At 35.4% G+C, this 144,179-nt stretch overlaps 1 protein-coding gene across 1 annotated transcript; it reads right to left on the reverse strand.

Annotated features, from left to right (window-relative positions):
• Positions 1 to 48,072: 48,072 nt before the first annotated feature.
• On the reverse strand, positions 48,073 to 89,097 carry LOC139849322 (uncharacterized). Its single transcript, XM_071838982.1, has 3 exons — positions 88,442 to 89,097; positions 82,313 to 82,407; positions 48,073 to 48,080 (listed from the first exon to the last, which is right to left on the reverse strand). The coding sequence occupies exons 1-3, from the start codon at positions 89,095 to 89,097 to the stop codon at positions 48,073 to 48,075; spliced, it is 759 nt and encodes a 252-aa protein (XP_071695083.1).
• Between the last annotated feature and the right edge of the window lie 55,082 nt (positions 89,098 to 144,179).

The raw sequence follows: 144,179 nt of genomic DNA on the forward strand, positions 1-144,179 counted from the left end.
CAAAAAGTATGTGCGGAAGCATGTATCACCTAAGTTCAAGGACCTGAGAAAAACATAGAGAATCTGTCAACGAAAATGTTGGTGAAATCATAGGTTTAAATAAGTAAATGAGTAATAGTAAGTTGAACCACAAGATTTGCAACATCGATAAAGCCATAGTACATTCTAAAAGTTAATATTCACGAGCACCCAATTATCAAAGCTTAACGTTCCGTCCGTTGAATACCCCATCAATTAGTGCTAGAACAACACTGTTCCCGAAAATATATTTCATTCGTAAACGGTAGCGAACCGTTTGAATGAGGGTTTGTCAAACCCATATGGCCATATAACATAAGTTCTCGCTTACACCATCTGATGTAACTAATGATAATCGGATTGGGGATTTTCGTTCTAAACTCGTATGTAGAATGTTTGTTTTCCCGTTCTTGTGTTCACTTAGTTCAAAAGTATCGTTTATGTTTTCTCATCCCAAAAGTATGTTAAAAGAGTAAAAGTGGGACTATGATCTCACCTTGTATGCACGAACCAAAAAGTACTTCGACAAGTAACGTGTGCAAAGAACAATGCTAGTCTTGACCTAAACAAATAGGTTGTATCAATAACGATAGTCACGAAGGGTCAAAGATGTTCAATTAGTCCTATGGCTCAATACGACTCGATTAATATAGCATGTGAATCAAATCATCAAGTTTTATGCAAGACACAAGTATAAAAGCATGTTAGAAAGATTGCATAATTAATTGATTAAGTTTGACAAAAAGTCAAACTTGGTCGGTCAAAGTCAACGAAAAAGTCAACACGTTCGGGTCGTGTCCCGAACTATTTTTCTGAGGTTTTTAATCATGTATGAGCATGTTAGGACAAGTTACATGTGAATCGGAGGTGCGTAGCATAGCAAACATTATTCAAAAATTGACCAAGTTGGACAGAATTCTGGCCAGGCCATTTGGCGCGCCGCGCGGGGTATGGTGCGCGCCGCGCGACCTGTAGCTCAGCTATTTTTCTGTTTTGTAAAACTATGCACGAGCCAAAATCAATTTTAACACAAAACTTGACCCGCAAACACTTATAACGCCTATCATACATCGTTGGAAAGGTATTTTGACGAGGAATGCAACTAAACACATATCATCAATCAAACTTGCACTTAAAACAACCAAAAAACCGCAATTAATGTTCCATAATCAATGCATACAAGTCAAAATTGCAATTTAATGATTTGGCAACCAAATTACATGAACGATATGCCGTTTCGAAGGTAATTAAGCATACAACACAACCTAACACTTACAATTAACATTATCAAGCATTTAATGCATCAAGATTCAATTTACTTCTATCAAACCCTAACTCAAAATCACGAATTCAACAATCATGATTATGAAACTAATCCATGTCAACCTACATACCAATTTGAAGCTAGTGATGTTAGGAACACAATTTAAACATGAACTTTCATCATCAAACAACATATGATCATCCAAAAATTTAAGAACAACACACCAAAATTCAAGTTCATGCTAGTTACACTAAAACAACGAGATCGAGCATATAAATCATATATTCATGTTAGACTTGAGCCATAGACACTAATTAACACTTCTATAAGTTAAAAACATCAAGAACACAAAATCTAGTGATTTTAGAAAGTTACCCAAATGAGATGAAGTTGGTATGGAATCGAAGAGGAGATCACGAGGAGTTCAAATATGTAATTTGTTTGGCAAGATGACCGCTAGCTCGATTTTGGATGATGAATCTTTGTATGGAAGTTGAGAGAAAAGTTGAAGTAGTAAGAGTGAAAGAGATGAGATTGAATGGATGAGAATGAGGGTTGACTCTTTGACCTAGTCAAAAGTTTCAACCCTTGGCAAGTTTGGTCCCTCAACTTTAAACCGGGTGCGGGAATTACCTAAACGAGATAATTCAACGCATATTAACGGGATGTGTTATAAACATATAACGGAACTTAAATAGTTAAACGGAAAAGTAAACGGAAAAAGGCGGGATGTTACATTACCTACACCTTAAAAGAAATTTCGTCCCGAAATTTAAGTAGGCGTAGTAGTCGTTGTTTCTTCCTCGAGATCTTGCGTTTCCGAATTCACGAATAGATGAGGATACTTCCTTTGCATTTGATCTTGTCTTTCCCAAGTAAACTCGGGTCCTCTTTTGGCATTCCAACGAACCTTGACAATCGGGATTCGGCTTTGTTTCAATGTCTTGACGGAGGTGTCCACAATTTCAACCGGTTCCTCCACAAAATGTAGTTTGTCATCAATAGTAAGTTCTTCGAGAGGGATGACGATATCGGGTTCGGCAAGACACTTTTTCAAGTTAGATACATGGAAGGTAGGATGAACGGAGTTCAATTGGGGCGGAAGATCTAAACGATAAGCAACGGTTCCAATACGCTCCAAGATTTCGAAAGGACCAATATACCGCGGATTTAGCTTCCCGCGTTTCCCAAAACGGATTACACCCTTCCAAGGTGCGACTTTTAACATTACACGGTCACCGACTTGAAATTCAAGATCGTTGCGTCGTTTGTCGGTATAGCTCTTTTGACGACTTCGGGCCGTCCTAAGCCTATCTCGGATTTGAAGAATCTTCTCGGTTGTTTCGTGAATGAGTTCGGGCCCGGAAATTTGCACGTCACCCACTTCGGCCCAACAAAGAGGAGAGCAACATTTTCGACCATACAACGCTTCAAAAGGTGCGGCCTTAATACTCGTGTGATAACTATTGTTGTAAGAGAATTCGGCGAGAGGTAAGTGATTGTCCCAAGCTTTTCCAAAATCAACAACGCAGGCTCGTAACATATCCTCTAAGGTTTGTATTGTACGTTCACTTTGCCCATCGGTTTGGGGATGATATGCGGTACTCATATCTAAACGCGTCCCCAACGCTTCTTGTAACGTACGCCAAAATCTAGAAACGAAACGACCATCTCGGTCGGAGATAATCGATAAAGGTACACCGTGTCGGGCTACAATCTCTTTAATGTATAGTCGTGCAAGTTTCTCCATTTTGTCGGTCTCTTTCATGGCGAGAAAGTGCGCGGATTTGGTGAGGCGATCGACAATGACCCAAATAGTATCATAACCGCCTGACGTTTTTGGTAGTTTGGTGATAAAATCCATCGTGATCCTTTCCCACTTCCATTGCGGGATCTCGGGTTGTTGAAGTAACCCGGACGGTCTTTGGTGTTCGGCTTTGACTTTAGCGCAAGTCAAACATTTGGCAACGTAAGTAGCTACTTCCTTTTTGATGTTCGGCCACCAATATCGTTCTTTAAGGTCGTGGTACATCTTATTGGCGCCGGGATGAATCGAGTATCGCGATTTGTGGGCTTCGTCTAGGATGAGGTTTCGTAAGTCGCCATATCTAGGCACCCAAATTCTTCCGGCGTAATATCGAAGTCCGGTCTCATTAACTTCGAATCGGGAGGCGAGAATGTTTAAAAGTTCGCGTGCGATGTTGTTGTCTTTAAGAGCCTCCTCTTGAGCTACCCGAATTTGGCTATTAAGGTTGGAGTGGATGGTGATGTTTAAAGCTCGGACACGAAGAGGCACCGCTCTTTCCTTTCGACTTAAGGCATCGGCCACTACATTTGCCTTTCCGGGGTGATAACGAAGCTCGCAATTATAATCGTTCAAGGTCTCAATCCACCTTCGTTGTCTCATGTTTAATTGCTTTTGATCGAAGATATGTTGGAGACTTTTGTGATCGGTAAAGATGGTACTTTTGGTACCAAGAAGATGATGTCTCCATAACTTAAGTGCAAAGATGACGGCACCGAGTTCAAGATCATGTGTCGTGTAGTTTCGTTCATGGACTTTGAGTTGTCGAGAGGCATAAGCAATGACTTTCTGTCGTTGCATTAATACGCATCCATAACCGTTTTTCGAGGCATCACAATATACAACAAAATCATCATTGCCTTCGGGAAGTGACAAGATAGGAGCGGTGGTTAGCTTAGTTTTCAAGATTTGAAAAGCAGTTTCTTGTTCGGATGTCCAAACGAATTTTCGTTCCTTGTGAGTTAACGCGGTTAGAGGGCGAGCGATTAAGGAGAAATCCTTGATGAATTTACGATAGTATCCGGCGAGACCCAAGAATTGACGAATTTGAGTAGGAGTAGTAGGAGTCTCCCATTTACTAATGGCTTCGATTTTTGCGGGATCGACTTTAATGCCTTGATCACTTACAACATGACCGAGGAATTGAACTTCCTTCAACCAAAATTCACACTTGGAGAACTTGGCATAGAGTTGTTCTTTTCTCAAGAGTTCAAGCACGAGTCGGAGATGTTCTTTGTGTTCCTCTTCGTTTTTAGAATAGATCAAAATATCATCGATGAACACGATAACGAATTTGTCGAGGTAAGGTTTGCACACGCGGTTCATGAGATCCATGAACACCGCCGGTGCGTTAGTGAGACCGAAAGGCATGACAAGGAATTCATAACTACCATAACGAGTCCGGAAAGCGATTTTGGAGACATCTTCCCCTTTAACCCTTAGTTGATGATAACCCGAACGGAGATCGATTTTTGAGTATACACGAGAACCTTGTAGTTGATCAAAAAGGTCATCAATGCGAGGAAGAGGATATCGGTTCTTAACCGTCAATTTGTTTAGTTCACGATAATCAATGCACATTCGTAGGGATCCATCTTTCTTCTTGACGAACAAAATCGGAGCGCCCCATGGTGAATGGCTAGGTTGAATGAAACCACGGTCAAGTAACTCTTGGATTTGACTTTGTAATTCTTGTAATTCGGATGGAGCGAGTCTATACGGTGCACGCGCTACGGGTGCGGCTCCTGGAATAAGATCGATTTGAAATTCAACCGGTCGATGAGGTGGAAGACCCGGTAATTCGTCGGGAAATACATCGGAAAAGTCACTAACAATTGGCACATCTTCGATGAGCTTTTCCTCGGCCTCGACTTTCTTAACGTGAGCAAGAATCGCGAAACAACCCTTGCGAAGTAGCTTTCGAACTTTAAGGCACGAAACGAGATTGAGTCCGGTGCAATTTTTGTCACCATAGACAATCAATGGTTCACCATTCTCGATAGGAATTCGGATTGCGTGAAGATCGCAAAGAATGTGAGATTTATTTTTGACCATCCAATTCATACCGATTATTACATCAAAGCTCCCTAGTTCCATGGGTATCAAGTCAATTTCAAATTCATTACCCAAAATGTTTAAAGTACACCCCCGGTAATACGTGTCGGCACTTAAGAGTTTTCCGTCGGCCACTTCGATAGAATAAGTAGTATCTAAGGGGTGTGGTGGAGTGCAAAGAGTAGGAGCCAAAGTCTTAGACACAAAACATTTATCGGCACCCGAATCGAATAAGCAAGTAACATAAGTGTTGTTGAGAAGAAACGTACCCGTGACTAGTTCATTGTCATCTCGGGCTTCCTCGGTGTTGATGTTAAAGGCTCGGCCTCGGTTGTTGGGGTTGGCTTTCTTCTTCGGGCATTCGTTCTTATAATGGCCTGTTTGGCCACATTCATAACAAGTGACCGTTTTTGGAGGATTGGGCCCCTTTCGAGCGACGGGGGCGGTGCTTGTGCAATTGTTGGCCCTATGACCAACTCCTTGGCAACGGTGACAAATTAGCTTGTTACATTCGCCGTAATGATGTTTGTGGCACTTGTTGCACAAAGGTAAGTTTCCGACATAACCCTTCTTGCCGTCGTTGTTGAAGGGCTTTTTGGTGAAGGTGTTGTTGTTGTAGTTAGTTGATGGAGTGGCTTCCCATTTCCTTTTGTTGCCACCCGACTTGTCCTCGGCCTTAGGAGCCGGTACTACGATTTCGTCAACCGTTTCAATTAATTGGCGAGCCATGTTCATAGCGGCTTGATGAGTAGTGGGTTTGGATGACATCACCCCTTGTTTGATGCTTTTTGGAAGACCGAGCATGTAGAGCTCAATCCTTTGAGATTCGGGGTTAACAAGATTAGGACACATCAAGGATAGTTCGGCGAAGCGTTGATTATAAGCCTTAAGATCGTTTCCGACCGCTTTCAAAGCTCTTAGTTCTTCCTCGAGCTTTCGGGTTTCTTCGCGCGGAAAGTATTCGACAATCATCTTTTCCTTCAAATCGGCCCAAGAGAGGGCATGAGCTTCATCGGTACCCACCGATTGAACATAGGTGTTCCACCAAGTGAGAGCAACACCGGAGAACGTGTGGGTGGAGTATTTGACCTTGTCTTGATCCCGACAACCGCTTATGCTAAAGACGGCCTCGGTTTGTTCAAACCAACGAGTAAGCACAACCGGTCCACCGGTTCCATCATAAGTGTGAGGTTTGCACCCCATGAAAGCTTTGTAGGAGCATCCCTCGTTTGAGTTACCGGCCCCATTGTTGTTGTTGTTGTTGTGGTTGTTGTTATTGTTATTGTTGTTGGAAGAGTGACCGGCCATGGCCGCATCTACGGCGGTAGCTATCATCCGTTCGAGAGCTTGTTCGGGAGTTTCATTGCGGCGTACACGACGAGGAGCCATTGTTCCTTCAAAACAAAAGAATACCGTTGGTTAGTATTCTAAATAATACTAACCGTGATATGGGATAAAGATAGAGAGAAAATTATCCTTGACCCGCCTTAAATTCTTTATGTCATAATGTCGGTATGTTCATATGAGTCACCGTAATATAATTTCCGGGAATTACATTACCCTAATTCATATGTGCATTCGACATTACATCATATAGTCAAGGTGGCGTGTCAATTAAATTATACAACGCAAGATTTAGATAGGATAAGAGTAGATATGAGTAAGAGAGTTCGAGTATAAATGCACAAATAGTCAAGTAATTCCTACGTCAAGTCTATATGCCGGTTGTAGTCTAGACTCACCAATGTACCCTAAGACTCGGGGTTGACACCAATGAACTCTAAATCCCTACAACCAAAGCTCTGATACCACTTGTAGCGACCCCGACAAATCGTCAAGTGACGGCGTCGTCTACGTATGGTCCCATTACATGGTTATAAGTATTTATAACAAAATTTGACCGAAAATATGTCGCATACATTTCATAAAGGATGTTTCAATGTTTACAAAAGTAATTCCCAAGACAAGCACTTAACAAAAGTTATTATTCATACGAAACACGCGCGACATAGTTTAAAATAGCCAAAAAGACGCTCCACGTATGCAAGTATACTCGACATCCAATGCAAGTATCAAAAAGTATGTGCGGAAGCATGTATCACCTAAGTTCAAGGACCTGAGAAAAACATAGAGAATCTGTCAACGAAAACGTTGGTGAAATCATAGGTTTAAATAAGTAAATGAGTAATAGTAAGTTGAACCACAAGATTTGCAACATCGATAAAGCCATAGTACATTCTAAAAGTTAATATTCACGAGCACCCAATTATCAAAGCTTAATGTTCCGTCCGTTGAATACCCCATCAATTAGTGCTAGAACAACACTGTTCCCGAAAATATATTTCATTAGTAAACGGTAGCGAACCGTTTGAATGAGGGTTTGTTAAACCCATATGGCCATATAACATAAGTTCTCGCTTACACCATCTGATGTAACTAATGATAATCGGATTGGGGATTTTCGTTCTAAACTCGTATGTAGAATGTTTGTTTTCCCGTTCTTGTGTTCACTTAGTTCAAAAGTATCGTTTATGTTTTCTCATCCCAAAAGTAAGTTAAAAGAGTAAAAGTGGGACTATGATCTCACCTTGTATGCACGAACCAAAAAGTACTTCGACAAGTAACGTGTGCAAAGAACAATGCTAGTCTTGACCTAAACAAATAGGTTGTATCAATAACGATAGTCACGAAGGGTCAAAGATGTTCAATTAGTCCTATGGCTCAATACGACTCGATTAATATAGCATGTGAATCAAATCATCAAGTTTTATGCAAGACACAAGTATAAAAGCATGTTAGAAAGATTGCATAATTAATTGATTAAGTTTGACAAAAAGTCAAACTTGGTCGGTCAAAGTCAACGAAAAAGTCAACACGTTCGGGTCGTGTCCCGAACTATTTTTCTGAGGTTTTTAATCATGTATGAGCATGTTAGGACAAGTTACATGTGAATCGGAGGTGCGTAGCATAGCAAACATTATTCAAAAATTGACCAAGTTGGACAGAATTCTGGCCAGGCCATTTGGCGCGCCGCGCGGGGTATGGTGCGCGCCGCGCGACCTGTAGCTCAGCTATTTTTCTGTTTTGTAAAACTATGCACGAGCCAAAATCAATTTTAACACAAAACTTGACCCGCAAACACTTATAACGCCTATCATACATCGTTGGAAAGGTATTTTGACGAGGAATGCAACTAAACACATATCATCAATCAAACTTGCACTTAAAACAACCAAAAAACCGCAATTAATGTTCCATAATCAATGCATACAAGTCAAAATTGCAATTTAATGATTTGGCAACCAAATTACATGAACGATATGCCGTTTCGAAGGTAATTAAGCATACAACACAACCTAACACTTACAATTAACATTATCAAGCATTTAATGCATCAAGATTCAATTTACTTCTATCAAACCCTAACTCAAAATCACGAATTCAACAATCATGATTATGAAACTAATCCATGTCAACCTACATACCAATTTGAAGCTAGTGATGTTAGGAACACAATTTAAACATGAACTTTCATCATCAAACAACATATGATCATCCAAAAATTTAAGAACAACACACCAAAATTCAAGTTCATGCTAGTTACACTAAAACAACGAGATCGAGCATATAAATCATATATTCATGTTAGACTTGAGCCATAGACACTAATTAACACTTCTATAAGTTAAAAACATCAAGAACACAAAATCTAGTGATTTTAGAAAGTTACCCAAATGAGATGAAGTTGGTATGGAATCGAAGAGGAGATCACGAGGAGTTCAAATATGTAATTTGTTTGGCAAGATGACCGCTAGCTCGATTTTGGATGATGAATCTTTGTATGGAAGTTGAGAGAAAAGTTGAAGTAGTAAGAGTGAAAGAGATGAGATTGAATGGATGAGAATGAGGGTTGACTCTTTGACCTAGTCAAAAGTTTCAACCCTTGGCAAGTTTGGTCCCTCAACTTTAAACCGGGTGCGGGAATTACCTAAACGAGATAATTCAACGCATATTAACGGGATGTGTTATAAACATATAACGGAACTTAAATAGTTAAACGGAAAAGTAAACGGAAAAAGGCGGGATGTTACATTTATATATATTAATTGAGATTGATATTTACATGACTAAATGTTTCCAACGTGTTAAGCAATCAAACTTGTTAAGACTTGATTAAATGAAATAAGTTTCATATAGACAATTGATCACCCAAGTTGACCGGCGATTCACGAACGTTACAAAATTGTAAAAACAAAATGTTGTGGTATATATAGACATATATATATATGGTTGACATGAGATTATGATGAGTAAGTATCTCACTAAGTATATTAACAATGTGTGATATACATAAGAAATGAGATTACTAAGTTAAGAACTCGAAATGATATATATAACGATTATCGTTATGATAACGTCTACTAAATATATTTGTATCATATTAAGATATTGATACACTATATTTAACATGATAAAATGATATTTAAATATATCATTAAGTGTGTTAACAATGAACTACATATGTAAAAACAAGACTACTAACTCAAGAATTACGAAACGAGACTTATATGTAACGATTATCGTTGTAACGATATTTTAATGTATATATCATATTAAGAGGTATTCATACATCATAATATCATGATAATATAATAATTTAACATCTCATTTGATATAATAAACATTGGGTTAACAACATTAATTGAGATCGTTAACTTAAAGGTTTCAAAACAACACTTACATGTAACGACTAACGAAGACTTAACGACTCCGTTAGAATATATATACATGTTGTGTTTTGATATGTATTATTACACTTTTGAAAGACTTCAAGACACATATCAAAGTACTTCTACTTAACAAAAATGCTTACAATTACATCCTCGTTCAGTTTCATCAACAATTCTACTCGTATGCACCCGTATTCGTACTCGTACAATATACAGCTTTTAGATGTATGTACTATTGGTATATATACTCCAATGATCACCTCTTAGCAGCCCATTTAAGTCACCTAACACATGTGTGAACCATCATTTAGAAACTAGCATGAAATATCTCATAAAATTACAAAAACATTAAGTAATCATTCATGACTTATTTACATAAAAACAAAATTACATATCCTTTATATCTAATCCATATACCAATGACCAAAAACACCTAAAAACACTTTCATTCTTCAATTTTCTTCATCTAATTGATCTCTCTCAAGTTCCATCTTCAAGTTCTAAGTGTTCTTCATAAATTCCATAAGTATAGTTTCCTAAAAATCAAGAATACTACCAAGTTTGCAAGTTTACTTCCAAGCTTTCTAATCCATTCCAAGTAATCATATAAGATCAAGGAACCTTTGTTATTTATAGTAGGTTATCTTTCTAATTCAAGGTAATATTCATATTCAAACTTTGATTCAATTTCTACAACTATAACAATCTTATTTCGAGTGAAAATCTTACTTGAACTGTTTTCGTGTCATGATTCTGCTTCAAGAACTTTCAAGCCATCCAAGGATCCTTTGAAGCTAGATCCATTTTTCTCATTTCCAGTAGTTTTATCCAGAAAACTTGAGGTAGTAATAATGTTCATAACATCATTCGATTCATACATATAAAGCTATCTTATTCGAAGGTTTAAACTTGTAATCACTAGAACATAGTTTAGTTAATTCTAAACTTGTTCGCAAAAAAAAAAAGTTAATCCTTCTAACTTGACTTTTAAAATAAACTAAACACATGTTCTATATCTGTAGCGACCCGACCAAATCGTCATTGACGGCGCCGTCTACTTAGGTCCCGTTACGTGGTCATAAGTCTTTAAAACAACGTTTGACCAAAAGATATGTCGCATTCATTTCAAATGTAAAGGTTGTTCAAGTTTTACAAGAATAGTTCCACCACAAGTTACGATACCAAGTTTTAAGTACAAATGAAACTTATGCGACACAATTTAAAAGTATCCAAAAGACGCTCCATGTATGCATGTATACTCGACATCCAATGCAAGTATCAAAATAATGAGCGGAAGCATGTATCATGTATCGTTCAAGGACCTGAGAAAAACATAGAAATCTGTCAACGAAAACGTTGGTGAAATCATAGGTTTAAGTAAGTAAGTACAAGTGAACCACAAGATTTGCATCAATGAAATAATAGTAATACATTCCAAAAGTTTGTTTCACGAGCACCCAATTATCAATGCTTAACATTTCCTTCCATTGAACCCCATCACTTAGTGCTAGAACATACACTGTTTCTCGAAAATATATTTCATTCGTAAACGGTAGCGAACCGTTTGAATGAGGGTTTGTCAAACCCATATGGATCCATACAACATAAGTTCTCGCTTACACCCGGCAAGTGTAACTAATGATAATCGAATTGAGGATTTTGTTCTAAACTCGTATGTAGAATGTTTGTTTTTCCCGTACTTGTGTTCACTTAGTAAAGAAATGTTTATGTTTTCTCATCCCAAATGTAAGTTCAAAAAGAGTAAAAGTGGGACTATGATCTCACCTTGAGTGCACGAGTAGTAAAGTACTTCAACAAGTAAACGTGTGCAAAGAACAATGCTAGTCTTGACCTAAACAATAGGTTTGTATCAATAACGGTAAACACGATAGGTCAAAGATGTTCAATTAGTCCTATGGCTCGTTAAGACTCGATCCTAATAGCATGTGAATCAGATTGTCATGTTTCATGCAAGGTACAAGTATAAAAACATGTTAGAACGATTGCACAATTATTTGGTTAAGTTTGATTAAAAGTCAACTTGGTCGGGTCAAAGTCAACAGAAAAGTCAACGGGTCGGGTTGGATATCCGACAATTTTTCTAAGTTATATAATCATATATGAGCATGTTGGCCAAGTTTCATGTTAATCGGAGGTCCGTAGCATAGCAAACATTTTCATGTCAAATGACCAAAGCAAACAGCCAGTTTTAGCCAAATGGGACGGCGTCCCAAATGGCTAGACGGCGTCTCAATTAAAAGAGTGGGACGGCGTCCCCAATTCCTAGACGGCGTCTAGGTTAGAAAAGTGGGACGTCGTCCTGGGTATCTGGACGGCGTCCTGAGGTGTTTCCAGGCCCTGGTTGCTGAAACTCCTAAGTGCACGAATCAAAACTCAACCCAACACAATTTACAAACCGCAAACATTCAAGGCATGCATTTTATATCACCGGAAAGGTATTTTGACAAGGAACGCAACTATGCACTTTTTATCAATCAAACTTTCATTTACAACAACCAAAAACCGCAATCAATGCTCCTCATTCAATGCATACAAGTCATAAACGCCATTTAATGATTCGATAGCCAAATTACATGAACAATATGCCGTTTCGAAGGTAATTAAGCATACAACACAACCTAACACTTACAATTAACATTTCATGTCATTTAATGCATCAAAAATCCATTCCTAGTTCATGAAACCCTAACCAAAAATCACCAAATTTCATAATCAAGTTTAAGAGGTTTCTTAGATCAATCTTTACATCCAAATGAAGCTAATGATACTAGTAACACTTTTAAAACATGCACATTAACAATCTAATAACCTTTGATCATCCAAAATCAAGGATTTAGCAAGTAATTTTCATAATGAACTAGTTACACCAAAAACAACAAATCGAGCATACAAATTACTTACACGACATCACAATGAGCCATAGACACTAATTAACAACTTTATAACTCAAAAATCTCAAGAACACATAAAATTAGTGATTTTAGAAAGTTACCCAAATGAGATGAAGTTGGTATCAAATTGAAGAGGCTGAAGAGAGGATTCCAAATATGTAGTTTATTTTGTTGTAAGCCTCCTAGATCGAATTTAGATGATGATTGAATGAATTTGGAAATTGGGTGTGTTCTTGCTAGAGAGAAAGAGAGAGAGAGTGAGAGATGGTTGAATGGTGGTAATTGGGGTAGACTAGGTGACCTAGTCAACTAGTTTGCCCCGTGTCAATTTTAGTCCCTCGAGTTTGTAGTCGGGTGCGGAAAATACCTAAACGGAATATTTTAAAACGCGTATTAACGGGAGATGTTATAAACATATAACGGAGTTTAAATTAGTATAACGGAAAAGAAAACGGAAAAAGGTGGGATGTTACATTACCTACTCCTTAAAAGAAATTTCGTCCCGAAATTTAAGTAGGCGTAGTAGTCGTTGTTTCTTCCTCGAGATCTTGCATTTCCGAATTCACGAATAGATGAGGATACTTCCTTTGCATTTGATCTTGTCTTTCCCAAGTAAACTCGGGTCCTCTTTTGGCATCCCAACGAACCTTGACAATCGGGATTCGGCTTTGTTTCAATGTCTTGACGGAGGTGTCCACAATTTCAACCGGTTCCTCCACAAAATGAAGTTTGTCATCCATAGTAAGTTCTTCGAGAGGGATGACGATATCGGGTTCGGCAAGACACTTTTTCAAGTTAGATACATGGAAGGTAGGATGAACGGAGTTCAATTGAGGCGGAAGATCTAAACGATAAGCAACGGTTCCAATACGCTCCAAGATTTCGAAAGGACCAATATACCGCGGATTTAGCTTCCCGCGTTTCCCAAAACGGATTACACCCTTCCAAGGTGCGACTTTTAACATTACTCGGTCACCGACTTGAAATTCAAGATCGTTGCGTCGTTTGTCGGTATAGCTCTTTTGACGACTTCGGGCCGTCCTAAGCCTATCTCGGATTTGAACGATTTTCTCGGTGGTTTCGTGAATGAGTTCGGGTCCGGTGATTTGCACGTCGCCTACCTCGGCCCAACAAAGAGGTGAACGACATTTGCGGCCATATAGCGCTTCAAAGGGTGCGGCTTTAATACTCGCGTGATAACTATTGTTGTAAGAGAACTCGGCGAGAGGTAAGTGCTTGTCCCAAGCTTTTCCGAAATCAACCACGCAAGCTCGTAACATGTCCTCTAAGGTTTGAATTGTACGTTCGCTTTGTCCATCGGTTTGAGGATGATATGCGGTGCTCATGTCTAAACGTGTTCCCAACACTTCTTGCAATGTACGCCAAAATCTAGAAACAAAACGGCCATCTCGGTCGGAGATAATCGATAAAGGTACACCGTGTCGGGCTACGATCTCCTTAATGTAAAGTTGTGCAAGTTTCTCCATTTTGTCCGTTTCTTTCATGGCCAGGAAGTGTGCGGATTTGGTGAGACGGTCAACAATAACCCAAATGGTATCATAACCGCCCGTCGTTTTTGGTAGTTTGGTGATAAAATCCATCGTTATCCTTTCCCACTTCCATTGCGGGATCTCGGGTTGTCGAAGTAGTCCGGACGGTCTTTGGTGTTCGGCTTTGACTTTGGAACATGTCAAACACTTAGAAACATAAGTAGCTACGTCCCTTTTGATGTTCGGCCACCAATATAGCTGTTTAAGGTCGTGGTACATCTTATTGGCACCGGGGTGAATCGAGTATCGTGACTTATGGGCTTCATCTAAAATAAGGCTTCGTAGGTCCCCATAACTAGGCACCCAAATCCTTCCGGCGAAATATCGGAGTCCGGTTTCTTTAACTTCGAATCGAGAGGTGAGGACGTTCAAGTGTTCGAGAGAGATGTTTTCATCCTTGAGAGCCTCATCTTGGGCTACCCGAATTTGGCTATTAAGGTTTGTGTGGATGGTGATGTTTAAGGCTCGGACACGAAGAGGGACCACTCTTTCTTTTCGACTTAAGGCATCGGCTACTACATTTGCCTTCCCGGGATGGTAACGAAGCTCGCAATCGTAATCGTTTAAGGTTTCAATCCACCTTCGTTGTCTCATGTTTAGTTGCTTTTGATCGAAAATGTGTTGGAGACTTTTGTGGTCGGTAAAGATAGTACTCTTGGTTCCATAAAGATAGTGTCTCCACATTTTAAGTGCAAAGACAACGGCTCCGAGTTCGAGATCATGTGTCGTATAGTTTCGTTCATGAATTTTGAGTTGTCGAGAAGCATAAGCAATGACTTTCGTTCGTTGCATCAATACACACCCAAAACCATGTTTTGAGGCATCGCAATATACAACAAAGTCATCATTGCCTTCGGGAAGTGACAAGATAGGAGCGGTGGTTAGCTTCGTTTTCAAGATTTGGAATGCGGATTCATGTTCGGTCGCCCAAATGAATTTCTTTCCCTTGTGAGTCAATGCAGTTAGAGGACGTGCAACCAAAGAGAAATTTTCGATGAATCTACGATAGTACCCGGCGAGACCCAAAAATTGACGAATGTGAGTAGGAGTCTCCCATTTGCTAATGGCTTCGATTTTCGTTGGATCGACTTTAATACCTTGGTCACTTACAACATGACCAAGAAATTGAACTTCCTTTAACCAAAATTCACACTTGGAGAATTTGGCATAGAGTTGTTCTTGTCTTAAAAGTTCAAGCACAAGTCGGAGATGCTGTTCGTGCTCTTCTTCATTTTTAGAATAGATCAATATGTCATCGATGAACACAATAACGAATTTATCGAGATACGGTTTGCACACGCGGTTCATAAGATCCATGAACACCGCCGGTGCGTTAGTGAGACCAAATGGCATGACAAGGAATTCATAACTACCATAACGAGTTCGGAAAGCGGTTTTGGAGACATCTTCCCCCTTAACCCTCAATTGATGATAACCCGAGCGGAGATCGATTTTCGAATATACACAAGACCCTTGTAGTTGATCAAAGAGGTCATCGATGCGAGGAAGAGGATATCGGTTCTTAACCGTCAATTTATTTAGTTCACGATAATCAATGCACATTCGTAGGGATCCGTCTTTCTTTTTAACAAACAAAATCGGAGCGCCCCAAGGTGAATGGCTAGGTTGGATAAAACCTCGATCAAGTAGTTCTTGGATTTGACTTTGGAATTCTTGCATTTCAGATGGAGCGAGTCTATATGGTGCACGTGCTACGGGTGCGGCTCCCGGAATAAGATCGATTTGGAATTCAACCGGTCGATGAGGCGGAAGACCCGGCAATTCGTTGGGAAATACATCGGAATAGTCACTAACAATTGGCACATCATCGATGTGCTTCTCATCGGACTCGACTTTCTTAACGTGGGCAAGGATCGCAAAACAACCCTTACGGAGTAGTTTTCTAACTTTAAGGCACGAAACGAGGTTGAGTCTGGTGCAACTCTTATCGCCATAAACAATCAAAGGTTCACCATTCTCGATAGGAATTCGGATTGCGTTGAGATCACAAAGAATGTGAGATTTCGTTTTGACTAACCAATTCATACCGATTATTACATCAAAGCTTCCTAGTTCCATGGGTATCAAGTCAATTTCAAATTCCCTACCCAAAATGTTTAACGTACACCCCCGGTAATATGTGTCGGCACTTAATAGTTTTCCGTTAGCCACTTCAATGGTATAAGTGGTATCTAATGGAAGAGGTGGAGTGCTAAAAGAATGAGTCAAAGTCTTGGATACAAAGCATTTATCGGCACCCGAATCGAATAAGCAAGAGACATAAGAATTGTTGAGAAGAAACGTACCCGTGACTAGTTCAGTGTCATCCCGGGCTTCCTCGGTGTTTATGTTGAAAGCTCGGCCGCGCGTATTGGGGTTATCTTTCCTCTTCGGGCATGCATTTCTATAATGGCCCGTTTGGCCACATTCATAACAAGTGCCCGTCTTTGGTGCATTGGGCCATTTTCGAGCGACGGGAGTGGCACTTTTACAATCGTTGGCCTTATGACCAATTACTTGGCACCGGTGGCAAATTAACTTACTACATTCGCCAAAGTGATGTTTGTTGCATTTGTTGCAAAGAGGTAGGTTCCCGACATAACCTTTCTTGCCGTCGGAGGTGTAAGGCTTCTTAGCAAAGTTGTTGTTGCTTGATTGGGAGGGTTCCCACTTTCTTTTGTTGCCGCCCGATTTATCCTCGGCCTTAGGTGCCGGAACTACGATTTCGTCAACCGTTTTAATTAGTTGGCGAGCCATGTTCATAGCGGCTTGATGAGTAGTGGGTTTGGATGACATCACCCCTTGTTTGATGCTTTTTGGAAGACCGAGCATGTAGAGCTCAATCCTTTGAGATTCGGGGTTAACAAGATTAGGACACATCAAGGATAGTTCGGCGAAGCATTGATTATAAGCTTTAAGATCGTTTCCGACCGCTTTCAAAGCTCTTAGTTCTTCCTCAAGCTTTCGGGTTTCTTCGCGCGGAAAATATTCAACAATCATCTTTTCCTTTAGATCGGCCCAAGAGAGGGCATGAGCTTCATCGGTACCCACCGATTGAACATAGGTGTTCCACCATGTTAGAGCAATTCCGGAGAAAGTGTGAGTGGAGTATTTGACCTTGTCTTGGTCCCGACAACCGCTTATGCTAAAGACGGCTTCCGTTTGCTCAAACCATCGGGTGAGCACGACCGGTCCCCCGGTTCCATCAAAAGTGTGAGGTTTGCACCCCATGAAAGCTTTATAGGAGCATCCCTCGTTTGAGTTTTCGGCTCCATTGTTGTTGTTGTTGTTGTTGTTGTTGTGGTTGTTATTATTATTGTTGTTGGATGAGTGACCGGCCATGGCCGCATCTACGGCGGTAGCTATCATCCGTTCGAGAGCTTGTTCGGGAGTTTCATTGCGGCGTACACGACGAGGAGCCATTGTTCCTTCAAGACACAAGAATATCATTGATTAGTATTCTCAATAATACTAACCGTGATATAGAATAAGGATAAAGAGAAGTTTTTCCTCGACTCGCCTTAAATTCTTTATGCCATAATGTCGGAACATTCATATGAGTCACCGTAATATAATCCCGGAAATTATATTACCCTGATTCATATGTGCATTCGACATTATTCTATAAAGTCAAGGTGGCGTGTCAATCAAATTAAACAACGTGAGATTAAGATGAACTAAGAGTAGATATGAGTAGAAGCGTTCGAGTATAAATGCACAAGTAGTCAAGTAATTCCTACTTCAAGTCTATATGCCGGTTGTAGTCTAGACTCATCAATGTACCCTATGACTCGGGGTTGACACTAATGAACTCTAAATCCCTACAACCAACGCTCTGATACCATCTGTAGCGACCCGACCAAATCGTCATTGACGGCGCCGTCTACTTAGGTCCCGTTACGTGGTCATAAGTCTTTAAAACAACGTTTGACCAAAAGATATGTCGCATTCATTTCAAATGTAAAGGTTGTTCAAGTTTTACAAGAATAGTTCCACCACAAGTTACGATACCAAGTTTTAAGTACAAATGAAACTTATGCGACACAATTTAAAAGTATCCAAAAGACGCTCCATGTATGCATGTATACTCGACATCCAATGCAAGTATCAAAATAATGAGCGGAAGCATGTATCATGTATCGTTCAAGGACCTGAGAAAAACATAGAAATCTGTCAACGAAAACGTTGGTGAAATCATAGGTTTAAGTAAGTAAGTACAAGTGAACCACAAGATTTGCATCAATGAAATAATAGTAATACATTCCAAAAGTTTGTTTCACGAGCACCCAATTATCAATGCTTAACATTTCCTTCCATTGAACCCCATCACTTAGTGCTAGAACATACACTGTTTCTCGAAAATATATTTCATTCGTAAACGGTAGCGAACCGTTTGAATGAGGGTTTGTCAAACCCATATGGATCCATACAACATAAGTTCTCGCTTACACCCGGCAAGTGTAACTAATGATAATCGAATTGAGGATTTTGTTCTAAACTCGTATGTAGAATGTTTGTTTTTCCCGTACTTGTGTTCACTTAGTAAAGAAATGTTTATGTTTTCTCATCCCAAATGTAAGTTCAAAAAGAGTAAAAGTGGGACTATGATCTCACCTTGAGTGCACGAGTAGTAAAGTACTTCAACAAGTAAACGTGTGCAAAGAACAATGCTAGTCTTGACCTAAACAATAGGTTTGTATCAATAACGGTAAACACGATAGGTCAAAGATGTTCAATTAGTCCTATGGCTCGTTAAGACTCGATCCTAATAGCATGTGAATCAGATTGTCATGTTTCATGCAAGGTACAAGTATAAAAACATGTTAGAACGATTGCACAATTATTTGGTTAAGTTTGATTAAAAGTCAACTTGGTCGGGTCAAAGTCAACAGAAAAGTCAACGGGTCGGGTTGGATATCCGACAATTTTTCTAAGTTATATAATCATATATGAGCATGTTGGCCAAGTTTCATGTTAATCGGAGGTCCGTAGCATAGCAAACATTTTCATGTCAAATGACCAAAGCAAACAGCCAGTTTTAGCCAAATGGGACGGCGTCCCAAATGGCTAGACGGCGTCTCAATTAAAAGAGTGGGACGGCGTCCCCAATTCCTAGACGGCGTCTAGGTTAGAAAAGTGGGACGTCGTCCTGGGTATCTGGACGGCGTCCTGAGGTGTTTCCAGGCCCTGGTTGCTGAAACTCCTAAGTGCACGAATCAAAACTCAACCCAACACAATTTACAAACCGCAAACATTCAAGGCATGCATTTTATATCACCGGAAAGGTATTTTGACAAGGAACGCAACTATGCACTTTTTATCAATCAAACTTTCATTTACAACAACCAAAAACCGCAATCAATGCTCCTCATTCAATGCATACAAGTCATAAACGCCATTTAATGATTCGATAGCCAAATTACATGAACAATATGCCGTTACGAAGGTAATTAAGCATACAACACAACCTAACACTTACAATTAACATTTCATGTCATTTAATGCATCAAAAATCCATTCCTAGTTCATGAAACCCTAACCAAAAATCACCAAATTTCATAATCAAGTTTAAGAGGTTTCTTAGATCAATCTTTACATCCAAATGAAGCTAATGATACTAGTAACACTTTTAAAACATGCACATTAACAATCTAATAACCTTTGATCATCCAAAATCAAGGATTTAGCAAGTAATTTTCATAATGAACTAGTTACACCAAAAACAACAAATCGAGCATACAAATTACTTACACGACATCACAATGAGCCATTGACACTAATTAACAACTTTATAACTCAAAAATCTCAAGAACACATAAAATTAGTGATTTTAGAAAGTTACCCAAATGAGATGAAGTTGGTATCAAATTGAAGAGGCTGAAGAGAGGATTCCAAATATGTAGTTTATTTTGTTGTAAGCCTCCTAGATCGAATTTAGATGATGATTGAATGAATTTGGAAATTGGGTGTGTTCTTGCTAGAGAGAAAGAGAGAGAGAGTGAGAGATGGTTGAATGGTGGTAATTGGGGTAGACTAGGTGACCTAGTCAACTAGTTTGCCCCGTGTCAATTTTAGTCCCTCGAGTTTGTAGTCGGGTGCGGAAAATACCTAAACGGAATATTTTAAAACGCGTATTAACGGGAGATGTTATAAACATATAACGGAGTTTAAATTAGTATAACGGAAAAGAAAACGGAAAAAGGTGGGATGTTACAATATCTATGTGATATGCTAACTTAATGATTTAAAACCTGAAAACACGATGAACACCATAAAATCGGATATACGCCGTATTAGTGAAACCGGGGGCTGTTTTGGTTTGGATAATTAAAAACTATGATAAACTTTAATTTAAAAGTTGTTCTTCTGGAAAAATGATTTTTAATATTAACATGAAACTATATCCAAAAATCTTGGTTAAACTCAAAGTGAAAGTATGTTTTTCAAAATGGTCATCAAGATGTCGTTCTTTCGACGGAAATGACTACCTCTTTAGTAATTGACATATAACTTAAATTTCCGACTATAAACCTATACTTTTTCTATTTGGATTCCTAAATTAGAGTTCAATATGAAACCATAGCAATTTGATTCACTCAAAACAGATTTAAAATGAAGAAGTTATGGGTAAAACAAGATTGGATATTTTTGATCTTTTTAGCTACGGGAAATATTTAACAAATCTATACAAATCATATCCTAGCTAACTTATATTGTATTATACATGTATTCTAATATATTATGTAATCTTGGGATACCATAGACACGTATGCAAATGTTTTGACATATCATATCGACCCATGTATATATATTATTTGGAACAACCATAGACACTCTATTGAAGGTTCTTCGTATGCCCAAGAGACATATTAAATTAATGTGGCCAATGTGTTATGATCTAAGTCGGGTCATACCCAATAACAAGCTTACCGACACCTTATTCGTATTTGATCTTAGCGACTGGATCGTTGATTAAATACGCGACACTTGGATTTTAAGAAAATTGGTTTTCTAAAATCATATTACTTGATGTGTATATAAATTATGGAATAATTTATATAATTAAAACTTAATTATTTATAAGTTAAATAATTAATAATGTTATATTACATTTTATAAAAAATGGGTTTTATATAAAATGTACATGGAAGTTTATAAAAGGGTTTTATAAAAACTAATTCTTTTATAAATCATTTCATTTATAAAACTAATTATGGAAGTGGCATTGGATTCTTAACAAGCATGCACTTGACTAGCATTTTGTGTGGTCACTTCCATAGATTCCATGTGCATATGTACCAAGACCTCTTGGAGACACAAACACATGAAAACACATCAAAAATCTGCACAAAACACTCTCAAAAACCCTGCTGAATTCATGGCCTTTTGGGAGGAAGAAAGGGTTCTTCATTTGGTTTTTGCAAGCTCTATTCAAGTGTAATTAAATCCTAACCAAAGGCTAGGTGTTGGTGCAAAAGCTTGGGGTATTTCTCTTTGAGGTTTCATCATTTTGAAGCTCCATTCTTCATCATCATCATCATCATCTTTTGAATCAACCCTCAACTAGCTTGAGGAGGTATGAACTCTAAACCCACTCTTAGTTTGTAAGTATGTTTCACAACTTGATCCTATTTGGGATTTAACTTTAAATGGTTAAAGATTTACAAGTCTAAAATTGGTAATTAACATGCTTCCGCTTTCTTAATTCTTAAAATGGTTTAAGTATATTATAAACTTGTTAAATCCCAACAATGGTATCTAGAGCCGAAGTTGTTGAAATATGCTTCGAGATGGTTATTAAACCCACTATAATTTTGCATTCTATGAACATGCATGAAGTAGAATGTAAAATTTTCGGTTTTGGGTGGTTTGTCATTTTGACCAAAATCACTTGTGATTCTGCATTCTGTACTACCAATCACTTGTGATTCTGTGTTGCCGATCACTTGTGATTCTGTACTACCAATCACTTGTGATTCTGTGTTGCCGATCACTTATGATTTTGTGTTGCCGATCACTTGTGATTCTGTATTGCCAATCACTTGTGATTCTGTGTTGCAGATCACTTGTGATTCTGTGTTTCCAATCACTTGTGATTCTGTATTGCCTATCTCTTATGTTGATGATGTTCACAATCTAAGCCTTGACCTTGTGTTTGGTTGCATGCATGGTTGATTGATATTTATTCAATTGGTTTGTAATAATATTTATTCATTTGGCATGTAATAATTCATTTGGTTATGTAATTTATTTTATATTTGGTATGTAAAATAGATTAGGTTGTAATTTCATTTTTTAGACAAAATGTATTAGGATATATTTTGTAAAATGATGAAGAATGATGAAGACTTGAAGAACACATGAAGAAGCATTTAGATGCAAGGTTAAGTGGGAGATTTGAAATCTCCTACTTTGTGTAATTACCCCTTACCCGGTGGCATTTTGTTTTCGGCTAAACAAAATGCTTACCAAAAGGCTTGATTGTGAACATGTTGTTTTGCATGCTTGGTTGTTTTGTATGATTATGTGGATTGTATGTTTGTATGCTACAAGTTAATCACACAAGTCGACAACTAGAAAATGGCAATTTAATTGGTTAAATTATAACATTATTAACGACATGCAAAACGTCAATTTAAATGGTTAAATTAAAAATGGCTAAAAGGACATTAATAATCGGTTATTAAGAACATGATAAGGATCATATATATATATAATGGTTTATATCAAGTAATTGGCTAAAATTACAAGACTTGAAAATGGATTTCAAATGAACCATACACTAAATGCATGTTGGTGTATGGCATAAATGTTTTCTTAAACTAGAATTAACGAAAACTTAAAATCCCTTAATCGACAAGGTAAACAAGTTTAACGCCATCCTTTTGTGGGACACTTAAACATAGTAGGGAACTCATTAGTGGGATAAAGGTCACCTAACCGTTATGAGCTAACTAATATGGTTAAGGTAAAATTCGCATGCTTGTGGGATAAAGGTCACCTAACCACTTGTATGTTAATTTTACATGTTTACACAATTAGGACGACTTGATTTGGGAATCATGAACTTAGGGTCACCGAAGCATGAGAAATAAATAGGCGTTGATGGGATAAATATGACATGCAAAAGGATTGCATGATCCCATAATTTAGAAGTTGCAAAAGGATTGCAATTGTCATATAATGACTACCTAGCTAAATCAAATGACGGGATAAAGGTCACCTAACCGAAATTTGGTTTACCGTTGGATTCTAAAATTTAATATATATATCAATTGGATTTAAAGGGTATTGATTGTTAAATTTAAAATCGATACTTAAATGAACTTTGTTAAATTTTATAGATGGCCGCCAATAACAACAACATGCAAAACGCACCTATTAACTTGAACAACCTATCATTAAGGTCTCTCCTCGAGAAAGACAAACTCAACCATACGAACTTTATGGATTGGTTCCGCAATCTTAGGATTGTCCTCAAACTTGAGGATAAGGCGTATGTGTTGGAAGACCCCATTCCCGATCAACCCGACGAGGATGATACGGAAGGCATGGCTTATTGGGATAAGTATTGCGCCGATTCGGTGCAAGTTGCTTGCCTAATGCTTGGGACTATGATACCCGAATTCCAAAAGGATTTCGAGCATCACACTGCATACGACATGATCACGCAATTGAAGGAGATGTTCCTTCAACAAGCTCGTGTCGAGCGCTTTGAAACGGTCCGAGCGCTTCATGCATGTCGTATGGACGACTCCCAATCCGTTTCATCTTATGTCCTTAAGATGAAAAGCCTCATTGATCGCGCAAACCGTCTTAATCTAAACATATCTAATGAGCTTGCCACGGATCTTATCCTAAACTCCTTGTCAAAGAGGTTTGACCAATTTGTAATTAATTACAATATGAATGGGATGGATAAGACCATTGGCGAACTTCATGGCATGCTTAGAACGGCGGAAACTAGCATGGGTAAGAGGGCTTTACCCGTGCTAATGGTCAATGATGGTGGGTCCAAAGGTAATATCACCTCTAAGCCAAAGGCAGCTAAGAGGAAAGGACCCGCCCATCAAGGCAAGGGAAAGGGGAGGATGGTTACCCCAACCAAAAACAAGAACAAGAAGCAAAAGGTTGCCGGACAAGCAAACCCCAAGGAAGACCCGTGCTTCGGTTGCGGTGAAATGGGTCACTGGAAACGAAACTGCCCGGTCTACCTTAAGGAGTTGAAGGAAAAGAGGGATGCGGGGCAAACCTCAGGTAATATATATATGGTATATATAGAGCTTAGTATTACTTCTTCTAATACATGGGTATTAGACACTGGATGTGGAACTCACATTTGCAATTCTTTGCAGGGGTTCAAAAGAAGTAGCAAGCAAGCGGGAACATCAAGTCTCTTTATGGGTAATGGAGCCAAAGTGCAAGTGAAGGCTCAAGGAGACTTTGTATTAAAGCTTCCAAGTGGTTTGGAACTTATTTTGAACAATGATATATACTAGACCGGATGTGTCATGCGCTCTTAGCCTGACAAGCAGATATCAGAATAACCCAGGAAACAGTCATTGGATTGCTGTTAAAAGTATATTGAAATACCTTAGGAGGACTAAGGATATGTTTCTAATATATGGGTCTGGTGAGGAGGAACTCGCTGTAAAAGGTTACGTGGACGCGAGTTTCCAAACTGATCGAGATGATTCTCGATCACAATCTGGTTATGTCTTCACGTTAAATGGAGGTGCAGTCTCTTGGAAGAGTTCAAAACAGGATGTTGTTGCTTTATCCACTACAGAGTCGGAGTACATCGCCGCATCATTGGCAGCTCAGGAAGCTGCATGGATGAAGAAATTCATCGACGACTTAGGAGTAGTCCCTTCCATTCAGGACCCTCTTGAGATCTTTTGTCACAACGAGGGTGCGATTGCTCAAATCAAGGAACCTCGTGCTCACCAAAAGACCCGTCACATTGAGCGGAGATTCAACTACATAAGGGATGAAGTTGAAAAGGGAAAGATATGTATTCGCAAAGTTCACACAGATCTTAATATAGCGGATCCTCTCACGAAGCTCTTACATGGAGCAAAACATACTGGACATGTTTGTGCATTAGGGCTTCGATATTCTAGTGATTGGTCATGATCTGTTTAAGTATTGTAACGGAACGAAATTGTTCAAACTCATTAATATAATTATGGTATTAATTTATTTTGAGTCATGTTCCTATTTTGCATATTTTATCCATGAATAAGTAATTATTCTAAAATTCCGTAGTCGATCACATTCGTGGGAACAAATGTGAGGTTTAGACTATTATGAACTTGGATTGGTATACATTCACGGGATGAATGTGGGGCAAGGTTGCAACCAAGGTTCATAGATATTTGTGGGACACAAATATTGGAAGACCCGCTCTCAAGACTTACTAAATAGAGCCTTTGTGGTTGATCACTTGTAATCTTGAGTAAAGGCGGATATCATTGTATCCTCTGACCTGAGATACATATTGGGTTCGGATATTTACCAAGTATTGTGCCTTGATTCTTTCCTTCGCTATTCTGAAATATGGTAGCTCACAAGGAAGAGCTCAGGTATAATGCAAGGTACATATTTAGGACGTATGTATTTAAGATGGAATTTGTCCCTCTTATTCGTTGAGAGTCAGATGTCTAAGGCCTGATAAAGTTAAATCTAAAAGAGAGTGATCACTCTGTATCTCTTGGATTTAACATGACATCTAGGACGAAAGGAAATAATGAAAGATTCACCTATTCATATTCGAGGTGGGAACTCGAAAGGGATGATGTTATTGAATGGCACAAAGTCATAGCATATTGGGGTGATGGACGGTCGTTAGGTGGTATCCATCACTTGCATTAATATCTTATGTTTCTCGTGCAAGTGGGAGATTGAAGGTTCTTCGTATGCCCAAGAGACATATTAAATTAATGTGGCCAATGTGTTATGATCCAAGTCGGGTCATACCCAATAACAAGCTTACCGACACCTTATTCGTATTTGATCTTAGCGACTGGATCGTTGATTAAATACGCGACACTTGGATTTTAAGAAAATTGGTTTTCTAAAATCATATTACTTGATGTGTATATAAATTATGGAATAATTTATATAATTAAAGCTTAATTATTTATAAGTTAAATAATTAATAATGTTATATTACATTTTATAAAAAATGGGTTTTATATAAAATGTACATGGAAGTTTATAAAAGGGTTTTATAAAAACTAATTCTTTTATAAATCATTTCATTTATAAAACTAATTATGGAAGTGGCATTGGATTCTTAACAAGCATGCACTTGACTAGCATTTTGTGTGGTCACTTCCATAGATTCTATGTGCATATGTACCAAGACCTCTTGGAGACACAAACACATGAAAACACATCAAAAATCTGCACAAAACACTCTCAAAAACCCTGCTGAATTCATGGCCTTTTGGGAGGAAGAAAGGGTTCTTCATTTGGTTTTTGCAAGCTCTATTCAAGTGTAATTAAATCCTAACCAAAGGCTAGGTGTTGGTGCAAAAGCTTGGGGTATTTCTCCTTGAGGTTTCATCATTTTGAAGCTCCATTCTTCATCATCATCATCATCTTTTGAATCAACCCTCAACTAGCTTGAGGAGGTATGAACTCTAAACCCACTCTTAGTTTGTAAGTATGTTTCACAACTTGATCCTATTTGGGATTTAACTTTAAATGGTTAAAGATTTACAAGTCTAAAATTGGTAATTAACATGCTTCCGCTTTCTTAATTCTTAAAATGGTTTAAGTATATTATAAACTTGTTAAATCCCAACATCTATATGCAGTAATGTTGGAGTTAGCTATACAGGGTTGAGGTTGATTCCAAAAATATATATACTTTGAGTTGTGATCTAGCCTGAGACGTGTATACACTGGGTCGTGGATTGATTCAAGATAATATATATCGATTTATTTCTGTACATCTAACTGTGGACAACTAGTTGTAGGTTACTAACGAGGACAGCTGACTTAATACACTCAAATCTTTAAAGCATAATAAAAATGGTTGTAATTATATTTTGATCATACTTTGATATATATGTACATATTTGTATAGGTTCGTGAATCGATCCGTGGCCAAGTCTTATTTCCGAGGAAGGAAATATCTGTGAAAGTGAGTTATAGTCCCACTTTTAAAATCTAATATTTTTGGGATGAGAATACATGCAGGTTTTATAAATGATTTACAAAATAGACACAAGTACATGAAACTACATTCTATGGTTAAATTATCGAATTCGAATATGCCCCTTTTTATTAAGTCTGGTAATCTAAGAATTAGGGAACAGACACCCTAATTGACGCGAATCCTAAAGATAGATCTATTGGGCCTAACAAACCCCATCCAAAGTACCGGATGCTTTAGTACTTCGAAATTTATATCATATCCGAAGGGTGTCCCAGAATGATGGGGATATTCTTATATATGCATCTTGTTACTGTCGGTTACCAAGTGTTCACCATATGAATGATTTTTATCTCTATGTATGGGATGTGTATTGAAATATGAAATCTTGTGGTCTATTGTTACGATTTGATATATATAGGTTAAACCTATAACTCACTAACATTTTTGTTGACGTTTAAAGCATGTTTATTCTCAGGTGAATACTAAGAGCTTCCGCTGTTGCATACTAAAATAAGGACAAGATTTGGAGTCCATGTTTGTATGATATTGTGTAAAAACTTCATTGAAGAAACATATGTCGATATAATATATTTCTATTGTAAACCATTATGTAATGGTCGTATGTAAACAGTATATTTTATATTATCATTATTTGATAATCTACGTAATGTTTTTAAAACCTTTATTGATAAAATAAAGGTTATGGTTGTTTTAAAAATGAATGCAGTCTTTGAAAAATGTCTCATATAGAGGTCAAAACCTCGTAACGAAATCAATTAATATGGAACATTTATAATCAATATGAACGGGACATTTCACCAACCTTTTGGTTGACACTTGAAAGCATGTTTATTCTCAGGTATGAAAGAAATCTTCCGCTGTGCATTTGCTCATTTTAGAGATATTACTTGGAGTCATTCATGACATGTTTCAAAAGACATTGCATTCGAGTCATTGAGTTCATCAAGATTATTATTAAGTCAATTATAGTTGGATGTATTATGAAATGGTATGCATGCCGTCAACTTTCATTGAAATGAAAGTTTGTTTTTTAAAAATGAATGCAATGTTTGTAAAATGTATCATATAGAGGTCAAGTACCTCGCGATGTATTCAACTATTATGAATCATTTATAATCGATATGAACGGAGCATTTCAGTTGGTATCAGAGTGGTGGTCTTAGCGAACCAGGTCTTGCATTAGTGTGTCTAACTGATGGACGTTAGGATGCATTAGTGAGTCTGGATTTCGACCGTGTCTGCATGTCAAAAGTTTTGCTTATCATTCGTGTCGAAATTTACTTGCTTATCATTCTTAGTCTAGACACGTCTTACTACAGTTAGTGCATCGATAGTGTATAGACAAAATTCATATCTTAGCGTATCTGTTACTATAGACTTTGCTTGACAGCTTCCGTAGATTCATCCGTAACTTTTGCGATTTTAGTATTATATATGCATATGTAAATTATGTATTGCAGGATACTAATCTATGTCCTATAATCTATTTCTTATCAAAAAAAAAAATTCCTTCATTTGATCGTACGATATGGATCCCTCAACCAGTTCGAATTCCTTGAACTCCGACAGTTATTCTGACACGGATATTCACCTAAGCTCTGGAAGCAGCGTCACCAGAATGAATCAACCAATCAGCCATCATCAATTCTGAATGAATTGGGGATGGGTTCGTAGTCGACTTAATCAATGGAGAAGCGAAAAAGGCGATCCTTTCTACCAATTGAATTCACCTCTTGGCGATGAACCTGAAACACTTACCGGCGAACCTGTTCGAAACACCATTTTCTCTCTCATTTCCAGAGTATCTTGCCACAACTATATCATAACTCAGATTCTAAACCTTATTCATTCGCTCGTTCCGATCGACAATCATTCCGGAATAATGGAAGAAGTCAACAAGCTTCGCGCTCAAGTAATCAATTTGGAGAATATTGTGCAAAACTTACTAGCTTCAGCAGTATCACCGGCACCAACAGTAACACCAACATCAACACCAGTACCAACAACCCAAGTTTCAACACCACATGCCTCAACCTCACAATCTGTACCTCGAGCATAATCATCATTCTACATACCATTCTACATAAATTATCTTCGTTCTTCATAACAATTATGTAATCTCTAATGTTTTAGAGATTATGTACTCTAGTTCTAACGGTAAATCAAATGAGATTAATATTATATTAACTCATTAAATCCATGATTACATCTGAAGAAAATATATATGTAAGTATATTTTCATAAAGATTGTAATTAAAAATTCTTTCGTACAAACTGTTAATGGTGAAAATATTTTAACGGGTAGGTAATGCCCGAGGAATATTTAGATTTCACATTAATAAGTTAAACTGTACATTCTTCGAATCTAATTCAACAGTCATTTACTAACCTACTTACATCCACAGATATACGTATCCGTTCACCAAAGAATAACCATTTTCATTCAATTTCATATTTGGATTTTGATCTATCAGAATCCAACAAGTGGCATAATGAAGAAAACATTGGACAAAAATAAAATTTTTTAGAAACAAACAATTTAACTATGAGAAGAATTTTGATAAGAATTCACGCTAACTGTTCCTAGCTAACTGATTAATTCCGTATTACATTTTATTTATCGCAATTTATTTATCGCAATTTAAATTCTCGAAATTTTATTTATTGTCATTTAATTTCTGTTATTTATTTTACGTACTTTAAAATATCGGGACACGTATACAAGGTTTTGACATATCATACAAGGTATCTGTTATCTATATATATTATTTAGAATAACCATAGACACTCTATATGCGGTAATGATCGAGTTAGCTATACAGGGTTGAGGTTAATTCCAAAATAATATATATACTTTGAGTTGTGATCGAGTCTGAGACATGTATATAATGGGTCACGATACGTAGTAATTAATTCGAATATTATATATTAAACTATAAATGAATTATTGAATTGCTAACTGTGGACTACAAACTGTGGACTACCAACATTGGACAATTAAAATGAATTAAATTATTGATTATAACATATGAAACTAAATATTTCTTCAAGTTTGCCACTTGATTTCATCTTAAACCCCATTTGTATCTTGACAATTAGAATCTATGTCTAAACCTTTCATAATTCTTGAAAACACCACAATCGAGAGGATGAACCAACCGCACTTCATCTACGGAAGGAAAGAGTTATGCAAATAGTTATGCACCTGAAAAACTCTCAAAAACTGAGTAAAAGTTTAACACGTAGCTGTGCTAATTCCTTTAGCGTTATTATTACCGAAAATAACTTTCCAACTTTTGTTCGAGATAGCCAGTTTTGTCACAGCTCCAGCAAGTAAACTTCGACTTTTCATTTGAATTAGCCTTATTATAACCTCGATATATAAGTTTGCCTTTCGTCATCGTTATCGGGGAACCGTTTATATTCTACCACATTAGAAGTAAACTTACCAGTAACTTCATTACTCATTGTCTTAAGTTTCTCCGAGAAAAACCATTATACTTGTTCATTAAAACTCAGCATATACTCATCCGCATCTTGTAACGATAATTGCCATACCAATTACTGTAACATCCCGCCTTTTTCCGTTTACTTTTCGTTTACTCATTTTAAAGTCCGTTATATGTTTATAACATCTCCCGTTGATACGCGTTTTAAATTATCTCGTTTAGGTAATTCACACACCCGAATGAAACTTGAGGGACTAAACTTGCCAAAAAGGCCAAATTGGTGACTAGGTCGAAGGAGTCAAACTCCTCTCATCCATTCATTCACCTCCTTCTTCTTTGTTACTTCCTCCATTTTCTCTCAACACCCAATTACAAAGATTCATCATCTATTTTCGTTCTAGCAAGTGCCCATCAAAACAAATTGCATTTTTGGAATCCTTGCAACTTCCTCTTTGATTCCATACCAATTTCATTACATTTGGGTAACTTTCTAAAATCACTAAATTTTGTGTTCTTGATGTTTTTAACTTATAAACTTGTTAATTAGTGTCTATGGCTCAAGTCTAACATGAATATATGATTTATATGCTCGATTTCGTTGTTTTAGTGTAACTAGCATGAACATGAAAAGTATGTGTTTGATTTTGAGTTTTGGATGATTTAATGTTGTTGTTATGATAAAGTGCAAGTATTAAATGTGTTCCTAGTATCACTAGCTTCAATTTGATGTGTAGGTTGCTTTAGAAAACTTCATAAACTTGATTATTGATTTTGGTGGATTTAGGTTAGGGTTTGATGAACTTGAAATGAACCTTTGATGTTTTTAATGACTTGAGATGTTATTAGTAAGTGTTTGGTTGTGTTGTATGTTTAATTATCTTCAAAACGGCATATCATTCGTATAAATTGGTAGCCCGAATCATTGATTTGCATTTATGAACTTGAATACATTAAATGATGAGCATTGAATGTGATTTAGGTTGTTGCAAGTATTGAGTTATTTGTTGAAACATGTTTAGTTTTTTTCCTCGTCAAAATACCTTCCCGATGATATAAGATACATGTTTTGGTTATTTGCGGGTCATAAATTGGGAATGTTTGAAGTTTGGTTCGTGCATTTAATTGTTGCAACAGAAACAGGGTCTGCATACCAATCTGGACGCCGTCCAGATTATTGGACGCCGTCCAGGCCTTCAATGTTGGATGTCGTCCAGCAAATCTGGACGCCGTCCAGTTACACTGCTAGTTTCTGTTTTGTTTTACCATTTTACGAAAAAAAATTTGCTATGCTACGCACCTCCGATTCACATGTAACTTGTTCTAACATGATCATATATGATTAAAAACCTCAAAAAAATAGTTCGGGACCCGACCCGAATGTGTTGACTTTTCGTTGACTTTGACCCGACCAAAGTTGACTTTTAATCAAACTTAACCAAATACTTATGCGATCATTCTAACATGCTTTTATACTTGTACCTTGAATGAAACATGAAAATTTGATTCACATGCTATTATAATCGAGTCTTAACGAGCCATAGGACTAATTGAACACTTTGACCGACCGTGTTTACCGATTTTGATAAAACCTAATTGTTTAGGTCAAGACTAGCATTCGTTCTTGCACATGTTTACTTGTTGAAGTACTTTTACATACGTGCACTCAAGGTGAGATCATAGTCCCACTTTTACTCTTTTGAACTTACAATTGGGATGAGAAAACATAAACGTTTTTTTTTACTAAGTGAACACAAGTACAGGAAAACAAACATTCTACATACGAGTTTGAACAAAAATCCTCAATTCGATTATCATTAGTTACACTTGCCGGGTGTAAGCGAGAACTTATGTTATATGGCCATATGGGTTTGACAAACCCTCATTCAGGCGGTTCCCTACCGTCTACGAATGAAATATATTTTCGAGAAACAGTGTATGTTCTAACACTATTGTGATGGGGTTCTATGGAAGGAATGTTAAGCATTAATAATTGGTTGTTCGTGAAACAATTTTTGAAATGGTTTACTATTATATCAATGTTACAAATCTTGTGGTTTACTTGTACTTACTTACTTAAACCTATGATTTCACCAACGTTTTCGTTGACAGATTTCTATGTTTTTCTCAGGTCCTTGAACGTTTTGTGATACATGCTTCCGCTCATTACTTTTGATACTTGCTTGGATGTCGAGTATACATGCATACGTGGAGCGTCGTTTGGCTACTTTCAAATTGTGTCGCATATGTTTCAATTGTACTTTAAACCTTGTTATGTAACTAGTTGTCAAACTACTTTGTAAACTTTAAAACATCTTTACTTTTGAAATGAATGCGACATACTTTTGGTCAAACGTTGTTTTAAAGACTTATGACCACGTAACGGGACCTAAGTAGACGGCGCCGTCAATGACGATTTTGTCGGGTCGCTATAATTACCGAGAATCAGCAATCAGTATTTTGAATCTCGGGACATTTCTACATCAATAATTATACGGATACATATAACATTTATCTCTTAGAATTATGATCTTATATTCTGAAACTCTGAAAAGCACCCGATCTACGAATTAATACTCTGAATTTTGAAAAAGTTGAATGAAGCAACAAAAACTGTACACGACCTTAACAGTCAAAAGTTTGATGATAAAGAAGGATACATTGGAAAAGCTCAAAAGTAAATTTGGTACTGAAAAACAAATTGAGCAAATTATGAAGTAGACTGTGGACAAATCACAAAGACTAAACCTGCCTTCAAAGAATCCAAATGATTCAGTAGCTACTGAAGTCATTAACGAATACCTTGCTCCTGACTCTAAACCTTTACGAATAAATCTTCTTTATCATCCATCGATATTAGAAATTCTAAAAATATCATAGTATCTTTCAATATAAATATCCTCGATATTTCTAAAGATATTTTCATAACTATTCTTATCTGAAATCAATTACCTCTTCGCGATATCAGTGTTACATCAGAATGGAAACTATTTAGCTTCTAAATTCTGAAAATTCGAATTTAAATTATGAATGGTTATGAAGTAGTGTTGGGAACTGAAGCATGAGTTAGTATAATATAATGACACTTGATCAACGTGATTATATTACACTAATTCATGCTGAGTTTCTAAATGGAACGTGATGATTCACAGATCATAACGTCATCATGTGCTATGTTACACGACTCTTGTATTCTCTTTAACCTCTAAAATATCAAGAAAATATTTCTTGATGATTCGGCCTTTTTTGAGGTATTCTAGTAATTTGACAAGTCAAGATCGTGCCATTACAATTTCCTTCTTAGAACATTAACAATGTTCATTTCAAAATTCATATCTGTGAATTCTGGACCATTACAAGCGGTGCTTAATCGCAAGAAGAAGAAACGAAGGGACAAAACTCCGAAATAGAAATTGGGGTATAAATCGCAGCAAATATATGAGAACATTAACTATGAATGAAAATAATTATAAGAGATAGAAGCAGGGACTTTGAAACATAAGGAAGGATATAAAGCCCAACAAATTACAAACCGTGTATATCAATGTTTATCGTAACATAAAGACACGGGAGAATTAAAAGCACTATACCCCCAAGGGAAAAGTAGAAGTAAGCAGATTCCTCTGGTGGAAGTTGGAAAAGGAGAATGATTGTTGCGATAGTAAGGATGAGGACAAGGATCAGAATTGGATTAAGCATTTCCACAATCTTTTGAATTTGGGAATTGAGTATAGGAATGGTAAAAGTAATGGAACGGAATAAGTTATTTTATAGTGAAATATTTTATAAAGAAATCAAGGTAGATCTCTGGATTTAATTAGAGAATCCTAATTTCCTGATTCACCGAAGAATCAAATCTTTTAGATTTCGAAGATTTTCTTTAAATCCCTTGAATTCCGGAATTCAACCAAGACAACATCAAAAGTTAAGACGAAACTTTAATTTTCATTTCATTTTTTTATATAGCTTCACTCGTACTCCTCAAGTAACCGAATTGTTTTATCCATATTACTCAACGGCGATAAAACTCTATTTACCAACTCATATTTGTCATGAAAACATTCTTATTGTCAATCATGACCATCCCAATCAAATTTTGGGACGAAATTTCTTTAACGGGTAGGTACTGTGACGACCCGAAAATTTCCGAACAAATTTAAACTTTAATCTTTATATGTTTTTGACACGATAAGCAAAGTTTGTTAAGTTGAATCTCAAGAATTTTAAACTGTGTTCATACATTCATTTAACCTCGACCAAATTCCAATGATTCACGAACCATTATATGAACGGATATAATTATATATGTATATATATATTATAACCTGAAAACATTAACAAAGTATAAGACATAAACGTATTTGTTTCAAAATATATTCAAATGATTATCGATGGAATTAGAAGATGATATCAAATGATTGATTTATCAGATACATTGATTACGAGTCTCTGTTAAAAGGTCCACTTTAATTTAGAAAACCTTTCCTTTTTAACGATATTCGGAATAAATGATAAAGTGATCTTCGAGTAAGGACAAAGTGTCAAGTAGCGAGAGTTAGTCAGATTGGTGGAAATTCCTGTAAATTCCAATACATGCCTTACAATAATTACCTTGTGACTTTTGATAAGATAAATTAATTAACCTACATATTAGGTATAGTGAAAGTGAAATTAGGGAATATAGATAAATTAGGAAATAGATATTGACAAGTTAAATAGATCGATATTTCACATTAAGATGATTCCATACGTTTGATTTTTCCTTTAGACTTAATTTTACGAGCCATGATTAAACTGAAAGTTAAAACCTTGAAACCTAATATGATTCATATATGATTTTACTTTCATAAACAAAAACGTCTTGTCAATATAATAGACTTTTTAAGAACATCTTATAACATAACGACTTCTACTATTATAACCTTTGTAATAAAATGATTTTTTAAATATAAAATAATTTAGTTATTAAAATATTTTTATGAACGTTGTGTATAAATGAATCATGTCAATTTTAAACATTAAAAATACAAATGTTACGAAATAGTAATTCTTGATATTTAAACGATTCCTAAATACATAAATTTTAAATATCATTAGTTTTAAAAAACTATATATTAAGTAAAGAGTTCAAACTTATATTTTGAAATGAAAATATATATTTTAACTTAGTCATAAAACGTCCTATTTAAAATAATATATTTTGACAAACAAAGAGTCACTGATTTATAGAAGCAAATGACCACAACACTCAATTTTACAAGTTACATTTATCACAAAACAATTTATTGATGAGTAAGTCAAATTATTAATAAGGGTACACGCCGCGTAACGTAAAAGGCTAGTTTTCTAAACGTACGAAAATGCGTTCGAAAAACCGAAAGTGGTACATGAGTCGAGTGACAACGTCCATGTCATTTAAGTAAAAATTACATTTTTACCATGAACGAGAATATAATATAATAGTTAATTAATTCTAAAGATTTAATATATTATATATTAAATAATATATATTTATAACATATGTTACAAACGAGTGTCGGTAGCATATTTTGAGTGCTTATGAGCTGGACATTTTTGTCATGCAGTCGCATGAAATCAAAGTAGAAACTCCATGCAATCGCATGGGGTGTAAAGCCAGGATACATGCTATAAGGCTCGACGTCTGGTTTAATTCATTTATCTATCTTTCGATCTCTCTCACAAATACACATATACATTTATATTTATTATATAATTATTATTATTATTATTAAGAATGATATTATTATTATTAATCATATTATTAGGAGTATTAGTATTATTATTATTATTAGTTATGTACATAAAATATTACGACGAGGTCATGAGCGGGTTAGTTCAAGACGAGTTTTGCGAATAGGATAGGGCTAAGGAAATTATGGGTTATAGCTATGGAGGTGATGGGTATGGTTCATGGGTATGCTCGTAAGGTCAATCTAGTGTTTGTCATCTCCGTTGCGTTTACGTACCTTTCCTGCAATATTGAATCTCAATATTGATACGTAAGTACTCATAATTTAATTTTTGAATATTAATAGTGTATCCCTGACTAGTGCTCGAGGATATAGGATTATGCATGCTTGTACTTTTGAAATTGCCGTTAGATAGGTTATTTTGAATCCTGAATTAGTTACATATGCGGTTGAGATAAGGTATAAGATATGCATGTTGTTGGAAAGCTAGCTAAAAATTAAGAACTTTTCATTTAGATATCGAATGGTTTCGATGAACGGATTAGAAGTTATAGTCAATTGAATTTTTGTATTATCATTAAAAATGATTATTATTATCGTCGTTATTATCGTCGTTCTAGTTTTTATCTAATTATTATTATTATTATTATTATTATTATTATTATTATTATTATTATTATTATTATTATTATTATTATTATTATTATTATTATTATCATTAACAATAAAAAGTGTTATCATTAAAAATTGTTATTTTTATTATTATTACTATCGTTATTATCGTTAAAGTTATAATTAGTATTATCATTAATATTATCATAGTATTTATTATCATTAGTATTATTATAATTAAAAACTAATATTAGTAACACGTATATTATTATGATTACTATCATTAACATGAACGCGATATAAAAGACGATTAAAAGCTATTAAACGAATTGATTTAGATAAAATTATCGTTCTTATTATTTTTATCATTACTATTATTATTAAAAGTATCGTTAGTATTAAAACTATCATTTTAACAAAAATTATCATTTTAATAGAAATTTCATTGTTATTATAAAATATCATTATTATTATCATTTTAAATAGAGTTATTATTTTTAATATTAAAAAGTATCGTAAATATTAAAGTTATCATAATTAGAATTATCATTTTATCTTTTTAGTAAATATAAATATTGATATTTTTATTAATAGAATAATAATTATTATTATTACAAAATTATGCAACTTTTACTTATTATTATTATCAACGTTATTTTATCAAATAAATATGTAATGCAAATAATATAATTACCTTAATAAAACCTATCGTAATATTTTCATGATATTAAATGAACTTTATAAATTTTATTATTTAAGATATATAAAAGTATATTTTGTTATAAAATTTTATTTATTAATAAATGAATTATATTATTTACTCTAATAAAATATTTTAAAAATATTTAAAAATATAAACGACGATATTTAAACTAATCATGTATAAATTTTGGAAATCATTTTTGAGTCAAATTGACATTTATTGACTTTTGCATATTAGTCTTGAGCATTAGGATTGTGGTACACTATGACCTAACTTAAATTGTTTGACAAATATTAACCAACATACAAATATAAATATTTAATTTAGGTTCGTGAATCTGAGGCCAACTTTGCACTTGTTTAATGACGTTATATGTATTTTTACTACGAAATACTGTATGGTGAGTTTCATTTGCTCCCTTTTTAAATGCTTTTGCAATATATATTTTTGGGACTGAGAATACATGCGCTGCTTTTATAAATGTTTGACGAAATAGACACAAGTAATTGAAACTACATTCTATGGTTGAATGATCGAAGCCGAATATGCCCCTTTTGCTTGGTAGCCTAAGAATTAGTAAACCGATCTACTAATTGACGCGAATCCTAAAGATAGATCTATTGGGCCTAACAAACCCCATCCGTTGTAGCGGATTCTTTAGTACTTCGATGTTGTTTTATCATGTCCGATGGATGTCCCGGAATGATAAGAGATACTCTTATATGCATCTTGTTAATGTCGGTTAGCAGGTGTTCAATCCATATGAATGATTATTTTTGTCTCTATGCATGGGACGTATATTTATGAGAAATGGAAATGAAAATCTTGTGGTCTATTAAAATGATGAAAATGAATGATTATGATAAACTAATGAACTCACCTACCTTTTGGTTGACACTTGAAATCATGTTTATTCTCAGGTATGAAAGAAATCTTCTGCTGTGCATTTGCTCATTTTAGAGATATTACTTGGAGTCATTCATGACATATTTCAAAAGACGTTGCATTCGAGTCGTTGAGTTCATCAAGATTATTATTAAGTCAATTATAGTTGGATGTATTATGAAATGGTATGCATGCCATCAATTTTCATTGAAATGAAAGTTTGTCTTTTAAAAACGAATGCAATGTTTGTAAAATGTATCATATAGAGGACAAGTACCTCTCGATGTAATCAACTATTATGAATCGTTTATAATCAATATGAACGGGGCATTTCAGTAAGCCCTACATTAAATGAAATGCAAGCTTTGGTAGGCAAGAGATCTAAACGCACGGATGGTAAAAAGACCAATCAGCCCATCCAATCTAATCAGGATTTAAGAATAAATCCCACTGGCAAAGGTGCTTACCATCTCAAAAGGAAGTAATGTCTTCCTCTGCAGTAAAGTGTGCGCTGACTCAATCGATTGAGGAAACTTAGTCATTGAAGTCTAGAACGGCTGAAGGGGAGCCGAAATACCTTGAAAAGGCACCCTGCGTATCGGCCGAAAATCCTTTTGATACACTTCATCCTCGTGATGTTATATTGCATCAACGTCCAACGGAGCCTGGAGGTCCGGCTTATCTTGATGAGGGAGATCTATCGCGTCCCATGGAAACAAGTCAACATGAAATTCGTTCAGGAAATTTATCAGACTTCCAGCAGACTGTTCCTTTAGTTCAAGAAATTGATCCTTTGGTTCAAACCACTTCTCGTCCGGATCTTGAAAGTCAGGGTCTGGGTGATGAGTCCTTAACTGAAAGAGATGTGCCACCTCATGGTACATTGATGACTTCGGGAGTCGGGTATCTTAATGAGCCGGCGAGAACTTTAAAAACATGTAGTTCTTCTACTCTGTCAGAGGCCCATGAGACATATATCATGGAGGAGAGCGACCCGAAAGAGCCTTCGTCGGTTAAAACTTCGGTTGTTAACCAACCCCCATCAGAAGGGGATAATCTGACTAGTAGTACGTATCAACCTATATACAGGAATAATACCACACTCTTATCCTCACCTGCCCTCACAGAAACTTACACACTTCCACCGACATTACCGACATCATCTGCGGCGGCTCCACCTGGTTACACTATTGTTTCACCACTTGGGTCACCTTCTCGTTCATCACAAAATTATGGTTTTCAATATCATTCTGATAATGAGCTAGAGGCACTCTATCTTGCTGAATTTTCAAAACGAACCGATCTTGACGAAGTTCATGAGACGATGATGATTTATCTTGAACAAGTAAGAGTCGTGTATCCTCTTTCACCATGCAGATCACCTGGACCAATTCACGTGCCTGACCATGACGATTTCGATCCCGACAATCATCATGAGGGGGAGAATAGATATGGTTATTATGGGTCTGGTGCTTTTCAACGCTCAACTTATGAAGCTGGATCGTCTAGTCAACATTGGGGAAATGACGATGTAGTTGATATTTTCGATTCTAAAAGTGATAAGGTTGAGGAGATTCAACGTGATAATTTTCTAGATGAATCAGTTACTCAAAGAGAAGGTGACTCGGGGATTTTAATGATTTTGGATACGACAGAATAAACAGAGGATACGTCAGCACCCGTGGATAATCATAATTTTGATGACATCCAGGACATTCTGAAGGGGAAGAGTGTTGTAAATGAATTCAATGAACATCAATTTATCAACATTACAGCTTCAACCGAGGAATTTGGAATACATTTTGAGAAGGAGATTTTCTCGAATGGCCAAGTAGATACTACGACACCTCCTAATCTTGATGTTCCTTTTCAAATTTTAGAAATTGTTCTTGATCTTGATGCTGACTATCAACTAAGTGATGATGAAGAGAAGCTGATTCTTCGTTCACCGTTCGTGGAACAACAAGCTTACAAGATTTATGGTGAATCTGATCTCATCCTTGCATCTTCAATGTGTGTTCTTGGTACTTGGAAATATCATAAGAAACCAGAATACCTCAAAGCTTATCTGAAGGTTCGAAATAAGTTTAAGCTGAAAAATGAAGAGAAACTTCAAGATCAACGAAATTCTGAGGTCAAAAGCATTAATAAGATCTTGATGATCAACAAGGATGGAGTGAAGATGCCACATTTCTATGTGACAAGAATAGATGATGGAGACTATCAGTTCTCGGAGGCAGATTTTGAGAAGCTAAGGATGAACGACATTATCTTTATCTACAATTATTTGACAGATCTGAATGAATATGCGACAATCTATCATGTTATTGCATTAAAGGCGGTCTACAGGTTTATTCTTGATTCAATGAGATGGATGTATGTTCACGACTTTCAGATGGGGTTAGAATCTGGACATAAGAAGATTGCAATCAAAGCACCGAATCAAGTGATTGATCGATTACAATACATGTCCTTACTTCAAGTGAGTAACTGTCCATATGGATTCGTGTTTGTCAACTCTCACTACACGAAGATCTTCATCAGACTCTCAGATTTCAGGAGATACTCAGACGGAACGTTGGGGGTATGCTCTTAAATATTTAAAATGGAGACTAAACAGGAAATGCTATTCAACAGAAGATAGTGAGATAGTCAAATATATCATCATAAGGTTGAAGAGTCGTCTCAATACAAGAATGAATATAAGGAGATATGAGAGGCTCAGAGGTTTCAAAACAAAGATTCATTTCAGAGGAACAAAGTTCCTTTAGATGTTTCAAATAGGATTACATTGTAATTTTCACATTTAACACTAAGGGGGAGATTGTTAGTATCCCGAAAAGTGTATATTATTAATGTGAAACAAGCTTAATAGATGATTCCTTCGAAAATGGCTATATAAGGAACCTTAGTAGTCCTAATTAGATAGCCATTGCATTATAACTGAGTTTAATAAGTTGTGGAATGTAAATTTACCGAAACTCTCTAATACCGAATCTGTTCTTACTTAAACCAAATCTCATTCTATCAATCACATCTTCAATTCTCACTATGATCTGACCTATCACCAAGTTAGAGAAAAAGTTTGTAGACCCGTGAGTGTGGGTAACTTGTAATTGAAACTTTAAATGAAAGAGAGAGTGATCTTTCATTTAAGATTCGTTTTAATTACGTATTAATCCTCTAAAATAATGTTATTGTGGTCAACAAAGTCTCTTAATCGAAAAATGAAAGAAACAAGAAGGATACAAAAAATACACTTAAAAACAGAAATAGTAAACCGACCCTATCAGATGTGCTAAACGCTAACTAAAACGAATCTTAAAAGCATGGGTGATTCTAATGCATTAGCAATGGGGTCCAAGGACTCCACTAGGTGAAAAATTTTATCATACAAAATGTGTAGGACACCGTTAAATTTAACGAGAGGACGTTACATATTTGTTAAATTAATGATATTTTTTTAAGGAAAAATACTAATTTTTTAGACATTTTTTTATAAAGTACTACTCAAATTGTATATGAACTCGTGAATTTTTTATTCTAAAATTGTCATTGCTAAAAAAAAATTGTTATTGTGGCCCATGGTTGGCGTTGACAAAAAAAAGTATATATTTGAATATGTTCACCATTTGCCCATTCAAGTACAGATTTACGTACATGAATGATTGTTAATTTATTTGTTATACTATAATTATTATGAAAGGTTAAGTTTGACCCATCTATTATAATGTCACTGATGTATAAAATTCGTTTTTAAATAGGTTAAATAAAAAAAAAAAACTAATTTGACTAGAATCACGGAAAGGGTTGTGACTCTCCACCGAGAAAGTTTGTTCTTTTTAAAAAAAATACTCCCTCCGTCCCACTACAAGTGTCCACTTACTTTTTACACACAGTTTTAGAAAATCCCACTAACTTCATTCTCCACCAATCAGATTTTTTCTCTCTCCAGAATAACCTCTTCTCATTGGTTGAAATACAAAGTGGACACTTGTAATGGGACATCCCAAAATGAAAATGTGAACACTTCAAGTGGGACGGAGGGAGTAATAAATTAAAACGTCATCTCGCACTTAGCGGAACTTGAACCCGGATACAGATGGTGCGAATGTAAAAATTTAATAATTTTTTTCAAAGTCAGCAGAGGTAAACACTAAAAAAACAATAATTTTTAATAAATTTTTTTTAGGTAAATTTTTTTTTCCCGTTAAATTCAGGTAGGAAGGATACATCTTTTTTTTTTTAGAACGGCTCGTTAGTTGTTAGACACACTCACACATCCACAGAGGAGGAAACCGCGGACCCTTAACTGGCATCAATTGGCAGACAGCCAGGAATTCCACAGAAAACCCCCTGGTGAGGCTCGAACCTGAGACCTCCCACTGAGGCTCGGTCCTAGCACCCGGTACCGTTGAAGCAATGCTACGTTGGTAGGAAGGATACCTCTTTGATTTTGATCGTAAGACTTCTTGAATACACCTATGTTATAAGCCTTTAATTCTATCATGTAAGGCTTTATTTTCCAGTTTAATATAAGTTTGAAATATTTTATTGAATCTAATATAAAAAAATAATGTTACTATTCCACTTTTTGTTCAAAATTTTCACTATCTATCGATAACATCTTATTTATAATGACTACTATATGTATTAATAGTTTGATAAAGATTTATGTAAAACATAGTTTAATTTGAGTTTTGTTGTTTTAAATCAATATTTGATTATTATAATGTTATAATTATGATTGACAATTGACAATAAATCGGATATGGATCGGATGATGTTGTATCCACATCTGTATACATTTAGTTTTTGTTCATATATATTCATATTCATTTAATTTCAATTCATCATATTTATTTATTCGAGTAACACAATTAAAATCTATCTATAAGAACGTATAATCTTTATTGAAGATATAACACAATTTGTTAAATTTACTATTAAACATAAACTATGACAAATTAAATGTTTAATTTATATGTTTAGTTGATCAGATATATGTGCTTTATTGTAATATATCATAGTTAATTCATTATAAGATTGTAATTATGATTTATGTGTAATGGTAAATTGATGTGTGTTTTCTACACTTATTTAATTTTAAACTAAACCTAGTAATTAACACCACACAAATGAGTAACTAACTCAATCGTATATAGATAGCACATGTAACTTCAGGTTTGTCCACAGGGACCAGTGAAATTTAAGAATTTAAAACTAGTATATTCTAAGTAAAAAGTAATGGAGTTTGATCTTAAAACTAAATAAATTAATAAACGCAAATCAAACAAATACGAATTCAATGAGACAATGGTATTCACTTAGATTCAATTCCATGTGATCTGGATTGCTTTTGTTAAGATCAATTAATTAGTAAGATAAGCTGATATCCCTCACTTAGATACTAATTATCATGACAGTTTAAGTTAATAACGTTGGTTTCCCTCACGCTTCTTAAGAACACAATCAATCAAACTAATTACTCAAGTTGGTGATTCAAATGAAGGATAAATTTGGTTTCCCTTTTTACCTTCATAATTACCTACTCATTTGATGGTTTAGTCAATAAGTCTAATTACACTAGTTTCCTACATGCAATTCAACCAATCTAACCTATATTTCAATAACTAGACAAGTTTATCAATTTAATAACCTTCGTTTCTTCAATCAATGGACTAAAAACTAAGTGGATCAATCAATACGAGTAATTAAGAATCATGGATCAAGAACAATTAATTATATAAATATAAAGATTAGCAATCCTTCACCAAGGTTCAATCATCTAAGTGAATACAAGAAATTTAGCTAGACATGGTAGGAACAATCAAACACAAAGATAAACAAATAATAATCATAATGATAATTAAAGAATAAATAAATGTACCAATGATTACAAGAGATCAAAATTGAATTCAATATGTTAAGATCTGCAAATATGCATAGAAAACTGATAAAAACGTAACCCTAAACTCAGAATTCGTAACTGAGGCACAATACCCTAATTTGGGGTTTAAACAAAGTATTTACAATAAAAATTCGGGGTCAAAAACTGCTCCAGGTCGTGTTTTACGACATCTGCTCACGTTTCACGACACCCTGAAATGTGCAAAGGCTGCCAAAATGCAATACTTTGATCAAAACTTGAAAACTCTCCAGAACTGGCAATATCGCGTTTTGGCCATTCCTATCGCATTACGCGACAGCACCAAGTCTCGACATACCTTCATAAAATGCGACACCTTCAGCAAACAGTTGTAGAGCTCTTAGTTACGGACGTCTGGAATTTTGATTCACCTTGATCCGAGTTACAAGGAGTGAGATATGGCCGTTTTCGTGCAGGCGCGCGAACCAGATTCTAGACCTTCTTCAACAATCATCTTTTTAGCTTCAAAACCTCAGCTTTTCGACCAAATACCATCAACATTTCCTTGAACCATATATCTTCATTTTAATCTCATATGAACTCAAAACTTTTCAAAAGGCGTTAAGAATAATAAAAACAAGAACCGATAACGCATAAGTATATATGTATGATTTGGGTGTTATAAAATTCCCACACATTTGAACCTAGCTTGTCCTCAAGTAAGTTTGTAATCAGATAATATCAACCAATAAAAGAATAAACGTACCCAAAGCATGTCTTCAACAATAATAATAAAACCAAGATGCATCAATAATATCACCATGAACAAGTAAAACCCATATGTGTGATCTTCAACAAGCATTCGCAAGGTTCAAGTCTTCAAGTTCTTCAAATGTAATCATCAATGGGCACATGAGAAGAGAACCTGGTACTATTACAAACTACACTCTACTTGTATAACTAGAAGTGTTACCGTCAAATCCTGGGTGAAATACAGTTAAACCGGTGGGTGTGCCATGATGGCTGTTCCCGAGATCAGGACAACGGCACTCATCAAGTGCCGGAGTGTCGTGGAATTTAAGTCCCACGTGACCTTATTAAAAAAATTTTATCTTTTGAAAAGGATAACAAGCTAGCCTTTACACTAAACAAGTTTTTCGGAATTTTAGCTTATAAGGTCATGTGCACTCAAAGTCATTTTTGTGTTGAACAACCGCACAGACAATGTACTACCATCGTAGACAAACCTTCTTGGTAATAGAGTTAGCGATGGGGTAGCACTCGTCAATTGTGAGTGCTTAAGTGTCATCTACAACCAACCTGCTAATGATCAACGACATGGAACAAGTAACAAACCCTAACAAAATCACTCAGGTGTTGAAGGATTAAGATGGAAATGTTACATGATGGTTTTGAAAGTTCAAGACTTTCTCTTCCCACAATACTTTTACACATGAATAAGATGTTAGTATGAAATGGTATAGTTTAGGAAGATGCTATACCAAGTAGAACTAAACTTAAAAGACTTTACTTCCTTTTAACACACACACACACACACATGAAGAAAGAAAATACAAAAACACTAACATCACTGAGGTACCTGTACAATATTGATAACATCTACTCAATAAAATAGCTACACTTGGCTTTTGAAATCTTCAAAAATTTCAAAAATTTCAAAAACTCTCAAATTTTACAACAATTGACATATAAATAAGACAAAAAACCAAGTGTATTACATCCGCGAGAATTTATATCTCTCCCCCACACTTATGATCATGTAATGCCCTCATTTACATGAAATCGAATAATTAAAAATACATTCGAAAGGAAAATAGAGTGAATGAAAAAGACATAACCGGATGTAGAACATGATAATCACGAAACGGAGTGACAGACGGCTCTGCACTGACGGTCATTCCTTGATTTGTCATCACATATTGTAGTACCTGCAATGATTAACAAAAACACAAAACACAAAATGCAAACTGTTTTTTGATTTTTAAATTTTTTCAAATTTTTAGGATTTTTCAAATTTCAAAACACATTATACAAGATATACAAGGATACATGTGCATGTTTATTAACGAGTCATGCACTAGACTCGAACCCTATTTTATTTCCTATTGGGGTAATCCTCCCCCACACTTATCGAACGACATATGAAATAAGTGGAAAAAGTTTCTCGAATAAACAACATTAGCCCCTCATTAACACCTCTAGTGGTATATACTGTATCTAATATTCTCTTTTTCTTTTACATGAAAAAAAGTAGACCAACTCGAGAATCAATAACTGACTCTCCTTCAAACGTGTCCTGCAGCAAAAGGTTTGCCCTCGTAGGCAACTCAATCTAATACGGATCACCATTCATTGTCATCCGACTACTAATTACCGGAGGATAAGAAAATTCTAAATGAGGTACGGATTCCTCAAGTAGTATGTCAGTATCAAGCTCCTCTCCCTTGAAGGTCATCAGTCGGGACAATTCCTATCATCTCCCTCAGCTCAACCTAGGGATCAAAGTCATCACCTATGTCACCCAACTCAGTTATACCTAAAGTATCAACATCTAATAAAGCCCATAATTCATCTTTAAGAGATAACTTAACCCTCCGGATAATCGAAACAGAATTTTACAAAAAGGTAGACTGAGAAACCGAAACAAGCTCTTTCTAATCCACAATCAAATTTAGCTCGGCCACTTCCAAATAAGTAGTTACAAAATCCTCATTATCACCACTATACCTGAGCAGATCACTATTTACCAAAAAAATCTCTATTGTAGTACCCTCATCCTTATCACTATCAAACCCGAGAGTATAAATTGGACAAAACTCGGGCGTAACATCCTTAACCTCTTCGAATTTAGGAGTAAAATCCTCCCCATCCTTACTGTCCCAATAATTCTAATATGGTAGGTGGTGAAATAATGGCAAGCTCATAATCATCCTTCGATAGGTCCACAGGGATTTTCTGTAGTAAATACATAGGAATGTCCTCAGCATTCATAGTCAAATGATATCTCGCCATTAGGTTCATAGAAATATCATTAATATTCTCGATCAAACGGTACCCTTCACCGACATCTCTCGAATCAACCCTAGTGTTCAAAACTAATTGTGTCCCTGGATACTGACTCAAACCTTGGTTTAAGACTAAATTACTATGCGTTTGGTACATAGGAACATTATAGTCACAATATCCACGATAATGATAATTTTCACAAGCACCATGAATTAACGGGGGAGTCCACATCAGTATATCATTCGGGTCAACGGATGGGGTCCGCATAGGAAAATTATTCGGGTCAGTCATGTCTTCTTACCTAGCTGCAATCACAAAACCACAACCAAAAGCGTGTAAAACCAAACAAAATAACAAAAAGTAACTTTTACAGAAATAAATCCTCACGAAAGGATCGAATAACGAAAAGTCTAAAAAATCCTAAACAAAATCACTCCCCGGCAGCGGCGCCAAAAAGTTGATGTGTTTTTTCTAAACTTATTTTAATTCATACTAAACCTAGTAATTAACTCCATACAAATTAGCAACTAACTCAATCGTATATAGCCAGCACGGGTAAGTTCAGGTTTGTCCACATGAAGCAATTGAATTTAAGAATTTAAAACTAGTAATTATTCTAAGTAAAAAGTACGGGAGTTTGATTTTAAAACTAAATAAACTAAGAAACGCAAATTAAAAAATTACAAATTCAATGAGAAGGGTATTCACTTAGATTCAATTCCCTAGGATCTGGATTGCTTTTATTAAGATCAACTAATTAGTACAATAAGTAGGTGTCCCTCACTTAGATAATAATTATTATGAAAGTGTAAGTTAATAACACTGGTTTCCCTCACGTTTCTTAATAACACAATCAATCAAACTAATTACTCAAGATGGTGATTCAAATGAAGGATAAATTTGGTGTCCCATTTTACCTTCACAATTACCTACTCAATTGATGATTTGGTCAATAAGTCTAATTACACTAGTTTCATGCAGACAATTCAACCAATCTAGATTATCTTTCAAGAACTAGACAAGTTTATCAATTAAATAACCTTCGTCACTTCAATCAATAGACTTAATACTAAGTGGATCAATCAATATGAGTAATTAAGAATCATGGATCAAGAACAATTAAACATATAAACATAAATATTAGCAATCCTTCGCCTAGTTATATAATCTAAGTGAATACAAGGAATTTAGCTAGACATGGTAGGAACAATCAAACACAAAGATAAATAAATAATAATTATAATGATAATCAAAGAGTAAATAAATGTACCAATGATTACAAAAGATTAAAATTGAATCGAATGTGTTAAGAGCTCCAAAATATGCATAGAAAACTGATAAAAATGTAACTCTAAACTCAGAATTCGTAAATGAGGCTCAATACCCTAATTTGGGGTTTAAACAAAGTACTTATAGTAAAAATTCGGAGTCAAAAACCGATCCAGGTCGTGTATCGTGACATCTGTTAACTTTTTGTGACACCCTGATACGTGACAAAGGCTACCAAAATGCGACACTTTGATCAGAACTTGAAAACTCTCTGGAACTGGCAATATAGCGTTTTGGCCTTTGCTGTTGCGTTCCGCGACGGAAACAATTCGTGACATACTGTGACGACCCGGGAATTTCTGACTAAATTTAAACTTAATCTTTATATGATTTCGACACGATAAGAAAAGTCTATACTATTGAAATCTCAAAAACCTTGAACTGTGTTCATGTATACATTTGACCTTCGACTATTCCCAACGATTCACGAACCACTATCTGTAAATAAATACATATATGTTTAAATATATATATTAATTTGAAATAGAATCTTGTATGAGTTAGTTTATTTGTGTAATATAATAATACATGAAATTACTATAAATCTATCTATATATGAAAAGAACTTTGAATATATATAATTTAGAATTTATTTAATAAAAGCTCGTAGCACCCGGTTATCATTTTAATGGTTATTAATCAAGTTAAAAACAAACGTATATGATTTTAAAATAAAAGGTGATCCGAAAATGAGTTATATAAGTTATAGGCTTATTAAAAGTATATTTAGGATCTAACTATTTAATTTTAACACTTTTTATATTTTACCCATAAATGAGAGGGACAGTTGATGTAATTTTTATTTATTAAATTAATGATCGAATTTTATACCATAATGACCAAAATAAATAAATATACTTAATTTAAAAATATGGAATTTTTCTGAACACTTTTTATCCACCACTGATTCACAACGGGATACGAAATAGTAGTCCGTGAAAACTGTCGGTAACTAACATACAAATATTAGACGGCTCACTATTGCAGATTGAAAATTAATTGTGACTGATTTTGTTTCATTACCTCCCTTCTCTTCACATGTGAATTGACCTATTAGTATACAATTATTACTACTTTATCTATAGTTATATATCTAGACAGATGATATAGAGATATAGGAGATATACATATACAAACTAATACATATAAGCTCGATCAACCATGAAACATGAAACTTCACTTCTTCTTCATCCATACTCCATTCACAACCCATTTACACCACCCACAACCACACACCATCGAAGAACTACTATCTTGGTTCATTTCTGATATTGTTTAAGTTGAAACCTATTCCAATCTATTCGCTACTGTTTGTCTTTCGGGTTGCAGTTACTACTAATTTTCTCCGACAACAACCAACACCCTACAACCATAATCACCTTGAAAACACAACTACCAAACACCCATCACCTATATAGTTTATTGTTTTCTATTTCCATCTAAAGTCGAACGCCACCATCATCTCAACCATTAACCATCTACGGCCACCACTATCCACCAACTACCACCTTTGTGTTTCAATTTCCTCTTTATGTTTCAGATGATCAAACAGGTTTGAACACTCAAGCATCAAACTTGCACTCATGTTTTTGTTTCTATTATAAAACCGTCACCTCAACTTTCTTTAGGAACCCACAACCATCTCACCTTCACCAAAGCTCACGATCACCTCTTCTAACGGTAAATCAAATGAGATTAATATCATATTAACTCATTAAATCCATGATTACATTTGAAGAAAATATATATGTATATATATTTTCTTAAAGATTGTAATTGAAAATTCTTTTGTACAAACTGTTAATGATGAGAATATTTTAACGGGTAGGTAATACCCGAGGAATATTTAGATTTCACATTAAAAAGTTACACTATATATTTTTCGAATCTGATTTAACAGTCATTTACTATCCTACTCACATCCACAGCTATACGAATCCGTTCACCATAGAGTAATCATTTTCATTCAATTTCATAAATTAGATTTTGATTTATCAGAATCCAACAAGTGGCATAATGAAGAAAACATTTGACAAAATAAAATTTGTTAGAAACAAACAAATTAACTATGAAAAATTTTGTTAAGAATCCACGCTAACTGTTCCTAGCTAACTGTTCCTAGCTAACTGATTACATTTTATTTATCGCAATTTAATTATCACAATTTATATTCTCGCAATTTTATTTATCGTCATTTAATTTATTTTATTTAATTTACGCACTTTAAATATCGGGAAACGTATACAAGGTTTTGACATATCATATCGACTCATCTATATATGTTATTTGAAATAACCATAGACACTCTATATGTAGTAATGATCGAGTTAGCTATACAGGGTTGAGGTTGATTCTATAATAATGTATATACTTTGAGTTGTGATCGAGTCTGAGACATGTACACGGGTCACGATACGTATTAATCAATTCGAATATTATATATTAAACTATATATAAATTATTGGACTGTTAGCTGTGGACTATCGACCGTGGACTACCAATATTGGACAATTAAAATGAATTAAAATGTTGATTATAACATATGAAACTAAACAATTCTTCAAGTTTGCCACTTAATTTCATCTTGAACCTCATTTGTATCTTGACGATTATAATCTGCGTTCAAACCTTTCATGATTATTGAAAACACCTCAATCGAGAGGATGAACCAACCGCATTTAATCTACGGAAGAAAAGATTGATGCATATAGTTACGCACCTGAAAACACTCAGAACTTGAGTAAACGTTAACACGTACTTGTGCTAGCTCCTTTGGCGTTATTATTACCGAAAATAACTTTACAATCCCTCTTCAAATTAGCCAATTTTGTCACAGCTTCAACAAATCAATTTCAACTTTTCATTCGAATAAACTCTATTATAACCTTGATATATACGTTGTCTCTTCGCCTTCGTTACCGGGAAACCGTTTATATTACACCACATTAACAGTAAACTTACCAACAACTTCATTAATCTTTGACTTTCTGAAGAATTATTATGTTCATAGAAACCCTAACATCTACTCATCTGTATATGATAACGAGAATTGCCGTACTAAATACCTAGAATCAGCAATCAGTATTTTGAAATCTCACCGCATGTCTACATCAACAGTTATATGTATACATATAACATGTATCTCTTAGAATTATGATCTTCCATTCTGAAAAGCACCCAGCCTAAGAATCAATACATTGAACTTTAAAAAAAAAATGATGAAGCAGTGAAAATTGAAGACTGCCTTAACAGTTAAAAGTTTAATGATAAAGAATGGAGTGTTGGAAACACTCAATGGGAAATTTGTACTGAAAAACGGATTGAGCAAACCATGAAGGAGGCTGTGGACAAATCACAAAGAATAAATCTATCTTCAAAGAATCTAAATGATTCAGTATCTGCTGAAGTCATTAACGAATACCTTGCTCATGGCTTTATATCTTTACGGACAAATCTTCTTCATTATTAATCGATATTAGAAATTCTAAGATATCATCGTATCTTTCTTTATTAATATCCTCAATATTTCTGAAGATATCTTCATAAATATTATTGTTCGATATTAATTATCTCTCCGCTCTATCTGTATTATATCATAAAAGAAACTATTTTAGTTTCTAAATTCTGAAACCTTCGAATTTATAATATGAATGTTTTTGAAGTAGTGTTGGGAGCTGAAGCATGAGTTAGTATAATATAATGACACTTGATCAACGTGATTATATTACAGTAAGTCATGCTGAGTTTCTAATGGGACGTGATGATTTACAGATCATAACGTCATCATGTGCCATGTTACACAACCTCTTTCATTCTACTTAACTTCTGAACTTATCAAGGAAGTATATTCTTGATAGTTCTATTCTCAGTAATTCTGGTAATTTGACAAATCAAGATCGTACCATTACAATTTCCTTCTTAGAACATTCACCATGTTCATTCGAAACTCCATATCTACAAATTCTGGACCATTATTCGCTTGACTTAAAGTCGAGAAGAGAAAACAAAAGTATGAAACTCTGAAATATAAGAGAGAATATAAAGCCCAATAACAACACATAAATTACAAACTGTGCATATTAATGTTTATCACAACATAAAGACACGGGAGAATTAAAAATACTATAATCCCAAGGGAGAAGTAGAAGTAAGCAGATTCCTCTAGTGAAAGTTGGAAAATGAGAATGATTGTTGCGATAGTAAGGATAAGGACAAGGATCAGAACTGGATTAAGCATTTTCATAATCTTTTGGATGTATGAATTAAGAAAGAAAATATATGAATGGTGAGAATAATGGAACGAAAGAGTTTAATTTATAATGGAAATATCAGATAGAGTAAATGTAACACCCGTTTTTTAGTTACAGGTTATTTTGGACGTCATTCGAATTACGAGGCTTGTAAGCGTATATTTGGATCCTAAATAAAGTTGAAGTTGATGTTCTAAACCCTTACCATTGGATAGTAAATCTCATTACGTTTCCAACGATATTTGATTCATCAAAAACGGAGCTACGGTTTGAAAGTTACGACCAAAACAAGTTCAGTTTCAGACTCAGTTCAGTGGGACTCCGTCCAGATTTTGGGACGCCGTCCACCAGTGAAAGGTTGGACGCCGTCCTGCCATTTTGGACGCCGTCCAAATGGCCTGACAGGCCAACTGTTGGAATTTTAATGAATTTAAAAGGGGTATTTGTGTCTTATCACTTGGGGGTCAGTTTAGAGCCTCTAAAACTGATCCAATCTCATTTGTGAATCACATTTCACCCACCAACACTCTCATCTTCAAATCCTAGAGAGAGGAAGTATTTTTAGTGAGAGAGAGCTCCATTTGAGGAAGAAGAAGGGTGAAACGGGTCAAGTCGCGAGAGTAAAGTTGTTCATCTGATCCTTAGCTACGTTGTGATGGTGTTGGTAAGTTCTAACTCTGAAATCCATTATTTGATTTTGATATTCATATTAGGGTTTGAGTTTAATTTTATTTGGAACCCTTTAATGGTTGCGAAATGGGTTTGTTGTGGTTAGTAGATGGGTTTTGACCCGTTATTGGTGGTTTAGGGTTTGATGACGAATTTGGTCATGGTTTGGGTGTTTAACCACTAGATTGTAAATGTGTTAGTGTTTAGATGTTCATATAAATGTCAAACTAAGTTATGAGGTGAAGATTTAATGAATCAATTATATAAATGTTTGATTCATGTGTTAAATGGTATTTTGAAAAGTTAATCACTAGCCGTTAGTGATTAAAGATGTTTTTGGGACTTATGTCAAAATGGGTTGACTTAGATGGGTCAAATTTGGTAATGACTTTAATTTTGGATTAATTGGATGATAAGCAATTTTGTTAAGACCTAGATTGGTTTAAATGGCGTCAAGTATAATTTAGGTTAAATTGTACTTGGTGAATGGGTCGGAATTACCACCCGTAGTGGTAATTGATGAAGTCCACTTTAGGTGTCTGAATGGGCGGATTGTGGATGTAGGTATAAACCCTCGGTTAAGGGTGTTGAAGTCGAATTCTCTCGTAGAGAATGTATGTTGATTGTGTGTATATCTATATGCGTATTATAGGTAAAAGCTTGCTCGGTTGCGTTTGGAGACGACTTACATGTATGACTTATGCCGGCATCCCAAGGTGAGTGGAATGATTATATATGTGTGTATATAATATATTTACTTGTACGAGATTCGATGTGGGTTTATGTTTGTTCGGTCGATACCACATCGGGTCAATATATGATATGGATTTAAGTTCGGGCGTATGATGCCATGTTATGTATGTGTGTGGGCGTGTAGCGTGGGTTTAAAGTTCGTTCGTTCGATACCACATTACACGTGACGGGTGGGTTTAAAGTTCGGGCGATCGATACCACTCCGGGGTTAGTGTTATAATTCGTTGTACGCTAACGGTTGTTGGGAACACCGATGGGAAATTCGAAGTACCATTCCTTTGTACTATTGGTTAACCATGGTTGTGTGTTGCAGTGTAGCATATTATATTATTCGAGTTATATATGCTATTGTTGTGCTAGCACGTGGTCTTGAAGACTTAGCGTTATACTTTGCATTGGTGTGCTATATATATATTGCTAGCGTGTATGCGGTAATTGAGTAAGTGTTTGCAAATAGGTATATTATATATGTATATGTATAATTATTGCATTCACTAAGCCTAGGCTTACCCCTCTCGTTGTTTACCTTTTTACAGGTATTGTGGTTTCAAGCTAGCTAGTTTGTTAAGCTAGATGCTTAGGAGCGCTTGGGCTCAATGGGGTAGCTTTTGGATGTTTGAACGCGAATTGGGGATTTGGTAGTCCCCGGGATTATGCTCTTGGTATTGGGTTGGGTTATAGAGTCCTAATCCGTCTAAAGAGTTAAATGGGTCGAAATCGCCATATTATTTGTAAAACGGGTCATTGTGGGCTCGGTGTTGTAAAACTTATTTTTATTGTGGAAATCTCTTAGTTTTACTTAATATGATGTGCTGTGAAAGCCGTTTCGTTTTAAAAGTGTCGGGAAGCGGGTTTTCTGCTTGCGTGAAATTGAAATACTGATCAGTCCACTTTAGTTCATTTGGACACCGTCCAAATGACTGGGATGCCGTCCGGGTCTTCGATACTGGACGCCGTCCAAATACGTGGGACGCCGTCCAGATGCACTGTACTACAATTTTTTTAGGGCGTATTTTTGGTAAAACTATGTCGGGTTGTTACAAGTGGTATCAGAGCATAGTCTAAGTTAATTAGGTGACCTTGGAATAGGTGCTTAGTCTTAGACTTATTGGCGGTTATATATTATTTGCGGGACTTGTAGGAATACGGGTCGGATTAAGATTTGTTAGTGCCTTAGAGTAGGTAACTAAGTAGGACTAGTGCTTGTCCAATGTGGGATTATGTGGGGCCTTATTTCGTGAGTAAATTAGTGCCTTAGATTGCTAGTGCCTAATGTAAGTAGTTGAACTTGGACGTTGTTTTAGTGATAGTCACCTAGGTTGTAGGTTGACTTGTTGTTGCGGTGTACTTGTGTACATTTAGTATTTATATTGTATATAGGTATATATATACAAGTATCTATTTCGTGCGGTGTCCTAGGGATGAATCTATTGGGGAGATTCGAATACTTGGCGGTTTGAGTGATCAAGTTCGCGGTAAGGACTTCGGTCATTCGGGTACTAGGAAATATCGCGTGTTATTTTGTGTGAATGTTGCGTCAGTCTGGATAAAGTACCTTGCGTGACCATGTGAAAATGGTAAGGTACACATTTATAATAGTGACCGATCACCATTGTTACGAAATTGTATCATGACACCAAGCATGACATGACGAGTACCGAACGGAGGAAACATGGCATGGTTGGGGTAGATTCGGGATAAATGAGAAATCTTTATTGGTTCCTAGGTGATAGTTGTCTCGGGTGATGTGCTTGTAGTCACATCGGGTTCGTTGTGAGTCGAGAAGTGTTATGGTGGATTCGCTTAGTTAAGTGAGTGAGCAAACTCACGAGTTTGGTGCGTACTTAGTCACCCTATGTAGTGGGAGCACTATTAAGATTGTCATTGGTTGTAGTTATATATCGTAACTTGGATGACCGAGTTATGTGCGTGCGTGTGTGCGTCGAGGACTTGAATTCCGTAAAGGAATGCGACGAGTCTAATGATTGTAGTTGGGTTACACTCGGGAGAGTGTGTATGGTTAGAGAATCGTGTTAAGATTCTAATTGTGAGTCGCCTTGGAATTGGCGAATCGAGGAGTCTTCGGGTCATTAAACTCATGGGAGTGGGACCCATATGACGATGTTTACGATAGTGTGTTAGTGTGTTGTGGATTATAGGGTAACATTCCTGACGGAATACCCCTGTTGTTGTGATTGTGCCGATATGTGGAAGGGTGTAAGACTTGGTGTACTCAATCATCTCCTTAGTGTTAGATGAAGGGTTTCGTTAGGCTATATCGTTTGGCCTTGTGGAAATTGCGCGTAGCGTGTGATCGCTTGGGACTTTCGATAAGACAATAGGCCATAAGGTTTGTCTGGTAGGTATGACTTCGGGTCATTATTGTGGAGTGGGTGACATCGGGTGTATGGAACCTAAAGATCGAGTTCTAAAATTCAATAGGTTGTGGCGGGAGTCTGCATGACACTGCGTCAGGTGCCTTTTTATACTTGCTAGTGTGATGTTCAACTCCGATGATGGTGTGATCACTTTGTGCTTAGGGTGCCGGTGAGATACCCTTGGAAGCAGCGGAGATTATAATAGTGATCGACGGGTGATAGTAAATCGACGGTTGCGAAAGTCGAAGTTTAAGAGCATTGTGATGAATACTTCTTATGAAGTGACGGGTGAGCGAATCTTGTTGCTCTTAAGTGATAGACGGGTAAAGATGACCGGTGATCCGGTGACGGACTTAATGGTCGTTTGGTCCAAAAGGTTGTGATGAAGTGTTGATATTGCAGCCGATATAATTATTGTGTCGGATTGGTCATTCTTCTCCATGAGAGTGAGCAAGTGTTGATAAAGGTTCGTTGAGTGGAAGGTCGGGTGATCTTGACTGAGATGCGCAACTGATTAAGCGGAGTGGCATATGCCTAGTCGTAGAGGCGCGTGTGAGACCTTGGTGGAGTTCGCTTTGCGAACGGTGAAGGACTGTTATTTGTAATTGTGGTAGGAGGGTGCGATGTTGTCGCATGTACGACGTCTCAAGTAAAGGTGTATGTCAGCTCTGAGAGCCTAAAGTGAATTCGTGGTGACTTGGAGTATATGAACAACGATGAGAATGGTCATTGTGTTTCATGGAATGATAATTCCGCAGGATGTTATCATCTTGGCGGTAAGAATGTGGAGCCAAATTCTAAGTGGGGGAGTTTTTACTGCCGCCCGAGGAAGCTCCGGTGATATTATATATAGCGAAATGTCGGAGTGTATCGTACTAAGCCTTAATAGGTATTCGGAGTTCCTAACGAGGAAGAGTGACGGGTTGTTGATGTCGACTCGAGGTCGTTCATTACGGTTGTGGGTTACAATTCCGGAGTGTTATGCATGAAGATTGTGATAATGGGATCGAAGGAAGTGAAATTCTTCTTATGAAAGGTGGTCGTGTAGTACCATTGTGCAGTGTGAGACCAAATGTGAAGTTTGAGATCTCGGGGTCAGGAAAGGAAACTGTCGCTGCAAGTGCTTTCGTGATGTAAATTTGGGCTGGTGTGAAACACGGATAGTACTGTTAAGGGAGTACGAGTATGATATAGTGGTGAATACTATATTTTTCCTTATCGGGAAACGTGGTCGTGGGAATTGTGAGTGGATTATTCCACTTTATGGACGATTATGAGGCGGAGAGTGTCGGTTCTGACTATCTCCCGTAGAGATACACGGATGTTGTTTGTTTGCGAGAGTGTGTACCCTAGTGATGTGACCCGTAGGTTGCATTAAAATGTCGAGACCATCCTTAGCGGACGGTCTAGGTAGGAAGGTTCACCCGGATTTGGTTACTATTTTTATGAGTCGTGTGGCGAATTGCGGAAATTTTGTGATGATGATTCGCCGTTGATGGGATCTTAGTATACAAGTAGCTTCTATGCTAGTACTAGGAAGCCGTATTGTATGGTTCAGAGGAGAAATCCTATGACGATGTGTTGATGTTTCGTCTAACTCGTGGTGTATTATTGTCGTCCTGGATTAATCCAGTGATGGATAGTCATGTGCGGATCGGTCGATGGGAAAGTGTTACTTCTAAGGTGTTTATTTTGAGGTTACCACAATTTCTTCGTTGAAGGATGACCCGGATATGGAGTCGGGGGAAGTTTGGTTCTTGGTCTAGAGACATGTGGTGTTTTCGAATTTTTCCTCAGCAGGAATTCTGGACTTCGAGTGTATGAGATATCGCTTGTTGCGGTAGTGCACGCTAGTGATTATTAATGTGTGATGAGATCTTCGGATTCGCAGAAGATGTATGGATGTCGGGCTTGGTTGTATTATGTTGCGTTAGTGTACGAAGCGAGAAATTCGAATGCGTGATTACTACTTGTGTGACTTCGCGTAGGAAGCGGAAACGTTCGAGGGAGAAGTATTTGACTTCTAGCGTAGGTGCGGATCACGAGGACGTGATCCAATTTAAGTGGGGGAGAGTTGTAACACCCGTTTTTCAGTTACACGTTATTTTGGACGTCATTCGAATTACGAGGCTTGTAAGCGTATATTTGGATCCCAAATAAAGTTGAAGTTGATGTCCTAAACCCTTACCATTGGATAGTAAATCTCATTACGTTTCCAACGATATTTAATTCATCAAAAACGGAGTTACGGTTTGAAAGTTACGACCAAAACAAGTTCAGTTTCAGACTCAGTTCAGTGGGACTCCGTCCAGATTTTGGGGCGCCGTCCACCAGTGAAAGGTTGGACGCCGTCCAACCATTTTGGACGCCGTCCAAATGGCCTGACAGGCCAACTGTTGAAATTTTAATAAATTTAAAAGGGGTATTTGTGTCTTATCACTTGGGGGTTGGTTTGGATCCTCTAAAACTGATCCAATCTCATTTGTGAATCACATTTCACCCACCAACACTCTCATCTTCAAACCCTAGAGAGAGGAAGTGTTTTTAGTGAGAGAGAGCTCCATTTGAGGAAGAAGAAGGGTGAAACGGGTCAAGTCGCGAGAGTAAAGTTGTTCATCTCATCCTTAGCTACGTTGTGATGGTGTTGGTAAGTTCTAACTCCGAAATCCATTATTTGATTTTGATTTTCATATTAGGGTTTGAGTTTGATTTTATTAGGAACCCTTTAATGGTTGCGAAATGGGTTTGTTGTGGTTAGTAGATGGGTTTTGACCCGTTATTGGTGGTTTAGGGTTTGATGACGAATTTGGTCATGGTTTGGGTGTTTAACCACTAGATTGTAAATGTGTTAGTGTTTAGATGTTCATAAGAATATGTTTGTATGACAAAATGGGTGTTAACCTTTATTTAGTGTCAAACTAAGTTATGAGGTGAAGATTTAATGAATCAAGTATATAAATGTTTGATTCATGTGTTAAATGGTATTTTGAAAAGTTAATCACTAGCCGTTAGTGATTAAAGATGTTTTTGGGACTTATGTCAAAATGGGTTGACTTAGATGGGTCAAATTTGGTAATGACTTTAATTTTGGATTAATTGGATGATAAGCAATTTTGTTAAGACCTAGATTGGTTTAAATGGCGTCAAGTATAATTTAGGTTAAATTGTACTTGTTGAATGGGTCGGAATTACCACCCGTAGTGGTAATTGATGAAGTCCACTTTAGGTGTCTGAATGGGGGGATTGTAGATGTAGGTATAAACCCTCGGTTAAGGGTGTTGAAGTCGAATTCTCTCGTAGAGAATGTATGTTGATTATGTATATATCTATATGCGTATTATAGGTAAAAGCTTGCTCGGTTGCGTTTGGAGACGACTTACACGTGTGACTTATGCGGGCATCCCAAGGTGAGTGGAATGATTATATATGTGTGTATATAATGTATTTACTTGTACGAGATTCGATGTGGGTTTAAGTTCGGGCGGTCGATACCACATCGGGTCAATATATGATATGGATTTAAGTTCGGGCGTTCGATGCCATGTCATGTATGTGTGTCGGCGTGTAGCGTGGGTTTAAAGTTCAGGCGTTCGATACCACATTACACGTGATGGGTGGGTTTAAATTTCAGGCAATCGATACCACTCCGGGGTTAGTGTTATAATTCGTTGTACTCTAACGGTTGTTGGAAACACCGATGGGAAATTCGAAGTACCATTCCTTTGTACTATTGGTTAACCATGGTTGTGTGTTGTAGTGTAGCATATTATATTATTCGAGTTATATATGCTATTGTTGTGCTAGCTCGTGGTCTTGAAGACTTAGCGTTATACTTTGCATTGGTGTGCTATATATATATCGCTAGCGTGTATGCGGTAATTGAGTAAGTGTTTGCAAGTAGGTATATTATATATGTATATGTATAATTAATGCATTCACTAAGCCTAGGCTTACCCCTCTCATTGTTTACCTTTTTACAGGTATTGTGGTTTAAAGCTAGCTAGTTTGTTAAGCTAGATGCTTAGGAGCGCTTGGGCTCGATGGGGTAGCTTTTGGATGTTTGGACGCGAATTGGGGATTTGGTAGTCCCTGGGATTATGCTCTTGGTATTGGGTTGGGTTATAGAGTCCTAATCCGTCTAAAGAGTTAAATGGGTCGAAATCGCCATATTATTTGTAAAACGGGTCATTGTGGGCCCGGTGTTGTAAAACTTATTTTTATTGTGGAAATCTCTTAGTTTTACTTAATATGATGTGCTGTGAAAGTCGTTTCGTTTTAAAAGTGTCGGGAAGTGGGTTTTCCCCTTGCATGAAATTGAAATACTGATCAGTTCACTTTAGTTCATTTGGATGCCGTCCAAATGACTGGGACGCCATCCTGGTCTTCGATACTGGACGCCGTCCAAATACGTGGGACGCCGTCCAGATGCACTGTACTACAATTTTTTTTAGGGCGTATTTTTGGTAAAACGATGTCGGGTTGTTACAGTAAATCAAGGCAGATCTCCGCATTTAATTAGAGAGATCCTAATTTCTTGATTTACAGAAGAATCAAATCTTATATAGATTCGAATATTTTCTTTAAATCCCTTGAATTCTGGAATTCAACCATGACAATGTCAAAAGTTAAGACGAACCTTATTTTCTGAATTCAACCCTGGCTACGTCAAAAGCTAAGACGAATCTCTATTTCTTCATTTCAATCTTTTGTGATAGCTTCACTCATACGCTTCAAGTAACCGAATTGTTTAATCTATACTACTCGGTAATGATAAAACTCTTTTTATCACTTATATTCTCCAGGAAAACATTTTTATTGTTAGCCATGACGACGTCACTCAAATTTCGGGACGAAATTTCTTTACCGAGTAGGTACTGTGACGACCCGGGAATTTCCGACTAAATTTAAACTTAATCTTTATATGATTTCGACATAATAAGCAAAGTCTATACTATTAAAATCTCAAAAACCTTGAACTGTGTTCATGTATACATTTGACCTTCGACTATTCCCAACGATTCACGAACCACTATCTGTAAATAAATACATATATGTTTAAATATATATATTAATTTGAAATAGAAACTTATATGAGTTAGTTTATTTGTGTAAATATAATAATACATGAAATTACTATAAATCTATCTATATATGAAAAGTACATTGAATATATATAATTTAGAATTTATTTAATAAAAGCTCATAGCACCCGGTTATCATCTTAATGGTTATTAATCAAGTTAAAAACAAACTTATATGATCTTAAAATAAAAGGTGATCCGAAAATGAGTTATATAAGTTATAGGCTTATTAAAAGTATATTTAGGATCTAACTATTTAATTTTAGCACTTTTTATATTTTACCCATAAATGAGAGGGATAGTTGATGTAATTTTTATTTATTAAATTAATGATCGAATTTTATACCATAATGACCAAAATAAATAAATAAACTTAATTTAAAAATATGAAATTTTTCTGAACACTTTTTATCCGCCACTGATTAACAACGGGATACGAAATAATAGTCCGTGAAAACTGTCGGTAACTAACATACAAATATTAGACGGCTCACTATTGCAGATTGAAAATTAATTGTGACTGATTTTATTTCATTACCTCCTTTCTCTTCACATGTGAATTAACCTATTAGTATACAATTATTACTACTTTATCTATTGTTATATATCTAGACAGATGATATAGAGATATAGGAGATATACATATACAAACTAATACATATAAGCTCGATCAACCATGAAACATGAAACTTCACTTCTTCTTCATCCATACTCCATTCACAACCCATTTACACCACCCACAGCCACTCACCATCGAAGAACTACTGTCTTGGTTCATTTCTAATATTGTTTAAGTTAAAACCCATCCCAATCTATTCACTACTATTTGTCTTTCGGGTTGCAGTTACTACTATTTTTCTCCGACAACAACCAACACCCTACAACCATAATCACCTTGAAAACACAACTACCAAACACCCATCACCTATATAGTTTATTGTTTTTTGTTTCCATCTAAAGTCGAACGCCACCATCATCTCAACCATTAACCATCTACGGCCACCAGTATCCACCAACTACCACCTTTGTGTTTCAATTTCCTCTTTATGTTTCAGATGATCAAACAGGTTTGAACACTCAAGCAACAAACTTGCACTCCTGTTTTTGTTTCTATTGTAAAACCGTCACCTCAACTTTCTTTAGAAACCCACAACCATCTCACCTTCACCAAAGCTGTGACGCCCCGTACAAAACCATCGTGTACGGATCATCAACAACAGGATCATTACAAGGTCAAACACTATATGCTGTTTGATAACCAGTTTTGCATTCATAAAAGATAGCGTTTACAAAAGATAACGTGACACAAAGGTCGTTACAAAGTCATTATTTGAAAATAACATAAATTACGAATGCAAGATAAAAGTTCCATGATTGAGACATCTCTAAGTAATGCAACGGAATTCTAGCATAGCAGGTCCTTAACAGTAAGTTTAAACACCAAGACAGCAAGTCTAAACAGCGGAAGCAACAAACCTCTAATCACCTGAGAAAACATGCTTAAAAATGTCAACAATAATGTTGGTGAGCTATAGTTTAAGTTGTAACAGTAATGTAAGGTAGGCCACGAGATTTCAGTGTTTCAAAACAGTACGAAAAGTATATGTTTAACCGTGGGCACTTGGTAACTAACTTAACGTTTATAACCCCCTAAAGGTACACTTGGAGAGTGCGTATGTTTACGAAGTATTAAACACCCGTTAAATACTAGCGCGACTAGCCCAAGTGGGGATGTCAAACCATATGGATCCATATCTAAGATTCGCGTTCACCGATTCAAAAACCAATGACTAAACGTTACCGAGCTAAGGGGAAAGTTTATGTCGTTGTATAACCCACACATATATAAAGTTTAAGTACTCGTTCCTAGTATGTAAAACGTAAAAATCACATGTATTCTCAGTCCCAAATTATTTAAAGTAAAAAGGGATGCTATAACTCACAGCGATAAGAGCGGTAAAGTCGATAATGAAAGTATGCAAGTAGTAAGTCGGTCCGAAAGGTCGTCAACCTAAGTCAAAGGTTACTAGGTCAGTATGTTATCCTCATAAGTTATAATAGTGCATAAAATAAGTTTAAGTGTCATCATCATCATCATTCATCATCATAAAAGCTAAGTAAGTTTGACAAGAATAGAGATTGAAACAATAAGCTGACTTCGGTCAGCTGCTACGACCTCTATACAAAACGAAAAGATGCGTAGTCAGTGGCTATGGCTCCGTATATGAGTCCCCTAACTGCTGACAAATTTTCAGAACCTAACTCGTCTTCGTTTGACCGTGGCGACGGTTTAAGTTCGAGTAGGTCAGAAATTTCAGCACAACGTTACAACGGCGTAGTGACTTTCGGAGGGCTATAAATCCTAAACCATATATCGGATTAAGATGAGGCCTAAACGGAAAATCATCTACTTGAACCGAAATAACTGAAAATTAACTTTACAGTAGCCCAGGTGGTATGATAAGACCCCGAAAACAGTAAGAAAAGTGCTCCAGTGGGGTTCTTAGTGCTTGATGCTCATCACGGTTCTCATCCTTTATGCTTGTAGCTTCAAGTGTACAACTCGTTGATGGGTTAGCATCACCTTGACAAAGATTCTACCATCAACACACAATATGTTAAGACCAAGTAAGAACACAACTCATTTAAGAGTCTTAGATGGATGATGAACCAAGGTTACATCATATCCTTAGTCTTAACACAATTACAAGTTACATTTACAACTAAAGCTACAAACTTTACTTCAATCAAGAAAGTATGAACATAATGTAAGTCAAATAAAGTGATGGAACCCTAAGCTAGAGAGCTTGGATCCTTTTCACACAAGTTATAAGGTCACAAAGATAGAAAGCTTGAACCTTTAGTGTTCTTGAAGACCTTGAAGCATAAAGCTTAGATCTTTAAGTTATATGAAGACCATAAACACAAGTTTTGATCTTTATAACAAAATAATGAGATCATAAGTTAGGAAACTTAGATCCAACAAAAGATATAAAGATTCAAGCTAGAAAGCTTGCATCTTGGTTATTCTTGAAGATCTTGAAGCATAAAGCTTAGATCTTTAAGTTACATGAAGATTACAAACACAAGTTTGAATCTTTGTAACAAAATAATAAGATTAAAGTTAAAAGATATATATCTACAAAGTAGGTGAAGATTCAAAGCTAGAAAGCTTGAATCTTCCATGTTCTTGAAGGATTCAAATCCAAGTTTGAATCTACAAGATGTAATCAAGATCAAAACTAAAAAGCTTGATCCTTTATTGATGATGATGAACACGAAAATGATAAGAGAAGAAGAAGAAGAAATTCAAAAACTTACAAGTTTTAGAGTGAGAAAGACTAGAAAGGAAATAAGAGAATAAGTGTGTGTGAAATATAAATGAGAGCAAGTGTAAAATGGATTGAATAAGGCTTGTATTTATAGGTGAATGAGGGTGTGGGAGGGGGTGTTTGGCCGTGGACTTGGGAGGGGGACAAGGGAGACCAACTTTTGCTTTTTGGTTAATGGTTGTCTAAAGTTGGTGCTTATGTTCGGATCTCATGCAACATTAAGGATAATACTTGACAAAAATGCTAGCATGTTTCCTCTAATAAATGGGCGTTTGTCTTACATATTAATGGGTCACTAGCTATTAATAATTGGGCTAATTAAATAGTTCACTAACTAGTGTAGGGTGGGCTAAGGCCCAACAAGGTAGAAAGTCAAACAAGACTAACTAGTAAGCATAAGTAAATTACTACGCGTAATTAAGCATCCAAAAACCCAAGTAATTATTATTATGAAATAATAATTAAGATTTCGTAGTCATAATATTCTGATTACGACAAAAGTTAAATGTGTACGCAGTACGCAGTTTGTTCGTAACGTTAAGTGACACTAACGGTCATAAAGGCTTCCGGTGATCAAGTTAAGTATCCTACTTACTTAAAGGCATGTTTTAACACATAAATGAAAGTAAGCCATGTGTATAAAGATTCCAGAGTATAAAGTAACACAGTACGCACAAATACGCAGTTTCGCAAAAATCACAAGGCACAAAACAAGTCAAAAAAGTCGGGTCGTTATAAAAGCTCACGATCACCTCTTCTATTTTTCTGTTTTAGCAATGGAACGAGAACAACTCAAGAATGCTACAATCTTCACAACCACCCTACTACCGCCATCATACACCTCCAACTATCTACCACCACTTTCGGAACACCCAAACCCAATATCAAATATTACTTCCCCACTACTTTTATATTTTTGTTTTGTTTCAATTACAAACGGAAACTAAGTGCAACAATTTACTATCACTGTTTCTGTTTTGTGATTCTATCAAACAACCTCGTTCTTTTCTTTCTTTTCCTTGGTAATCGTTATTTTTGCTTATATTACCAAAAACCAAATAACTAATAAACAACTGTTAGTGTTGCTTGCATATTTCCTTTTGTGGCCGACATCACCTAACTCGAAACCCCACATGGAGTATAAAATGAATTTGTGGCATACATAAGGCTTTTTTGTTTAAAATAAATCAAACAATCAAGCATGTACACCCATCTTTTATTACGGGATTTCCTTATTAGGCCACCACGTTTTTATTGTTACCTGGGCCAATGATTATATTTTCAAGATTGGGCCGACAAAAATTATTCTTAAACATCTATTAAACAGTTGGGCTAGTAGTGTTTATTTGGGCTAGCTATCATTGGCCTGTGAAAAACTGATTGATCGATATAAATTTTGGACAGCTAGGTGACGGGTAGTTAAGGAAATGAATTAGGATTTGAAGTTAATGATATAATGAAGGTAGTAACGAGCTTATGTATTGTTGATAATATATAAGTTGGAAATGATGCGTGAGTTATGATTATGAAAATGGTTAGGATTCACGATCCATGATTAATGAGGATGATGATAATGGGCATGATAACGATGATCATGAAGAAGAATGAGAATGATGATGATTAAGACGATTAGTAAATGACATGATTATGATGTTAAGACGAAATAACGAGAATGATGATGGTATATGGCGACGGTTATGTTGATGATGATGAAGGTAACACCGTATGATGATGAGGATAGATAGTGGTAACGTTAGATAGAGATGATAGAATGATCATGATGATAACCGAAAGACGATGAAGATGAATGATTATGTTTGTTGTTTCTTTGATCAATTTATATATGAAGAAGGAAAAGAAACAGTTGAGACGGTTTATTTATATATAGATTAGAGATAAAATCAGGAAAACACAATTGGAGTAGTAGTTAATGATGTTATTGGGTTAGCGGGACGTCGTGGGTTCAAACCCGGACTTGGGCATTTTTTTAAGGACTACTGCTTTGAGGTAGTATTACGATTTCCATTATTATCATTGTTGTTATTATTACTATATATTTATTATTATTATTATTAATATTATTATTATTATTATTATTATTATTATTATTATTATTATTATTATTTTCAAATCTAAATATTATTATTATTATCTTATTATTATTATAATTATAATTATAATTTTTACAAACAAAAGATATCTATATAAAAATATATATTGATTAGATAAATCACAAGTATACTAATATTAAATTTTTAATATATTAACTGATATAATATTATTTATATAAATCTCACATTTATTAAAGTATATATATATATATATATATATATATATATATATATATATATATATATATATATCATATAAGTATTATAACAAATAATAAGGATTAATATAATAATATATAAGGATATTAATCTATATATATTATAAAATATATATACACTTAGTTGATTAATATTACAATGTGTTAATATATATACTTGATACAGGTTCGTGAATCCGAGGCCAACCCTATACTTGTTCAATGTCGTCCTATGTATTTTTACTACAAAATACAGTATGGTGAGTTCATTTGATTCCCTTTTACTCTTTACATTTTTGGGACTGAGAATACATGCACTACTCTTACAACTGCTTTATTAAATGCTTTTGAAATACATTTTGAACTGCGAATACATGAAATGATTTTATAAATGTTTGACGAGATAGTCACAAGCAAAACATTCCTCGAATGAATTATGTGGACGTGATAATTGCCACCATTGAATTATGTGGACGTGATAATTTCCACAATTGATATGAATATTTTTCCCCTGATTATTATTGCTTGGTAACCTAAGAATTAGGGAACATCACTAATTTTGCGAATTAGTGCACGCCTAATTGACGCGAATCCTAAAGGTAGCTACCGGATTTAACACCCCCACCCAGAATGTTCACTAGACGGAAGGGCTAGTGGGCGTGGTGTTTAGTACTTCGAAGTTTATATGATTATTATATAGACGAGATGTTCTGTTTTGGGGATATTATTATACGCATTATATGTTAAGGTCGGTTACCAAGCCAAGCTATGAAAGTAATGAAAAGTGAATGTTATGTATCGAGAGAATGATTTTATACACAGGTTATGTGTATGTTATTTTTGTGCACAAGATATGTGTACGGTTACCAAGATTTATGAAAGATGATTTCGTACACGAGGAAGGTGTACTGTATTTAAAAGATATCGCATGTACATTACAGTGGGTATAGGATTCGGGCCCATTTATACCATGCAGGATTTAAATCTTGTGGTCTATCAAAATGATGAATTTTATTGTTTTATCATAAACCTATGAACTTGATGTGCGTAGAGGTGTATACGAAATAGTTATATTTTTGTTACGAAATACTATTAAATACGATACAATTTTACACAAGTTATTTATTTATTTATAGAGTGGATATACCTAAACCTTGCTACAACACTTATAGGTAGTGTACCTAATCGTAGAGTAGTGTAGTTTTTAGTAAGTCTGGTTCGTCCACAGGGAACTAGCCAAGTTTAACGCTATATTTTTAAACAATTATATTTGTATATATATATATATATATATATATATATATATATATATATATATATATATATATATATATAAGTCGTATTATTATTATTATAAAAAGGGGGTTTTTACCGTTTAATGACCGGTTTGTTGATTTTAAATAAAGTGTAAAGATAAATGACGATAATATAAATGACAGAATTTAAATTGCGATAAAGTAAATTGCAGTAATTAAAATGACAGTAATTAAAGGTACGATGAAATATGAAATAAAAGTATTATGCTTATTTAAACTTCCATAATCATGATGTTTGACGTTTTGATTTTAATTAATTGTTACCCAGGTTAATTGTCCTTTGTCCTGGTTTATTTGATACCTATCTGGTTTTTGTCCATAACAGTCCATCAGTCATAAATATAAAGTGCGAGTGTCCTCGTCAAATTATTCTTATATCCGAAGTTAAATATTCCAACTAATTGGGGACTTAAACTATAATTACACCAATTTTCCTTGTATATAATTCACCCCTGTTTTAATAAGTCCATTGACTATTAATCCATTCCCGTGTCTGGTTAAATGGATTATTAGTACTTATAAATATCCCGCCCATCGTGTCCGATCGAGTGTATATGGTTATTTATAGGTACGTCAAATTGTAAATCTTTATATTAAATTAACAAACTATCATTTAATTAAACAAATATAAAGTCCATTAATAGCCCATAGTCTAATTTCCACAAGTGTCGTTCTTTTTTCCAAACCCCAATTATGGTACAAAATCCAATAACCTAATCTTAATTTTTAGTCCAACATCACGATTACTTCGGCTCAAATAAGCATAATAATAACTTAGTTACAAGACATTAATTTAAAAAGGAAGAACATAGCTTACAGTGATTATTTATCGCGTAGCGTTACCCGGACAGAGTTTCGACTTACAAACTTGCAACATTCGCTACCATAACCTTATTATTATTATTATTAATTTAAACTAAAATTATAATTAAATATAAATATAAATATAAATTGAGAGATAAGAGAAAGAAAATAGAAAAAGATGTCCTCAAACTCACAGAAAACTGGCGAATTTATAGGATGTGGCCTGCTACATTAACTCACGCGATCGCATGAGATTTTAGTGCAAATTTCATGCACTCGCATGGGTTTTATGCCTATTTCCCATGCGATCGCATGGCCGTCAGATCCAGCTCACATATTTTTTTTTGCTAGTTTGTCGACGTTTTTAATATAATATATAATATATAAATAATATATATAATTATTTAAATATTATATTATATTCTTGTGCATAGTTGACTTGTAATTTTAGCTCCGTTGCATCCCGCGTTGATAGTTGGCTCAGGTCCCGGTTCCGGTTTTTCGAACTTCCTTTCGTATAATTTAATATCTTGTACTTTGCGTTTTGTGACTCGTACTCTTGTAATTTTGAGACGTTTCTCATCAATAAATTGAACCACTTGGATTGTACTTTGTACTTTTTAGCTTTTTGGTCATTTGCATCTTCAAATCGTCATTTTCTTCTTTTGTCTTCACACTTATTTATTTAAATGAATATTACATAAAAATAGAACAATTACAACTAAAAGCTTTACATATTGGAAGGATATTGTGCCTAAATATATGTTCATTTGGAGCACTATCAAATATCCCCACACTTGAGCGTTGCTTGTCCTCAAGCAATACATAACTTTGAAATAAAATCACACTTCACTCGAATCATTTTTTTTATTCTCACACTTTATACATAAGTGATTTTGATACAACGGTATATACAATGATAGTAACGATGTGGTTTACAGTTCCACATGACTATTAAAAATTTAGATCCTTTAAGAAAATTGGATCTTTATGAAAACATTTGATCTTTTGAAAATTCATTCTAGCTTTTACCCTAGATAAGTTTTTCGGAATAACCCTTCACCGGTGTTAGCAAAATGTTTTTGTGGGTTTTGTGGGTTTCAGATTTGAAAATTTTAGCTCAAAACTTGCGGTTTTGTGTCACCCACTTGCTAACCTTGTATTAGGAAAGCAACACGTCCAGTATACTTGCTCCGTATATTACCTTTCGGTAAACTACCGTCCGGTTGTAAAGGAAAGCGTTGAACAAGCAACTGTTAAGGCAATGTCCCGTGACATGCTTTTAATTATGGTCTATAACATGTTGGATGCAATTACTATCCTTATAGGAGCAATAGTAAAGATCACCCTATAGTTTTTCGGTCTGGCACAAGGTCCTGTCTTCGACCATGCTATGCAACCACAGTTCTTACGGTTGACACCTGATTTGGTTCAGGTGACCTAATGAATTCTAGATGAATTCCTAGGATTTTACGTTCAATGGTAACGGACGCATTGAAAATAGGTTTTCAGAAAACAAATTTTTAATTTGATCAAAATATTTTCCCGTTCAAGCTTGAGTTTAGATATTATCGAATTCCATGAGTTTGAATTCTCAATCTTTAAAGTCAATCTTAAGGATTGAGTAATATCAGGCTTAAAAGCTGATTTTTAATCTTTAAGGAGATTATCCTTTCTGGGGGTCTGATTCATTAGTATTATCAACCTAATTTGCACGGCACCCTCCCCATTTTACGAGACAGATCCTCTCATGGTTAGGATAAGTCTGACCACTTGGTTACCCTATTTGATGCTGAGGTCCGTGGATTTCCTGCTGATTTTAGAGATGACTTTTCTATATTTTTCGTCAACCTACAGCTGGTCTGGACAATAACTTCCTGACCTAAATTAAGAAGCGCGTGTCTTTTTCGGAAGACTTTACTTCCTTTTAATGATGGAATTGATTCATCGTGCAGATCCATCTTTCTTTCAAATATATATTACAGTAAATTAGGTAAAACTGATTAAAATCGTCCAAAACAAAAGTACCTGCAATAATCTGTACCAAATATATGTGATATGTGTTTTAGAGAACTTGGTAAATTCTTCCCACATTTAGCTTTTATTTATTTTTTTCTTTGCCTTTTTATTCTCCTCTATTCCATTTTAAATGAATTCTAACGTTTTGAGTTGTTTCTCCATTTATGTTCTCTCCGAGGTAACAATAATTTCGGTATTATCACCTAGTTTTATCGTTCATAAATATGTATAAACATGATTTTGAATTCATTTAGTTGAAATTTTTTTCAAATTTTCACAAAATTTGGCAATTATACTAAGTGTAAACCCGAGAGAATTTATAACCCTTCCCCACACTTGAGATCATGCAATGCCCTCATTTACATGAAATCAGACTGTAATTATAAATTCATGAGGGTTATTAGTGTAGAAAAGTGATTAAAAATACCGAGTTTGCAACATATTATTTTATATCACATTTGATATTTTGCGTCTTGTCGTCAAAATTAGTAGCTTTTGCTGAACTTAATGTCAGTCTTTGAAAGTGCGCTGTTTTACCATGTTTTGTACATAATATAAACTACAAACAAATATATACATAATATTTTTTTTATAAAACCTTTATTTATTAAAATAATTTAAATGAATAATTTTTTTAAAGTTTTGTTTCCTTTTATTTTAGGTAGTTTCGGTATGTTTACCTAGTCCGTCCCTCGACAAAATTTAAAATTTGTCATTTTTAAAGCGATTGTTTTAAAAGCAAAGATTTTTGGGTTTTTTAATTTTTGTTTGGTATACTTTAGATCAATAATATTAAAAATAATGATAACAAACTTTTTCGCCCCGCCCTCGGGTAAAGCAATTTCGGTTCCATGACCTATTCTTCAACTTACGATGAATTTTAGAAATCATTTTTTTAAACTTAATGAAATAAAGTAAATTTTGTTTTAAAATTCACACAAAACTTAAATTTAAAAAGAATATTAATTTCAAACAAAACCTACAAAACAAAAATTCAGAATGGGGGAAGAAAACTAGTTCTTTAGTGTCTGCTAGTGGAAAAGACCAATCAGATTCCATTCTCGGAACTACCCGACTACAGAACAACTAACTCTAGACAGCATTTTCTTTTTAGAACATTTGAATCTCTCCACACTTAGGTAGCTGTGGTGTCGAAATTGTGATTAACTTCATCGTCAATTTCTCTTGGACCATAATCAACTTGCATATCTGTGACTTTTGCTTTAAGCCATTGGTCGGATTCCTGTGTAATATCCACAAATTCAACTAGTTGCGCCTTTTCTTTAGGCGATAGATTGGATACTAACCGGTTACATAAATTAAAGTTCCCATTAATTCTAGCATCGCGAATCCGTTTAATAAGTTTCTTCATTGAACTATTAATAATGGAGTCATTTAATTTCGTATCAACAACGGGGTTCTTTGTTATCAGGTCATCATTAGGTGTTACTTCATTTTCCCACACTTAGGCATTTTATTACTGTTAAGCACTACCGTTGGAGTTGGTAAAACAATATGGTTCTTACCAATTATTTTTGTTGGTTCAACGGTTTTGGTTGGTGGAGATTTAGCCTTTCGACTCACAAAGGTGATCGATTTTTCATCATTACTAAGTGTCATTCTACCCTCTCTTACATCAAATAACGCCCCGGTGGATGCTAAGAATGGTCGACCTAAAATTAGAGGAATGTTTGAGTCCTCTTCTATGTCAATGACAATGAATTCGACTAAAAAGGTTAAATTACCCACTTGAACGGGTAGGTTGTCAGTAATTCCAACTGGGTGCCTAATGGTTTGATCAAAGAGTCGAACACTCATTTCTGTTGGGCTTAACTCACCTACTCCTAATCTCTTATATAATGAAAGAGGCATAACACTCACACTCGCACCTAAATCGGCTAGTGCATCATACATGACACAATCACTAAGTAGACAAGGAACAATAAATTCACCCGGATCACCCATCCTGGGTGGAGGTTTTGGTGGAACTGTCTTCACCGGGTTTATCTTTACAGTTTTTGTTTCTTGTACTTTCTTATTCTTCTTCTTCTTTCCAGAGGTATCACAAACTTTATTACCAATTACTTGCTCATACTCAACTTCTTTTCTTGGAAGTGGGATGGGTGGTCTGTATGGTGCCACCACTGGCTTTACATACTCGGTTAGTGGTGGTGGTGTTGTAACTTCTTCATTGTTACTCACATCAAAAACCTTCCCATTTTCTGATGTTGGTTTTTTAAAATTTGTTGACACCATATTAACATTCTCATTCTGAGGATTTACTTCAGTATTACTCGGTAGCTTTCCTTGTTCCCTCTCACTCATCATGCTAGCAAGAGTACCTACGTGTTTTTCTAGATTCAAAATGAAAGCTTGTTGAGTTCTTAATGACTGATCAAACCTCTCATTTGTTTGGGTTTGAGTTGCAATAAATTGTGTTTGAGATTCCATTAGCTTTGCCATCATTTCTTCCAGATTTGGCTTTTTCTCTTCGGTTTGTTGTGGTGGTTTATACAAGCTAGGTCTTTGTTGATTGAAAGTGTTGTTTTGAGTTGGTTGGTTATTCGGACCTTGTTGGTTGTACGAATTATTGTTTGGCCCATTTGGATTGTAAAGAATGTTTTGATTTCGATTGAAGTTTGGCCTTGGAGGTTGATAATTATTTTGAAAATTATTTCCCAGCCTTTGGTTCATGTAGGAAACATTCTCACGTTGTTCCATCGTTTGCTCAATGTGACAATCTTTCGTTAAGTGTGGTCTACCGCATTGCTCACAACTGATTCGTATTGCGTGAATATCTTTAGTCATCTTTTCCATTCGTCTTTCGAAAGCATCTATTTTTGCGGAAACAGAATCAAATTCATGGCTAGAATCGGCTCTAGCCGCTTTAGATGATCGAAAGATATCTTTTTCCTGGTGCCACTCATGCGAGTGGGAGGCTGTATTATCAATTATCTTGTGAGCTTCAGTTGCGGTTTTCTTCATAATGAAACCACCAGCTGCTATGTCGATGTCTTTTCGTGTAGTAATATCGACACCTTGGTAGAATATTTATACTATTTGATAAGTATCTAAACCGTGCTGAGGACATCCTCTCAACAACTTTCCAAATCTTGTCCACGCCTCATATAGAGTTTCATTTGGCTTCTGTGTGAATGTAACAATTTCTTCCTGAAGTCTCACAGCTTTAGATGTCGAAAAGAATTGTTTAAGAAAATTTTCAACTAAAACATCCCATGTATCAATCGCCCCTTCAGGTAACGATTCTAACCAATCTTTGGCTTCTCCCTTTAAAGTCCAGGGAAACAGCATGAGATAGATCTGTTCATCCTCAACTTCTCTGATTTTAAATAGAGTACAAATCCTATTAAAGGTTCGAAGATGTTCGTTTGGATCTTCTTTTGGCGTACCACTATATTGGCATTGATTAGTTACCATGTGTAGGATTTGTCCCTTGATTTCATAATCTGGTGCATTAATATCTGGCTTAATAATGGAGTGACCTTGGCCAGTGCGTGTGGCTCTCATTCGGTCTTCCATACTTAGAGGTTCAGTTACTTCCATAATTGAATTTGTTGAATACGAATCACTAGAGAATTCTGATTTAACGGTTTGTGGTTCAAGAGGAATGATTAGTGGTTCAGGATCTTGGAATTGTCCTTGAATATCCTCCGGGTTCTCGGTAGTGAAGTCGGGTTCAAAAAATGGATTATCGAAAAGTTGAGTTGGAGTACTTGGTCGACTAGATGATGATTCTAAATAAAAATCAACGGCGACAATATTGGCTAGATGTCTTGATCGGGTTACAGGTGGTGAACGTATGAAAGGTGGTGAACATTTTGCTCGGTAAATTCACATAATATCCTATTAGTTATAAAAGATAAAAATTATATAAGTTATCAAATTAATAGACTTTTCTGATGTTGCCCACGTTTCAAATAGCCAATAGATGCAGCAGGTAGCCAGGACCCTTTAAATCGGAAGCCCACAACTCGCCACTAACAAATCCAACTATTACTACGAACCAGAAAATTTTGGATGTCTATCAATTTAACCGCTTAAAATAATTTTTCGTTTTGAAATTTTAAAGAAAATAAAGAAAATTCTATGTCCTAAAGACTAGAGCGTCGAAAAATAAGAAAGAAAAAAAGCGCGTCAAAAAATGTCGAAAAATAAAAGGTCGAAAAATAATAAAAAGAACGTAGCGCGTCGAAACTTAAAAGTCTAAAAACTAAGAATTAAAAGATGCGTCTAAAGGTATTAAAGCTTAAAGGAATTCTATATCCAAAACGGCAATTACTAAAACAAATACTAAAATTTTAAATACTAAAGCAATAAGCGACGTCGTAAAATTCTAAAGCACCTAAATCTTAGTCTAAAGAAAAAGCACTTAAGGGATTTTAAAGCAAAGCCTAAAAATATAGAAATAAAAATAAACTATGGCTTTTACTATATCTTAAAACTAGTTACGAGCGATAAATACAAATTACAAATTAAACTAATAAAAAGATATAAAAATAAAAATAAGCTTAAAGTTATAAAAATACAATTTTTATATAAATATTATTTTTATATTATTTATTGTATAAAAGTATCAATTTATAATTAATAAAACTACTTTAAACTAAATATTACAAATTAAATAAAACTAAAACTAATTATTATTAAATTAAAAACCCTAATTATAATTAATTAATAATAATAATAATTAAACTTTAACCCTAATTTCGTACGTACTATGATCAGACCTGTCTTTCCAGGTCATGCGACCGCATGAGATATACGTTAACATTCCATTCGATCAATGAAGTAGGGTTCTAGGCTAGAAGATTGGGCTTCAACAGTGATTGGCCCGTTTAAGTTTTTAAATTTTTTTTATATAAAATATTTATATAAACAAATAAAAACTTATATTTTAAAAACTAAAATAAAAATAAAAAAAACTTTATAATTTTATATATATATTTAATAAACTCTTAAAAATATATATATTTTATTTTTTTATTTTTTTTTATTTTAGTATTTTTAATATTTAAAAAGTATTTTTACAAAAGCGTATTTTTACAAAAGTAAACTAAGACTTAATAAAAATCTTTTTATTTTATTTTATATATAGCGTTTCGCTTCTGGCGTTTAGGCAGTCCCCGGCAGCGGCGCCAAAAATACTTGATGTGCGTAGAGGTGTATACGAAATAGTTATATTTTTGTTACGAAATACTATTAAATACGATACAATTTTACACAAGTTATTTATTTATTTATAGAGTGGATATACCTAAACCTTGCTACAATACTTATAGACAGTGTACCTAATCGTAGAGTAGTGTAGTTTTTAGTAAGTCCGGTTCGTCCACAGGGAACTAGCCAAGTTTAACGCTATATTTTTAAACAATTATATTTGTGTATATATATATATATATATATATATATATATATATATATATATATATATATATATATATATATATATATAAGTCGTATTATTATTATTATTATTATTATAAAAAGGGGTTTTTTTTACCGTTTAATGACCGGTTTGTCGATTTTAAATAAAGCGTAAAGATAAATGTAGATAATATAAATGACAGAATTTAAATTGCGATAAAGTAAGTTGCAGTAATTAAAATGACAGTAAATAAAGGTACGATGAAATATGAAATAAAAGTATTATGCTTATTTAAACTTCCGTAATCATGATGTTTGACGTTTTGATTTTAATTAATTGTTACCCGGGTTAATTGTCCTTTGTCCTGGTTTATTTGATACCTATCTGGTTTTTGTTCATAACAGTCCATCAGTCATAAATATAAAGTGCGAGTGTCCTCGTCAAATTATTCTTATATCCGAAGTCAAATATTCCAACTAATTGGGGACTTAAACTATAATTACACCAATTTTCCGTGTATATAATTCACCCCTGTTTTAATAAGTCCATTGACTATTAATCCATTCCCGTGTCCGATTAAATGAACGATTATTAGTACTTATAAATATCCCGCCCATCGTGTCCGATCGAGTGTATATGGTTATTTATAGGTACGTCAAATTGTAAATCTTTATATTAAATTAATAAACTATCATTTAATTAAACAAATATAAAACCCATTAATAGCCCATAGTCTAATTTCCACAAGTGTCGTTCTTTTGTCCAAACCCCAATTATAGTACAAAATCCAATAACCCAATCTTAATTTTTAGTCCAACATCACGATTACTTCGGCCTAAATAAGCATAATAATAACTTAGTTACAAGACATTAATTTAAAAAGGAAGAACATAGCTTACTGTGATTATTTATCGCGTAGCGTTACCCGGACAGAGTTTCGACTTACAAACTTACAACATTCGCTACCATAACCTTATTATTATTAATTTAAATTAAAATTATAATTAAAATATAAATATAAATATAAATTGAGAGATAAGAGAAAGAAAATATAAAAAGATGTCCTCAAACTCACAGAAAACTGGCGAATTTATAGGATGTGGCCTGCTACAGTAACTCATGCGATCGCATGAGATTTTAGTGCAAATCTCATGCACTCGCATGGGCTCATGCACTAGTGTAACAACCCAAACCAAACCACGAACAAACCCGCTTAAAATGTCACAAAAAAAATTTCTCTGTTCAGCTAATGGCGAGGCGCGCAGGACGATGCAAATAATTTCGACTGTTTCCGATAATTCATGAACAAATAATTAAAAATAAATATGTATATATACATATAATAATTTGAAATATAAATTCAAATATGATTTAATTAAATATGTAAAATATACAAGATAATATAGCTGTTATATTATTACTTTTATTATTATTATTATTAATATTAATATTAATATTAATATTAGTATTAATATTAATATTAATATCAGTATTAGTAATATTATTATTATAAGAAAACTTTTATTATTATTATTATTATTAATATTAATATTAATATTAATATCAGTATTATTAATATTATTATTATTAGTAATATTCACTAGTAATGTTAAATATTATTACTAATATCACAAATATAATTAACATAATAATATTATCATGATTGTTAGTGTTATTAATATCATTATTATTATTATTATTATTATTATTATTATTATTATTATTATTATTATTATTATTATTATTATTATTATTATTATTATTATTATTATTATTATTATTATTATTATTATTATTATTATTATTATTATTATCATTATTATTAGTATTATTATCATTGTTATATTAATACAACTTAATTCAAATAATAATATTATTATTATTAATATTATTATTAACATAATTATTATTATTATGAGTATTACTATTAATATCTTTATCTATTATTATTAATTAATATTATAAATATAATTATTATTATTATTAATAAATTAATTAAATTAATATAAATTAAACATATACCTAATTTAACCTAAAAACTATATCTGCTTTTAATTTTTTTAAGTGATCTGCATATATGCCTTTTTATTTTTTAATTGATCGTGAATCAGCATATATTTTTTATATATTTTTTATTTCCCACGACCCAACTTTTTGTATTTTGCTGATTATTTTTATTTTTTTATGCTTCTGCTGGTAGTGATTTTGTATTTAGTCGACCCATTATCAATAAACAATGAAAAATCTCTACTTTACATGTTAAGTTAACAACTTCATTACAGTTATATAATGGTTGTAGTTGCTGCTAATTGAAAATCAAACAGAAAACTGTGAACTTCATTGACACCCCTGTTCTTACTTCAATTATCAAAAGCTCGATTTACTATCAATTTTTAAAAACTAAAAATGCAGTTAGATTAGGATTCGTCTAGTCAAACTTTCTGCAAAATTTCATATTCCAATTTCCATTATCGAGTTCAAATTTGAGAGTCAAATTTTAAATTTAAAAAGTCAAACGTATTGTTCATCGCGAAATTCGAATTCCTTTTGATGTTTCTGATTCAATTGAGGATTTAGGAAGTTTATAAGAATGATTTTAAACATAATTCATGTCGTAACATTTGTCTAAAACGGTCCAAATTTTAAAATCAAGCTTTGAGTTTTTGATGTTCATCGCGAGCTATACAGCATCCTTTTTTTATTTTATTTTTTCTTTCTTTATCTGATTGAACAAAAATCTTTTATTTATAGACCAATCCCGTGTCAATTTCAATTAGTACATCAAACAATAAATTTATAATTTACACTAGTCGATTAAGTTATTTGATGAAGAAGGAGAAGAAAATAACAGAAAAATAATAAGGGTTATAAGAAATTAAAACTGGTATCATATCAGAAATGCAGAAGCAGAGGGACAATTAAGGGTGTTAGCGTGTTAATGAGGGGTCGCGGGTTCGAGCTTGATTTGGGGCATTTTTTTAAAGGGCTTATTTTGAGGTAGTTTTCATTTCCTAAATTTTTTAATATTATTAAGATTATTATTATTATTATTATTATTATTATTATTATTATTATTATTATTATTATTATTATTATTATTATTATTATTATTATTATTATTACTATTATTATAAGTTTATGAAAATGATTTAAATTAAAATTAATTTATGATTTAAATGAATTAGTATTATTAAAATTAATATTATAGTTATTATTATTAATTAGTATTATTAACATAAGTATTACTATTAATATTATTAATAAGATTATAATTATTAGTATTAAAATTACTATCATTATCACCATTATTACTAAAAGTAACCGTACTTTAAATTCTATCAAAATTTCTTGTAAAATTAGTATTATTATTGAAATTAATATTTTTAATAAAATTATCATTTTTATAATTATCTTTATTAAAAAGTGTCATTATTAAAATTAACTTATTAACAATACTATTATTATTATTACATATCACTATATTCTTATTATTAAAAGGATATTAATTAAACTATATATAAAAGATATCAATTAATATATTTTATATATTCTTTATCATAAATAAACTTTAATATATTAAAATGTCATAACGAATGATAAATATTAGTATATATAAAATATATAAATTAAATATATTAAATTTATCTAATATAACACATAAAAATAACAAATAAAGTTATTAATAATATATATACTTGATATAGGTTCGTGAATCCGAGGTCAACTCTGTACTTGTTCAGTGCCATCCTATGCATATTTACTACAAACTATCGTATCGTATCGTGAGTTCATCTGCTCCCTTTTTATATATTTTTGGGCTGAGAATAAATGCAATATTTTTATAACGGATAGACACAAGTGCAAACTATTATGCGAACAACATGAGTACTTTTATTGTGTTGATATGTAACATATTATTGTGTTCATATGTAACATATTATTGTGTTCATATGAAAGTGCAAACTATGATTTCTGAAATTCTCGAGATTCCTTTGTCATCTATCATGGTTTTGTGTATTACATATGTATTACATGAAATGTTATCCATGATTTTTGAAATCTCTACTATTCATATTCATTACTTTCAAAATCTTTGCATTCTCGTTATTTTTGATCATTGAATTTTCTTGACGGATGGCGTATAAGAAACTCTAGAATGGAAGGGTTTGGATTGTCCGATTTAAAGGGGCCTATAGCTCAAGCCCCCAGACCTGAATAGGCCATTACGAATTGAAAGTCTTTAATCGAAAGTATATCTATCAATCCTTGTTGGAAATCATTTGCTTAATAATTAAAGTCTCGACACGTCATACTGCGATTATTGCATAGATGATGTACATACAAATTCATATCTTATCATATCTATCCCAGTAAACTTTGTCTAACACTTTTCCTAAAATTCCTCCGTAAATTACAGAAATCTTTTTGCTATATATACGTATTCAAGGAGACGAATATATCATTCAGTATCCAACACCCATTTCATATCAAACCCTATTCCAAACACATAATATGGATTCCTCGAACTCCTCGAGCTCCAATGGCAGGGTAACCGGAACAAACGAACCAATTAGCCATCATCTATTTTGGATGAATTGGAGATGGGTTCGTAGTCGACTTAATCAATGGAGACAAGAAGAAGGTGATCCCTTCCACCAATCGAATTCACCTCTTGGTGAAGAACCTGAAGTGCTTACCGGTGAACCAATCCGAAACACCATTTTCTCTCTTCTTTCCAGGGTATCCCATCACGATTATATAATATCAAAGATTTTAGATCTTATTCACCCCCTTGTTCCAACCGCCAATCATCCCGGAATAGTAGAAGAAGTCAACGAGCTTCGCGCTCGAGTAGTGGCTCTGGAGAATATGGTGCGAATTCTACAAGCATCAGCACCACCAGCAGCATAACCAGCACCACCAGTACCAGCAATACTACCAACATCACCAAAACCGCAAACACTGAAAGCACCATCAGTATCACAAGCTCTGCAATCTCCGAAACTACTGAAGACAGCAACACCATAGATATCAAGGAATATTAGTAATAATGAGTTAAGATGTATTGACTCATTCTTCCTGAAGTATTATATATGTATACTTTATATATATATATATATATATGGTTTGGAACAAATTAATCTTTTCGTACTAAGCTATTACGTGTGAATCTTAACTAGTATGTACTACTTGGTTAATTCATATCACTAATATGCTATGATGTACATCCTTCATTAATGACTTAGCAATCGTTAATCACTGCTTTAACACAATAAACTCCATTTCATAATAAATTAAGTGTAACGACGAATGTATTGATTCATAACTTCATTAGCGAAATATTTTACGACAATTATGAAATCTCTAAGGTTTTGGAGATTATTCATTCTCGTTTCATCCGTAATTCAAATGAGTTTAATATTATATTAACTCATTAAATCCATGATTACATCTGAAGGAAAATATATATGTACGTATATTTTCATAAAGATTGTAATTAAAAATTCTTTTGTACAAACTGTTAATTGTGAAAATATTTTTAAAGGGTAGGTAATACCCAAGAAATATTTAGATTTCACATTAATATGTTACACCGTACATTCTTCAGTTTTGATTCAACCAGTCTTTAACTATACCACTTACATCAACAGATATATGTAGTCGTTCACCAAAGAACAACCATTTTTCATACAAATTCGATTACATATTCTAATTTTGACAGAACAGAATACAAGTCAAGATTTAATAGGACATCACTCTTAGATTCCTACGTCTTTCAAAGCTATACTTTGACTTTAAAACTATGCTAGAACATCACTTCTATTCATAAAACTCAGAAAAATATTAGTTCAAAATTCTCGAACATTATATGTATCTTGACGATTACCATCTGCGTTCAAACTCTTCAAAATTCTTGAAAACACCTCGGACTGATAATCATTGATTCAGATTCGTTAACCTTGAGAATGCTGACAAAGCAGCAAAAGATATAGATGGTCTTAATGGCCAAAAGTTTGATGATAAAGAATGACGTATTGAAAAAGCTCAGATTTGGAACTGAAAAACGGATTGAGCTAACCATGAAGGAGACCAAGGAAAAATACAAAGACCAAACCCTTTATTTAAAGAATCCAGGTAATTCAGGATCCGATGAAATCTTTAGAGAATATCTTGCTCCGAAGTCATGTTAAAAGCTTGCGGAAAATTTTTCTTCATCAACTTTCGAACTTAGAAATTCCAAAATATCATCATAAATATCTTCGATATTTTTGAAGATATTTCCATAAATATTCTCGTCTGAAATTATATACCTCTTCGTGCTATCTGTATTACATTATATCGGAAACTTCTGTAAAACCTAAGTATAAATTATGAATGATTTGAAGTAGTGTTGGGAATTGAAGCATGAGTTAGTATAATATAATGACGTCAGGCCAACGTGATTATATTACAGTAAGTCATGCTAAATTTTTAATGGAAGATGATGATTCATAGACTTTATAATCATCATTTGCCATGTTACATAACTCTTTCATTCTATTTAACCTCTAAACATATCAAGAAAATATTTTTCTTGATGATTCGGTCTTTTTCGGATATCCTGGTAATTTGACAAATCAAATCGTGCTATTATCTTTCCTTTCTGCTTTGTATATTATGATCATTCGAAACTCCATACCTACGAATTCTGGACCATTACTTGCTTTACAAAAGCATGACTCTTCGACATATAAGGGAACAGACAAAGCCCGATAATGACACCGAAATTACAAACCGTGTATATCAATGCGTATAGCAATATAAAGACACGGGAGAACTAAAAACACAATAAATCTAAGAGCATAGTAGAAGTAAACACACTCCTCTGGTGGGAGTTGTAAAAGAAGGATGATTGTGGCGATAACCAATATAAGGTTAAGAACAAGAACTGGATTAAGCATATTAACAAATCTTTTGGAAGTATGAATTGAGGAAGAAAGTATAGAAGTGGTGAAGATAATGAAACGAAAGAAGCTAATTTATAGCGCAATTCCAGACACGACAATCAAGACAATTCACCGCATTTAATCAAAGAAAATCCTAATTTCCTTAATTACCGGAGAATCAAATATTATAAAGATTTTTTTTAATTCCTTGAATTCCGGAAATCAATCGTGACTATGTCAAAAGTTAAGACGAACATTTAATTTCCACATTTCACTCTTTTGTAATAGCTTCGTTTATACTCTTCCTGTAATCGAATCGTTTCATCCATATTACACTATTTTTCAACTCATATCCATCATTCTTGTTTTAAACAACCACGATCTCTATCCAATTTCATGACTGTAATTTTCATGAACTCTTCTCTATTTTGTCTACTCTAATATTGTGGCATAAACGATCAAGGTTTAAATAAGCTCACTATTATTCATAACCCATTTCATGTGTATTGAAATGCTTGTATAGCGTCATCATCTTTTTCTGAGAAAACCTAATCAATGACACTCTTGTTAAATCCTTTAGATAACCTCCGCATTAATAATGAAATGCCCTTCGTAGAATTTATGGATCGTAAGATTTAAACTCTTGAAACAAAACAATATTCTATCCGTTGGAATTCACGCAAGGCCCCGAGCATACCTGGGAACGTGAAAACCAAATAAAATGAAAATATCCTCACCTGTTTACAAACAACGCCGACTGGTGGCAACAACTAAATTTCAGGACGAAATTTCTATTAACAGGGGGATACTGTGATAACCCGGAAATTTCCGACTAAAATTTAACTTAATCTTTATATGATTTCGACTGTTTCCGACGATTCACGAACAAATATTTAAAAATAAATATGTATATATACATATAATAATTTGAAATATAAATTCAAATATGATTTAATTAAATATGTAAAATATACAAGATAATATAGCTGTTATATTATTACTTTTATTATTATTATTAATATTAATATTAATATTAATATCAGTATTAGTAATATTATTATTATAAGAAAACTTGATAAATATAATTTGTTATAATACTATTATATAAAATATTATTTTCACTAGTAATGTTAAATATTATTACTAATATCTCAAATATAATTAACATAATAATATTATCATGACTGTTAGTGTTATTAATATTAATATTATTAATATTATTATTATTATTATCTTTATTATTAGTATTATTATCATTGTTATATTAATACAACTTAATTCTAATAATAATATTATTTTTATTAATATTATTATTAACATAATTATTATTATTATGAGAATTACTATTAATATCTTTATCTATTATTTTTAATTAATATTATAAATATAATTATTATTATAATTAAATTAATTAAATTAATATAAATTAAACATATACTTAATTTAACCTAAAAACTATATCTGCTTTTAATTTTTTTAAGTGATCTGCATATCTGCCTTTTTATTTTTTAATTGATCGTGAATCAGCATATATATTTTATATATTTTTTATTTCACACGACCCAACTTTATTTATTTTGCTGATTTTTTTATTTTTTTTATGCTTCTGCTGGTAGTGATTTTGTATTTAGTCGATCCATTATTAATAAACAATGAAAAATCTCTACTTTACACGTTAGGTTAACAACATCATTACAGTTATATAATGGTTGTAGTTGCTGCTAATTGAAAAGCAAACAGAAAACTGTGAACTTCATCGACACCCCTGTTCTTACTTCAATTATCAAAAGCTCGATTTACTATCAATTTTTAAAAACTAAAAATGCAGTTAGATTAGGATTCGTCTAGTCAAACTTTCTGCAAAATTTCATATTCCAATTTCCATTATTGAGTTCAAATTTGAGAGTCAAAGTTTAAATTTAAAAAGTCAAACGTATTGTTCATTGCAAAATTTGAATTCCTTTTGATGTTTCTGATTCAATTGAGGATTTAGGAAGTTTATAAGAATGATTTTAAACATAATTCATGTTGTAACATTTGTCTAAAACGGTCCAAATTTTAAAATCAAGCTTTGAGTTTTTGATGTTCATCGCGAGCTACATAGCAGCCTTTTTTTATTTTTTTTCTTTCTTTTTCTGATTGAACAAAAATCTTTTATTTATAGACCAATCCCATTTCAATTTCAATTAGTACATCAAACAATAAATTTATAATTTACACTAGTCAACTAAGTTATTTGATGAAGAAGGAGAAGAAAATAACAGAAAAATAATAAGGGTTATAAGAAATTAAAACTGGTATCATAGCAGAAAGGCAGAAGCAGAGGGACGGTTAAGGGTGTTAGCGTGTTAATGACGAGGCGCGGGTTCGAGCTCAGTTTGGGGCATTTTTTTTAAAGGGCTTATTTTGAGGTAGTTTTCATTTCCTAAAATTTTTAATATTATTAATATTATTAATATTATTATTATTATTATTATTATTATTATTATTATTATTATTATTATTATTATTATTATTACTATTACTATTATTACTATTGTTATAAGTTTATGAAAATGATTTAAATTAAAATTAATTTATGATTTAAATGAATTAGTATTATGAAAATTAGTATTATAGTTATTATTATTAATTAGTATTATTAACATAAGTATTACTATTAATATTATTAATAAGATTATAATTATTAGTATTAAAATTACTTTCATTATCACCATTATTACTAAAAGTAACCGTACTTTAAATTCTATCAAAATTTCTTGTAAAATTAGTATTATTATTGAAATTAATATTTTTAATAAAATTATCATTTTTATAATTATCTTTATTAAAAAGTGTCATTATTAAAATTAACTTATTAACAATACTATTATTATTATTATTATTATTATTATTATTATTATTATTATTATTATTATTATTATTATTATTATTATTATTATTATTATTATTATTATTATTATTATTATTATTATTATTATTATTATTATTATTATTATTATTATTATTATTATTATCACTATATTCTTATTATTAAAAGGATATTAATTAAACTATATATAAAAGATATCAATTAATATATTTTATATATTCTTTATCATAAATAAACTTTAATATATTAAAATGTCATGACGAATGATAAATATTAGTATATATAAAATATATAAATTAAATATATTAAATTTATCTAATATAACACATAAAAATAACAAATAAAGTCATTAATAATATATAAACTTGTTCAATTACCATTATACATGTTAAAATATATACTTGATATATGTTCATGAATCCGAGGTCAACTCTGTACTTGTTCAGTGCCATCCTATGCATATTTAATACAAAATATCGTATCGTATCGTGAGTTCATCTGCTCCATTTTTATATATTTTTGGGCTGAGAATAAATGCAATATTTTTATAACAGATAGACACAAGTGCAAACTATTATGCGACCAACATGAATACTTTTATTGTGTTGATATGTAACATGTTATTGTGTTCATATGAAACATGCAAAACCCTACTTTGTAATATCATTAATTGCTAGATAATGAAGAGGCAAACGGAATTATTATAAATAGCGCTATTGGGAGTAACGTCCCGCACTGTTGACCTCAGGTCAATTGGTGGTATAATAATGATCTCGACAATTACATATCTATTGTCTCGGGGTAAAATTGTTTAGTTTTGATATTATACACTCATGGCATACTTTTGATATACATGATATATCGACTTTTATTATATTAAATCTTGTGATCTATTACTGAAATCATTATTTATGTTAAACCTATGAACTCACTTAACCCCGTGTTGACTTTTTAAAGCATGTTTATTCTCAGGTACTTAAATATTGCTTCCGCTGTATATCTGCTGCTTTGATGATGATTGCTTGCTATGCTTGGAGTCTTCATTACATATCATATCAATTAAGAACATCTAATGCTCTAAATAAAATGTAATCTATTTATCTTCCGCTGTAAAACTCAATAAAATGTCTCATATAGAGTCGTTCTCGTTTATACATCTGTGATTTGATATAATTAGTCATAAATACCCCAGACCCTATTTGAGGGTGTGACACATGGCGAATTAACAGGAATCATATCATGCCTTGACATCTGATTCTGCGGAGCATGCCTTTGGCAGCCTTTACAACGCTTAACAATCTTTGCAACATCGCGATATAGGGATGGCCAAAAGTAACCCATCCGCATAATTTTTGCCGCAATTATTTTATAGCCTGAATGCAGTGCACAAGAGCCGTTATTCACTTCATCAACTATCATTTCTCCTTCAATTGGGCCAACACATCGCATCATTGGACCGCAGTATGATTTGCGATATAAAATATCATTTTGAATGATGTACATTGGTGCTCGCTCTCTAACTAACCGAGCTTCGCGCTTATCATCTGGCAAAACATCATTGCAAATATATTGCAAGATTGGTTCCATCCAATTTGGCTGTTCTTCTACAACAGACGCAACCATCAAGTCGTTATCTATTGACTTGCTTAGCAATTCCTCAACCCAAACTTGTTTTTGAAAGTGCGAAAACGTTAAAGCAGCCAGCTTACTCAAAGTATCCGCCTTCTTATTTTGACCCCTTGGCACTTGCGTAAGTTCAAAATGCTCAAAGCGCACTGCCAATTCTTTCAACAACTGCAAATATTTCTGCATTGAGGAATCATGTGCCTCAAAAGAGCCATTAAACTGATTCGCAACTAATTGCGTATCTGTAAATGCTCGTAACTTGGTGATATCCATTTTTCGCGCAATATTTAAACCAGCAAGCAATGCTTCATATTCTACTTCATTATTTCTCACATCAAAATTAAAACGTAACGCGTATGTATGCTCTTCACCACTTGGGATTGCTAACACTAATCCCGCACCAGCGCCTTCTGCACATGAAGCTCCATCGGTAAATAAATTCCAAGTTTCTCCAACCGCTGGTTTTAACTCTGTTCGCTCATTAATCACCTCCAACTCCCCAGTCATTTCAGCGAGATAATCCGCCAAAACCTGGCCCTTTACAGCACTGCGCGGATGGTAAGAAATTTGATAAGCACCTAACTCTACTGCCCATAATGAGAGTTTACCAGATATCTCTGGTTTTGTTAAGACTTGCTTGATCGGCATATTAGTTAGCACGTGCACTGGATGCCCTTGAAAATATCTTCTTAACCTTCGCGATGTTAATATGAACGCATACACAAATTTCTCAATCGGCGCATAGTTTATTTCACTCCCTGTAAGAGCTTTACTGACAAAATACACATGTTTTTGTATTTTATCCCTTTCCGCAATTAGAACTGAGCCAAAAGCTTCATTTGCTATCGATATGTAAAGGTAAAGAATTTCGCCATCAATTAGTGCTATTAGCGTAGGCAAAGTTTTTAATAACTTCTTCATTTCCTGAAACGCAGTCTCAGCTTCATTTGTCCAAACAAAACTTTTTTGCTTCAAGCAGCCTTTTAAAGTTTTGAAAAACGGTAACTGTCTTTCAGCGGCTTTAGACAAGAAACGCGTTAATGCGGCTAATTTTCCCATCAGACTTTGCGCTTCCTTGACCATTTTTGGTGCTGTCATATTTTCAATAGCCGCAATTTTCTTTGGATTAGCTTGAATACCTTGCTCAGTAACAAGATATCCCAAAAACATTCCTTCAGTCTTGCCAAAACTACATTTTAGCGGATTAAGCTTCATGTTTATCCTTCGCAATGTGTCAAATGTTTCTCGCATATCATCAACAATTCGCTCTTGTGTTGTGGTTTTAATTACTAAATCATCTGCATAAGCTTCAAGATTTCGCCCAATTTATTTTTCAAACGCAGTGTCAATTAAGCGTTGATATGTTGTACCCTCATTGATTAATCTAAATGGCATCATTATATAAGAGAATATGCCTTTGCCCGTATGAAAAGCGGTTTTATCTGCATCTTCTTTAGCCATTGGGATCTGATGATATCCCCTTGTCGCATCCAAAAAACATTTATATGGAAAAGCATGCAAAGATTCCACTTTCAAATCAATTTTTGGAAGTGGATAGTTATCCTTAGGGTACACTTTATTTAAATCCTTAAAGTCAATACACATTCTCCATGAGCCATCAGGCTTTTTCACAAAACTGGATTCGCAATCCATGATTGGTATTGAACTTCGCGCAGAATTCCAGCTCTCACCAATTTTGTTACCTCTTAACACAGCCACTTCATGCGATCTGGGGCCATGCCTCTACGCTTCTGTACTACAGGTTTTAAAGCTGGATTTACATTAAGTCTGTGTTCCGCAATGTGACATGGAATACCAGTCATATCATTTTCACACCAAGCAAAAACATCCATGTACTACACAAGTAACTGCACAATTTGTTTCCTAGTATCCGCACTAACATTGCATCCCACTTTAATTTTTTGCTCGAGATATGCAGGATTAACCACTACCATGTTGTCGGCGGCATCAGCGGTTGCTTGCACTGCACTTTTTGCATTAACAACCGCACAGATGGGCATAATGCTTGCTGAACTTATTGTAGCAACACCTTTACACGTTGCGAATTTAATCATACCATGAATGGTAGATGGAACAATTCTGAATTTTCCCAAGGCAGTTCTTCCTAACAACATGTTATAGCGAGATGAAGTCCGCATAACATAAAAATCTAACTCGCCGCACTAAACTATCATCATATTCATCAAATAGCTCAACATCTAAAGGCAATACGCCCGTAGGCAATGAGGATTCTCCGGCAAAACCGGTTAGCAAGGCTGCAGTTGGTTTTAAAGTTGCTCTAATACTCTCCAGCAGTTGAACAAAACATTGTTCATAAACAATGTCAACACTACTGCCATTATCAACATGAACTTTCATGATTGTGATTCAAGTTTCCGTGATTTTGCACGATACTACTATCGGCATTTCGGAGAAATCATCGCTCTGCATTTTTGGAAAACTAATTGGCGCAAACTGCCAATTTTGAAACATTCTTGCTGACTTTCGCTTTATTCCTCTTTTTTGGGCATTTGCTTGCACATCGACAGTAAAACCACTATCAATTCCGATATTGCTCATTATTTCGATTAATCAAGCAATTTACCGCCAATTACAAACGTATTCGCCTGTGAATCATCAAAATAACACACGATTAGAATTAAACAAGCCAATTAATCGTTTGATAGCACGAAACAAAAAATTTAAAGTTTAATTCTCTAAACGTGTCCCACGGATGGCGCCAATTGATCAATCCCTAATTAATGAGTTACTTAATTACGGATTGAGTGCAATAAGATTGAGATGGATGATGGGATGTTTGATGATTATTTTGGGCCCTGATGATCGTCTTTCACTTTAACTATCAAGTGATCAACCACCCTGACACGGTCTTGATTGTTAATTAGCATAATTCACCTTGAAAGCAATGTAAAGTTCCTTGGGCAAGATTACAAGAGAAAATTACAAAGGTTCAGGCAAATGATAGAGAATCAACAACCTATAAGTGAGAGGTCGAGCTCCCTATTTATAGTATTCAAAATATCCGCGGTCTGCGGACTGTTTAACTATCCGCGGAAACTTAGAGGAATGACCCGCAGTCTTTTATTAGCGCGGAAACTGATCCGCGATCTTTATCTTCAGCGAATATCCAAGCCTATTGATTATAGTTCGCGTAACTTCTGCTTTTAGCCTTTAGCAAATAAAATATACATTTACATGTTATGTATATGATTAGCTAGGATGTTCACCACAGTGGATCCGGTGGTTTCAGCATAGATGATATCGATGGACCACCATGAAGGGGCAGAGTTAGCTATGGGCATTCCCCGAGCAACAAGGACATGTACGCATAAGGGACCCTCATACTACTATCCCTTTCATTCGAACCAACTAAAAGAGTGTCATTTTATCCCTATTATCTCCTCATGATTCGATACATTAGTTCACCATTTTTGATACATTTACATTATCAATTTGTATGTCCTATGAAGGACATTAGACATTTTACTTTCTTATGCACGTAGTAGTTAATCAGTTTCTTTATGTTTGAAAATAATAGAATAAACAAACCAAAGAAATGGCGTTCACAACTCACGGGCAAAACGGAGACATAAATTAGAGCAATGACGAACTTATCAAGAAGATGATGCCAGCACCTAAATAAAAGACATCGAAAACAGCGCATAACCTGGAGACATAACTTGGAGCAAGGACGAAATTATCGAGAAGATGACGTCGGCACCAAAATAAGAGACATCCAAAACAGTGCATCACATTTACATACACACCTTGCGAAAAAATGGGGAGTACTACGTTTTCACAACTTTCAAGATTTTATATACAATCATGCCACACCACTTTAAACGTTAAGTGTGGGATGATCAAATCCTACCAAATAAAACTTGAAAATAACAAGTATAACTATAAAACCTATGTGTGGGATACTCTGTATCCTTAACATTTAGGACAACGTTAATTTTAAGTGAAGGATAGCAGTATTGTACAATTAGAATCTTGTAGATCCTTAAGTGTCGTAAAGCGCTAAATTTTTCAAAAATTTATAGCTTTTGAAACATAAAACACTTGGATCATTACTTTCTAAAAATCAAAATCTTGCTAATATCAGGCAAAAGAATAAAAACAAAGTCAAGAGTCTTTCGAAAATGAAATGATTCTCTAAAAGAGCATTGCATGACTTAGCACATTTAACCCGTTATAATTATTGCGAGGAACCCAAATAAAGGTCCAGTAAGCACTCATTTTTAGTGATTCACTGTATTTCCTGTTGAGTGTGCTAATGTTTGCATTCTTTAAGCAGAACTTGCTCTTGATCCGTATTTCAGAACAACATCCGTGAAAAGAATGACTAGTTTAGAAACCTAGATTTTCATGAAAACAACTTCTCCTACATACAGACCTCCGTTTCCATTTCCATCCTGTAAACCATAGAATCTCCACAAAAATAATCACCACGAAGTTTTCAACCATCTTAATTTTCCCCATTTTTCCACTTCTCAAAATAGAGAAAAATTGTGATCGATAGGGGACGACAAAAGCAACGAAAAAGAAAGAAGTATCTCAGTAGAAATCCAAGAAGCCTACTGTCAGAAGAAGACCTCGAAGGACAACGCAAGGATACTCTATTAAAAAAAAGCAAGAAGTTTTTAAGATTCCGAGGAAAGGATAAGAATCTATAAACGAACCTCCGAGAAAAGTGATCAGACATGACAATAAGTGACTCCCAAAAAATAAAAGTCTCTTGAAAAGCTGAGAAGATTACCGGATCGCGCTTCAACAGAAATACAAAAATTACTCCTATCTATCCTGAATAAACCTCCGAGATCAACTCTTTTCTATCACCACGTACCTACCCTTGAGAAGTTCTTTCCGAAACATCTAGGGATTATAATCAAAAATTCATTTACCTATGTAATGACGATTTGAGTCTTGATCAAGCCTATGACGAAGGATGCAACATGACTGGCTATTGAGTGATTTCATTTCTATAAATCTATAGGTTCCCAATACACCTAGTGATTTGAGTCATCAGAGTGAGATAGCTGAAGTCATGTAACCTCATCTCATGCTTGCAGAGATAGTTTCACAACTAACAAAGATAATAAAAAACGTTTTTATCCTCGCGTCTCAAAAAGCAAAACCACTTGATCAAACGGAAGGAACACCCAATTGTTTAAAAGTTTGAAATTTTACTTGAGGACGAGCAAAATCTAAATGTGGGATATTTGATATCGGCTAAAAAGTCATGTTTTTACCCCAAATATTTGGTACCAAAACATTAAAATAAAAAACTTTATCTCTAAATTAAGTGTTTATTTTCTTTATTTGATAGATCAAGTGATTATGAAGATGATGTAAGCAGAATCGAAGAAAACGAGCTTAAAATGAAGAATCTAGAGCAAAAACGATGAAACTCAAGTTACGACCCTTGAAACCATGTTACGATCAAAGAAATCGACAAATTCGACCAAGGCAAAACCAGGACACACGGATTGCAAATGGCCAATACGGGCTACCAATAAACAGTGTCTATACACTGGCTACCATGCACACGGCTTCTCTACACGGCCCGTGTGCCGTGTGCCCAGCCTGTCCATGCCACGCAGCCTCTAAACACGGCCTGCCTGTCCAGCTTTTATTATAAATTGAGCCCAAAATGTGACCTCTCAGCACACTTCTCAATTCTCTCTCTCACTACAATATTCCTTTTAACTACAATATTATAATAGTTCAATACTTTCAAGGCCTTCTTAGCTCTGAGCGGAAAATTTAGTACCCAGAGACGAATGTCGAAGATTGTAATAGGAGCAGTCTAGAGAACGTCACTTTTGTAATAGTCAGAACCTCGTTTGTATACGATGAACGCCTTCCTTAATTTAAATGATATATTTGCCTATTTTTAAGTTGCTTTCATCTATGTTTTCGCCTATATATTATAATCGTTATATATGCTAATATTTATCTAGAATTTATATTATTGTTATGCTGAAATCTTGTCGGATTTAGAAGTCTAATTTACGGACCACCCTTTCTCATTACTCACGTGTGAAACGACCCGAATCCATTTACCAAAAACGAAGCACATTTTTTTATAAGTTAGGTGTCATTAAAGTTAAATACATCATAATGCAAGATCCGTTTAACGATAGTTTTAACGTGCCCAATATACAACAAAATACATGTTTAACATGTGACTAAATCCAAAACATACAATTCGATGCCTTTTGACCCGTTACATAACAAGCGGGTAATTACGACCCATTTACACCACAGACCAGGTTTAGACTCAATAACCCAACCCGATACCAAGAGCATAATCCCGGGGACTACCAAATCCCCAATCCGCGCCCAAATAACCAAAAGCTAATCCTCCAAGCTTAAGCAACGTCTAACAACCCTAGTCTAGCAACTAGGTAACTCCGCATCAACGATACCTATAAAAAGTTAAACAGTGAGAGGGGTAAGCAAAAAAGCTTATTGAATACAATAATTATACATATACATATATAATCGACTTACTTACAAACACTTACTCAATTACCACATACACGCTAGCAATCTAATTAGCATACCATCATAAAGTATAAGGCTAATAATCTCCAATACCGCAAGCTAGCATAACCAATAGCATATATTCATCACAATATAAAATGCTAAATAAACAACACACACACAATATGGTTAACCATACCCGCATCATGGTGCTACAGGCTCTTTGGTTCGCACCATACGCACTTGTCATGATGCTATCAGCTCTTTGGTTCACATCACAACTTGAGTCATACTCACGCTAAAGTGCTACCGGCTCTTTGGTTTACACTCTAACAAACTCACGCTAAGGTGCTACCGGATCTTTAGTTCACACCCTAACAGCTCATGCTATAGTGCTACCAGCTCTTTGGTTTACACTCTAACAAACTCACGCTAAGGTGCTACCAAATCTTTGGTTCACACCCTAACAACTCATGCTATAGTACTACCGGCTCTTTGGTTCACACTACAACACACATGCCATGATGCTACCGGATCTTTGGTTCACATCATAGCACATTCGCACATGCTATGGCACTACCGGCTCTTTGGTTCATACCATATCACACAAATAAATACACTATATACATACAGGTATAATTATTCCACTCACCTCGTGAATTCGAGCATTACAAACCATGCGCGAAATCTCCACCAAACGCAACCGAGCAAGCTTTTAGCTATAATACGAATATAGGTACACACACAATCAACATACATTCTCTACAAGAGAATTCGATGCCAACGCCCTTATCCAAGGGTTTATACCTACCTCCACAATCCACCCATTTAGACACATAAAGTGGACTTCACCAATTACCACTACGATTGGTAATTTCGACCCATTCAAACAAGTACAAACTAACCCAATTTATACTTGACACCAACTAGACCAACCTAGGTCCCGACTCTAGATTACTACTTAGGTAGTGACAATTTCAAACGCCATTTACACCAAAACTACAACATGTGCAATATTGACCCATATTGCACTTGACTACATTTGACTTATGTTAAAAACATCACTTTGACTCAAAATCACTTCTCATGAGCGATTACTTCCAAAAACGCCATTTAACACTTAACACAAGTATTTAAACATCCATTTGATCTAAGATAGTGTCATTACCAAATTTGACCCAATCAACTTACCCATTTTGACATAAGTCCCAAAAACGTCCAAAATCACTAACGGCTAGTGATTATATTTTCAAAACATCAATTAACACCTAAACCAAGTATTTACATACTCAATTCACCAAAACTTGACTCAAATCTTAGTTTGACACTAAATCAAAGTCAACACCCATTTTAACTAGCAAACTTGTTCTTAAGAACATCAAAACACTAACGCATTTATAATATAGTGATTTAACACCCAAACCATGACAAACACTTCCAAATTCATCATCAAACCCTAAACCCACAATAATCGGGTTCACTTACACTAACAATACTCAAAATCCCCAAATTTCACAAGAAATGGGGTTTATAACCCTAACTAGCACAAACCCTAATATACTTCAAATTAAACAATGAAATTTATAGTTAGAACTCACCACCACTACCAATATCTATCTAGAAACGAGATGAACAACTTTAACACTAGCACTTTGGTGAGATTTCCACTTTTTCTCCAAACCAAGCTTTCTCACTCTAAAAGTCACCCTCTCTCTCTAAAATAGGATGGGAGTGTTTTGTGTGGGTAAAAAATGAGGCTTGAAAGAGCCTTGGATCAGTTTTGATGAAATCAAACCGACCCCAAAGTGAACAGACCATTAAGCCCCACATTAAAACTCAAAATATCAAGAAAATCACCAAAACTACGTTCTAGCCGCAATTTGCGCCTTCTGGACGCAAATTACGGCCGGGCCGCAAAAGTGGGCAGCAAAAATGCCCCCATTTGGGCACTGAGGAACCCCAGCCCGTCGTAAATTGCGCCTACCAGCCGCATATTGCGGTGGGTCCATTTTTTGCGTTTTTCAGACACTTGTTTTGGTCGTAACTTTCAAAACGTAGATCCGTTTTGATGAATCAAATATCGCTGGAAACATAATAAGGTCTACTTTCCAATGATAACATTCTAAAACATTAATTCAAACTTTATTTGGGGTCAAAAGATACGATTACATAACTTGGAACTTAAATGACATCCACAATAACGCGTAACTAGAACACGGGATGTTACAACGTGGCTATAACTTAGTGCTAGGACCTGTCAATTCTAGAATATAAGGTAAGTAGTTTTGCTTTCTTAACGCTACAACAAGGGTTAGTATCTACGTATAGATAGTAACATAACTGTCAAAGAGGAGCTGCCCGGTTTAAGGTTATAATTATGGTGATTACTATAGTGTTCAGTGAATGTTGGTTTCCCCAAAAGAGCATGATTCGCATCAGAATTAAGATCTTTTAGATGTTATAAGATGATTCGGGGTTGAGTGATTGATGGCAAAGGAGAGATCTCTTATCCAAATAACAGTACCATAGAATATCTGAGATTGCACCACTGTTAATGTTAAGGCATAACTAAGTATTAAGTGAAAGATCTAGATAGAGGTTAAAGAAACTAAGGTTAAGAAAAGCCAGCCCCTTTCATGAATACACTACCTTTGTTCATGAGCCTAGGATATTCTATGGAAATGTCGTTTAAATCAATTAAGATTAACATTGGGATTGAGTATACTTGTTGTTTCCAGAATCTTCAAAGCCTAGACTCTCAGTGATAAATCAAATAGGATTTCTCTGGTTGACTAAGGTTTAGTGTTTATCTTAGGAGTAAGACTCTTTATGATCTACCTTCAGCTCTAGATATTGCGTATCTTTACTTTATCTATCATTTATTGTTTACCTATGTATATATATGTGTGTATGTGTATATATATATATATATATATATATATATATATATATATATATATATATATATATATATATATATATATATATATATATATATATTAAGTTTCACACATGTACCTTACTTGCCTTAAGGGTTATCTTTAAGACACACTTTAATCACACGTTATCGACAAATGTATAAAAATACGAACCCATATTATACTTATCACTTACTCGTTATAAAAAAGAGGAAAGTAGATGATTTTAGCTAGTAACCCCGGCTAATTATAAATATAAAACCACCACCGCACTTCTAATATACTGAAAAGACGCATAGCGACCTAACGACGCCGCTGCAACATAAACCGTTTGTTTTGGCCATATTAAGGACAAGAAATGTTCGAATGTGAGGGGATTCAAAAACTTGATGTGTAAAATTGTGTCTATTATTTATACTTGGAAAATACCGGTTAACTAATTTAAACACATTCAAGGGCTGTATACCCGATCAAGTAACAATATAGATTATGGTAAAATCCAAGTGTGATCCAAGGACAGTCCAACTCAATTAAAAATTAACTACTAATGTAATTTAACAAAAAGAAAATAAAAGTAAGGAAAGTACGGATAATTGTTTTGGCTATTTAACGATTACCCGAATCAAAAAGATTTAAACTTGAAAACAATATTTTTGATATTTTAAATCAATAAAATGAAATAAAGATAATCAAGGGAGGGGAAATATGTCCAACTAGGCACTCTTCACAATCTAGGATGTTCTAAAGTTAAAGTTCTTATCAACAATCATGCAAATGCATATCAACTAACCGGTTCACCAAGAGTTCTCTTCAGAGAACATAACAATTCAGATTACACAGTTCAGGGTTCCCTTACACTCAATACTGCTAAACAATGGCTACCTAAATTAACTAATCTAAAGACTTAAGCTGTGACTCAGAGTTCTATGAAATCAATAATTATGCCAATGTTTGTTGTACACAATCAACCCCTATATCAACTAATTCATAAACTAATTCAATCTTCTCAGTCCAGATAAAGTTCAATTGACCCAACCTAAATAACCACTTGTATCAATTGTGCCAGATTCCAATTCGCGCCACAAAATTAGACAACCACAATCAAGCAACTAGCAATGGATTAAACAATTCAACAAGTTTTCACTTAAATGGAAAATTGCATACATAAACCAATTTGTTCATAAGTATCAACAAGGATCATAAATTTCTCAAACAATAAATTAACATATGTTTAGTAATCATTCAATCAAATTAACATCCAACAACTTTATTTAGCCCAGGTGAACATAAAAGATTTAGCCAACAACCATGATCAAAGACACAATCACATAATCATACATGGAAGAAAACATTAGAAATCGACCTAGTAACAATTGTGTTCCTGAATAATGAAAAGATCGAGGCTTGTTATTGGAAAGATTAGGATGTTTAGATGACCTTAAGATTCCCCAAAATCACCCAAAATCGCACCTTGAAGCACACACTTACGGCTCGAAAAATATATATCCCAGTAAGACCTAAAAAACTGATTTAAAAGCAAAATCATGTATCAGTATTCTGTCAAGTTGCGATCGCGACTTTCTGTGGGCATAGATCTCGCGATTGCAAGCCACATAAAACTCGTGGTTGGCGACCGCTTTTCCTTATTTCGCAGCTGGACTTTTTGCTCGACCTCTGGTTCACGATTGGAAATCAAAAACTCGCAAATGAGAACCTCCAAAAACTCATTTTTGGACTTAAAAAATACTTGAACTTTTATTTTGATCCCAACTCGAACCGGAACCTATTTTTCCGACTTTTAAGCTCTGAATACTCATAAATCACCAAAATAAACTAAACAACACCTTGACACAAAAAGGTGTTAATCTTCATAAATATCTTCAAGAATGCGCAAGAACTAACCGAAAAGGACATGATATTGCCATAGAAAACATGTGTGATTTGAGCAATATCACCACTTCATTAATGCATTTTGGTTTAGGAGTAGATTAGCTTCAAAGTTATTTTCCAAGTTAATTTCAATTCGTGCACGTATATTTTGAAGAGTTGAATTGATATTGTTCCAACCTTCCGCATTTATGCAATTTACATTGGTGAATTCAAGAATGAAGTTCATTTTTATTCAACATCATCTTTTATTTAAGGTATCGTTCTTCTTTTAATTATTTACGCATTTTCTTGTGTCTTTTATTTATCTATTTTCTACCATGATTAGATGTTATTTTTATTGTGTTTTCTTGGACTGGTGAACCTGTAACATTTAGACTAAAATTGTGGAACTTGAGCCGGTGGCCTGATGACAGCTGCCGGTGACCCGAGACCTTATAAACACATAAATTATTTCGAACACTGTTTATGGTTTTTAGATTAGATTTTTGTCTTATAAATATTTCAAGCCCAAGGTTATCATTGGCTAGCCAAAGGAAGAGTATACAATATTTATTTTTCTGATAAATTCTGGAAAGAGCTTGGTTTAGATAGCGGCTGTCTATAGCTAGCCGGCGGCCTGCTTGTTTAACATGTAAGCTGGCGGCTGATGCAAGAGCTGGCGGCCTAATATGAACTGAAGATGAAAAATTGGTTTTGAAATGCTTCTATTAAGAATACTTACGGGCTTAGATAAATAGACCCATTGTTCTGAGTTGAGTCACTCGTTGCATGTGTAGTAAATTATGTTGTGTTAGCATGTCAATGACCGGTATAAGGCCTTGCATGTTAATTTGAATCTCGATAAACATGGAATCGTGAAATTAGTACATTTGATCTGACCTGAAATCTCTATTGTATTTAATATGGTTGAATTAACGACTAAACCTAATTAACCCCCGTAGTATAATCATACGTTGAACCTTAGTACACTTAAGTGACTATTCAGTGGCGGTGGCTCTTCCGAATTTGAGACATGGCAGTTTGTGGAGATGAATGCAGTGGGAGTGAGTGGTAACTGAGTGAGTGTTCCTACCATTACAAATTCTAACTGAGTTTGATTCGAGATAGGTGTCTCTCTAGGTGGAGTGAACTCAGGAGGTACGAGATTGGAATCAACCAGGGTGTCATTTTAGTTCTTTTCTAAACAAAGTAATGATGCGCATAACCGAACATCTATCTGCACTACATCAGATCAGCACGCGTCACCCCATATAAATCGCGCAGGCTCATATCTTATACTGGCTAGCACGCAATCTACTCACGCTTTAATAAAGAACTCACAAACATTGATCGCGCAGTTTCGAACATAGCGCCGCGTTAGGAAACAGATAAGGCTAGAAAGGTACTATGGCGACACTAAAGAAGAATGGACACCCATGGTAGCACGATGCAATCCTGACATTGCAGGGCGACCAGAAAAGGACAGCAGGGTATAAAGGAGACATCACTAAGATAATGGCATCACTTTTTCCGCTTTTTGGAATAAAAGGACGGAGACAATGTGACATGGCACCATCATATCCTCTTTGTCCCTTATGTGGCACTAAGGGAAAAAAGTTCACAAGTATAAATAAGAGTAACTTGAACGAGAATAGGATCGACTTGGGGAATTACATTATAACTTCACCTACAAGAATACTCTCAAATATATTCCACGCCAGCTAATCTGCGCAACCGGTATAGCATCCTCAAACACTTAGCGATTTCAGGTAGTACACACCACGTAAATCCTAATATCGTTCTTGGGCCATCAACTCCGGTCAACCCGATTGATGATTGGTTACGTTTAACCACCCTTTCTGAGATCATCATCTCGTATGAGGGTTATTCATGGTACTCCAGACCGGAGAGTTAAACTCAAAAAAACCTTAAACCCCCCTTTATTGTTGATCTGGCATGAACCGAACCCCTTGGACCATTTTATGCTTGATCAAATGGCGCCATCCATGGGACTTTAAGTTAAAAGGTTTTGTTAAATCTTTTTTCCTTAAAGTTCTTTACATTCAAACGTTTCTTTTTGTATGTGTGTTTCAGTCCCAGGTAACTTTAAGCGTATCGTGAAGAAATGATGAGCCAACCGGATGCTTCAAAGGCGGTTCCTGCACGCCTACAAACACCACGTATATCCAAACCCATGAGTACACAGGCGAGCAACGACACAATTGTATTACCGACAAGAATTATCTTTCCTTCCTTATCAGAGACTCTTACTCAGGCTTCAAAATCCCGAAAGTTACACGACCAATACCATGGGCGGCGAACACCACATACGTGGGAACCATTCCCATCTACGTTGGTGTGTTTGGGTCATCTGCGCATGGTACTCACACTGAGCTCTCTAGTGTCGAATTGCGCACACCCATAACACCAGCCATCGCAATAGAAGCTTTGCAAAATTTGGGCTTTGACACGTAAGAGTTGAGCATTCAAAGCGTGCAGTCACGTTCAGGGTAGCATTAGGCCACACCACCGGCGGAATCATGTCCAACTTCAACAGCCTATTTTCCCCCAACAGATACCTCTCAACAGAGTATCAAACTCTACGCCAAGCACTCAAACACTTGAAGAGCGCACCCAGAACCAGGCTAATTTAATCTACTCGCTCATGAAAGCTGCATTAGATGATACGGTCGAAGACTTAGAGCGATCAGGAGGGGCCGAACTCATGATCGGGAATTTATTTACGGACATGAGGGAAGTGGGTGTTAAGCCTAATTTTGAGACTGCACCCACTTCGAAAAAGTGTGCGCCTCAAAGGTGGGCCGACGAAACCAGATGCGTAGAATTTCCTTCCCCTCTCGAAGGAATAACGTGCCAATGGTTCGACAACTCGTCTGCTCCGCTCGTCATCCCTCACCATGATTGGGGAGGACACTTCTTGCCCCATCTTTGTAACATAAGGATGCCTAGGTAAAACTATATTGTAGCGACCCCGACAAATCGTCAAGTGACGGCGTCGGCTACGTGGGTCCCATTACCTGATTATAAGTCTTTAAGATAACGTTTGACCAAAATATGTCGCCTTCATTTCAAAAAAAGATTGTTTCAAAGTTTACAAGAATTGTTCAACCAAAAGTTAAGTTACAACGTTATAAGTACGATTGAAATCTAGGCGACACGGTTTAAAGTAAAGTCAAAAGACGCTCCATGAAATGCATGTATACTCGACATCGGATGCAAGTATCAGATAGTAAGCGGAAGCATGTTTCACATATCGTGCAAGACCTGAGAAAAACATAGAAATCTGTCAACGAAAACGTTGGTGAAATCATAGGTTTAAGTAAGTGAGTACAAGTGAACCACAAGATTTGCATCAATGAAATAATAGTAATACATTCCAAAAGTTTGTTTCACGAGCACCCAATTATCAAAGCTTAACATTCCATCCATTGTATACCCCATCCATAGTGCTAGAACAAACACTGATTCTCGAAAATATATTTCATCCGTAGACGGTAGCGAACCGTCAAAGATGAGGGTTGTCAACCCATATGGCCATATAACATAAGTTCTCGCTTACACCCGGCAAGTGTAACTAATGATAATCGAATTGAGGATTTTTGTTCTAAACTCGTATGTAGAATGTTTGTTTTCCCATTCTTGTGTTCACTTAGTTCAAAAGAATCGTTTATGTTTTCTCATCCCAAATATAAGTTCAAAAAGAGTAAAAGTGGGACTATGATCTCACCTTTGATTGCAAGAGTGAAATAGTACTTCAACAAGTAAACGTGCAAGGAACAATGCTAGTCTCGACCTAAACAATTAGGTTGTATCAATAACGGTAAACACAAACGGTCAAAGATGTTCAATTAGTCCTATGGCTCAATACGACTCGATTAATATAGCATGTGAAGCAAATTGTCAAGTTTCATGCAAGATACAAGTATAAAAGCATGTTAGGAAGATTGCATAATTAATTGGTTAAGTTTGACAAAAAGTCAAACTTGGTCGGGTCAAAGTCAACGAAAAAGTCAACATGTTCGGGTCGGGTCCCGGACAAATTTTCCATGCTAATTATTCATATACAAGTATATTAAAACAAGTTTCATGTGAATCGGAGGTCGGTAGCTAGTCAAACATTTTACGTGAAAAGGGACAAAGTGGGCAGAATCTGGCCAGGCCAGATTGCGCGCCGCGCGGGGAAGGGGCGCGCCGCGCCACCCTCTGTGCAGGCATTTTCTGTTTTTCAAAAGTGTACACGAGCCAAAACCTATTCTAACACAACACTTGACCCGCAAACGCTTATAACGCCTATCATACATCGTTGGAAAGGTATTTTGACGAGGAATGCAACTAAACACATATCATCAATCAAACTTTCACTTTAAACAACCAAAAACCGCATTAAACGTTCATAATCAAAGTTTCAAGTTCTAAAAACGCATTTCATGATTCGGGCAACCAATTTACATGTATGATATGCCGTTTCGAAGGTAATCAAACACACATTGAAACTAAACACTTATCAACAACAATTCATAGCATTTGATGCACCAAAAGTTCATATAAAGCTTATCAAACCCTAATCCAAAATCACCAAAATCACTAATCAAGTTTATGAAGTTTTACAAATCAACCTACACATCAAAACGAAGCTAGTGATACTAGTAACACAATTAAAACATGAACTCTAACAATCAAACAACATTTAATCTTCCAAAATGCAAGATTAAGCAAACCCATTTCGAATGTTCAAACTAGTTACTCAAAACAACAAATCGAGCAAGTAATTCATATATTCATGCTAGACACGAGCCATAGACACTAACTAACACAATTTCAAGTATATAAAACGAATTTAGAGAAATTTAGTGTTTTTAGAAAGTTACCCAAACTCGGTGTAGTTAGTATCAAATCGTAGAGAATGATGAGAGGATCACGAATATGTAATTTGTTTTGAAGTTTGCTTCCCGATCCGAATTTAGATGATGAATGTTTGAATTGGGTGTTTGTGTGTGTGTTCTTGCTAGAGAGAAAGAGAGAGATGGAGGTGATTGAATGGTGGTGATTGGGGTAGACTAGGTGACCTAGTCAACTAGTTTGCCCCGTGTCAATTTTAGTCCCTCGAGTTTGTAGTCGGGTGCGGAAAATAACCAAACGAATATTTTAAAACGCTCGAGTAAACGGGTGACGTTATAATTAAATAACGAGGATATTATGAACGTTAGTTAACGAAAGATACCAAATTAAATGACGAAAGATTTTATAAAAAAAAAGACGGTGTTAAAATAAATTAAATGGAAAAATGCGGGATGTTACATTATCCACACCTCAAAAGAAATTTCGTCCCGAAATTTAGTTGGAAGTAATAGTCGATGTCTCTTACTCGAGACCTAGTGTAGTAACTCTACGAATGATTGAAGGTACTTTCTTGGACATTCCACGAATCCGGATAGTCGGGGTGTTACGTTGTATTAGGGCTTGGTTTTACGATCCACAAGTTCAGCCGGTTTTTCCTATGAGGAGGAGTTTGTCATCAATAGTTGGTGTATCTAGAAGGATTGCACGTTCCTGTTCCGCAGGACACGTTTCTAAGTTTGTTACACGAAATGTAGGGTAAACGGAAACTTAATTGAGTCGGAAGTTCTAAACGATAGGAAGCGGTTCCAATACGCCCCAAGGTTTCAAAAGGTTCGATATTGCGGATATAGCCTTTCTCGATTTCCCAAAATGGATTACACCTTTCCAAGGTGCGGTTTCTCAATATTACGCGGTTACACACTGGGATTTGTGAGGTTTTCATCTAAATTTGGTATGACTCTTTTGGGCGACTACGGGTCGTATCGAGCCCTTCTCGGACTTGGATTATCTCAATTGTTGTTTGTTGGATGAGTTAAGATTCGGTGTTTTGTTTGCCACATGCTTTGGTCCAACGAATAGGGGTATGACATTAGCGGTCATATAGGGTTTCAGAAAGTGCGTGTGAACACACGAGTGGTAACTACTGTTGTAAGAGGGATCTACTAAAAGCGACCATGCAAGTTTGAAACATGTCTTTCGAAGACGTAAATCGTTCGTTTGTTCGGTTCATCTGTTTATGGGTGGTACGCGGTACTCATGTCTAAGCGGGTCTCCAAGGTTTCTTGTAAAACTAGAAGTGAAACGAGTATTTGAACAGAATCTCTTAAGATACGGAATAGAATTGACAAAGATACACCGTGTTGGAATAGAATCTCTTAAGATACGTTTGAACAAGTTAGTTAGGGTTCGAAAAATGTTCGTTAGGACTATTCACCCTCGTGGCGAATACTTATGTAATATGAGGAGTTTCTCTATCCATGGAGAAATGTTACAAGGAGTTTCTTTAAACGGAAATGCGAACGGTAAAGATAGTAGTGAAATGAGGACTTAGAATAGGATGAGTTTACATCTCGAGGTTGCCATAACGTGCCTCTAGTTGTCAAAAGTTGAAGTCTGAAAGAGAAACGAGGTAGTACACGTAGTTGTATAGTTCGGGGTTGAATAATAGTTGACCGATTATCAGAAACACAAGGGCGTTAAGTCAAAGAAGAGTGAAGTATCGTTGGATTGTGTGTTATCTTAAATCCCAGTAATATCAGACGGTGACGGTGAAATAACAGAGGTAGGTAGTGTGGTACGGGATGACGAGAAAATTGATCGGATCCACAATTTAGTATTTGAATTCTTCATGCAAAATAACGAATTTCCGTTCCGTTGATTTCGAGTCGAGGGAGTATGCCTTTCGGCGTCCAACTAGAACTATTTCCATATTTGAGTCCCATCTGGTGTTGTACGAATTTAGCTAGAAATGTTGGTGTGAAGAATCACGCTCAAGGTTCGAACACGGAGAAGTTTAAAGTTTTCCCTTAGTGAGTTAACGAGTTTAAAAGTCGGGTAACACGAGAAAAGTCAGAAATGAATCTTTGGTAATAACAGACGAGATCTAAGATTTTTTTTTTTTTTTTTTTTTTTTTTTTTTTACGAATACAAGTCCGAGTTGGTAGAGTTTCCTGATTACATGTGGCTTGATTTCGAGATTGATTGTAATGCCTTGACCATTAACATCATGGTCTAGAAAATTGGACTTCGTTCAACAGAAATTCTCACTCGGAGAATTTGGTATAGAGTTGCTCTTTTCTCAAAAGTTCGAGCGTAAGATGGTGATGTTGTTCGTTTTCCTTCTTTACTTAAATAAGTTAAGATGTCATCCATAAATACGATAACAGATTTGTCTAGATAAGTTGCATACGTGGTTTAGGAGGTTCATGAATACGGACGGAGTCCTAAATAAATCAAACGGTACTAAGAGAGATTTACAACTAACGTTGCGAGTTCGGAAGATGGCTTAGGAGACATCGTCTCACTTAACCCCCAATTGATGATAACCGGAACGGAGGTCGATTTGGAACATACGAGATTCGTGCAAATAATCATGAGGTCATGGATGCGAGGGAGAGGGTATCGGTTTCCAACTGAAAATTTCTTAGTTCACAATAATCTATACATAAATGTAGGGCAACAATTTCTCCTTAATGAATAGGTTTTGAGTTCCTTAGTTCTATTGGTGTCGAGTTCAATTTCTTAACGTATATCCTCCGATAATATTTATAGGCATACAATATTTTTCCGTTGGTCGCTTAAATCGCCTAAATAGTATCTAGGGAGAAAGAAAAAAAAATGGAAGGTAATGAGTACAAGTCAAAGTCTTGGTTGTAAAACGTCTAGCGGTAATCGAATCGAACAAGTATGAAATATACGGTTTGTTGTGAAGAAACGTACCCGTTACTAGTCCATCGTCGTTCCGGGCATCCTTGGTGTCGATGTCGAAGGTTCAACGGCGTGCGTTGGGGTTGATTTTCTTATTTGGGCACACATTCCTAAAATGACCCAGTTGGCCACATTCGAAGCAAGCACCCGTTCTGTGTGCGTTGGGCATCTTTCGAGCGACGGGTCCTTGGCGCCGGTGGCGAAACCTGCCACATCCTTCAAAGTGATGCTTGTGGCATTCGTTACAAAAAGGTAGTTTTCTGGTATAGCCTTTCTTGTCGTTGGAGGCGAAAGGCTTCTTGGAGAGGTTGTTGTGGTTGTGGTTGCTTGATTGAGAGGCTTCCCATGTTCTTTTATTGCCGCTAGATTGGTTCTCGACCATTGGTGCCGGCGTTTCCATTTCATTCGCCGTGTCTAAAGTATGGCGGGCCATTGTTAAAGCCTCTTGTAGGTTAGTGGGTTGGGATGCCATTACCCCGTGTTGAATGCTCTTAGGGAGGCTATCCATGTAAAGTTCGACTCTTAGGGATTCGGGAGTCATGAGATTTGGACACATTGAGACTAGTTCGATAAACCGTTGATTATAAGCTCTGAGGTCATTCCCGACCGTTCTTAAATTCCTTAGCCCTTGCTCGAGCCTTCGAGTCTCATCGCGCGGGAAGTATTCGGTGATCATTCTTTCTCTTAATTCGGTCCAAGAGAGTGTAAGGGCTTCATCGATACCCACTGATTGTACATACGTGTTCCACCATGAGAGAGCGATACCGGTAAGAGTGAGGGTGGAAAACTTGACCTTATCTTGGTCCTGACAACCGCTTATGCTAAAAACGGATTCTGTTTGTTCAAACCATCGGGTGAGAGTAACCGGTCCCCCGGTTCCATCGAAAGTGGGAGAATTGTACTTCATGAAGTTCTTGTAGGAGCAACCTTCGTTTGAATTACCGGTTCCATGATTGTTGTTGTTAGAAAAGTGATCGGCCACGGCCGTACTCACGGCGGTGGTTATCATTCGTTGAAGAGCTTGTTCTAGGGTTTCGAGAGGAGTATTGTGTTGACCTTGGTGAGCCATTGTTCCTTCATGACACAAGAATATCGTTGGTTAGTATTTTCAACAATACTAACCGGAGTATGGAATAAGGATAGAGAGGAAATTTTTCCTTGACTCGCCTTAAATTCTTTACGTCATAATGTCGGAACGTCCATGTGAATCACCGTAATATAATCCCGGAAATTATATTACCCTGATTTACATGTGCATTTAACATTACTTTATAAAGTCAAGGTGGCGCGTCAACAAATTTATCAACGTAAGATCAAGATCGAATACGAGTTAGATATGATAGAAAAGTTCGAGTATAAATGCACAAATAGTCAAGTAATTCCTACTTCAGTCTATATGCCGGTTGTAGTCTAGATTCACCTATGTACCCTATGACTCGGGGTGGACACAAATGAACTCTAAATCCCTACAACCAAGGCTCTGATACCACTTGTAGCGACCCCGACAAATCGTCAAGTGACGGCGTCGGCTACGTGGGTCCCATTATCTGATTATAAGTCTTTAAGATAACGTTTGACCAAAATATGTCGCCTTCATTTCAAAATAAAGATTGTTTCAAAGTTTACAAGAATTGTTCAACCAAAAGTTAAGTTACAACGTTATAAGTACGATTGAAATCTAGGCGACACGGTTTAAAGTAAAGTCAAAAGACGCTCCATGAAATGCATGTATACTCGACATCGGATGCAAGTATCAGATAGTAAGCGGAAGCATGTTTCACATATCGTGCAAGACCTGAGAAAAACATAGAAATCTGTCAACGAAAACGTTGGTGAAATCATAGGTTTAAGTAAGTGAGTACAAGTGAACCACAAGATTTGCATCAATGAAATAATAGTAATACATTCCAAAAGTTTGTTTCACGAGCACCCAATTATCAAAGCTTAACATTCCATCCATTGTATACCCCATCCATAGTGCTAGAACAAACACTGATTCTCGAAAATATATTTCATCCGTAGACGGTAGCGAACCGTCAAAGATGAGGGTTGTCAACCCATATGGCCATATAACATAAGTTCTCGCTTACACCCGGCAAGTGTAACTAATGATAATCGAATTGAGGATTTTTGTTCTAAACTCGTATGTAGAATGTTTGTTTTCCCGTTCTTGTGTTCACTTAGTTCAAAAGAATCGTTTATGTTTTCTCATCCCAAATATAAGTTCAAAAAGAGTAAAAGTGGGACTATGATCTCACCTTTGATTGCAAGAGTGAAATAGTACTTCAACAAGTAAACGTGCAAGGAACAATGCTAGTCTCGACCTAAACAATTAGGTTGTATCAATAACGGTAAACACAAACGGTCAAAGATGTTCAATTAGTCCTATGGCTCAATACGACTCGATTAATATAGCATGTGAAGCAAATTGTCAAGTTTCATGCAAGATACAAGTATAAAAGCATGTTAGGAAGATTGCATAATTAATTGGTTAAGTTTGACAAAAAGTCAAACTTGGTCGGGTCAAAGTCAACGAAAAAGTCAACATGTTCGGGTCGGGTCCCGGACAAATTTTCCATGCTAATTATTCATATACAAGTATATTAAAACAAGTTTCATGTGAATCGGAGGTCGGTAGCTAGTCAAACATTTTACGTGAAAAGGGACAAAGTGGGCAGAATCTGGCCAGGCCAGATTGCGCGCCGCGCGGGGAAGGGGCGCGCCGCGCCACCCTCTGTGCAGGCATTTTCTGTTTTTCAAAAGTGTACACGAGCCAAAACCTATTCTAACACAACACTTGACCCGCAAACGCTTATAACGCCTATCATACATCGTTGGAAAGGTATTTTGACGAGGAATGCAACTAAACACATATCATCAATCAAACTTTCACTTTAAACAACCAAAAACCGCATTAAACGTTCATAATCAAAGTTTCAAGTTCTAAAAACGCATTTCATGATTCGGGCAACCAATTTACATGTATGATATGCCGTTTCGAAGGTAATCAAACACACATTGAAACTAAACACTTATCAACAACAATTCATAGCATTTGATGCACCAAAAGTTCATATAAAGCTTATCAAACCCTAATCCAAAATCACCAAAATCACTAATCAAGTTTATGAAGTTTTACAAATCAACCTACACATCAAAACGAAGCTAGTGATACTAGTAACACAATTAAAACATGAACTCTAACAATCAAACAACATTTAATCTTCCAAAATGCAAGATTAAGCAAACCCATTTCGAATGTTCAAACTAGTTACTCAAAACAACAAATCGAGCAAGTAATTCATATATTCATGCTAGACACGAGCCATAGACACTAACTAACACAATTTCAAGTATATAAAACGAATTTAGAGAAATTTAGTGTTTTTAGAAAGTTACCCAAACTCGGTGTAGTTAGTATCAAATCGTAGAGAATGATGAGAGGATCACGAATATGTAATTTGTTTTGAAGTTTGCTTCCCGATCCGAATTTAGATGATGAATGTTTGAATTGGGTGTTTGTGTGTGTGTTCTTGCTAGAGAGAAAGAGAGAGATGGAGGTGATTGAATGGTGGTGATTGGGGTAGACTAGGTGACCTAGTCAACTAGTTTGCCCCGTGTCAATTTTAGTCCCTCGAGTTTGTAGTCGGGTGCGGAAAATAACCAAACGAATATTTTAAAACGCTCGAGTAAACGGGTGACGTTATAATTAAATAACGAGGATATTATGAACGTTAGTTAACGAAAGATACCAAATTAAATGACGAAAGATTTTATAAAAAAAAAGACGGTGTTAAAATAAATTAAATGGAAAAATGCGGGATGTTACATATATCAAGCAAAGATACGAAGAATCTGTGGTACAGTTCGTCGAAAGGGACAGTCAAGAAACCGCACGCATTCCGAATTGGACAGAATCGCTGGAATTTTTCGGAATCGTCCATGATATTTGCAAAGAGCGTCACTCGCAATTATGGCAAAAACTACGATATGGGGATCAGGAACACAACCAAACTCTCGTCAAAAACTTGGAAAAAAGTCTTAAAGAAATTCTTGCGACAGAACCGATTTCTCAAACTTTCGGCAGGCCAGCGCGAATAACATGATACGCCAGTCATGACAAATCCAAATTCTATGATTTCCATGACAATTATAGGCACGATACTGACAGATGAAATGCTTTGACAAGTAGGTAGTGGCGTGTTTGAAGCGAGGTGAGCTTCAACATCTGAAGGTGCCCAAAGGACAGTAGATAAAGGAAGAATACGACGAATACACAAAAAATGAGGAAGATAAGACAATCCACGTTCCCAATCCATGAAGGTCAAGAGGTTAAGAGTGACCTCATCCTGGTTAGTAGACGTCTATCACAGATCGGATTCGAGGTTGGTTGCCTCTGCGTAGACACTGGCAGTTACGTAGATGTTATGTTTGAGTAATGCTTTCGGAAGCTTCCACACAAACTCAAACTTAGTCTGAAGCCATCGAAGGAAAGGTTTCAAGGACTCTCTGGCGGCCCGCTGCCGACGATAGGAACCTTGGAAGTCAAACTATAGCTTGAAGACGATGACTACTCGGCAAAAAAACACACTGAGAAAGTACAGTTTAGTATCGTGCGCGCACCATTAAGCTACGATTCGCTGCTAGGATGCCCGTCGTTATAAATTTTTGAAGCAGTTCTCTCTATTGCGCATGGTGTGTTCAAATTTCCCACGAAAGCTGGGGTGGCAATGATGATGTCAAAATTACCAGAAAATAGCAGCGATCAGGTAACTTATTCATTATTGATTTCGCGATCATAAGGTGGTTATTTGATCTGAATAAATGCTTAAAACATGCAAACAGTTCAGCGCACTTTCCTCATTTAAATGAGCACAACTTGTACAATCCGAAACATAAGACGCACATTTAAATGAACATTAACGCATACTTACGCGCATTCGTTGATTTACAAAAAATATTGAACTGGTCTAAACAGGTCCCAGAGAATAATGCAATGGAAGTAGGATAGGAAAGTAACCTGACCAAGGAAGCAAGGAACGGAGGGAACCACAGCGCTTAATCATGAAGTTGCACACATCAAGTGGGCGGACGTATGTAAAACTTGTTGTCTTTATCCTATCTTTCATATTTTGTTCCTTGAAAAGAACCATCGTATCACTTATGTAACTGCGTTAGCAAGAAAAACTATTGTAATGAATTTTGGCAATGCGCCTATGTTTCGTTCATTTCCAAGATATGTTTGTGCCATATATAACGCAAAGTAGCTCTCTAACTTGGACTAGTGTGTACGGTCATAAATACCCCACGCATTCCTGCCTTTGAAGGGGTGATTTCTCCAACCCCCGAGCGGCAGAAGCTTGTTTGGCGATGATATCGCTCAAATTATACATATTTTACATCACGATATCGGTTCTTTATTATCGTTTATTTGAGGAAATGTGAAGACTTTGGTGATTAATAGAGATAAAATGATGAATATATCTCCAGAGGTCTTCGGGTTAATGTTTTGGTTATTTCGGGTTCGGTTCGTATTTATTTTGTGATATTTTGAAGATATAATGAGGTTTTTATAAAGTTTATCGCCTTTTGGTTCAAGTGATGTTTTGGAAGTATTCTTGGTGTTTACGAGAGTGTTGGAGCTAGAAAGGTGAATGTTGAAGACGGGTCAAATTCTGGTTTGCGCACCTCCACCGTTTTGGCCATAACTTGTGCATACAGACTCGAAAAAGGTGAATCCAAAGCCAGACGTCCGTAACTCAGAGCTCTACGATAATCAAGAATTGAAACTACAGTTCAAAGGATGTGCACATCTCGATCGTAATAGGCACATCACGGCTGCGATTCAGAGACAGATATTTTGTTGTTTTCGAACAGCAATGAATCCCGATCGCGATGCAGCTATTCCGGTCGCAATTCGGGGCTGTCAGACTTTCGAATTTCCATCTTTAAATACCCCTATTTAACCCCAAGTTTAGGGTATCGATTGGGGGACGAATCCAGAGGCTAGAAGGGACATTTTTAGAGGTTTTAAAGCCATTCTTCACCAAATCTAAAGGGCTTTCATCTAGGATTGAAGATTGGATCATTACAACATCGTTGGTACTCTAAATTTCATCTCTTTTAGTGATAAAACTATGAATTCTTATTGTTTCCATTATTTGTTTGATTTTATGATCATGTTTGGCTAAAACCCTCTAGTGTTTACTCAGATGTAATAGCTTTTGATTGTTAGATTGTTCTTTATTTCATGGATTTAATGTTTGATTGATTTAGTTTTAATAAGTTTGGTAAAAGACCCATTATTATACATGCTTTCTACTTTAATTCGATTATACATGTAACTAATTAGTTATTGTGAGATAATTGATGGTAGATAACGTGTACTTCAACATATTGAGTGATCTAGACGATTAGGGCTTTAATTTCAAGTGATTGTATTAAGGAACTAATCGGTACTTGAATGGTATTAGGCACCATAATCGCGACATTTACATTGAGTGATCTTTGTAGTTAGGATTTTAAGTAATTTTAATTCTGACCAAATCTTAATAACTTAATCTAAGTGATCTATAATTATTGTGTTCAACCAAAAGATCCATTATTGTGTTTATCGAATACTTGACTTTAATTACATAATTTGTTACATAGTTTACGTGAGTTTATTAGGATAAACGGATTATGCTTCAACTCTTAGGAGATCTAGACATTTGCATGTGAGTGTGAATGGTGATTAATTGGTAATTTGATAACATAGTCGTGTAGTTACTCCGAGTGATCGGTGTAATTAAGGTTTTATGTAGTGACCCGAACTTTTCCATGATTATATATTAATTGAAAACTATATTTGCATGATTAAATGTTTCCAACATGTTAAGCAATCAAACTTGTTAAGACTTGATTATTTGAAATGAATTTCATGTAGACAATTGACCACCCAAGTTGACCGGCGATTCATGAACGTTAAAACTTGTAAAAATGACATGGCGATATATATATGGATATACATATAGTTAACATGAGATTATGATAAGTAAGTATCTCCATAAGTATATTAACAATGAGTTATATACATAAAAATGAGACTACTAAGTTAAGAAACTCGAAACGATATATATAACAATTATCGTTATTAAAACGTCTTACTAAATACATATGTATCATATTAAGATATTGTTACACTATATTTAACATGATAAAATGATAATTATATATATCATTAAGTATGTTAACAATGAACTACATATGTAAAACAAGACTACTAACTTAAGAATTTTGAAACAAGGCATATATGTAACGATTATCGTTGTAACGACATTTTAATGTATATATATCATATTAAGATATATTCATACATCATAATATCTTGATAATGTAATAATTTAACATCACATTAGATTAACAACATTAAATGAGATCGTTAACTTAAAGGTTTCAAAACAACACTTACATGTAACGACTAACGATGACTTAACGACTCAGTTAAAATGTATATACATGTAGTGTATTTAGATGTATTAGTACACTTTTGAAAGCCATCAAGACACATATCAAAGTACTTCTACTTAACAAAAATGCTTACAATTGCATTCTCATTCATTTTCATCAATAATTCTACTCGTATGCAACCGTATTCATACTCGTACAATACCCAGCTCCTAGTCGTATATACTATTGGTATATACACATAATAATTCAGCTCTTAGCAGCCCTAGATAGTCAACAAACATGTGGAACCAATAATTAGACAACTAGCATGACTTATGAGTAAGGAAACAAAAACAAGAACTCCTTTAAACTCCACTCACCTTCACCACTCACCACCTACTCCATTTCACTTCCAATTTTCTTCCCAATTCTCTCTGAAAACACACACACTCTTCCATGAACATCTAAGTTACTATTTTTTCAGTAAAAATCATCAAATACAAGCTTTAGTTATTACCTATAATCATCATAAAAACAATTACTCAAGAACACATCAAGAACACTTTCAAGTTTACAAGTTTACTTCCAAGTTTCCTAATCCATTCCAAGCAATCATCTAAGATCAAGAAACCTTTGTTATTTACAGTAGGTTATCTTTCTAAATCAAGGTAATATTCATATTCAAGCTTTGATTCAAATTCTATTACTATAACTATCTTAATTCGAGTAATAATCTTACTTGAACTTGTTTTTGTGTCATGATTCTATTTCAAGAACTTCCAAGCCATCAAAGATCCTTTGAAGCTCAAGTTAGTTTTTTCATCATTTCCAGTAGGTTTACCTACTAAACTTGAGGTAGTAATGATGTTCATAACATCATTCGATTCATATATATAAAACTACCTTATTCGAAGGTTTAAACTTGTAATCACTAGAACATAGTTTAGTTAATTCTAAACTTGTTCGCAAACAAAAGTTAATCCTTCTAACTTGACATTTAAAATCAACTAAACACATGTTATATATCTATATGATATGCTAACTTAGTGATTTAAAACCTGAAAACACGAAAAATAACGTAAAACCGGATATACGCCGTCGTAGTAACACCGCAGGCTGTTTTGGGCTAGTTAATTAAAAGACAAAATTTCATTCATCGTCCCTGAACTTTACGTCAACTTTGACTCCCTGTCCTTTTTCTTTTTTTTGTGCATCCTTCGTCCCTAATGTATTAGAAATCTACATCCCTCGTCCTCCCGTCTACTTCCTGTCTATTTCAACCGTTAAGTATATGTATATGTATGTAACTAGTAGGTGTTTACATATTTGTAAGTATATGTATGTAACTTAGAAGAGACAAAATTTCATTTCTCGTCCCTGAACAATGACAAAAATACCCTCACATGATATGCACGTGATAAGAGGTAACAGATGGCTTTGACAGAAAGTAGACGGGAGGACGAGGGATGTATATTTTTGATACATTAGGGATGAAGAATGCATAAAAAAAAGAAAAAGGACATGAAGTCAAATTTGATGTAAAGTTCAGGGATGAGGAATGAAATTTTGTCTAATTAAAAACTATGATAAACTTTGATTTAAAAGTTGTTCTTCTGGGAAAATGATTTTCCTTATGAACATAAAACTATATCCAAAAATCATGATTAAACTCAAAGTGAAAGTATGTTTTCCAAAATGGTCATCTAGACGTCGTTCTTTCGGCTGAAATGACTACCTTTACAAAAACGACTTGTAACCTGTATTTCTGACTATAAATTTATACTTTTTCTGTTTAGATTCATAAACTTAAGTTCAATACGAAACCAAAGAAACTTGAATCACTCAAAATGGATTTAAAACGAAGAAGTTATGGGTAAAACAAGATTGGATATTTTTGCTTGTTGTAACTACGTGAAAATTGGTAACAAATCTATATTAATCATATCCTAGCTAACTCATATTGTATTATACATGTATTCTAATATATTATGTAATCTTGGGATACCATAGACACGTATGCAAATATTTTGACATATCATATCGACCCATGTATATATATTATTTGGAACAACCATAGACATCTATATGCAGTAATGTTGGAGTTAGCTATACAGGGTTGAGGTTGATTCCAAAAATATATATACTTTGAGTTATGATCTAACCTGAGACGTGTATACACTGGGTCATGGATTGATTCAAGATAATATATATCGATTTATTTCTGTACATCTAACTATGGACAACTAGTTGTAGGTTACTAACGAGGACAGCTAACTTAATAAACTTAAAAACAGTAAAACGTATTAAAAATGTTGTAATTATATTTTGAACATACTTTGATATATATGTACATATTTGTTATAAGTTCGTGAATCGACCAGTGACCAAGTCTTACTTCCCGAAGTAAAAATCTGTGAAAGTGAGTTATAGTCCCACTTTTAAAATATAATATTTTGGGATGAGAATACATGCAGTTTTATAAAAGTTTTACGAAATAGACACAAGTAAATGAAACTACATTATATGGGTGAATGATCTAAGCCGAATATGCCCCTTTTAGCTTGGTAACCTAAGAATTAGTAAACCAATCTACTAATTGACGCTAATCCTAAAGATAGATGTATTGGGCCAAACGAACCCCATCTATGGTTGCGGATGCTTTAGTACTTCGATGTTATTTTATCATGTCCGATGGATTTCCCGGAATGTTAGGGGATATTCTTATATGCATCTTGTTAATGTCGGTTACCAGGTGTTCACCATATAAATGATTTTTATCTCTATGTATGGAATGTATATTGAAATATGAAATCTTGTGGTCTATTATTACAATTTGATAAATATATAGGTTAAACCTATAACTCACCAACATTTTTGTTGACGTTTAAAGCATGTTTATTCTCAGGTGATTATTAAGAGCTTCCGCTGTTGCATGCTAATATATGGACAAGATTTGGTGTCAGCATGCTTGTATAATATTGTTTAAAACTGCATTCGAGATTTCTTTTGTTGTAATATATTAATATTGTAAACCAATATGTATTGGTAGTGTGTAAGTGTGATATTTTTAGATTATCATTTCTGGATAATCTAGGTGGTGTCTTTTTAACCTTGTCGATAAAATAAAGGTTATGGTTTGTTTTAAAAACAAATGCAGTCTTTGAAAAACGTCTCATATAGAGGTTAAAACCTCGCAACGAAATCAATTAATATGGAACGTTTATAATCGATATGAACGGGACATTTCAGTTGGTATCCGAGCGTTGGTCTTAGAGATCCAGAATTTTTGCATTAGTGTGCCTTACCGAGTTTGTTAGGATGCATTAGTGAGTCTGGACTTCGACCGTGTTTTTCTTCAAAAACGATTGCTTAACATTTTTTGTTAGAAACTATATATTATTAACATGTAAATATATTAATCTCTTAACGTGTTTGATATTGTGTGATAGATGTCTACCTCTGGTACAAATCCCATCGACTCACCTAATAATAATGAAGAGTCGAATATACTTTGGGAAGATTCACAAATTCCCGAAGAGGAACCGGAAGAGGAGGAACCGGAAGAGGAGGAACCGGAAGAAGAGGAACCAGAAGAGGAGGAACCGGAAGAGGAGGAACCAGAAGAAGAAGAGGTTCCAGAGGAAGAAATATTGATACCTACAGTAAATCGATTAAATAAAAGAAAATCCTCAACCAACGGACCAAAGTTAAAAATGGTCAATGGTGTTTCCGCTGAGGAAGCAAAATATTGGGAAGATTACCAATTTTCCGATGAATCGGATCCCGATGAGGATTCCGATGATGTTATAGAAATTACCTCGACCCAATTTAATAAAGCAAAAGAAAATAATAAGGGAAAAGGTATAAAAATAGAGAAACCTGATTCCAACCCCGATGAGCTTTATATGTATCGGCAACCTCCGTATTTTCTAAATTGTAACAATAACCCGGGAACCTCTAAACCACCAGGTTTTTCTAAACCATTGTGGAAAACGACGGCTCGTATTAGAGGAACACCATATATCCCTAGAAAATTAGGAAAACGAACCAAGTCCGAAGAAGAAGAAACCAGTGATTCAGATTAGGGAGTTATAATCAGGTTGTGTATTATATGTATTGTAGTATGCTTGTACTTTTATGTTCTATGTAAAAATTGCTTGTATTGTTTGTTAATTATCTTTTATGAATCTAATCCTTGTCTATTTTATAGTATAAAAACAAAATGGACGTTAAGGGTAGATTGAGGAAATGATTGAGGAAATGATTGAGGAAATCTTATCTAGAGTCGGTCAGAATTCATCAGCACAATTAGTTATGGCGAAATTAACTTTTCGAACATTTGAAAGACTTTACAGAAATGCCTTAGTTTATAAAAGGCTTTCCTTTGATAGGTGGGGTATATCGCATTGGGGAGACCGTAAGTTACGCCGTGTTTTCTTTAAAGCGTTAAATGCAGGGAACCCAAATGCAATTTTACGCTACGGGTTAAGAACCTATTTTGACTCAACATATCCCAACATAGGATTTCATGAGTTAGAAAGAGCTTCTAACATGCAACATAAAGAAGCATGTTATACTTACGGGTTAGTGATGTTCTCTTCTCACCAAAGTGAGAAAAAGAACATCGGATTCCAACTATTAAATGAAACATTCCCACAGGTGACGGATTCAGTAGTTGGGGTGAGAAACAAGGTTTTTAGATTATTATGGGGCTGTTGGACATTACAAAACCCTCGTCCTTTTGACGACATTACAACATGGTGCCTAGCCAATGGTCATAACGGTTACTTTCCACAAGACCAAGGATGGGAAGTCGTCTTAGTAAAATCAGAATGCATGACTTGTTTCTGGACTTATGAATTACGTGTCTTTATTTCTTTTCTTTATTTCTTTTGCTGAACAACTTGCGTATTAACTAGAATTGCCTTTATAGCTGCCGAGTAGCAAAGTTATTATGTGCTATATTTCATCATATATGTATAATAGCGGTATTATAAGTTTGTAAAATATTGTATAAAATTTGAACGCGAAATTTTATTATAATCAGTTTTTTCATATAGAATTGTAGTAGTTGAATTGTATATTAGCTACTACGTATGAACTTAACGGGTAGGTACTACCCGAATTAAAAACTATAAAATGATAATATGAAGAAAAAGCTTTTATAAATACGTTCATACTATGCTATGAAATACTATTAACTACTCTTAAAATTCTATATGATTAACTTAATTCTTTTGGGCTATTTTTGAAGGAAATGGCACCGGCGACTCATCAGAATTTGAACATGAGCGAGGAAGACTTCCGTGTTTTCCTTGCAGCAAACATAGCCACAGTACAGGCTGCGATGCACAATAACAATAACTATGGATGTAGCAGTGGAACTAATTTCACAAGAAATCGTGTAGGATGCTCCTACAAAGAATTCACTGCCTGCAAACCTTTAGAATTTGATGGAATTGAGGGTCCAATTGGATTGAAATGGTGGATCGAGAAGGTTGAATCGGTGTTTGCCATAAGTAAATGTACTGAAGAAGACAAAGTAAAGTATGATACGCATACCTTCACAGGTACAACGCTAACATGGTGGAATACCTATCTCGAGCAGGTAGGACAAGATGCTGCTTACGCACTACCGTGGTCAGCATTCAAGCAATTGATGAATGAGCAGTATCATCCCAGAAACGAGGTCAACAAGCTCAAGGTAGAGCTTATAGGATTACGAACACAAGGTTTCGATATCACCACGTACGAACGACGATTCACCGAATTGTGCCTATTGTGTCCCAGAACGTTCGAAGACGAAGAAGAGAAGATCGACGCATTTGTAAAAGGGTTACCGAAAAGGATTCAAGAAGATGTTAGTTCACACGAGCCCACCTCCATACAAAAGGTAAGTCGAATGTCTCACAAATTAGTGAACCAGGTCGAAGGAAGGATTAAAGAGCAGACGACTGAAGAGGCTAACATGAAACAAGTCAAGAGAAAGTGGGAAGAAACCAATGACAAGTGTCACCAATACAACAACAACAATCACAACCACAATCACAATAACTATCCTAACAACCGCAACATCAATCGCAACAACAACTTCAATAAAAGTCCTAACAACAACTACAATAACCGTCCCAACAACAATAACAACAACAACAATAGCAACAATAACAATCCCAACAACAATCTCAATAACAATAATGGCAACAAAAACCAAAAGCAGTCATGCCAAAGGTGTGAAGAGAATTACCAAGGGTTCTGCATGACATTTTGCACTAGGTGTAGAAGAAATGGTCATAGTGCGGCAAAGTGTGAGGCCTACGGACCAAAGTTTAACAGAATTAAAAAAACAAATAATGTCGAAACAGATAATGCCGCCATAGTTTGCTTTGCATGTGGAAAATCGGGCCACATTAGTAGAAATTGCCCGAATCAAGGGAATACTAGTGGGCAGGGCCGCGGAAGAGTTTTCAATATTAATACGGCAGAAGTGCAGGAAGACCCGGAGCTTGTTACGGGTACGTTTCTTATTGACAATAAATCTGCTTATGTTTTATTTGATTCGGTTGCGGATAGAAGCTATATGAGTAGATATTTTTGTGCTAAACTAAGTTGTCCACTGACGCCTTTGGATAACAAATTTTTACTCGAATTAGCGAATGGTAAATTAATTACAGCAGATAATATATGTCGAAATCGAGAAATTAATTTGGTTAGCGAAACATTTAAGATTGATTTGATACTAGTAGAGTTTGGGAGTTTTGATGTGATAATCGGCATGGATTGGTTGAAAAAGGAGAGAGCAGAAATTTTATGTTACAAAAATGCAATTCGCATTGTACGAGAAAAAGGAAATCCCTTAATGGTGTACGGAGAAAAGAGCAATGCGAAGCTAAATCTTATTAGTACTTTAAAGGCACAAAAACTAATAAGAAAAGGTTGATATGCTGTTCTAGCACATGTCGAGAAAGTACAAACCGAAGAAAAGAACATCAATGATGTTCCCGTCTTAAAAAAATTTCCCGATGTATTTCCGAAAGAATTACCGGAACTGCCTCCACACCGATCTGTTGAATTTCAAATAGATCTCGTACCAGGAGCTGCACCAATAGCTCGTGCTCCATACAGACTTGCACCCAGCGAAATGAAGGAACTCCAAATCCAATTACAAGAACTTTATAGCGTGGTTTTATACGACCAAGTACATCACCATGGGGAGCTCCTGTTTTGTTTGTCAAAAAGAAGGATGGTACATCCAGGTTATGTATCGACTACCGAGAGTTGAACAAACATACCATCAAGAATCGTTACCCACTACCGAGAATCGACGACTTATTTGATCAACTACAAGGCTCGTCAGTTTATTCGAAGATCGATTTACGTTTCAGGTATCATCATATGCGGGTGAAGGAGGATGATATTCCGAAGACTGCTTTCAGGATGCATTACGGTCATTACGAGTTTATGATTATGCCGTTTGGGTTGACTAACGCACCAGCTGTGTTCATGGACCTCATGAACCGAGTGTGTGGAGCATACATTGACAAGTTTGTCATTGTTTTCATCGATGACATACTTATTTACTCAAAGAATGATCAAGAGCACGAAGAACATTTGAGAAAAGTGCTAGAGTTGTTGAGGAAAGAAAAACTGTACGCTAAGTTTTCAAAGTGTGCATTTTGATTGGAAAAAGTTCAATTTCTCGGTCACATAGTGAACAAAGAAGGTATTCAAGTGGATCCGACAATGATTTAAACCGTTGAAAAGTGGGAAACCCCGAAAACTCTGAAGCATATACGCCAAATTTTAGGACTGGCTGGTTACTACAGAAGGTTCATCCAAGATTTTTCCAAAATACCAAAACCCTTGACTGCATTAACGCCTAAAGGGAAAAAATTTGAATGGAAGAATGAGCAGGAGAAAGCGTTTCAATTGTTGAAGAAAAAGTTAACTACGGCACCTATATTGTCATTGCCTGAAGGGAATGATGATTTTGTGATATATTGTGATGCCTCAAAGCAAGGCCTCGGTTGTGTATTAATGCAACGAACGAAGGTAATTGCTTATGCGTCCAGACAATTGAAGATTCACGAGCAAAATTATACGACTCACGATTTGGAATTGGGCGCTGTTATTTTTGCATTAAAGACTTGGATTCACTACTTATATGGGGTCAAAAGTATTATATATACCGACCACAAAAGTCTCCAACACATATTTAATCAGAAACAACTAAACATGAGGCAGCGTAGGTGGATTGAATTGTTGAATGATTACGACTTTGAGATTCGTTACCACCCGGGGAAGGAGAATGTGGTAGCTGATGCTTTGAGTAGAAAGGACAGAGAATCTATACGGGTAAAAGCTATGAATATAATTATTCGTACTAACCTTACTACTCAAATAAAGGAGGCGCAGCAGGGAGTTGTAAAAGAAAGAAAGTTGAAGAATGAAATACCCAAAGGATCGGAGAAACATCTTAATATTCGGGAAGACGGAACCCGGTATAGGGCTGAAAGAATTTGGGTACCAAAGTTTGGAGATGCGAGAGAAAAGGTACTTAAGGAAGCACATAAAACCAGATATTCAATACATCCCAGAGCGGGGAAGATGTATAAAGATCTCAAGAAACACTTTTGGTGGCCGGGTATGAAAGCCGATAATGCTAAATACGTAGTAGAATGTTTGACGTGTTCTAAGGTCAAAGCTGAACATCAGAAACCATCAGGTCTACTTCAACAACCTGAAATCCCAGAATGGAAATGGGAAAACATTACCATGGATTTCATTACTAAATTGCCAAGCACTGCAAGTGGTTATGATACAATTTGGGTAATAGTCGATCGTCTTACCAAGTCAGCACACTTTCTGCCAATGAGAGAAGATGATAAAATGGAGAAGTTGGCGCGATTATACTTGAAGGAAGCTGTCTCCAGATATGGAATACCAGTCTCTATTATCTCAGATAGGGATAACATATTTGTTTAAAGATTTTGGCAGACATTACAACAAGCATTGGGGACTCGTCTAGACATGAGTACTGCTTATCATCCAAAACTGATGGGCAAAGTGAAAGGACGATACAGACCCATGAAGACATACTACGAGCATGTGTTATCGATTTCTAAAACAGTTGGGATCGACACCTACCGTTAGTAGAATTTTCCTACAACAACAGTTACCATTCGAGTATTGAGATGGCGCCGTTTAAAGCACTTTATGGTAGAAAGTGCAGGTCTCCGATTTGTTGGAGTGAAGTGGGGGATAGACAGATTACGGGTCCGGAGATAATTCAAGAAACTACCGAGAAGATCATCCAAATTCAACAACGATTGAAAACTGCCCAAAGTCGACAAAAGAGCTATGCAGATATTAAAAGAAAAGATATAGAATTTGAGATTGGAGAGATGGTCATACTTAAGATTTCACCTTGGAAAGGCGTTGTTCGATTTGGTAAACGGGGGAAACTAAATCCAAGGTACATTGGACCATTCAAGATTATAGATCGTGTCGGACCAGTAGCTTACCGACTTAACTTACCGCAACAACTCGCCGGGGTACATAATACTTTTCATGTCTCGAATTTGAAGAAATGTTTTGCTAAAGAAGATCTCACCATTCCATTAGACGAGATTACAGTTAATGAAAAACTACAATTCATTGAAGAACCCGTCGAAATAATGTATCGTGAGGTTAAAAGACTTAAGCAAAACAAGATACCAATTGTTAAGGTTCGATGGAATGCTCGTAGAGGACCCGAATTCACCTGGGAGCGTGAAGATCTGATGAAGCTGAAATACCCTCTCCTATTTCCAGAAGATGCATCAACACCTTCAACAGCTTAAAATTTCGGGACGAAATTTATTTAACGGGTAGGTACTGGAGTGACCCGAACTTTTCCATGATTATATATTAATTGAAAACTATATTTGCATGATTAAATGTTTCCAACATGTTAAGCAATCAAACTTGTTAAGACTTGATTATCTGAAATGAGTTTCATGTAGACAATTGACCACCCAAGTTGACCGGCGATTCACGAACGTTAAAACTTGTAAAAATGACATGACGATATATATATATATATGGATATACATATAGTTAACATGAGATTATGATAAGTAAGTATCTCCATAAGTATATTAACAATGAGTTATATACATAAAAATGAGACTACTAAGTTAAGAAACTCGAAACGATATATATAACGATTATCGTTATTACAACGTCTTACTAAATACATATGTATCATATTAAGATATTGTTACACTATATTTAACATGATAAAATAATAATTATATATATCATTAAGTATGTTAACAATGAACTACATATGTAAAACAAGACTACTAACTTAAGAATTTTGAAACGATGCATATATGTAACGATTATCGTTGTAACGACATTTTAATGTATATATATCATATTAAGATATATTCATACATCATAAAATCTTGATAATGTAATAATTTAACATCTCATTAGATATAATAAACAATGAGTTAACAACATTAAATGAGATCATTAACTTAAAGGTATCAAAACAACACTTACATGTAACGACTAACGATGACTTAACGACTCAGTTAAAATGTATATACATGTAGTGTATTTAGATGTATTAGTACACTTTTTAAAGACTTCAAGACACATATCAAAGTACTTCTACTTAACAAAAATGCTTACAATTGCTTTCTCATTCATTTTCATCAACAATTCTACTCGTATGCAACTGTATTCGTACTCGTACAATACCCAGCTCCTAGACGTATATTGTAACACCCCGTTTTTCCCTGTACATGATTTATAGGTGTATTGTGTATGTACGATAGGTGTATGAAGGGTTCGGGACATGTCCGGGTGTTGAGGTCTTGTATGCAAGGAAATGAGTCAGACCATGTTGAACGTCCCGGCGCGACAAAGGAGGCCGCGGTGCGGCAATTAACTGGAATCCAGATCAGAAGTCTGATTAAAAATGATTCCAGACCTAGGAAAATGTCGCGGCGCGACACTGAAGGCCGCGGCGCTGCGATACGGGCAAACTGATACCAGATTCTTGTAATTTTAAATAAGGTTCAAGGGCAATTTGGTCATTTTGAGTTTGAGCCAGATTTGAGGTTTTAACCTCATCCACTCATTTCATTTTCCTAATTTCCTTTTCCTTTTCTTTTCATTTTTCTCTCAAAACTCAAACACCCAATTGAATTCAAAGGGATTTTTGGAAAGGAAGAAGCGGGATTTGATCTTTGGCGTAGTTGACAAGTTTGTTCTCCTCGTTCTTAGCTACACGGTGTTACTAGTGGTAAGCTCTAACTCTGAATTTCGTTTTTGTGTTCATCATTCAAATTTGGGGCTTTTAATTGTATGATTCATAGATGGAACCCATTTAGTTGTTAATTGAAGATTAACACCAAGATTCGACTTTATATATGTTAAGGGCAGGTTTTGGGTTGGTTAATGATTTAACCATGTTTAAGACTCGAATGATGTATAATCACTAGTATTAGTGATTATTGATGTTTTGGAGACTTCTAGGGTTCTTGTGGTTGATTAATTTTGACTAGAATCGAAATTAGGGTTTGTTGAGGATTATAACCCGAATGTCGATTCGATGAGGTTTGTAAACTTAAAATGGATTAAGTTGAAGTATAAAATCGAGATAAACATGTTTTAAATGGGGAGATTTTGTCTTTACGGGTCAAAATTAGGGTTTTTGGGCGATTTTAAGAACGATAAGTGTTTAACACTTGTGTTTGGGTTTAATTGGCATATTAGGATCATTTTCACTTGTGTTAGTGAATATTGGTTAGTTTGGGCGCGGTTTGTGCTTGAAAGTGCATTTGGGTCGAAATTGCACTAAGTATCGAATTGGGTTGGTTTGTAAATCCAATCTAAGTGTGTTGTTGAATTTGTGATAATGGAATAGGTACTTTCCATTGAGGAGTTGCGGATTACTTGGAAGCATTCTTCAAGGCGACAAGGTGAGTGTTAATATCCTATGTACATATGTATGTGTAGGATGGGTGCGGGTCGGGTAAAGTGATTCTCGGCTATAGAGCTCACTTTACATGTAGGTGGATTGGATGGACTTGTGTATTGGTCCAATTGGCACGGTTGTGCGTGTTGGTTGACCACCTTTGGTGAGGTGCACACTTCGTGTGTACGTTATCACATGGGCTTGTGAGTGGAATAATTATATATGTATATATATGATTTACTTACTTGTGGGGTATGGGTTAGAGTTCGAGGTTGACGATACCATACCCTAGAGTATATTTGTGTTGTTGATGAGGGCTTAAAGTTCGGTGTTGAAGATACGTCATATGTATGGATTTAAGTTCGATGTTGACGATACCACAATAAATGGGGCGGATGTGGTTTAAGTTCGATGTTGACGATACCATTCGCAGTGATAGCCTTGAGATCTTGAATACCAATGGATGTTGTAAATATCGATGTTTGTCGTATTGTTGTATATATTTATATTAATGTATTGTTATGGTGTAGCCGAACCTTCAGGTGTAGTTGATTGGCATTGTTCACATCGTTGTTGGTGAACTTATATTTTGTTGATGTATCTTTAGCTCGTTGCTTAGTGATCTTACGGTATGCCTAGACTAGCTTGCCTTCATGCTTGGATGCTCCGGTATGCGGTATTTGGATATTTGTGTGGCGTGTCCATTTTATGCATATATATGTATGTAGTATATTCTCACTCACTAAGCGTTAGCTTACCCTCTCGTTGTTGATATTTTTATAGGTTCGCATGCTTGGCGGCTCGGGTAAGCTTGGGGATTAGAGATCTTGGCTAGGTTGCTTAGAAGATCTTGCTTTTGTACTCGATTAGGATTTGGGTAGCGTAGTCCCAAATCACCATGCTCGGTTTTGTGTAAACGTAACTAGTCGGGTCATAATGATTATAACCGGTTTATGATTTAACTACGTATTATTGTATTGAGAAGTTTAAATTATTAATGTATGCTTTAAGTTCGTTGAACTTACTTTGGTAACAAATATGTTTTGGTAAATGTGTAATGGGACCTAAAGTATTATTTAACGTAGATTAAAAGGAAAAAATTTTATGGGCCGGTTTAATACGGGTTGGGTTGTTTCAAGTAGTATCAGAGCATGGTCTAAGGGATTTAGGTGACTTGAGATAGGTGCCTAGACTTAGACTTTTGTATGTGCTTAATTTGTTGCGGACTTGTAGGATTACGGGTTGGAATGGATTATAGATAGTGCCTTGTTTGTAAGTGAACTAACGTTTATATTAGTAATGCGGATATTATTAATATATTATTGTGTTGTGATAATAATTCTCGCGTGTGTGTTTATCGCGTAGAATTTTGTTGTGTTTGCTTATATCATCGAGCGAGGCGGTCGTTGTAATAACAAGTTGATACGGAGTGCATGCGTAATAAGGACTTGCAAACCTTATTACGGGTGCAAATCGTGTCTAACAAGTGATGTACGATGAGTGTTTAGCAAGATGGGGCGGTGTTGTGCGTGTGGTTTATACGTTCGTGATCTAATCGTTTGCAATCCTTAGAATGAAAACGGAAGATGGATGCGGAACGAGTGAGCCTATTCACGAAGAGAAGGATGAGTTAACGTTAAAGATTGAGGCCGTGTTTGAAAAATATGTCTCGGTTTTCACCGGAAAAGTTAGAGAAGTAACCAAGGAGTTGGTCGAAGGACAAATGACGGAAATGGTCCGAGACCAAGTGACTAAAATTGTAAAGGAAGAGTTTGAAAAGAGGTTTCCCAAACCTCGAGGTAGTGATGATGAAGATGTACTTGCAAGGTTAGGATTATATGGTGCTCATGGTAAGAGGGCACGAAGTACGCCTGAAGGCGTCGGGAATGTGAAGAAGAAGAGTAAGAAGGGTTACAAGCTTACGTGCTTTAAGTGTGGAGAACGGGGTCATTGGGCACAAGATTGTACAGTGGTGCCTTTAGGCACAATCAGGTGTTTCATTTGCCAGATGGAGGGACACCGGAAGTCAGAGTGTTCCGAATCGCATGACGATCGGGTTAGGAGGTTAGAGCGCGAATACATGATGGGAAGTGGAGCACGGAAGCCCAACAACGCTACATCAGGTACTTTTAGTACAAAATTATATGTTTTTCGTTTGTAATAATATGCGGTATGTGCGTAAGTCTTAGCTAAACTTTATTCTCCGTTGGAGATAATTCGTAGCGAGCGGGCGGTTTACGTTTATGGTTCCGGTTTGCTCTCAGTAGAGTGTATAAGTGGTGTGTTGTGCCTTGACCCTATGGTGCAAATCCTTGGGTGCTTAGGCATTTTGGTTGGTATCGGGTCGTTAAGCTCGTTCGAGTGAGACCCTTAAGGTTTCAATAGTGTTGTGCATGTTATTGATATGGGTGACATTCCTAATGAAAGTACCCTATAGTGGCATTGGATTGTCAGGCGAAGGGCGTAAGACTTGGTGCAACCGAGCATCCCTTAGTATTTGGGAAATGTTTCTACCAAACCATGGAAATGGGCTTTGGTGTTCGGATGTTAGAGCGTGTTCGCTCTCGTGTTGAAATTGATGAACCGTGAGGTTCGTCGGGTGGTTGGAACCTTTGAGATCGAGTGTTTTGGATCTCGATGTATGTTGGTAATGGAGTCTACATGACGCGACATTAGGTGCCTCTTTTATACCTACTAGCGTGGTGTTCAACTTTGATTATGCTGTGGTTACATTGTACTTAGGGTACCGAAGTGAAACCTTTAGGTGCATGAGTGACTAGGTGGAAGTTGACAAACTATAGCAATTGGATGATTGCGAGAGTATGGTTGGTGTAATCGTGGTACACTTTTCGTTCAAGTGTTTAAGGATTGGTTAAAATCCTTCGTATGCTCAAGGTTTGGAGCAAGATATGGTAATGGGTCGTGTGAACCCAATTATTGGTAAAGTCTACCTTTGGTAGCATTGTGCGGGTGTACGAGATGCGGTTATGTAACGTAGTTCAAAGTGGGGGAGTTACACTCCCGCACGAGGAGGTTTTAGTGTGAGATTTCGGACAATGCTTTTGGTAGATCCGAAATTTGTGTCGGGACCTAGATTTGGTCGATTTGTGGTAGGGTACAATTTCGGTTAAATTGTACTTATGATTTTGAATTTTAAATATCACCAAGGTAGTAATGTGGTAAATCTCGTTGAGAGATAATGGACGGGTATGGTGAGCAAGGTGAAATCCCTCGGTTAAGGGATGTGCGTATCAGATCCTCTTTTAGAGAATTATTGTTTTGTGCCTATGTTTGATATAGGCGGTTCTTGCTCGATTGTGTGAATGGTTAGTGGTATCCGTTAGGATTCACTATGGCGTAGCAGAGCGTGATGTTACGCTACTCGTTGTTCGAGGCCAAAAGGGATCGTTGACTGGTGGAGCATGACCTTCGGGGTCCTCTGACTTCATCATGAGATCATTGATTGGTGAAGCATGACCTTTGGGGTCCGCTGACTTCATCATGGGATCGTGGATTGGTGGAGCATAACCTTCGGGGTCCTTTGACTTCATCATGAGATCATTGATTGGTGAAGCATGACCTTTGGGGTCCGCTGACTTCATCATGGGATCGTGGATTGGTAGAGCATGACCTTCAGGGTCCTCTGACTTCATCATTAGATCATTGATTGGTGAAGCATGACCTTTGGGGTCCGCTGACTTCATCATGGGATCGTGGATTGGTGGAGCATGACCTTCGGGGTCCGCTGACTTCATCATGAGATCATTGATTGGTGAAGTATGACCTTCGGGGTCCGCTGACTTCATCATGGGATCGTTGATTGGTGGAGCATGACCTTCGGGGTCCGCTGACTTCATCATGAGATCGTTGATTGGTGAAGCATGACCTTCTGGGTTCGATGACTTCATCATGGGTGTAGTGTTATATCGGTGAAGCATGACCGTTGACGGGGTCCGCTGACTTCATCCGGTGTTGAGATTTGGGAGTGGGTCGCGTGTAGTTTTCTGCCAGCCTTCATGTTGTTGGATGTGTGATCTATTGGTTGTTTTATACGCCAATGGTGGGGTCGTAAGGACCACGTTGTGTGAACTAACGGTGGTTTTATATGCCGATGGTGGGGTCGTGAGGACCATGTCGTGGGATTAGTGAGGCGATAGCTGTCTTTCGCTCACATGTGGTTACAGGTGTAACAATAGTCGATTTTTGTGCACCTTGGGTTTAGCGTTGCGATAGTCGTTTTGGACGTTATCGGTCTTAGCCGTTGCTTATGGTGATTAGGATAGTGGTGTATTGGTTGTATTGCGCGCTACAAAGGATGTTTAGTGGTAAGTGTAATCCGTAAGGATTTTTGTGGTTTGATCTTCAACGTTCGGATTGTTGACTTTAGGTTGAGACTTGGTCGCTTTTAGCGTTGTCCTTGGTAAAGGTAGGCTAAGGAATTAATATCTCGGTATGAGATTGGTTGAGTTTTTCCCGATATGGGGAAAAGAGCAGGTTTTAGTGCTCGGATGGTGGAATTGATAAATCGCGGGTGACGATTTAGTTGTTAAAGGCAATTCATTGGGAAGAATTGCTTAGGAAAGTCGGTTGGGACTTATGTTTGAGGACCGTGAAGTGTGGTCCGTTTGGTTAAGTGACAAGGATCACGAGGACGTGATCGAGTCTAAGTGGGGGAGAGTTGTAACACCCCGTTTTTCCCCGTACATGATTTATAGGTGTATTGTGTATGTACGATAGGCGTATGAAGGGTTCGGGACATTTCCAGGTGTTGAGGTCGTGTACGCAAGGAAATGAGTCAGACCACGTTGAACGTAGCGGCGCGACAAAGGAGGCCGCGGCACGGCAATTAACTGGAATCCGAATCAGAAGTCCGATTAAAAATGATCCCAGACCTAGGCAAATGTCGCGGCGTGACACTTAAGGCCGTGGCGCGGCGATACGGGCAAACTGGTACCAGATTCTTATAATTTTAAATAAAGTTCAAGGGCAATTTGGTCATTTTGCGTTTGAGCCAGATTTGAGGTTTTAACCTCATCCACTCATTTCATTTTCCTAATTTCCTTTTCCTTTTCTTCTCATTTTTCTATCAAAACTCAAACACCCAATTGAATTCAAAGGGATTTTTGGAAAGGAAGAAGCGGAATTTGATCTTTGGCGTAGTTGAAAAGTTTGTTCTCCTCATTCTTAGCTACACGGTGATACTAGTGGTAAGCTCTAACTCTGAATTTCATTTTTGTGTTCATCATTCAAATTTGGGGCTTTTGATTGTATGATTCATAGATGGAACCCATTTAGTTGTTAATTGAAGATTAACACCAAGATTCGGGTTTATATGTGTTAAGGGCGGGTTTTGGGTTGGTTAATGATTTAACCATGTTTAAGACTTGAATGGTGTATAATCACTAGTATTAGTGATTATTGATGTTTTGGAGACTTCTAGGGTTCTTGTAGTTGACTAATTTTGACTAGAGTCGAAATTAGGGTTTGTTGAGGATTATAACCCGAATGTCGATTCGATGAGGTTTGTAAACTTAAAATAGATTAAGTTGAAGTATAAAACCGAGATAAACATGTTTTGGTGTCAAAACTTGTAAATGGGGAGATTTTGACTTTACGGGTCAAAATTAGGGTTTTTGTGCGATTTTGAGAACGATAAGTGTTTAACACTTGTGTTTGGGTTTAATTGGCATATTGGGACCATTTTCACTTGTGTTAGTGAATGTTGGTTAGTTTGGGCGCGGTTTGCGCTTGAAAGTGCATTTGGGTCGAAATTGCACTAAGTGTCGAATTGGGTTGGTTTGTAAATCCAATCTAAGTGTGTTGTTGAATTTGTGATAATGGAATAGGTACTTTCCATTGACGAGTTGCAGATTACTTGGAAGCATTCTTCAAGGCGATAAGGTGAGTGTTAATATCCTATGTGCATATGTATGTGTAGGATGGGTGCGAGTCGGGTAAAGTGATTCTCGTCTATAGAGTTCACTTTACATGTAGGTGGATTTGATGGACTTGTGTATTGGTCCAATTGGCACGGTTGTGCGTGTTGGTTGACCACCTTTGGCGAGGTGCACACCTGGTGTGTACGTTATCACATGGGCTTGTGAGTGGAATAATTATATATATATATATATATATATATATATATATATATATATATATATATATATATATATATATATATATATATATATGATTTACTTACTTGTGGGGTATGGGTTAAAGTTCGATGTTGACGATACTATACCCTAGAGTATATTTGTGATGTTGATGAGGGCTTTAAGTTCGGTGTTGACGATACCTCATATGTATGGATTTAAGTTCGATGTTGACGATACCACAATAAATGGGGCGGGTGGGGTTTAAGTTCGATGTTGACGATACCATTCGCGGTGATAGCCTTGAGATCTTGAATACCAATGGATGTTGTGAATATCGATGGTTGTCGTATTGTTGTATATATTTATATTAATGTATTGTTGTGGTGTAGCTGAACCTTCGGGTGTAGTTGATTGGCATTGTTCACATCGTTGTTGGTGAACTCATATTTTGTTGATGTATCTTTAGCTCGTTGCTTAGTGATCTTACGGTATGCCTAGACTAGCTTGCCTTCATGCTTGGATGCTCCGGTATGCGGTATTTAGATATTTGTGTGGCGTGTCCATTTTATGCATATATATGTATGTAGTATATTCTCACTCACTAAGCGTTAGCTTACCCTCTCGTTGTTGATATTTTTATAGGTTCGCATGCTTGGCGGCTCGGGTAAGCTTGGGGATTAGAGATCTTGGCTAGGTTGCTTAGAAGATCTTGCTTTTGTACTCGATTAGGATTTGGGTAACGTAGTCCCAAATCACCATGCTCGGTTTTGTGTAAACGTAACTAGTCGGGTCATAATGATTATAACCGGTTCATGATTTAACTACGTATTATTGTATTGAAAAGTTTAAATTATTAATGTATACTTTAAGTTCGTTGAACGTATTTTGGTAACAAATATGTTTTGGTAAATGTGTAATGGGACCTAAAGTATTATTTAACGTATATTAAAAGGAAAAAATTTTATGGGCCGGTTTAATACAGGTTGGGTTGTTTCATATATACTATTGGTATATACACATAATAATTCAGCTCTTAGCAGCCCTAGATAGTCAACAAACATGTGGAACCAACAATTAGACAACTAGCATGACTTATGAGCAAGGAAACAAAAACAAGAACTCCTTTTAACCCCACTCACCTTCACCACTCACCACCTACTCCATTTCACTTCCAATTTTCTTCCCAATTCTCTCTCAAAACACACACACTCTTCCATGAACGTCTAAGTTACTATTTTTTCAGCAAAAATCATCAAATACAAGCTTTGGTTATTACCTATAATTATCATAAAAACAATTACTCAAGAACACATCAAGAACACTTCCAAGTTTACAAGTTTACTTCCAAGTTTCCTAATCCATTCCAAGCAATCATCTAAGATCAAGAAACCTTTGTTATTTACAGTAGGTTATCTTTCTAAATCAAGGTAATATTCATATTCAAGCTTTGATTCAAATTCTATAACTATAACTATCTTAATTTGAGTAATAATCTTACTTGAACTTGTTTTTGTGTCATGATTCTATTTCAAGAACTTCCAAGCCATCAAAGTTCCTTTGAAGCTCAAGTTATTTTTTCATCATTTCTAGTAGGTTTACCTACTAAACTTGAGGTAGTAATGATGTTCATAACATCATTCGATTCATATATATAAAACTACCTTATTCGAAGGTTTAAACTTGTAATCACTAGAACATAGTTTAGTTAATTCTAAACTTGTTCGCAAACAAAAGTTAATCCTTCTAACTTGACATTTAACATCAACTAAACACATGTTATATATCTATATGATATGCTAACTTAATGATTTAAAACCTGAAAACACGAAAAACAACGTAAAACCGGATATACGCCGTCGTAGTAACACCTCGGGCTGTTTTGGGTTAGTTAATTAAAAACTATGATAAACTTTGTTTTAAAAGTTGTTCTTATGGGAAAATTATTTTTCTTATTAACATGAAACAATATCCAAAAATCATGGTTAAACTCAAAGTGGAAGTATGTTTTCCAAAATGGTCATCTAGACGTCGTTCTTTCGACTGAAATGACTACCTTTATAAAAATGACTTGTAACCTGTATTTCTAACTATAAACTTATACTTTTTCTTTTTATATTCATAAACTTAAGTTCAATATGAAACCATTGCAACTTGAATCACTCAAAACGGATTTAAAACGAAGAAGTTATGGGTAAAACAAGACTGGATATTTTTGCTTGTTGTAACTACGTGAAAATTGGTAACAAATCTATATTAATCATATTCTAGATAACTCATATTGTATTATACATGTATTCTAATATATTATGTAATCTTGGGATACCATAGACACGTATGCAAATGTTTTGACATATCATATCGACCCATGTATATATATTATTTGGAACAACCATAGACACTCTATATGCAGTAATGTTTGAGTTAGCTATACAGGGTTGAGGTTGATTCCAAAAATATATATACTTTGAGTTGTGATCTAGCCTGAGATGTGTATACACTGGGTCGTGGTTGATTCAAGATAATATATATATATCGATTTATTTATGTACATCTAACTGTGGACAACTAGTTATAGGTTACTAACGAGGACGGCTGACTTAATAAACTTAAAAACAGTAAAACGTATTAAAAATGTTGTAAATATATTTTGAACATACTTTGATATATATGTACATATTTGTTATAGGTTCATGAATCGACCAGTGACCAAGTCTTACTTCCCGATGAAGTAAAAATCTGTGAAAGTGAGTTATAGTCCCACTTTTAAAATCTAATATTTTTGGATGAGAATACATGCAGTTTTATAAATGTTTTACGAAATATACACAAGTAAATGAAACTACATTATATGGGTGAATGATCGAAGCCGAATATGCCCCTTTTTGCTTGGTAACCTAAGAATTAGTAAACCGATCTACTAATTGACGCGAATCCTAAAGATAGATATATTGGGCCTAACGAACCCCATCCATGGTTGCGGATGCTTTAGTACTTCGATGTTATTTTATCATGTCCGATGGATTTCCCGAAATGATAGGGGGTATTCTTATATGCATCTTGTTAATGTCGGTTACCAGGTGTTCACCATATGAATGATTTTTATCTCTATGTATGGGATGTATATTGAAATATGAAATCTTGTGGTCTATTATTACAATTTGATAAATATATAGGTTAAACCTATAACTCACCAACATTTTTGTTGACGTTTAAAGCATGTTTATTCACAGGTGATTATTAAGAGCTTCCGCTGTTGCATGCTAATATATGGACAAGATTTGTTGTCAGCATGCTTGTATAATATTGTTTAAAACTGCATTCGAGATTTATTTTGTTGTAATATATTAATATTGTAAACCAATATGTATTGGTAGTGTGTAAGTGTGATATTTTTAGATTATCATTTCTGGATAATCTAGGTGGTGTCTTTTTAACCTTGTCGATAAAATAAAGGTTATGGTTTGTTTTAAAAACGAATGCAGTCTTTGAAAAACGTCTCATATAGAGGTCAAAACCTCGCAACGAAATCAATTAATATGGAACGTTTATAATCAATATGAACGGGAAATTTCATTTTATGTGAGTTTAACCTAGGTTGAATCATAATAGTTTAAGCATGTATGATTTAATTATTATAATGAGATTAATGTGAGTTAGTCAAGTTTGAATGATTGAATTATAACTTATCAGACATTTAATCGACTTTAATTGAAAGAAAATCCACGTCACTAGTGAATCATTTGAGTGAACACTGCTTTGTGCATCTGGTTATTCGTTTAATTTACTTTTCGTTATTAGTTTAATTACAAAACCCCCATTTTACAACATAAATCTTCAGAATAATTATTAGTCATAAAATCTTAAACGCTGCTCCCTGTGAATGAATTCGTAACTATATTACAATAAGATTAGGTGTGGTTTTACCATATCAGGTGACACGCTAGATTTTATTACCTAAAGGTGACGGACATTGGTTTGTCTTAGCCACACCCGAGCAGAATACGAGATCTGCAAGTCATGACTATAAGCGATAGGGTTGGTCGCCCTTGACCACAGTCCTAAGTGTTGGCGCACTTAGAAGACTCTCGATGCGCAGCTATTAGGTTACGTGATTTAAGTCTATGTTGTGTGCACAACAACATATATGATAAATCAAGACATGCCCTGAGTTTAATATACGATTAATAAATTTAACTTGTTTAACCCACGTATATAACGAGCCAGAAGCGATTAAGTCAATATTTGCACATTTGGTGATCAATCCTAGATTAGATGTTAAGATTTAATTTAGGAATTGAGTGCAATGAGGGGTGGATAGTGGTGTTGATAATGTTTTTGGGGACCTTATGAGCGTCTTTCACTTAGATTCAAGTGATCAATTACCATATCCCCGTCTTGATTGCATTACCTTGGCTCCATTATGATTGATACTTGGGCGTAATCATAAGTGAATCACAAAGACCAGAGCAATTGCACAAAATCAACAACCTAAAATGAGAGATCAAACTCCCTATTTATAGGTTTAGGATATCCGTAGAATCAATGTTCGCGCAGAGTTAGCAGATGCGCAATGTTTATGAGGGGCATCTTCGCAATTTTAATTTACGCGGGATTCCGCAATAGCATAGCGCAATACACATTTGCTGTTTATTTCCAAAGTTATGTTTTGCACTTGCTTTTGAATTGCTTTTTGCACTTAAAGTATACATATACATGTCTATGTATATGATCAAGTCCTCCCAGTTTATTGTGTTATATTTACGCTGAAAAATGTAACATAATAAACCCTAAAAAAGGTAGTTCAAAATTTCTTTTACCTTCAATCCGCAAACTTTCATACCACAACAGGTTTTATCGCATTAACAATGTTACCGTTAAACTTGTAGCATAATAACGGCTATATATTTTCCCGAAGCATTTTATGCTTTTTATGACCGTTAAACTGAACCGTTGCAATTCTAATTCAACTATAAATATCATTGAATCACCATTTAGCAAAATTCACATTGCCATCTTATTTGCTTTCGCATTCTTAACAAACCAATCATCAATTATCACATTCTTTCTTTTTAGCAGTCTTTGCAATCTTTTCAACTGTTAAACATGAAGATTCAAGAAATTAGCCAAAAGGATAACCCCAAAAAATTCATTGCTTCACGGATTAGAAGCCCAGAAGCTAAAACTCCTTCCTCTTCCACTAAAAAGTCTGTGGTGGCTTCTTCAGCCGTGGAGAAGAAACGCAAATATGTTTCTTCAGCTGTACCGATACAAAAAACACACTCGATCAAGCACCAAGGACTAGTCCGAGACTCCAATTACTTCAGAGTATACACCTGAAGTAAAAACTTATAAGTCTAATTGTACCACATCTTTTTTGATTAATTTCATAATTCTCTTCTGCGTAACGATGATAAGAATTAATTATTTGTCTTCAATTACATCTTTCGCAGCTAAGCAAGCGAGTACTCCCCTAGAGTCCAGCCAGTTATCTCTCACCAAATATGATGATACATTTTGCACTCCTCCAAACCCAATCAGTTCTAGATTGATGGGTTTCCGGGGTATCTGTGGGCTTCTCCATCTGCTGCGGAGGAGCAATACTAGTAAATGAAGTTGGCGATTCTAGACGATCTGCGCCACGAATTTTCAAAGCTTAATTCTTCTGATGCACATAACTGTATTGTGTAAAACTTCTACATGGCCTTCTATTCGGCCTTCGATATGATTGCTCGCCAAGAGCAAATTTATGGCGTTTTAAAGAGCGAGAAGCTCAAAATTGAAGAGGAGTGCAAAGGGGCAACCCATGCTCAGAAGCAATGTTCCACCCTTTCCGCAGACCTCAAGATTGCAAACGAGGGTGTGGAAGAGCTTAAAAAATAATTGTCTGGAAATTCAATTGAAGTGAAAAAACAGCCAGCAGCTCTTGAAGAGGCTAAAATTGAAGAGCGCACCTCTGAGCGCTATGAAGCAACTTTCGCTAAAGTTGCTTCACAATTGGAATTTACATGGCTGCTCCAACACTTGCCTCTATTTAAGCAAAAAGTTATGGACTCTCGTCCTGTTTTTGAATGTTGTGATGTTTACGTTGCTGCACTTCAGCAACGTGAACGAGTTAAGTTTTTATCTCGCCTTGTTGAAGTCTGCGAGATACCAGATCCGCTTCCAGATGATATAGCAGTTATGATATGCAGCCGCAAAGAAGCGGATGAACTTTACGAGCAAGATAAAGTAGAAATTAATGAGATTCCCATCCCTCAGGTTCTTGCAATTAACAAGAATAGGGATGCAACTGCTGAGGACATCATGAAACTAGACCTTAGCACAATAGATGAGGATCCAGCGCAGTAATTTTGCGCTTTTATATTTTGTTTTGTAACAGTTTACGCAGCTGTCTCTGCGTATTATTAATAAAAGTTCCCTTTATCGTACTCAATTGCAATTGTTTGTTTTTATAGCGCTTTATTTCAGTTTATATTCGTAACCGCTAGACTTGTCCTTTGCAATTTCAATATTCATTATTGTGCACATAACAAATATTTACTTTCGCGAAACAATCTTTTTATTATATAATCAATATACATTACGAATATTCTAAGTCCGCCGAAACGATCCTTAGGCAAAAATTTGCGTTTATAATACGCTTAATGTGTTATAGCGAAGCATCTAAGTTGGGCAGATTCACAACTTAGGAAAATAATGTATACATGTTCCATCATTTCGCTAACACTTTTATTATAAAATATGTTCCAGTATAGCAGTCTTTTCCTTCGCTTTTCCAATTATTATGCGTTTAATCTTTTGTATAAACTTTAACCATTATTGAACTAAAAGAATTAAACCGCGAACAAATCATCTTGCAATCTTAAAGAAGTAAAACAGTTATCATTTATTTGTAGAAAATTGCATATACATTTCTGATTGCAGAATTACAATATTTCTGAACTTTTCTGCGCGTAAATCATTGCGCAATTGACAACTTATGCGTAATATCGTTTTAACAGTGTAGCGTGCCATGCGTTAGGTAGGATTCTTCCTTCAATGTCTGCGAGCTTGTAGGAACCAACCGTGTTTATTGCTTTTATTTGGTAGGGACCTTCCCAATTAGGTCCCAATTTACCAACATTTTTCGCGCGACTTGCTTCATTGTTACGCAAAACCCACTCGCAAACATTAAAGGCTAAAGCACGCACCTTTTTGTTATAATATTTCGCAAACTATTGCTTATTATTCGCTTCTTTTATAGCAGCCATTAATCTGCGTTCCTCCACAAAATTCAAATTTTTGCACAAAGTGTCATTATTCGCAGTTTCATCAAAATTGGCCACCCTATGTGTTGACACAAGTATTTTTGCAGGGATCATTGCCTCCGAGCTATATACAAGTCTAAAGGGTGTTTCTCCAGTACTTTTCTTAAACATTGTGCGATGAGTCCATAGCACGTTGGATAATTCATCAACCTATCCAGTGCGTTTTTCATTTAAGCGCTTTTTAATGCCACAAAAAATATCGCGGTTAGTAACTTCGCATAACCCATTGGCTTGCGGATGCGCACCTGATGTAAATTTGTGCACAATGTTCATTTCTTCGCACCAACTTTTAAAGGGGTCTTTTGCTATCTGGGCCCCATTATCACTTACGATTTCACTGGGAATACCAAATCGACAAATGATATATTCCCAAATAAAGTTTCGTACTTGCACTCCAGTGATTGTGCGTAATGCTTTCGCTTCCACCCACTTGGTGAAATAGTCAATCGCAACAATTAAGAACTTCACGTTTCCTGCTCCTGCAGGAAATGGCCTTACAATATCAATTGCCCATTTATAGAACGGCCATGGCGAATTTACTGGAATCATATAGTGCCTTGATGTCCTGTTCTGCGACGCATGCAGTTGGCAACTTTTGCATCTTTTTACTATTTTTGCAACATCGTGATACAGGGTTGGCCAAAAGTAACACAACCGCATGATTTTTTTTACGCAATAGTCTTATAACTAGAACGTAGTGCACAAGAACCACAATGCACTTCTTTAATGATCATCTCTGCCTCTGCGGGTCCAACACAGCGCATGAATGGACCATGATAAGATTTTCGGTACAAGATGTCATTCTTGATATGTATACATAGGTGACCTTATGCGTACTAATCTTCCTTCATTTTTATCTTCTAGCAGCGTGTTATTGCGTAGATTTTCAATAATTGGATTCATCCAATTTGGTTGCACTTCTTCAATGGCCGCAACAATTATGCCGCCATCAATTTCTTTGTTGGGCAATTCTTGCACCCAAACTTGTTTTTGAAAATGCGAAAAGTAAGGCTGCAAGTTTACTTAATGCATCTGGCTTTTTGTTTTGGCTTCTTGAAACTTGTACAAGTTCAAAGTATTCGAACTTTTCTGCAGTTTCCTTCAACAATTTCAAATATTTTTGCATAGATAGCTCATCCGCATCAAAAGAGCCATTAAACTAATTAGAAACCAACTGTGAATCAACATATGCGTACAACTTAGTGATGTTCAATTTATGCACAATGTTTAATCCAGCAAGCAACGCCTCATATTCAGCTTCATTATTTGTAACATCAAAATTGAAATGCAATACATATGTAAGCTCCTCACCATTTGGGCTTGTTAAAACTAATCATGCGCATGCGCATTCTGTGCATGATGCACCATCTGTAAATAAATCCCATGTTTCGCCTTGTGCAGGCTTCAATTCTCTTCTTTCATGGATTACTTCCAATTCGCCTGTTATTTCTGCAAGATAATCCACCAAAACTTGTCCCTTCACAGAAGTTTGTGGAAGATAAGTTATTTCTTAGGATCCCAATCCGATTGTCCATTTGGCAAGCCTTCCAGATATTTCAGGCTTATTTAGAACTTGTTTAACCGATAAATTAGTTAAAACATGAATAGGATGCCCTTGAAAGTACCTCCGCAATCTTCTTGAAGTTAGAAGCAATGCGTATACAAAATTTTCCATTGGAGCATAATTAATTTCACTGCCAGCGAGTTCCTTGCTTACAATAAATTGGCTTCTATGCTTTTTCGCGTTCCGTAACCAATACTGACCCAAAAGCTTTGTTTGCAGTTGAGACATAAAGATATAGAATTTTGCCTTTTATTGGCGCAGTTAATGTAGGTAGCGTTACCAACAATTGTTTCATTTCTTGAAATGCGCTGTCTGCTTCCGTAGTCCATATAAAATTCTTCTGATGCAAACATCCTTTTAGCGTTTTAAATAAAGGTAATTGTCTCTCTACAGCCTTTGATAAGAATCTGGTCAAGGCCGCCAACTTTCCTGTTAAGCTTTGCACATCCGTTACTGTTTTTGGCGCAGTCATGTTTTCAATTACGGCTATCTTTTTGGGATTGGCTTTAATGCCTTGCTCAGTAATGTAGTATCCCAAAAAATTTCCTTCTTTCTCACCAAAATTGCACTTTGATGGATTTAACTTCATGTTAATTTTTCGCAGATTTTGAAATGTTTTTGCAATGTCCTGCAATATTTGATTTTCCGTTTTGCTCTTGATTACCAAGTCATCTACATATGCTTCAAGATTGTGCCCAATTTTACTTTCGAATGCGCTATCTATCAAGTGTTGATATGTAGCGCCAGCATTCTTAAATCCAAATGGCATCTTGATTATATATATATATATATATATATATATATATATATATATATATATATATATATATATATATATATATATATATATATATATATATATATATATATATATTGAAGTGGGAAGGAATAAAGAATATTAGAGATACAATTAAATAGCAGCCCCCTGTTTTCTCTTTTTTCCCTTTTTAGAATTAGAATAAGGGAGGAAAGAGAAAGAATAAAAGTGCATTCAACGGCTGGGAGATTGGGATTCAGGAGGGAAAGAGTATTATACAAGATACTTCTAATACTTCTATGAAATACTGTACTGTGATTTAAAATATAGTTTAGATTTAGAAATCTTTCTTATCATATTTCCTATATTGGTTGTAGTGAAATCTTGCATAAGAAGATAGCAAGTTACAAATTCGATTTTTTTTCCTTCCTTTCTTCTTTTTCGTTTCGGATTGAAAGAGGAAGAGTTGAGTAAATGAAAAAGCCAAAGGAGGTTCATGGCCAAGGGTAAAGATGTGCGAATACCGGTTCTTTTGGAATGTACCGCTTGTGTTCGAAACGGTGTTAATAAGAAAGCCACGGGAAGGTGAGGATGACGTCAAGTCATCATGCCCCTTATGCCCTGGGCAACACACGTGCTACAATGGCCGGGACAAAGGGTCGCGATCCCGCGAGGGGGAGCTAACTCCAAAAAACCGTCCTCAGTTCGGATTGCAGGCTGCAACTCGCCTGCATGAAGCCTGAATCGCTAGTAATCGCCAGTCAGCCATATGGCGGTGAATCCGTTCCCGGGCCTTGTACACACCGTTCAACGCATTTCGGGGAGAACCAGCTAGCTCTGGGTTTGAGTGGCATTTCACCCCTAACCACAACTCATCCGCTGATTCTTCGCCCGTATGAAACGCAGTTTTATCTTCATCTTCCTGCACCATTAGGATTTGATGGTACCCTTTATAAGCATACAAAAAATACTTAAAAGGATATTCATTTAGCGATTCAATTTTCCAATCTATTTCTGGCGGCGAATAATTGTGCTTAGGAGAAGCTTTATTAATATCTTTAAAATCAATGCACATCCGCCATGATCCATCAGGTTTTTTAACGAGCACTGGGTTTGCAACCTATGTTTGATATTTTACTTCACGC

Source organism: Rutidosis leptorrhynchoides, chromosome 5, assembly GCF_046630445.1.
Source record: "Rutidosis leptorrhynchoides isolate AG116_Rl617_1_P2 chromosome 5, CSIRO_AGI_Rlap_v1, whole genome shotgun sequence".
In the NCBI taxonomy this organism is placed as follows: Eukaryota; Viridiplantae; Streptophyta; class Magnoliopsida; order Asterales; family Asteraceae; genus Rutidosis; species Rutidosis leptorrhynchoides.

Bases quoted from the DNA above. Each gene is read 5' to 3' on its own strand.
- LOC139849322 (XM_071838982.1), bottom strand. From the start codon at position 89,097: ATGGATATCACCAAGTTACGAGCATTTACAGATACGCAATTAGTTGCG. The intron at 82,408-88,441 runs GCATGATATGAT...TGCTGTCTTCAG, and splicing joins CCGCAGAATCAGATGTCAAG to TAGTTTCGGAGATTGCAGAG.